The 144179-nt window shown below is 36.8% G+C and overlaps 3 protein-coding genes across 4 annotated transcripts in view; 2 read left to right on the top strand and 1 right to left on the bottom strand.

The window, feature by feature from the left end:
• edil3a (EGF-like repeats and discoidin I-like domains 3a) overlaps positions 1-32555 on the top strand; it is a 170278-nt gene extending 137723 nt beyond the window's left edge. Inside the window, exons 9-10 of one of the 2 annotated variants that reach the window (XM_027138617.2) lie at positions 16342-16497; positions 29958-32555. In XM_027138617.2, the coding sequence (XP_026994418.1) occupies positions 16342-16497; positions 29958-30107 (306 nt within the window). In that variant the 3' untranslated portion in view covers positions 30108-32555. The remainder of the gene's footprint in view (positions 1-16341; positions 16498-29957) is intronic. The other variant, XM_027138616.2, reaches the window with a different exon arrangement.
• Positions 32556-95275: 62720 nt separating this feature from the next.
• On the top strand, positions 95276-102739 carry hapln1a (hyaluronan and proteoglycan link protein 1a). Its single transcript, XM_027138276.2, has 4 exons — positions 95276-95526; positions 98846-99181; positions 99853-100152; positions 101293-102739. Exons 1-4 carry the CDS (start codon positions 95463-95465, stop codon positions 101574-101576), a joined length of 984 nt encoding a protein of 327 aa, XP_026994077.2. The 5' UTR covers positions 95276-95462; the 3' UTR covers positions 101577-102739.
• Positions 102740-110555: 7816 nt separating this feature from the next.
• vcana (versican a) lies at positions 110556-139295 on the bottom strand. Its single transcript, XM_027138575.2, has 15 exons — positions 138935-139295; positions 137836-137906; positions 136180-136551; positions 134853-135027; positions 134454-134581; positions 133090-133383; positions 128128-129258; positions 119300-125308; positions 119046-119159; positions 118839-118952; positions 117172-117330; positions 116635-116717; positions 114075-114219; positions 113350-113532; positions 110556-112130 (listed from the first exon to the last, which is right to left on the bottom strand). Exons 2-15 carry the CDS (start codon positions 137897-137899, stop codon positions 111988-111990), a joined length of 9114 nt encoding a protein of 3037 aa, XP_026994376.2. The 5' UTR covers positions 137900-137906; positions 138935-139295; the 3' UTR covers positions 110556-111987.
• Positions 139296-144179: the final 4884 nt, after the last annotated feature.

The following is a 144179-nucleotide window of genomic DNA, read 5'->3' as shown; positions in this document are numbered from 1 at the left end:
AAAACTGCAGACAAACAAAAGGTCGGATTCAAGCACAGGCTGGTCGATTAGCACAGTAGTATAGGGGCTAAGTCAGGTAAATAATAGGCAAGAATCAATAAACAGGACTATCTAGGACAAAGGCAGGTACGGTAAAGTCATGGAAGAAATAAACAGATCAAATACTTCACAAAATAACAGGGAAACAAAACGTGCTTTTAAACAATGACAAACACAGCTTAATAATTAAGAACAAATGAATATAATTAAAAGGACGGTGACTGGCAGCGTTCTTCTTTGCTGTCATAATAACCTCAACTCACCTAGGTAGGCTTTCCAATAGAATATTAAGCTAGGCTTTGAATTGTTCATTCAGTCGTAAGAGCATAAGTAAGGCCGGGCACTGAGGAGTCTGGGGTGCAGTTGTTGTTTCAGACATGCCAGACAGTTTATTGGGGTGAGATCAGGGTTCTGTGCAGGCCACTTGAGTTCTTCCACTTCAAACTTGGCAAACCGTGTCTTCATGGTCCTCGCTTTGTGCACAGGGGCACTGTCATGCTGGGACATTTTTGTGCAAATGAAGGGAAATTATGCTACAGCATACAGTGACATCCTTATATCATACAATTGTGTGCACCAATCTGGGAAAGCTCCACGTGTAAATGTTGTGGTCAAGTGTCCACATACATATGTCTAAATTTGTATTTATGCCATTTAGACTCCTAGAGCAACTTACAGTACATTTAAACAGCTGAACAATTAAGGGCCTTGCTCTGGGGCCCAGAACTGCCAGATTGGTGGATCTGGGATTTGAACTCCTGACCTTCCAATCAGTAGTCCAATACCTTAACCACTGAGCTACCACTTCAATTTATAGTGTATTAGATACATGGTATATATACCGTATTAGACTTTTACCTGCTGTATTAAACAAAGTTGAACAAAGATTAGTCTAAAACTGCCCCAAATAAGCTGCTAAATTTTGGTGGTGACTCTCAAGTGCCTATTTTATGGAACTATGATTAAAAAAAGGAATCTATAGCATAAATCATGTGTGGTGACCTGTGAACTTATTATTTCTGCCTTGCGCCTCCAAAACGACAAAAACTAGTTGGAAAGCCGGTGAAGAAATGGAAAGTGTGGCCGATATTCAGCATATTCTGTTCAGTGTACGAAAGTTCAGGCAATTAGCAGAAGCCGGCCGGAATTGAATGTGATTTTCTCAGCCTCCCAAAACCTGGTGTAAGTTAGCAGCGTGTGAGTTATGTGGAGCGGTGTAAGCAATGGTGCAATATACAAATGTGAAGAGTGCAGTTTTCACTTTCGATGTACACTGATTTAGAGAATGTAAATTGTTTAAGGACTGAGCCCAGGTCCCTGTCACGGTGGCAGGTTGAAGAAAATTGGGCGGCATTAAAAGGTGTACATTTTTACATTATTCTGATTTGATACTGCAAGTCTGATGCTTGTTGTTTGTTCAGAAATCCTTCTTGTCATATTTCCTTAACCCATGTTTCTGGTTAGAACCTGGAGACTTCCGTGTCCACTTGTCCCTTATTAATTCCTTTAATGAAGTAACATTTAGTTCAACTTATTGGCATTGAAACTTTTTGCCATAAGAATAATCACAATCACATTTTGAGAAGAAGTTTACTGTTAGCAATGCTGGCTTGTTTGCCATTCAGATAAAACTAATCAAGCCGAGCTCAGCACAGCAGGAGCTGATTTATAGCAGAGGGCTCGCTTCTGGGTCTGTGCAGTGTGTCTTTAGTTTCCCTAAGGCTTTATGTGACTGTCGCCCTTGCACGATGGATATAATATAGCAATGTAAGTGTTTTTTTATCCTGCTAGCCTAGCATTGTATTTATTTATTCTATTATTTTTTTTATTTTAATTATATATCATTCTTCTTGATTTTTTTTTTCTGTCCAATATGTTAGCATTTTTAGCTTTTCTTTTATGTGTCAATTTAGTTATGATGGTTGCATCGATAATGTATAAAAATGGACATTTAGTTCTTTCTACTCGCAAGACTGCAAGATTATGCACTATTGTTTAGTGTGTGGATTCAAGCCAAAGTCAGTTAGATGATCTGTGGACCCACCTGGAAGCAAGAACCAGAACTATAAGCTGCTTTACACTATGCTAGATGCAGACTTGGGAAGGGGCCCATTAGGGAAAGTGCAAAGGCAGGCTTTTCTCCCATTTTACTCCACCAGCAACCTCCATCTAAGCAGCAAATTCACCTAATAAGCTGGAGGATGCCACTGGTTCCCAGTCCACCTTCATTACTCATGGCTGTGCAAAAGTCACAGCAGCAGTTAGCCAGGAAAGTTAGACTATACAAAGTTTTTTTTTTATACCCTTATAAATGAAAATCCCATTATCAGAAATGTCATGACCATCTCAAACGTTAAGCATTGTTTCACACATGAAAGATTTTCGAAGTCAAGTGATTTCATGCACAGCGAGACGAGCTCTGATAAGCATGGCCCATCGTGTTGTATTCATTCCTCATACTACACTACTGTCTACACTACTGTCTATATTTTGAATGGCCAGAAGATGATTATTAACTTTCTATAACATCAAGGTGTTTGTTCTAATATGTTAATGTTTCTGTAATAACAGTTTACACATGTTCACTTTAGACAAACCGCTTAAAAATCCTAAAGTAATAATGCTGCGAAGCGGTTTCTTCTTAGAAGTGTGTTTAGTTTCTTAGATAAAACACAGATTGACCCCCAGAGGTGGTCTGAGCCCTCCGTTGTTACAAGTGCCCCTTTTACTAATTATATTTTATAGGGCTTCAGGATGACTCACAAAGCAAAGACTCTCACCTGGAGTGTATTTTTGAGCTCTTTAACAGGAATTTATGAGCTGCACCAGCACCCAAGATCTGCTTCAGTGAGGCACAACTGGTTCAGCATCACCCCAGGAGTATAGCTCGAGGGTCGTATTAGGTACCAAAAGCTTCATTGCTATCGATTGGGTTATGGATATTTTGCCTCAGTGAACTCCAACCTGTCACGGATGCACACATCAGCGCACTGCAGATGTGTGTGTGTGTGTGTGTGTGTGTGTGTGTGTGTGTGTGTGTGTGTGTGTGTGTGTGTGTGTGTGTGTGTGTGTGTGTGTGTGTGTGTGTGTGTTTGTATGAAAACATGAGCTTTTTTCCTCTCACTGTGATGCTTAAAATTCCAATAGTATCAAACAACTGTAGCTGTATGGGATTTATTATCGTTATTTATTATTATTTTGTCACTTTCTGTTAACGTTCTGTACCACACATGAAAAGGGTTTATATCGGAATGAACAAAGGGTGGAAATGAATTATTAATGTAACAGGCATAGATCAGTATCCTGTAACATCAGTATGAGCAATACATACTGTGTTACCTAAGCCTTCTGTTGGAGTGCTGTGTTCCTCAACATCACTCTGAGCCGTTACATTGAACTGCATTCAAAAATGGGAGGCTTTCCTGCTCTTGTTCTCTAGACCCTTTCACCTTCTTAAGCTTTTCATTATCAGATTTCTTTTGTCACCAGGTGGTCATTATTCTGTCCCACTGCTTTTTTTTTTCCACAACAAAATTATGCCCTACAATGTGGCGTGCTGTTATGAAAATAATGAACAATCGAGTATCAGGTGGTATCAAGTGACCTGGCACTATACTGTATGTTTAATGATTTGAAGTTTTGATATAGCTGCCAAAATGATCTGAGCTATAAATCAACACTTTCTGACCAATCGAATTTCAACATAAGACAAATTCGGCATAATCTGCCATAGCATTACGCATAGCTCCAAAATGACCAATAGCTCTGTTTCTCCTCTAAGCGAGTGTGAAGTGGTGATTTATCTCGCTTGCTTGCATCTGTCTCATGCTGTCTCTGCAGGTTGTTATTCCTTTGCAGTTAAACAACAAAAAAAATGCTTTCCTGTGTTTGCTTGTTTTCCATCCTTGTCCACATTGTGTATAGAAAGCTCTTGGTGACCTCACTTCTGATTTCTGTTCTGTGTTTCTACTGTTAATGGTGAGGAGGCGATCATTTGAACTCGAAATCATATTTCATTATATAATATACTGAAATGAGAAGTCATCTAGAAATTGCATTTCATGAATAGTGTTATATGATTAAAGTAAAAGCCCATAAAAAGAAACTGTAACAGATATTTGTGTCATAAAATGATTCTTATTAGGTTCATTGGCTCATTCATCTAATTCATTGATAAAAATGTTGAACCTGATCTGTAGTAATATTATAGCCCAAATTTATTTGCTAATTATAGTCTGACGTGGTTCTAACAATCATTTAAATACAGTACAAGCATTGATCTGCTTGATGTCTGCTCTGATTAATTTATAGTATACTGAAGGTGATGACTTGCAATGAATATTTTTCACTATACAGCACCAGTATGTGTTTCTGTGTTACATAAAGAACAAAACAGAATAAGTTGTGCACTTATAGGAAAACAATCAGTGCCGTATGATGTGATGTGGCCCAATACATAAGATGACTATTATGACCCTGAGGGGGATGATGCCAATAACATAATGCCAGTATTCCAATACCAGCATGGGTCGAAGTGTTTTATAGCCCTAAAACAAAATAAATTGAATGTTTGAGTTGCTTTATTAACCATTTATAGTTGTGTGTAATGTTGCAGAACATCCATAAGTCCTCAAGTGGTTTCCTGTTATCACTTGAATTATAACAGTCAGGTGCCCAAGAGACCAGAAAGAACAAAGTCCAGTGAAGACCTAATTTCTGTGAAAAATTTATAAGGGCTGCCACCTGATACACAATTTTTAAATCTGTTTACTTTTGGTCTTCTAATCTATGGTCTATGTGGTGGATGAGAATGAGTTGTTACTATAAAAATGTTGCCAAAAGTAGGAAACACACAACTGTATGCCTTTGCACTACAGTTCCTGATTAACTTCATAGTTCATAGTTTGTCAAGGTTGGTAAAGGAGAGCACAAGATCCCTAACCTTAAGATCCCTCATACCCACTGATTATCTTTGAATGAATAGGAAATCTGACGGCACCCAGGGCTCTTAACCCAACATCAAATCAAATCAAAAATCAAATCAAACTTTATTTGCCATATACACATACATACAGAGTACTACATGCAGTGAAATGCATTTTGGATCTGTCCGGTATTCAAACATGAGGAACGCAATATGGGATAGAAAATATAACCAAAAGGAAGTAGATAAATAAAAAAAAGTATAAACTATATAAAAAGAAACTATAAAAAATATGAAAATATAAGTGCCAACATTAGTGCCCGAACTAATGCACTAATTCTCTTGTGGCTGACTGAGCTACAGAAGGACTAAATCTTAAATGGGATGTTCAACAATAGCATGTACAGTATGTTATAGTCTGGTGTCCACAGACGTTTGGGTGTTGTGTGTTTTTTAGTTCCCACTAGTACAATATCTAGTTCTTCTCCATCAGATAAAAGATATCATCAGCCCGAGTGTGAGGGCTAACCAGTGCTTCTGGCCAGGCATCTTTTGTATTGTATTTCTATAAACTGGGATTGCTTACTGTATGAATGCCATTTTAGTGTTTTTTTTTTAACAGCTGTTCAAAATATGGAAATGCCTGTTCCCTTCTTTATGGCTCTAAGTGGTATATACTGTTGCCTTTTTATGTTTGACTGTAAAAACTAAATTTCACAGCTCACTTTATTGACTCTACTCCTTCAGCCTTGAATATTGAAACATTACTTCTGCCAAGTTTTCTTATGTTTAACTCTTATGTTCTTGCCTTTGTGTAACAGACTTTTTTTTGGCATGAAAGCTACTCTATTAAGGCATTTTTATCTCATTTAGAGTGCCGTTTCTATTGCTAACCCCATTACCATGGTCTTCTGAGCAAAACAGGGAAAGAAATGGCTTTTATTACTTTCTAAAGCCTTTTTGCAACTAGCCAAAAAGGAACAAGATGAAAGGTGACACTGTCTATGTTAGATACTTGTAGATGTGATGGTGTATTTATCAGAAGCCTAAGCTAAGTGAGCTGAACTTCCAGATGGTGAGAGCTGATTAGTCAAATATGTGCAATAATACTCAAACCACATAATGACGATGCTGCCAGAATCACCAAGCTAATCTTGCCTAAGCACTGCTAAGTCTATAGAAATTCTACTCTCTTGCTTTGAAGGTTTCTTCTGTTAAATTGGAAATGCAGTTGTTTTTTTTTCTTCTTCATTATGCACACACTCTGCACAGCTTTTCTATTGGTTCAGCACTGATTCAGCTTATATTTCTTGCTACCACCTCGAGCAGAAGGCCTGGTTATGCTTCATTTCTTGACTAATGTAAATAAACATGATTTTTTTTTTCCTGTAAGTTCAAATCTGAGTTAGACATTTCTATTTTAATTACATATTACACAAGTAATAATATAAAATAATATATTGCAAAAAAAAAAAAATAGATTCATGATTCATGGCTCAAAATAAAGTTGAAGGATGAGAGGGAGGAGTCTCGTCTCTGGGGTGGGGAAATGATGACTAGCCCTAGAGGATTAAATGGGTTATATAATATCAATTTATACATTTTAATATCTTCCCTGTTTATCATTCAAAGTGTGTTGTGGAAACCCTGAGGGCCTGTGATGCATTTTCAGGATTTATTTATTAATTTGTTTATTTATTTATTTTACAGTTGAAATTGCAACACACTATGGTCCAAATTATTCTATTTCGTATTGAGTATTTACAGTAATTATTTGACCAGTCATTTGAAATGAATGAATAAAATCCAAACCTCAATAACCTGACAACAAGCAAGGCAAGCGACTAACACAAAATGTAGTCTTGGACAGTACTTCATCGAGTAGAAAGTCCAGAAATAAAACTTTACAGGCAAGTTTTATTGTTCTCTTTTCCGTAATGAGTTAGGATTATGTTCCTCAAAGCGTATTTAAGCAGTCTATAGTTTTACAGGATTTATTTTACAGTTAAAGCAGGCCCCGTCTTCAAAAAAATGCTTGAACCCTTGCTAGAGGTGACGATATGGTACTGTAATGATTTTTAATAACAGATGAAACCTTGAACCTTTTTTTGCAGTCTTCTGGTCTTGAAATATTAGCCACCCGTTCATTCTGCACTACAATATGTAGATCATTATTTTAGCTGGATGATCATGACTATCAAGTTCTTCTTAATAACACAACATTTACAGTACCACCTAGAGAGGATGAGAGCTAGCACATGCTTCTCCTGAGTCGTATACACAGCTCTGCCTTGGCATCATGTTGACCAGCTGTTTCTGCCCCACCAGAGGGCAGCTGACATTTGGAACTGATGCAAACTGCTGCGATGTTTATACATGAGCTCAGAGGTACCCACGATTGATGAGTGTCATTCACAATGACAGAAAAGTTCAATAACACCATCCTTTTCACCCAGACACCATTGGTCTAACAGGCTATCTTGTAATCTTTTGATGATAGGTAGCTTGGGACTTCTGCTGTGAAACTCTGGAGCAGTATGTATGTGTATTTGATGTATAAAAACATCTCTAGCAGGGATGGAAAGATTACCAAAAAAATCATACTCAGCTAAAAGTTCTTTTATATCCCAAAACACGTGAGTAGAGTACAAGTACCAGTCCTAAAAACTACTAAATGAGTAGTAATGTATACTGTCTATTGAGTGCTTTTACCTCATATAACATACTGTATACTGTATATTTTTCTTCAGAAATAGGCATAATTCCAGAATGCTGATGTCTTGATATGCTTAGGAAGGCAAAGCTGACCTGGCACTCCTTGAAAACAGCATTGTCCTCCTTGAGCTTGACTTTAAAAGGCTCTTCTATCTGTGGCAGTGGATATTCCGTTGCTGTAGCTGTAATACTGCTTGACGTATCCTCTGCATTGCCCCAATCACCACCAAGATTATCAGCAGTCAGCACCACTTAAGTTTCTATGTTGTTTGATATGATTGGAATGGAATAACAGTCCAGTTCCTGTCACTAGTGTCAGAAAGAAATATTGTTACAGCACCTAAACCATACTTAAAGGTAGGGTCTCCGATTTTTGAGAAATGCTTCAGAAAACTGAGTCGGGCCGAATACTAAACAAAAAACAAAACAAACGTGTAGCCAATGAGCAGAAAGGGGCGTGTCTTGTCGATATGCGGCGGATAGAGTGTTCAGTGCGCATTTGTGACATTAGCAGAAAGCGGTTTTAACATTCACATGAAGGATAAAAACAAAGAAAGAAAGCGAAGAAAGGCTTACGATAAGGCAAGAAGTAGGACCCGTGTTAATGTAGGATCAGCTTTCCAGCACTGGAGAGAACTGAAGGAGCGGGAAGTTGGCCGCATATTCACAGATTGGAGTTTCCCGAATCAATAACTCGTTACTTTTTCCGTAACCCTGTCTGTAGACATGACCATGTGTGACATTACCTGATAGAATGATCATCCTTAATGATAGAATTTAGCGTCCTGTTTTCTACAGTATCTAGCTCTACGCTTATATGTTATTAAGGAAAAAGGGAGATGTAACTCATTCCTTATTCTCCATAATGGTTCCAGAATTGCAATAAATAACGACAGTTGCCAGTACCACGCATGTTATTGGAGAGTATATAATATATATATTTTTTTTTTTACTAAAATGTAGAATAAGGAAATTGACGGATATCAGACACGGGCTTATGGATCACGAGTCCAGGTTCATTGATCTACAAACAAACTAACTAATTAATAAGTCTTTATGTGTAATAGTTTGTATTTAATTTTATTAGTCAAAGTAACATTTTCTTTTGCCTATTTACTATTTTCTTTTTGAATACCTGTTGTTTCTTTCTTTTTATTACTATACAGCTGAATTTTAAATGCATGAAATGTGCCATATAAATAGTTTCCATTCATTCATTCATTCATTCATTCATTCATTCATTTATTCATTTATTCTTTCTTTCTTTCTTTCTTTCTTTCTTTCTTTCTTTCTTTCTTTCTTTCTTTCTTTCTTTCAGTCACAGTTCTTTTCCATATCATGTTATTATAGCATTCGTGTATTTTGCTTTATTTCCTGTTTAAGATTTCCATCAGAATTGATTCCCTTAACACTTTTATGATTTTTACACTTTTACATTGTTGTGAGATTTCCTCTTGTGTCATGGATGTGTCACAGGCAATTGAGAAAATGTCTGGCCACTCATTCAGCTGTCACAGAATCAGACTTATTCACACTATAAACAAGATATTTTAAACTTTGCACTGCCTTTGCTCATGGTTCTAGGTTTAGACAGGTAGGTAGGTAGGTAGGTAGGTAGGTAGGTAGGTAGGTAGGTAGGTAGGTAGAAAGGTTGGTTTGTGTCCTTGTCCATAGTTGCACACACAGTATAAGTATATCTCCCACTAACACTGCTGTGAAGCTAGCTGCACATATTGCATCCTTCTGTAGTTGCTACTTTTCATAATTGGCCGGCAGTATTGTTGATCACAAGGCAACACCGTGGGCACAAATCACTGCACTGCTCACTGAACTGATGTATCCCAGCCATTGCTGTAAATTACACAGCTGTCATAATGTATCACAACATCGCATGGCGGTTAATCTAAGACTACTCCTCTGGCAATCGAGGCCTCCATTTCTCTTCAAAGACAAACTCGAAAACCTATTGTAGATTTAATCTAACAGTCTTTTTCATTAGAAGTGAAATTATTTAGATCGGAGCCTGAGGTTTGTGCAAGATTATAAAATAATGGCATTTTATTTACGGAAATTGAAAGCATTTGTTGATTCGTGCTGCATTTTGCAAGTTACCAGGTATCTGCCACAGTGATGTCAGCAATCTCCAAGACGATAAGTACGATGGTGCTGACTGTATTAGCATTAAAGGTAAAAGTTTGGAAGCTGATCTGTTTGAATAGCATGTACAAAGGACATGGATTGACAGATATGAGGACTAAAGTGATGTTGCGTCGCTATTTTTTGGGTAGGACAAGAAGAGAAACATTGTTAGAGGAAACCATTAAACAAAGTGAAAACAGACCAACAAGAAAAAGTGAACTACAAAAAGTCATATGCATATAGTTTATACATTTGATTTGGCAGAGAGGGAGAGAGAGTGCAAGCTTTAAACTCAAAAAAGGAGTCTAGTGTTTCAAGGGTGTCACTTTACACATTTTCTCCCTTGAACCTCTCCCTTGAACATTTAAATTGAAAAAGAAAAAGCCATTTCAATTATACTAAAATTCTAAGCTCACTTTCGCACTTCTACAGTTCAGTTTGCTAAAATAACATTACCCAACACCAGCGGTTGTAGTTTTATCACAGACGTGATAGACAGGGATCACTGTAAGCGACATCTCGATACAGAGCCATGCCGATCTGCCTCAGATTCCAGCACTGTCGCAAATTACCCGCTGTCTTTAGACAAGTGCAGGAGTGCAGGGCTGTGACATTAATTAGATTCCTGCAAGATTGATTTCTTCTCGATTGCATGGCCCTGATTAGCACCAGCAACACCGATAAGAGGAACGTGTGTTTGTGATGATCAGGCGGCCTTTCTTAATGTCTTCGAGTTTGGGGGTGGGGGTGGGGGGGTGGGGGGTCGGGCAGCAGCATACGTAAGGAAACACCTGAGCCAAGAAAACAGAATTTACATAATGGGGTGTGAGAGGAATTGTTAATTGTGTCTGAAAGTAGATAGCAGTAAAACAAAGGTAGGGGATACCTCTGATTAAATGTCAGATATAATAAACGAAATACAACACATCAAACATTCATCCTCACTCAGAGCGTTCATTAATGTTGATCATGATTTACAATGCATATGAACCAACGGATCTACTAATATTTGCAGTGTCATTTTTCCAATTTGTTTTTTTTTTTCAGTCTTGGTGTCACATTTTGTGCTGAAGCTGTTAAAACTTTCACATTAAAAATAAAAAATAAAAATCTAATAGTAATCAAAAATATTGAATGAAAAATCCCTTTGTGGTAAACGTAGATATTAGAGAATAATAAAACATGATAAAAATACCTGAACACATTCTGAATGTGTGTGTGTGCAATCAGTTCCAGGTGTTGTGACTGATGATGAAAAAGACTGTGAAAAAAAAAAAAAATCACTAAACTACTCTGCTCTCACGGATACGAAATAATAATAAACACCGCTTATATGAACCAAGGGTGCTAATATTAATGGAGGGTATTGTAGATAAGTAATAAGTACGTATGTGTAAATGAATACACAGGAGAACTAGTGCTGCTCACTTGAGTTTTTCCTGGTGTTTTAAATGTCATTCAAATTTGGAAACCAATTTTAACCAATTTTATCTGGTAGTGTTACTGTAGATACTAAGGCTTACACATTACTTTCTCACTATTCAGATTTAGCAAATATTTCTGGTATTAATTTTGACTTATTTTAAGAAATGTCGACTGTAACATCTGCCTCTCGGTGTTTATTTGCACACACATTAGCATTCCTGAAGTTAAGTCATATTATACACTTATCTTCTATCTTCTAACACTTTATTCTAACAGTACATAAATAATCCTGCACTAATCCCTGAATTAATACTTCAAAATTAAATATTAAATATGAAGAGGTTCAGTGGAGACTCAAGAGGTTAAGCCTCTGGTTTGTTGACTGAGAGATTCGGGGTTCAAACCCCAGCACTCCAAGCTGCCACTGTTGGGCCCTTGAGCAAGGCCCCTTAACCCTCAGAAGTTTCCTTCCAAAGTTGGGATATGCAAAGAAAGAATTTCACTGTACTGTTTTGTATATGTGACAAATTTTCAATTCAATTCAGTTTATTTGTATAGCACTTTTAATTCCCATTGTCTCAAAGCAGCTTTACAGAAGTATGGAAACAGAAGAGAGAGAGATATATATAAGAACAACAAGAAGAAATATGGATAAAAATAAATTAATTAATATATACAATTAAAGTTTAAAATTAATTTTAAAAATATTCATTTAAAATGTTAATTACTATATATTTATCCCTATCCCTAATGAGCAATCCGGAGGCGACGGCAGCAAGGAAAGACTCCCTGAGATGATATGAGGACAAATAAAGGCTTCTATTCTATTCTATTCTATTCAATTAATTATTGATAAGTTAAGGAACGTTCTAATCACTAACTCATAAACCGAATAGGAAAGAATATGACTGAAACCTGCATCAATTCCAAATTACTTACATTGATTTACTTACTTACTTACAAAATTTACATTGATCCTCCTTATAAATAAAATAAATCAGGTCTCCCAGCTTTAAATTCTAATCAACATTAACCCGTTTCTTTCCTGTGCTAAGGAGGATCAGAGTAAATTCTAAAAGTAATCCAGCACCATAAGATGATGTTTGTCACTGCAGCTGCATGCGCCAAATTATATATTTTTATACAGTACATACACACACACACACACACACACACACACACACACACACACACACACACACACACACACACACACACACACACACGCCTTTAACAAACATTTATAGCTGTATCCAGTCCATGTTCGCTTTCAGGTTCTAACATTCATTCCTAAAGCAGCAGAAATGTAATTTCTGCTACTTTTTTTTTTCTTTGGTAGTTTTTGTCATTTCTGTAATTTTATATATTTTTTTTCTTAATGTTATAGCATCTTTGCCAAAGGCTGTGTAGAGTGTGAGTCTGTGCGTTTGGTAGCATTAAGGAACTGTCAAAACTTAAATTAATATGAATTTATTTGTATTTGATTGAAATTTACTAATAGACAAATCTGCCTTTTTCCTGAGTTCTAACTTTACATGTGACAGATAATAGACGGGTTTGATTTATCTAGGTTTCATCATAAAAACCTGTCATTTTAAGGAGAGGCTTTTTATACCCACTGTCCAAAACACTGTATTTTATTTATATGTTCTACACCTTCGGATAAAGTGGTAGAAAATGAGTGAGAGATGAGAGTGAGAGAATGTTCTACACCTATACCACTGTGTGTTATGATGTATGCAGTGAGATGAACTTTAGACTATAAGACAAATCCAGTGAGTCACTTCTCCATGCCTTAAATCTCTGCCGCACATTTACCTGGACCAAAAATAACTAGCTCAGTGGTTTACAGGAACCGTGTGTAATTCTCTGAGAGCAAATTGTTCTAGTGTTACACGATGGACCTAATAGACACTGAATATACTTGACTTTAAGTCGAATCTTATTTCTATACATAATACAGGACATAAATACAGCATCTAACCTGAGGGTCTGAACACAGCTGGACTTCTGTATAAAGTGTGCATTTCGTTGACTCTGCTTGAACTTTGGCCCCCTGTTCAACTGGAAGCAAGGATCTGGGTCAGAAAATGCAAATGATTGCAAATAAACCTTCCATGTGGACAATTAAATTATGTAAGCTTCAGGAAAGGAATCGTGTGAAGCAATGTAGAGTTCTTTTAAACCAGCGAGTTAGACGCTTCTTTTGTTCTCTTTCTAAATCAAGCTTTAAATTCTTCTGGGGAAGATTACTTTAATCTGGTTAAAAAATCTATCTTTTTTTTTTGTTACTTTTCATTTAATTATTCCTAATACATTTTCAATTGACAGTAGATATATTTGCTGTCAGGAAACCCAGGGACATGTAAAGAACAGTGCAAGGAGGCAGAGAGAAGGCTGAACAGCGTGGGTGGTGTACTCTGTCACAGCTGGATAGGCCTTGAGGAGTTTTTTTTTCTTCCCCCACTCATTTATTTATTTATTTATTTATTGCGTCTCAATTGATTTTTTATGAGGCAGCCACAAGCAAACCAAGCCTGGCTTCACAGACTTCAAAGCATGCTCGTGTAGGGAGAATAGACCCTCAGGAGGGAGGTTACGGGGCTGAGGGCAAATCTCAATCTCATTTTCACCCTAAATCAGTTACACTCATCAAAGCATAGGGTGTATGAGTTTAAGGAGAGAATTAAAGTGTGTGTGGGGTGGGGGGGGGATTTATTTAATTATTTGCTTATTTATTTTGACAGCAACCATTTATGATTCGTGCTTTAAGACCTGCTGTTGTTTTGGTGGCTAGCATGAATCATTGGTCAGGACAAGATTAGCTTCGTGTGCAACCTTCTGTGTGTAATCAAGCACTCACACACTGGCCTGACATTCCCATTCACTCACAACCCGCTTTGTTTACCACCGCAGCTGGTGCAATTAGTTTAGAAGTGTCTTTCTCACATATACACTCTCTCTCACACACACACACACAAACACACACACACACACACACACAGGCAGATGCAATGTGCAGAGTAGCAGCAAAAGTCCAGAGGGTTATGTTGTAATGTATAATCCTTATCGACATATTCTTTCAGGGCTGTTGTGGAATTTGAGGTGCTTTGTTAAGTTTTAGTGGCTGCATTGATTAAGATACAGTTTCTCAGCTTCAGCTGTGGCATTTTCACTTGTGAGTTTTTGCTAGGGCTTTTTCCCCTAGTGTTTTGCTGAAGATTTGACACAGGAGAAAAAAGGCAGCACGACGATTTTTAATACACAAATATCCAGTGGTAGCTCATTCATACTGTAGCTAGAGGTGGGGCTTTAATAGAGGTGGGGCTCTCAGAGGGGATTATGGACTGGATAATGTTTGTACATCAGAAATATGTGTGTGTGTGTGTGTGTGTGTGTGTGTGTGTGTGTGTGTGTGTGTGTGTGTGTGTGTGTGTGTGTGTGTGTGTGTGTGTGTATACCATGCTGTCCTATACAATATGCAATGCTCATCGACTGTACGTTGCATGTCTGTGTGGTGTTGACTCTTAATTACTCTAAACTCACTAGATAATAAAAACATACTGGTAATTAAAACAGTAAAACAAAGTGAAATGTAATAGCCTCTTAACTAAATGTTGAGTCTATATCATTATAACTTTCACATTATGTCATTATTACTTTTGTTAGAGGCTATGTCATTATCATCCATCCCCACTAGAATCAATGGTCATGGGCCGCTGCATTGTTTTATCTTTGTACAAAAGGAGGGCAGGCTCAGGCTCCGGCAGTGTATAAATCGCTTCTGCTAATCTTTTTTAATGTTATGCAACACTTTATTAGAGCCAGCACTAAGTGACTGATCTGGTGTGTCTGAAGCTGCGATGTGTGATGCACTGTATATGTGGAACTTTTTCTTTTCATGTCACTAAATTCACATCTAGATCAAATTTTCTGTATTGTGGATAAAGGTGCTGTTGTGATAGGGAGAGATTATAATAATTGAACTTCTACCTTATCAGAGAAAGTTTGCCCTTAACTTATCATTTCAGCTATGAGCTTTGACGTCTAAGGTTTTGTCGGTGTCGATGATTGGCATTCATAAACATACACATAGAAAATCATTACTTTATGAAACATTTTTATATCCTGCGAACATGTGACACGTTATGCGACACTACAGTACATAAGACTCAAAAGTTTATTTTCATTTACGGCTATGCAAATATGTATTTTATTCCATATCTTGCATTGGGCAACCCATTGTACTGTAGTACACACAATATACTGTATACTGTGTACTCTGTATGCTTTGCTAGGTCTTTTTGTAACTGACTGCTTGTTGGAACTCTGTAACATCGAGCATTTATAGATTTTATCCTGTGTAAAACTGTAAATTGTAAATTGTGATGTGATAATAAAATAGAAATGTCTGTACTTTTTAGAGCCAAGTTTCTCATGTAACACAGAACACCTGTCTACAATCAAGGTGCATCGCTTTAGGATTTGTAATTATTATGACATTGAACATTGCTGGAAATGTTAGTTGCTCTAGGCCCTTTTGTTATTGGGGAGTGTTACAGTACGTCCCTAAACATGTTTTGTGGGAATGCTTGTCTCTCTCTCTCTCTCTCTCTCTCTCTCTCTCTCTCTCTCTCTCTCTCTCTCTCTCTCTCATCTCAAACTGTTTTCCTTACGTACGTGTGAAATTCGTGTTATCCTTTTTTTCTCCTCTTGAACACCATTGCAACAGCATAGTGAGAAATATTTCAATACAAAGATATTTAATGTGTTTCAAGATGGGCCCTTGTCTGAGAGTCTGCAGTGTTTTGCTCTTTCAGTTCAGAGTTTTACACAAAAGCAAAAATGCCTAAGCAAAAATGTTCGATATACTGTACAGTACTACAAAGGAATAGTGTACAGTAGTATATTGCAATGTTTGCTAATTCCCTTCTGTCAACTTTGTAATTAATTCCAAAATCTCAGGAACCTTTAAGACTAACACTTGTGAATGAAAACGAGGTTCTTACATTTGTTCTCAAAGTCTCTCTCTCTCTCTCTCTCTCTCTCTCTCTCTCTCTCTCTCTCTCTCTCTCTCTCTCTCTCTCTTTCTCTCTCAGGTGGACATGCATGTGCCAACCAAAATCACAGGTGTCATTACCCAGGGGGCGAAAGATTTTGGCCATGTGCAGTTTGTGGGCTCCTATAAGCTTGCTTTCAGCAATGATGGAGAAAGATGGCACATATATCAGGATGAAAAACAGAAGAAAGATAAGGTAAGGCGCTATCGTGGATATCAAGGCTGAAAGATACTTAGGGTTTTTTTGGCCTTAATATGGGATCTCCAATCGGGATATGGTAAAACCTTACATCTCTTGCCAGGCACATGTAGATAAAAGCCTGAAGCATTTTCAATCTCCTGTACCTTATCAGAACCATTCTTGTATCATGTTCTAAAAGCACATTCACCAGAACATTTTTCTCCTCTTCACTATCTCTTACACACAGGTATTGTTTCCAGTAGTAGGTTATACACAGGTACAACTCCAATATGTCACAGAATTCAGACTATTTAACTTATTTAGTGCAATGCCAGTGCCGTGAGCATGACCTAAGGAACAACTTGCCATTGATTACCTTAAGTCTTACACTAAATAATAGCAAAGCCTGCCATTAGGATTTAATTATACCAAGGAAAATGAGCTTTGATCATAATACCCTGATAATACACTGAAGCTTAACCAGTTAATTGTGTGGCTTTTGGAGTGTTTATTTTTAAATGGTAGTGAAAATATCTAACAGGTTTAAACATAATCAAATTAAAGACTCATTCTGGCCACTATACTGCTGGGCTGGAGATGAGATCTGGAAGCTTGCATAATTAAATCATCATCATAGAAACACTTCTTCCAAGAAAGCTTGTGGAAAATTACCAGTATGGATTATATTCAGATGAGAAGATACTCATTAAAGCAAGCAGCCTAAGAATCTACAGGAAAACCAGGCCCTGACAGCAGCAATGATATATAGTTGTTTATATAATCATACATCCTGGCAATGTATATTTGCCAACTTTACACTTTCAGTAAATGACATTTTTCAAAGCCCATTTGTCAGACCAGAAGACTATTTCATTTCTTTGGATTTGGGCCACTGTCTAGCATGAGGTCACTGAATCTGCACTTTATATGAGTTTGTCCAGACTAACACATCGAACTTATAAATTAGCTTCACTCAGAAAATTTAATTGTAGGGAAATCCTGCAGTGGTATAAAATGACCTTTTAGCTAAATCAGTATCTTTTATCCTTTTTATTACTTCAATAAGTAAAAAAAAAAAAAAAAAAAAAAAAAGACAGCATCGAAAGTTATTAAAGGCTGGAGATGGCAAATTGGAAAAAAAAAGTTAAGTATTTAAATTATATTTTTTAAGTCTTATAAAATATATAATAGTTAATATATATGTAAAAAATTAATAGTTTAAATTTAATTATTAAATTTAAATTAATTCTAAACTTTTTTTTTTTTTTTTGCTTTATTACTGTTACTGTTCACTGTTTATTTAATGCTAAGGCATTGGTCATGTCAAATAAAAGCCAATAGAAGAAAGAACTGCTCAACATGGGTCAGCATCATTAATACTGGCTCACGCAGATTGTACCATTTAAGGAATAATTTTAGCTTGATTTATGCCTCCATCTAAATAGGATTCTCATGATTCTACGGCATCTCTAAGGCCATTCAAATGGGCAAAACTCTCCAAAAGTATCCACCCACCTCCTACTCACTGACTGGCCAATAAAGTTTTTAACAATGTTGAATAAACAACAAGAGTCCAGAAATAAGTTTGACCATTTGACATGCAATTTCTTTGCTGACATTTTTATTTATTTATTTTTTTGTATTACATTAGTTTTAAATAGAACCTCATTTCTCAGAAAGGTTAAGACGATGTTTGTTTGGAGATGCTTCTCTCTTTTAAGTTACTAAACTCATTCGGTCAGTTTCTTCAACACTCCTCAGCAGCACAAACAGCTGCAGATTTGGAACAGTTATTTCTGATTTCCAAAGTGCTCCAGGCAAAAACAATCAATTTTAATTAAATTCAAATGAGAGAGGTTCTCCCTTTAGCATTGATGGATGAATGTTTTCATGAAAAATTATCTTATGACTTGATCCAGGCCTGAATAGTGAAGTAGTGAAGTAAACAATTAAATCTAGAAACCATCAACTACATGTTGAAATAATCATTTACCTATAGTCATATTTCATAAACATATTCATAGCATATTGTTTAATTAATTAACTTTTAATTTTTAATTATTTCATATTATTTCATATTGCCATTCTCACCCATTAATTTGTTTCATTTATTAGTTAATTGATACGGTTGTAAAGAGAAACATTAATGCTTTTACAACATTTCAAGGATTTTGTGAAAAGGGGCATTTTGGATCTTGATGCTTGACTCAATCCCACTAGGTTTGTTTAAAGAGCTTTAGTAGTGGTTGCCATTGGCCATCTGGCACATATGGATGTCCAGCCAGGTTCAAAGATGACTGTCTACAGCTTCCCTAAGGAAAGCAGTGTAAAGTGAAGGGTGTGTATGTGCAGGAGTGCTTGTAAATACCAGGAGCGATATAGAGTGCATTGTGAAAATATGCTGACAACATTTTGATATGCTGCAGCCTTTCGCCATATTTAGCAAAATGATTGCAAATTTTAAATCACACATTTGCTGAAGTATTCCAACTGTTAACCTTAAATAGAAGGAGTTTACTAACCACTAAGTCTCACACTGACTTTCACAAAATAGCTAACCTAAGCAAATGGAGATGTTTTCCAAAGGTCTAGTATGGAGATGGGAAAAAAGCTGACAGGTAAGAACGATTTTTGGGTCAAGCTGGATACCAAGTGTCAAGTAAAAGGCAGATTCCCGCTGAGTTGAAGGAGAGTAATTTGGTAAAATTAAGTAAATCAGGTAAAATTGACATTTGAATTATTTGGCCTGAGTGTCAGGTATTACAGGAAGGTGACATAAAGTAACTAGGCAATTCTCATCACATGACCAGTTTCATCCAGTGAAACACAGCGGCAGAAACATCAAGCTATGAAATAGTTTTTCAGCAGCAGGGACTGGGGGTTTGTCAGAAGTGAGGAATTATAAACAGATCCTAAAATATGCAGAGAGATTCACCTGTAAAACACTCAAAACAACACAGAAGTAACTTTGAGTGTTGTGATTGTCCTTGAATGTCCCAATCAGAGCCTGGGCATGAACCTGATAGAATATCTCTTGAGTAAACTGACTCTGGTAATAGTACGCAGAGTTTACAGCTCACCACTTCTGAAGATTGACAGGAATATCGGCTGGAACAGTGGTTAGCATTACTTCCTTACAGCTGCATGTTCCCTAGTAATCCTTATCGATTCTGAATCCATGCTGTCCCTGACCACAATGGTGCTGAACAAATGAATGAAAAATCCATGCATGCTAACATTGTAGCATCACATAAAAAGAAACACAATAATGGATAAATAGTCTGAAAATGTGATTTAGAATTGGACATAATAAACAGAAGGATCATTGATCTGCCTTTTTTTAACAATCCTTCCGACTGCAGTAAGTGATTAGTTCAAGGTTTTCTGTAGGTTGTAAGAGATAACAAGGAGTTCTTTTACTAGTGTTCCGCTAATCCCCAAAAGCTTTTATCGGACATTGTACACAATAACAGGCATAGTCACACACGGCAATACATGACTATGTTTGAAATGACAATGAGTTAATTAACCTCTATAAAGGTATATTCCCTTATGGAGAGAAAATAGAAGTGCATCAAAAGAAGGTTAACAGGATCACATGAGATTAGATGCTGATCTTCCTGTGTGCAAAATAACCGTCACTTTTGGACAAATTTAGGTGTTATTGGGATCAAAAAAATTACGCTCAATCATTTGTTGGCTTAGTAAGACAAGTTTGATTAGCAGTGACTTGACTTGACTTTAGTTTCACAGATTCTCTACAGTCTCTATGTCAACAGACTTCTACATGTACTGTATGTGCAGAAAGGTTTAAGTCTCTCATCAAATGTAGGTGGATATTTGATTCATTTGATGGCTGATTTGTGACTACTCTGATTAGACCATTACTATCAGACAATAATAGTAATATTAGTAATCTCTAAATAATATGCTAAAGGTATATCTGAATAATATGGTGAGGCTAAAGGTGGGTTAACTGAATAAGAATTCAGAGATATCTCTATCTTTTCCAGGATTAACTAGCATCATTGTTAATTATATTACTATTTTGATGAATAAATATAGTTAGATATAAAGGCCATGTAATATTTTTCAGCTGCAGGTTATGTTCCTTGGTGAAACGGCTATTAGTGTGACCAGGTTCATCGGTATCGGCGCCGATCCAGGCACCCACTTTTTATTTGCTTTCGACGCCCATGACCGTGGTGGTTGATTAATGAACAGCAAACATCATAGACTAAAGCTTAAACTTATAAGAAAAATACACTCATATATTAAATTACATTAATGTAAATACATATAATAAATTTGATAGGAAATATGTTGCACAACCGCCTGTGACAGACAGGCAAGTTTAGCAGGCACCCTTTCCATTTACCTCAGCGTGTTAAACCTGTGTTTCAGGAGTTTCTAATATAATATTCACTTTAAAATATTGCCTAATTTAATTTAATAATTGCAGTATATATGGTTTAGATTGTTATACCACTAACTTTTAAAAGTACTGTTTGCTACTGCATTAATGCTTTTTTAAGGTTTCTTGTGTTTTCATTTTTCATACAGTAATGGGCATTTTTGTATTTCTTTGCCAGAAACAAATAAATCGTAATAACTAAGCGAGTTGTATACATTCTTTAGTTTTAAAGGTAGAAAAGAACACAGATATCGGATCGGTACCAGTATCGGCCGATACCAGCAAACGCTGGAATCGGATCAGAAGAGAAAAAGTGGTATCGGTACATCCCTACATTTAACCCCAGCTATCATTTTTACACAGCAAGAAAGATATGTCACTATCAGTTATCGTAACACATTAAATAAATTAAAGATTACGTAAGTAATATTATTTAATTATTTGATCGTGAATAAACCTTGTAATACCCAAGTGCAATAAAAAATGTACGTAAGTAACATAATAATAAACAAAGTCGACACCTGCATTAAACAATATTTATTACAATCAGTGAGTAAAATTAAAACCAGTTAAAAGTTCAGTAGGTTTTTATAATATCATGTAACATTCTCACTCTCACTCACTCATTTTCTACCGCTTATCCGATACTACCTCGGGTCACAGGGAGCCTGTGCCTATCTCAGGCGTCATCGGGCATCAAGGCAGGATACACCCTGGACGAAGTGCCAACCCATCGCAGGGCACACACACACTCTCATTCACTCACACACACTCACACACTACGGACAATTTTCCAGAGATGCCAATCAACTTACCATGCATGTCTTTGGACCGGGGGAGGAAACCGGAGTACTTGGAGGAAACCCCCGAGACACGGGGAGAACATGCAAACTAGCAGAAAAAGCTCAGAGTAAAATGTTTTACCATGTGTAAGCTTGTTTTTTATAGACTTATACTGTAGCTGTAGGGGTTACAGTCCAGATCTGGCGCAGTCTTGCTAAAGTGAACTGAATTACATTCCAGCCTCATTACAGGTTTTTACTGACATTATTAAGGTTGGCCTTCTCTGACCAGAAAAATAATAGCAGCTGCCAGTCCTGACATTACAACTCTTGATTTAGCCACTGCTTAATGTGAGTGAGTTTTGAATTTAAAAGCCCAATGAATGCAGTTGGAAACATTCAATTCCATTACTTGTCTCTTTAGTTTAACTCAAGATTGATGTAACTAACAGATATAGACAATGGGGTCGAAAAGTCTGAGACTTCACTGAAATTTTGAAGAAGAAAAGAAATAAACAAACTACAAAACAAATATTTGATATTTACAAAAAAGCACCAAAATGTTGGATTTAATTAACTTTTTATCAAATGAGGCACATCATCCATTTCTTTTAGTCATCTATTTGATTATATAGATGCAAACGATTACATTTTATATTGCAGTTTTACTCAAGCATTGTTAATAATCCATAATAAATTACTGACTCTCAAATGAATACGATAATAACTTTAATAACTTGGAGCAAATGATTCTGTATATATATAGTATGGAAATAGATATATAGCATGTGGAGTTTATTTATGATTAGCCATTAACACAAGATTGAGTGTGCTGATGCACTGCAGAAACAGCCTTTCACAGTACAGCATATGGAAAAGGCCAAGAGGGCAGCAAGAGCCACCTGAGCCAGCTGCCAAGGGAAAAAATAATGCTGTGCTTCTATAAAGTATTATGTATGCCCTCAATTGACATTTCTTTTCCTTATTAACATAAATTCAAGCAAGGTGTATCATTCAGTTACATATTAAACACATGCTAGTTATTATTTACCCAGTGAGCTGGTTAGCCTATTCACTAACCATTATGTCCATCTTTTGCAAGATTCACACAGAACATATTCACTAACCATTATGTCCATCTTTTGCAAGATTTATACTAAAAAATATATTTACAAATTACATTACATTTATGGCTTTTGGCAGACACCCTTATCTAGAGCGACCTATTTTTTCTTTTTTCTAACAATTTATACAGCTGAGCAAGTGAGAGTTAAGGGCCTTGTTCAAGGGCCCAGCAGTGGCAGCTTGGTAGACCTGGGATTCAAGCTTACAACCTTCCAATTAATGGTCCAACACCTTACCACAGTGTAGCTTATTGCATTATTGAGCATTATTTTAACATGCCAAAAGCACCTGTCTGAGCTGTTTGTTTTTTTTTTCCATTTGGAATTTTTTATATTTAATTTTAAATTATTTTTGTTTTGTTTCATAATGCCACTTCATGCAATAATTTTGGATTAGTGTCATAAAATTAAGTTTGATCTTAAAGAGGAGAATAATCATGTACTTCATTGTCAAGTTGTCTTTGAACTGTTTTCATCATTGAATTTTTTATTTCCCCATCCCATATGATTAGTCACTAAACAATGAGCATGTATTAGCAAAGAATTTGCTACAGAAGTATTTATAAAAAATAAAAAAAAAACAACCTGTAGGTCACTGAACTATGGTCAGTTCTTGCTTACTTTCAGTTCTTTTAATGGATCTACATCCATTGCACAGTCCTCCAGTTGACCTTTGCTATAGGAAATCTGAATAAGCTAGATGGACAGTAGTTTGATGAAAGGGAATATATTTTTTTGACAAATTGTGGATTGTTATTTATCCCAATATATACTGTAGGTTTTAATCTGCATCCCACATGGAATTTCACACTTGAGGGATGGTGGATATCCTTGGGTTAAGAATTTTTACCTGCAAGCTAGTGAACTTTGAAACACCAGAACTGCCAGTGCTGCCTCTGGGAATTGCCCGACCCCCTGATGAAGGTCATGGGAATTTCCACCTGTCAATCCCTGACACTAAGTAAATACAAAGCACAACTAGTGTGGCACAGTGCTCCCCTCCTCTCACCATCTGTGCTGCACTGTACCACTCCCTCACAACCTCCTGCAGCACTATACCAGGCCTGCTGCTCCACCGGCCCTGTACCCAGCTGCTAGCTGTATGGAGATTACATCACTCAGCCTTAGCTAAGCTTCACTTCTGAACCTCCTCAAGCTGCTGAAGCTCATATCTGATGAGAAAGCACAGGCCCTGAGGGAGCCAAATGATGTGAGTGGGGTTGGCGATGTGTGTGATAGTATGACAGTATGACAGACTCACAATGATAAAGAGCATGTGCATATGTATGAGAAGCAGAGATGTAAAGAAAGACATAAAATTTTGTAGAATCAGGTATTAAATCATTTACAAATTACAAGTTGTTATTTATTGTTTAGCTTCTTTTCCAGTGGTGGAGTCAGAAACAGAATGAGTATTTGTTTGTTTGTTTGTTTTTGCCAGGTTTTTTAAGACATCCTTACTTTTTAAAAATAAAAAATAATAATTTTCATTCAGAATTAAGTGTACATTGTGAGGAGATAATCCAAATTGAGATCTTCAATATTTTGACCTCAGCTATGTAGTCAGAGATGCATGTCCTACCCTAAATATTCTGCTCGGTAATGCTGATAAAGAGCAGCATCATATACACATATTTTTATTTCCTTATTATAAAACTATGAACTATATAGTAAACTGTAACAATTCTAAGTGACTACTCAGTCCACCTATTCGTTAAACCCTTGCCAAGCATTCTTTAGAGAATGCAGATAGAACAAACATCATAATAATTTCTTAGTTCTAAATCGCATAATACAGTATCAAAATGAAAACATGCACATATTTCAGTTTCGAACATCAGCATATTAAATTGTGCATCCAGTTTACTATGATCACATAAACATCTACTAAGAAATCCTAATGTTCTGTGCCCTGTTTTTTTCTTGAAGCCAAATAATGGATTTAAAAGTGGTGGTCAAACAACAACTGAAAAAGCTGCAGTATCTTCCAGCTTTGTGAACTGCATGTGGATAATTTAACTTGAATAGGTGCCAAGAAATTCAAGTTAAGCACCTGCATAGTGTGACTCTAAGGGCTGTATTCAGATTGAGCAGTTTAAGATCATATTTTATTTGAGTATTTACACGGGAACACATTTTCTATAATCAGGGTTAGGCTTACACGGGTGCTTAAATTAAACTAAAGCACCTCCCTGTACTTCTAACTTTTGAAGTTGCCACTTTTTTCTTGAGTAGTGTCCAAAGCAGGGTAATCAATAGCATCTAGGCCACCACCGAAACACAGAAAATTTACAGGATAGGAAATTGGAAGGCAAGGTAATCCCCTACCAGTTATCAGATACTCAGCTGGAATAGTAATCTGGCCACAGGAGAAGACAGATGCCACTAAACACAAAAATTCCTCTCAATGCATGTAGGGTTCCTCTCAAAATCCAGCACCCTGAGACCTTGAGTGGGAGGCCAAGGATTAGTGAGTGTCAGAGCCATTATTAATAATAACACAAAAAACAAGAAGCATCCATGAACACATCAGGAAGATGGTCCCTTGGGAAGAACCTGCTAAGAACGAGCCTCAATCAGCAGAAGGCAGTACTGTATGTTATGAGGAGGAAGACAAAATATTGTGGAAGAGCCCCTCCATGGGATGTATCTTTGGCAGGTAAAGGATGTTGCTGATTTCAAGAAATCCTACCAGTGACTAGAAATGACCCTAAGCAGCAAATCCATAGAACTAGCAAACTAATACAGATGGCAGGACCCAAGTTGCAGGCTGTGAAAAGATATCCCTATACAACATGTAGTCACAGGGTGTAAGATTGGACAGCATATACAGTACTGTGACGCTTATCCATGTTACTGGGATAGTGTATAGAAACATTTGTGGTTAGAAGTTTCCAAGTACTATCGGGACACACTACAGAAAATTGTTGGGAATTGACCTCCAGGCTGATAAACAACTGCTGGCTAACCAGTCATAGATAGATAACATTTACCGTGACATTTCCATCGATGAATACATCAACACTGGTTCAACCTACTTTAACTCAAATACATACTGTAAAAGAGGAAGAAAATAACCACTAGTTTAATATTTCAGGAAGAGGTGGGTCTTTACTTATCCTTTGAAGACAGGGAGTGACTCAGCTGTTTGGACATCTAGGGAAAGTTTATTATACCACCTTGGTGCCAGAACAGATAAAAGTCTTGATATATACAGTACCTACTGTACCTTGAGATGGTGGGACCAGTCGAGCAGTACTATTAGACCTGAGGGTGCAAGGTGCAGTGGAAGGAGTGATAAGAGCTTTGAGGTAAGAAAGGTCTTTGTACAGCCTGTGCTGATAAAATAGCCAAATCCTTATGATGTTGTAGAGAAGTTACCAACATGAGCCTGTCAAATTAGCAATATGTGAGGAAAAAGACAGTTCATTTTAATTTTTGTTGAAAATGAGCAACAGATGGCAGTTGTGATAGATGTGGCAATCCCAGCCAGAAGTAACATCAAAAAGCAGGAGCATGAGAAGATAGAGAAGATGTGAACAGTGACATCCAAGTAATCCCAGTGTTAATAGGAGCATAAAAGGCTGTGACTCCCAAACTGGGAGATTGACTCCAGCAGATTCCAGGTGCAACATATGAGGTCTTGGACCAGATACAGTCCTACAGTAGGAACAGCTAGGATTTTGTATGGAACTTTCAATTTCCCATGCCTGTGCTCGATTACTCTAGCTTGTGTGTAATGTGTCTGGTTTTTCACCTTATCACCTTAGTAATCGCATGGTTTGAATTTAAGCGTACGATCACTGTGTATCATGTGTTTTGAAAACTTAAATATGTTCCTTTCTTATTGAAAAATACATAGTAAGAGCTGCATTTTATCTGTATTAACCAGAACCCAACAACCAGATCTTCTTGTTGATACTCTGGGTCTCTGGGGACCTGCTGCTTGATTTAGCTTCATATGCTTCTTCTACTTCAGTGTTTATAAATTGAGCAGAATGATGACCTAAAGAGGCTCAGAAGTAATACTTAGGAGACTGATCCCTCTCATGGGATCTTGTCTCAATAATAAGTCTTTAGCTTTAAAAAGAGATAGTGGGAGTGCCTGTCTGTTTCTAATCCACCACTCACTCACTCAACTCACTTAATCTCGTGTCTTGTAGCACTAAGCCTCTCAGTAACCATAAAACCTAGACTGGGAACTGCAGCTTTCAGCAAAATATATTTAATGTCTAGAAATCCTGATAATTAAGCTACAAAACAGGAGCACGAAAAATATCTGCTTGAATTCAGCACCTCTTTCGATTTGACTTGCATTTCAGAGATCATCTTAAGATTCTCACACCTCTATGGCAGTTTGAGACAAATTAAACAATGTTACCTTTAGCTGTTGAAGTAAGTTTGCCACTGAAAGGTGTTTTATTCTGGACACATAAAAATATTTCATCAGTGCACACCGTTAGAGCAGATAGTTGTGCTTGTGGGAAAAAGAAGATAAATTCTTGACATTTTGTTTAGAATTGACCTACAGTGCTCACTTTCTTTTAGAGCCTGCACAAAGAATTTCTTTTAACTGGTTTTCCTAATATCACTTCACAGAGTGAGTCATCAGGTCTAGTCCACTGGTTTCAACTTTCACTTAAGAATTTCGTCACCTGCTCTTTGTGTCATAATTACAATAGTTTAATTCTGCCAGTGTTAAACCCTGTTTTTTTTTTTTTGTTTTGTTTTGTTTTACAATTTGCTGGCTGGTTATTACAGTCATGTGCATTTGGATGGTTAATTATCCATGAAGCATACAGCTTGCTATAATTTGTGCTCATTATTCTATTAGCACTCCTTGATTTGTTTATTTTAGTGCTTAGGTTTGCCCAACAGTATATAGATACAAACTCATAGTGATGTTGAAATATTTTGGAAATATATCCTAAATGTTGTTTTTTTTCTGACAGCTTGATTGAATTTAAAGGACATATATAAAGATAATCTTGAAACTGCAGTACCATGACCAAAACAAGAATTATGGTACCTACAGTACAGTATATTGAGATTTTATTACTAAATGCAGACCTTTCCATATTCAGCTTTCATTATACTGTAGGTACTGCTTTGTGTACATTCTTGCCATAGTTTCTTAATACCACCTGTTAAAATCCTGGCTAAAATATAATTATCAAAATCTTTAGAAGTTAAATTACGATTACTGTGCAGAATTGTGCCTTTCAGACAGCACGGATCAAGACAGCACAATCCATGGTGTGCTTTACCATTTGTGTTTAGCCTGTTTGTCTGCTGCCTGGCCGTAGCTCTGGATTGTCACTGTTTAACTAGACCTATCTATATACTGTATATTACAAGAAATGACAATTGTACCTTCCCGAGTGGATTCAATACCAGATTTTCCAAAATTTTCATAGCACCACCGGACATCCAAAACTTTAGTAACCATAACCTGCTGTAAGTTTCTATGCCAGGTACATTGTGATGGGGCCAGAGTATTTGTACTGATCATTGTGCATCTTTGCATTGTACATCAATTTCTAGTATCTTTAAAGGCCTAGATAATTTATAGTTATAAATATAGTTTAAATGTTAAAGTCTTATCTGTCACACTGGCTTCTAATCTACACTTTTCACAACGAATATCCAATGCATCTTAACCTTCATACAATGAATTAGATTAGTTTTTAGTGACGATGTTTCTTAAAGAGGATAGATTATAGCCGGCTAATCAAAAGGTTGTCACTGCTATTTGCTCTAAAGCAAAATACAGTATAGAGGAAATGTAATGGTGTATACTGTTTAAAGAATGCCTGGAAATTTCACCAGCAGTAGAAAAACAGAAAAGTAAACTTGGATGCAAAAACAGTCCAAATGTTAACTTTCCACATCCATAAATTAAAATACATTACAAACTCACTGACACCCATTTGTTTAGAACCTTGATTGTGGATGCTTCTTGTAGAACCCTAATCTGCAAACAAAAACATTTCAGGAAGCTGATGGAAAGCTCAGCAAATGAGCACAGTGTCTCTGTTAATCAATTTTTCATCACACCCCCTCTTCCTTTCACCATAGCCGCAGACTTGAGATTGATGCTATGGCAGTAAAGAACGCATTGCAACAGTCTGGAGAAGAATGCACAAGTTGTATATTTGGTGTTTGTGATGCACAAAGCTGAGCCTGACTCAGTGACTCGCCACAGTTGTCTTTTGTTCTTTCTGTTGATATACTTCAGGCTGTCTGCATGCTAAAAAAAGGAGATGGAGCTGCCTTTGAAGCCCACCGGAGAACTTTGTTTTCCACCAGCCAATTTTTTTCGTTCTTGTTTCATGTGAACTTTTACCCTGCCTCCATACGTAGGTTATACCGAGAGAAGTGGAAATTGTTTACACTTCTTTAGTGTATAGTTTTTTCTCACTTTAAGAGATACAGATTTTTTTTTTAATAAAAAATGTCCTGTTACTGGTATGCTGAGACAAAGATCTTTTAAGCTGTATACTTTTCTGACTGCTATCAATGGCTTTGAAATAATTTTTTTTTTTTCTTATTTATTTATTTTTTTCGTATGACACTTCCACTGTATTTTGACAAGATATCATGAAACGAAGCCTGGACAATTCTTAATAGCAGGAACCTGGCATATTGTTTTCAAAACTTGGTATGTTTTCTCACTTTCATGTTTATAGCAATATATAAGTTGATCCTGGACCACTTAACTAGGGATTGCAGTGCACAATTTTTCATAGCCTGCAGTCCTTTATCTAGCCTAATTTAAAAAAGACGTAGCCTAGGATACATTTCCTGGGAAATTTTATTGCATTCCCCATATTTTTAGTAGATCACAATCCCAACGCTGCCATGGTTACCCCAGAACACCAGAAAATTTCATCTCCGAGCTAACATATGTGAAAGAAGGTCACTGACTTCAGATCTCAACATAGTATGTTCAATATATTATCAGTACATTGGGACTGAAAGATGCCCCTACACAATTCAGATGTATAATTGGACAGTGTACACAAGATTCAGAAGACCTGGACTACCTATGAAGAGTTACAGTTATTCAAGTTGTGTTGAATTTCTCAACGTACATTTCATCATGCTTACTGCTAATCTAAACTTCCTGATGTTTTTTCATCTTTATTCTTTCAGGTGTTTCAAGGAAACTTCGATAATGACACACACAGGAAAAACGTGATCGATCCTCCCATCTATACCCGCTTCATCCGGATCCTTCCATGGTCATGGTATGGGAGGATCACTCTGCGTGCAGAAGTACTTGGATGCAGGGAGGAAGAGTAAAAATCCCCAGATCCCATTTTTTCTCGCTTGGTACACTTCAGTACCAAATCCAGATTCAATATAAACTTTGCTCGAGCTGTATAAAGGATAAATTTCCAATAGCATTTGCTTTTTTTGTTTTTCCTTCAAAATGGTTTGGAAAAAAGAAACATCCCTGGGGTGGGAGTGGTTGCTGTTTTAAGTTTTGTATACTAAATTCTGTCCCTAACATTATGTTTGTCTTCTTAATTTCCTGTGCTTGGGTTTAATTGCTCCAAGAAGCTCCATTTTGCCCTATGATTATAGAGTCGTCATTTCTGATATAATTACGGGATTTGGGTTGGGTTTCTTTCACTGTGGCTTAAGCAGTGGGATGTTAGCCACTAGATGGTGTCACTTTTAAACCAACACAAAATAAAAGGCTGTACTATGCTTCATGGACCATAAGCAAACTGCTAAGATGTTTAAAACGCCACTACTATAACAACAGCATTTATGTTTCCTGCTTTCCTGTTTTATTTTAACACCTTATCAATTCTACACTTACATAAAACACAGATGTTACGTAGACATAATATGATGCTCTTGTATTATATATTAAACACTAAATTATTGCATGGTGCATAAATTATATTAGAAATGTTAGGCATCTAATTCCCTTAACATTGTATTTTTGCTCCATATTAAACATTTATCACTTAAATGAATAACTTTGAATCTGTTTTTACTTGCATTTTTAAAAAATATCTCTCTCTATATATACTTATATGCCAATAATTACAAGTACTATGTAAGTCATGAACCGGAAATCTTATGAAATCAGTATTAGAAGTGTGGCATAAATGTAGCTCTTGCTAAATTTTCACAGGTACATAAATGATTGGACTTATTAATACTAAAGTGCACTTCCAACGCAAAGCTACACTTAGAGACTTGTCACACAGCCTAGTTGCACCAAGCCGCTCTCACCCAAACGCCACAGGAATTTTAATGAGCAAGAAAGATTTAATTGGATATATAATTCCAAAACTCTTAAAAAAGAAAAAAAATTTGCTAACCTTCATAACTTTGCCACTCATAACTTTTTATAGCTTGTGCAAATTTTTTACAGATGTGCAATTCTGTGAAATTATGTTTGTTTGATACCTAAAAGACAGGCTATCGAATGTTTTCAACTGAGAAATGTCCAGGAGGATTTGCAATCTTGGGCTTTCTTTAATCTCATTTGTATTTAATTTGTTGCTGTTAAAATGTGCTATTATCTTCTATTTGTATGTCCAGATTCTTGCTATTTGTATTGCCTGGTTATTTCTTTTTTTCTTTTTTTTTTGCTGCATTGCTCAGCTTTACTACTGTATTTGTTCTTCTTTTCATTAATGTTAAATCCTCAGGATGGAAGTCACAAATCAGCCCTTGGTAAATCTAAAGTAAGAAAAAAAATCTCACCCAAACTTAAACCATTAATGTACAACCTGATATACTATAAAGATTATGAAGAGTTCTAATTCAGTTTATACAGCTATTCTTTGGAATGAACAGTGATGCATATTAGGTTGCCACTGGAAATTCATAAATGTTTTGTTTGTCTGTCTTGGGGATCAATGAATTCAGGTTTATAACGGGATAACTAGAAAGGGTTAAACCAATGTCTAGCCCAAAAAATCATGATTTTCTTGAATGCTGAGGAGGAGTGGATATCCCTTTTAAAGTAGGGGAAAGGGGCCACTTAGCCATGTAATGTACCATAATATTATCTTAAACCATTCGTCATTGATCATTTGTAAAACTTTGAATGTGATGTGTAAAACAAAATAGAAAGAACAAAAATAAAAAAAATCCATTAACAATGTTTATTAACAATACAGTATGGTGACATGAAACATAATCATCATGTACACTTACATGTTTTCTAACAGATGAATGTTGCAAGAAGTCATACATTTGTATTTGATTTATTCTGATTTATTAACATCTATATGGAGGTATTGATATGGTAATCCTTGTCTAACATTGCCCTGTGTCGCTGCTAACACAGGCTGTCCTGTTCAAATGACTTGTGTGCACATCGTAACAGTTTTTTGTACTTTTTGGGGGCTAACATTCAAAGAAAATAAAAACCTTGAAAAAATGTCCATAGGCACATTTTGAAATATATATATATACTGGTGCGTTCAATAGTCTGGTATTTCTACTTTATGTGATGTGAATAGTGATGTGTAAAGCTGATATCAGGATATCCCTGTGGGCCACACATCAAGTTTGCTTTATTTTTTTTTGCTTCATTTTGTTTTTTTGTGTTTTTACCTAACAACTTTTGCAAATAAATAAATGTCACCCCCATGTTTTGCATTCAATTGGAAGAATATGACAAAGTGTACTGATAACATGCTGATTAGTAAAAGCTGAAGAGTGTACAAAAAAAGCCATTCTCACCTGTTAGTCCACTCTTTGGTTTGACAAATAAATCAAAGTCTGTGAAATAAAGTCTGGGTTTTTTGGTTTCTTTTTTTTTTTTTAAATCATGATTTGTTTGGGATCGTTAGTTTCATTCACGAAGAGTGCGTGTAACAATGTCATGTCCATTAGTGAGCCAATTATGAGGGAGTGACAGAGTGAGGGTAATTACTTCAGATAAGCGAAGACACCCGAATTAAATCTAATTAGAAAACAGTCTGTTTATTGCACTATCCCATCATTCAAGGGCATTTTAGCAGCAAAGCATTCTTACTGAATGATTTTTTTTTTTAGTTAAGTAGATATATATTAGTTCTCAGTCACCTTGAAATCTAACACGAAAAATCGAGTTGAATACAAACGTTTTTTTAACCGATAACAAATGGGTACGTAATTTACTTTTCAATATACCTCAGAATGAAGTGTGCTTATACCGTAACTCACTGTGGGTTAAAGCAGCAGCAGAAAAGTAAAATTTCAAGATTGAGAAGATATTATTCACTCAGGCTTTCTTTTATCATACTTACTTTTTTCTCATAAGCACCTCTGAGGCAATCTGAGAGAGATTAGTGACTGCAAGGTGGTTTTAAGTAAGATGTCTCTGGTGGTCAGGAAGAACAGAGGAAAGATAGAAAAGAAGACCAACTGCTAGAAGTTGTAAAAGGAAGAATGTTGTGAGGAATTCAGACAGAACTGAGACTGGCTTTGGGTGGTCAGGAAGAGCTTTCAAAAGACTGGCTAAATACAGCACACATGATCAGGAAGACAGGTAGGGGGGTGTGTTCTGGAAGGAGAAAAAAGATAAGGAAACATGGTGGTGGAACGAGGAAGTACAGGACAGCATTCAGAGGAAGAGGCTAGCTAGAAAGAAGTGGGACATAGAAAGGACTAAAGAAAATAGACAGGGTTACAAGGAATCGCAGCGCCAAACAGAAAGTGTACGATGATTTGTATGCCAGGTAAAACATAAGATAAGGTGAGAAGGACAGAGTGATAGACATGGGAAGGATGTGCAACAGATGAGGGTGATCATAATAAGATAGAGATGGAAATGTGCTAACAGATGAGGAGAGTGTGCAGAGAAGATGGAAGGAGTATTTTGAGGAGCTAATGAATAAGGAGTAAAGAATGAGAGGAAAAGATATGAATATTGTAAAGCAGGAAATAGGAAAGATTAGAAAGGATGAGGTGAGGAAGGCTTGAGGAGAATCAAGAGTGGAAAGGCTGTTGGTCCAGACAACAGACCTGTGAAGGTCTAGGAGAGACTGTAGTGGAGTTTCTATCTAGATTGTTCAACAGGATTTTAGAAAGTAAGAAGATGCCTGAGGAATGAAGGAGAAGTGTTCTAATGCCCATCCTTCGAGAACAAGGGTGATGTGCAGGTGTGTAGCAATTACAGAGGTATAAAGTTGATGAGCCACACAATGAAGCTATGAGAAAGAGTAATGGAAATTAGGCTAAGAAAGGAAGTGTATATTTGTGAGCAGCAATATTTGCTTCAAGAATGTTAACGGATTTGTGGATTTAGAGAAAGCGTATGTCAGGGTGCCGAGAGAGGAGCTATGGTACTGTATGAGGATGTCAGGAGTGGTAGAGAAGTACCCCAGAGTAGTTCAGGATATGTATGAGAGGAGTATGACAGCAGTGAGATGTGCTGTAGGTCAGACAGAGGAGTTCAATGTGGAGGTAGGGCTACATCATAAATCGGCTTTGAGTCCCTTCTTGTTTGCTCTGGTGATAGACAGGTTGTCAGATGAAGTCAGACAGAAATCTCTATAGACAATGATGTTTGTGGGTGACGAAATGAGCACTTCTACTGATGGGCAGGTGGAGGAACAACTGGAAAGGTCGAGATCTGCTCTGGAAAAGAGAGGAATGAAAGTCGGTCATTGTATGATAGAATACATGTGTTTGAACAAGAGGGAGAGAAGTAGAAGAGTGAGGTTACAGGAGGCTGAGATCAAGAAGAGGGGAGTGTGAAAAAGAGGTGAAGTGGCGAGTGCAGGTGGGTTGGAGTGGGTGGAGAAAAGTGTCAGGAGTGTTGTGTGACAGAGGAGTGTCAGCAAGAATCAAAGGAAAGATGTACTGTACAAGACAGCAGTGATAGCAGCTCTGCTACTGTATATGGGTTGGAGACTGTAGCAGTGAGGAAAAGACATGAGGCAGAGATGGAGGTAGCAGAGATGAGGATGTTGAGGTTCTTTTTGGGAGTGACGAGGATGGACATAATTAGGAACAAGCACAGCGGACAGCTCAGGTTGGCTGTTTTGGGGACAAGGTCAGAGAGGATAGACTGAGATGGTTTGGACATTGGAGGGAGATGGTTATATAGGTAGAAGGATGTTAGGCCAAGAGTATTCCAACATAAAGACCTCCAAACGCACAAGCATCTGTGGGTTGTTATCATCAAAAGGTAAAGGAGCACAAGGTCTCTAACATGCACTAGCTCTGTGATGTCATCATGGAGGAGTGGAAGAAGACTCCAGTGGAGACTTGTGATGCTCTGGTGAACTCCATGCCCAAGTGGGTTAAGGCAGTGCTGGAAAATAATGGTGGTCACACAAAATATTGACACTTTTGGCCCAATTTGGACATTTTCACTTAGGGGTGTACTCACTTTTGTGGCCAATGGTTTAGATATTAATGTGTTATTAATAATTAGTGTTTGAGTTATTTTGAGAGAACAGCAAATTTACACTGTAATTGTAGTCATTTCTTCAGTGTTGTCACATGAAAAGATATGATCAAATATTTACAAAAATGTGAGAGGTATTCTGTGAGATACTGTAGGTGTTAAATGAGGACATGAAGGTAATTGGTGCGAGAGCAGAATATGCCGAGGACAGAGTTAGGTGAAAACAGACGATTCGCTTTGGCGACCCCTAACGGGAAAAGCCAAAGGTAGATGATGAAGACCTCAGAAAAAGCTGTGAAATTGTATATGCAGTGTGGTCAGTCATTAGTCATTATTAGCAAGCTGAGCATGGCCTCCATACTGCCAGATGATACATAAAACACTTTTGCGTAATATACAATAATAATTTATAATTTGGAAAAAGTACATTTTAAGTTTGATTTTAGTATATGTTTGTAAATGTCAAGTTTGAGTCAGTTTCACTAAAATCCTGTTTGTTTTTGTTTTAACTCATTTTGCAGTTCGAAGCGTGATGTAAAAATAGATATTGTACAGCTACTTAAATAGTTGAAAAGCAAAGATAGATAATAAATCAACATAAAAACATATGGAAAATTTTATTTGCTTCATCTATCCTGTAGTTAATCTGTCCTTTTTAACTAAGTGCAGGAACTAGAGCATATGCACTGTAATTGCTTTGTTTATAAAGTGATACATACTGCAGTTATGGCAGCTTCTAACAGGGAGGAATTAAAGTTCTCAGCTTTAAGTAATCATTGCTGAAATGCTGAAACCACTGGTAACTAGATGTGAGTGTATCAAGCGACATGACAATTTTGAGAAAGCTTTAGCTTTATGCAAATATGTAGCATCTTCTGATGGGAGTGTAGACAGTACACTGCTTCTCCTTCATCTCTTATATAATGCGTATACATGTAGGTGAATGTTATATACAAATTCTCAGTTCAGAATTTTTTTCATTTAGTAGTATGTTTATGTTGACCATTTTAGATAAATGACTGCAATATATACTATTGAGTTTTAGCTAAAATAGCTGGTTAGTTGAGTTGAAAATGTTAAAGGTTGGTACCTTCAAATACAGTTAATCTGCACACTTTTACTATTCTTATTCCACAAAAAAAATAAAAAATAAATAAATCTAAGACACATTTTCCAAAAATAAGATAAGATTCCAAAATAAAAATCGTTCAAAATCATTCTAACATAATGAAATCTACAATTATCAGCTAATAAATTTGAGCCATTTTCCAGTTCCATTAACTAAATGTTTCTCTTCATATCCCACAAAACTACATCTGAAAGCAAATCAGGATTCAGACTGTAACTCAACAAGGTGGTGTCTCTCACTATCTACCAGCTATTTTGTAAAGTTTAATCCTACTCAATCTGCTTATATCGATAGCACCTCATGCAAAATAACATTTATATCAGGATTCAAAACTTTTTAATATTTTACCACATTCACTAATATAAAGCAGTCTCAGTTCCCATGTGACGGCAGGAATTTATATTGATACAAAAGACATCTTTACTGTCATCCTCTTAAAAAAATAACTCATTCCAAATAGTCAACTCATATAAAGAATATGGACCTTAGTATGGCTGCCACATATTTTTCAGATCACTGGTTTGATCATGAGCTCCAGTTACTGTTTGTGTTTCTCAGGCTTCTCTGGTTTCCTGTCTAAAACACACTGGTAGGTTAACTTTCTATACTGAACTGTCCTGTGGTGTGAATGTCTTGAATCTAACCTAGTTGTATGCTAATAGTTTTGCATCTCACTCTTCTTCACTATACAATCTAATCTTACAGCTTGAGATTTTTGGCATCATTCATGCAAAAAAAAAAAAGTAAACAAATCTGTCATCTGTAATTCTGTATTAGTTACTGTGGAATTTATAGAGAGTTTATCTTTAGTATCTTATAAATATTTAGTTTCTGTTTATGTACATATGTATGCACATATTTGCTTGCTGCTATGTTGTGTAGTCTTGGCATCAGGACAACTCTGGTTGTAAATTAAACAGTTTGGCAAGCTGTTATTAAAAATGAATGACTATTTTAGCAGGTTCATGAAAAAAACAAATATCTGTGATCAAATCTCATGGTAAATATAATTTGGTTTGTGTTCAAACACTCAGCACCTCAATATAATGTACACAGGATCATGCAGAACCTGGAGCCTGTTCTGGGAGACTCAGGGCAGAAGATGAAGGGCACCTTGGATGGGTACCAACCCACTGCAGGTCACAGATTCACACATTCATACACTATGGACGATTTGGAGATGTCGATCGGCCTACATTGCATGCCATTGTATGCGTCTGGGGTGGAAACCAGTGTACCCAGAGGAAACCCCTAAAACAGGGGTGTCAAACTCAAATTCACAGTGGACCAAAATATAAAACTGAATATTTATTGAAAAATTAACTGCAACTAATATGTAATGTTCAACCTTTTTCATATGGAAACAAACTTTAGTTCCCTTTCGAGGGAACTCGACACTGCGTTAGTGCTGACGCTATGGGAATGCTTCTTTGTGGAAGTTGTGTCTGAAGCTCTGTGTGCACACACGCCATTTAATGGCTAGGAAAGGACACGTGACGGAGTAATTACTCGCCAGTAAGTCCATATAAGGGCATCTACCTCACCCTGCTCCAGCTTTCTTTGTCTTCAGGAAGCGCTCTGTGTATGTGTGTCGATTGTCTGTCTGTCAAGTGCAAGGAAAGAAAAAAATAGGGAAAGACTAGGCAAAATGTTGCAGTCTAAGCACTTTAAGAGATGCGTGCATCCGTGCCCCCGCTTTATCACGGCGGGTGACACGCATTCTCTTTGTGTGGTGTGTTTGGGAGAGGAGCATGCCCGGTCGGCTCTCGAGGGAGCCGGCTGCATGCATTGTGAGGGATTCCCTCTCCGCACGCCGATCCCGCCTGACTCTATTTCCAGCTTCGGCTGCGCCTCGTGGTTCGGGTCCTGCGTCTGCCGAAGCAGCGCGGCGGCTTCAATCAAGGGGTTCCCAGGTTGAGTTAGCGGAGATGGAGCAAGAGACGGGTGTTCCCGTTTCTCTTGCCCTCTCCCCTGACTCTGATCACTCGGTTTCGCGTTCGGGAGCTCGCGCTGCGATTTCTCCCAACCTCTGTTGCCGAGGCACAGAGGGTGCTCGGCCTCATGTCAGCAGCAGCCAACTTTATTCCTTTGGGTCTGCTTCACATGAGGCCATTCCAGCTCTGGCTCAAGGGGGCGGGCTTTCATCCTCACAGGCATCCCCTCAGGGTTATACGGGTTACGCGGCGTGGGCTTCGTACCCTCCTTATGTGGAAAAGACCCCGGTTCGTGGCCTTGGGTCCCATTCTAGGGGCGTGTCACCGTCGCAGGACTCTTTCGACGGATGCCTCGCTCTCGGGCTGGGGCGCAGCCTTAGATGGCCGTCCGGCCCAGGGTCTATGGGAGGGCCCCTGTCTCTCATGGCACATAAATTGCCTGGAGATGAGGGCTGTGTTTCTAGCGTTGCAACACTTTCTCCCGCACCTCGAGGGCTGTCATGTCCTAGGGCGAACAGACAGCACCGCGGTGGTATCCTATAATCAACCATCAGGGCGGTCTGCGTTCACGCCCCCTGTTCAGGTTGGCGTGGCAGATTCTGCTCTGGGCAGAGACCAGATTTCTTTCGCTAAGAGCGGTTTTTATCCCAGGGCGTGTAAATCAGGAGGCAGACTTCCTGTCGAGGCAGGTGCTGAGGCCAGGGGAGTGGCGTCTTCACCCTCACGTGGTGGAGCGAATCTGGCAGGTTTTCGGCCGTGCGGAAGTGGATTTGTTCGCCTCAGAGGAGTCGACCCACTTTCCGCTTTGGTTCTCCCTCTCTCACCCGGCCCCGTTGGGCCTGGATGCCCTGGTATGGATGTGGCCAAGGCTCCGTCTGTACGCCTTTCCCCCGGTAGCTCTGCTCCCGCAAGTCCTAACCAGAGTGCGCCACGACCGGGTCAACCTTCTCCTATTTGCCCCTCGTTGGCCCTCTCGGGTTTGGTTCACGGACCTAGTCTCCCTCCTGAACGGCACTCCATGGGAGGTTCCCGTCAGGAGGGATCTCCTCTCTCAGGCGCAGGGGGCAATTCTTCACCCCCGCCCCGAGATGTGGAAGCTTTGGTTCTGGCCCCTGAGGGGGACCAGCTCCTAGATGCAGGCCTCTCAAGTGAGGTGACAGAGACTCTGCTGAATGCTAGGACTCCCTCCACTAGGAAACTGTATGCTCTGAAGTGGAGGCTTTTTCGCCTCTAGTGTGACGAGCACGCTCAGGATCCAGTTCACTGCTTGGTTGGTACAGTGCTGGAGTTCCTGCAGTCTTGCTTTTCTCGGGGCCTGTCCCCGTCTACTCTACAGGTGTACGTGGCCGCAGTTGCCGCGAACCACAAACCTGTCCTTGGGGCCTCCTTGGGTAGGCATCCTTTGGTCTCTCGCTTTCTGCAGTGCTTTCTGGTGTCAGGCGGCTGAGGCCTTCCTCTAGGCCACGACTTTCTTCCTGGGACCTCTCTGTGGTCCTGGAGGGGCTGCTGGAAGCCCCCTTTGAGCCCTTGGAGTCAGCCTCTGAGAAGTTTCTGACCCTGAAGTCGGCTCTGCTTCTTGCCTTGGCCTCTCTCAGGAGAGTCGGGGATTTGCAGGCTTTGTCGATCGCCCCTGCCTGCCTAGAGTTTGCCCCTGGCATGTCCAAGGCTATCCTGCACCCCAGGCCAGGATATGTCCCTAAGGTGCGCAGGATGGCGGGATGTCAAATCATCCTGCAGGCCTACTGTCCCCCACCCCATGAGTCGGCAGAGCAGGAGAGGCTGCACTTGCTTTGCCCGGTAAGGGCCCTGAGGACTTACGTCCACCGCTCTAGCTCGTGGCATAACTCCTCCACCCTTTTTGTCTGTTTTGGGGGCCGGAATAAGGGTAATCCCCATTGAAGATATTTGTGCTGCGGCAGGATGGTCCTCTACGCACACCTTTATCAGATTCTATGACCTGGACTTGGACCCCACTCCAGGGTCCCAGGTACTGCGGGGCCTATGATGTGCTGTTCCCAGTCTGCTCGTGCTCTCTCACTGCCTCTGGCGCAGTCATCGACCGGTGCGTGGCGGCGTGGGTATTGGCATTCCCATAGTGTCAGCACTGACGCAGCGTTGAGTTCCCTCGAAAGGGAACTACACCAGGTTACGTATGTAACCCGGTTCCCTGAGAAGGGAACTAGACGCTGTGTTGCTGGCCACGCCCCAGGCATCCGTTCGCGCTTCCTTCAGACAAAGAGAGCTGGAGCAGCGTGACGTAGATGCCCTTATATGGACTTACTGGCAAGTAATTACTCCGTCACGTGTCCTTTCCGAGCCATTAAATGGCGTGTGTGCACACAGAGCTTCAGACACAACTTCCTCAAAGAAGCATTCCCATAGCGTCAGCACTGACACAGCGTCTCGTTCCCTTCTCGGGGAACCGGGTTACATACGTAACCTGGTGTAGTTTTGCTTAAATACAGGATTTGGAACAACCAGAGCTTGATATTACAAACACATAAGAAACTAAATTTGAAATAAGAGACATCAGTGGTTTTCATTTCGCAAATTTTGACCATACACTTTTTGACAAACTCTCCCTCATTAAAGGGCCGGGCAGGTTTTGCTGTCTCTGCTGCCACAATAATGCTTTACAGCCTTTACAGCAGCTTCACTTTTTGATTTTGCTTTCTTGAACATAGTCTGCCGGGAAACCAGACTTTTTTTCATCTCCTCCGCCTTCTGGAGCTTCTGCCTGATGTCCAGGTCCTTATACTTCTCATAATGTTTCGTTTCATAGTGTCTTCTTATGTTATATTCTTTCGTTACAGACACATTAGCTCCGTTAGCACACAAGACAAACAGGTCTGTCCTTTATATTCGTGAACAGATAATCTCCCCCCCACCTGTCTTGAAAGCTCTTGAAAGATTGTCCATCTTTCGTTTGGCCATTTTTGTGGAGGGTGGAATTAACTTGCCCGATGTGACTGTAACATGGTTGTTAACGAGTGTCAACAGAGAATGAGGGGCACTTGCTGTTCGTGACTACACGTCAATACAGTGGCAAGGCATTCTGGGATTTGTAGTATTAGCGGAGCATGCGGCTAGCCAGCTGTAATGCACATTTGATATGATCTCGCAGGCCGAATATAATTACACCCCTGCCCTAAAAGAAACAATACACACAAAGGCTGGAGACAAAAATCAAACCCAACCCTGAAGGTGTGAGGCAAATGTGCCATCATTCCCCCATGTTTTATATACCAATGCCTATGAATGACAAAAATTAAATTGAACACTAACAAGCAAAATGAAATAAATAAAATGGGGACAGTTACCTATCCATTGCTGTTCCAAAAGGCTGCTCTTTCCTAACTCTTCAAGTTGATTACAATACCATCTGTTCCTCCCACTGCAGTGTAAAGAAAAAAAAAATCTTGCTAAACCCTCATGGCAGACAAGCAACCCACAGGCAAACGACATCAGCCACTGTGCAAGACATTACTCCACAAGCACAGTGCTGGGAAATGTGTCCTAATTCTGACCAGACACATTTTTCAGAAAAACAGCCTAGGTAATAATTACAGAGTTTCCTTTTCCCCTTTATAAATATGTTTTAGCATAATCTCTCTTTTCTTGTGCAGAGGGATGCACAAGTAGGTTTTGAGATAGCATGGCAAGGGATCATGGGTATTGTCTGCACAATGACCAAAACATGACCATAAGCAGATACAGATGCACAATATCCACCATGACAATATCTACCATGTGATTCTGCCTGCCGTGTTTGGGGCTCTATCCTTGGGTGGCTCTTGAATTTTGGGGATGAAATATGTGTGTGATGTCCTAAGGGGAGACCCGGTAATGTTTTTTTGGAATATAGTCCTGCTAGTAAATGTACATGGATGTCGGCCCAATCCATGGGCGTAAATTTCATGTAACTTTTTTTTTAAAAATTCATGTAAATTTTATGTAACATAAAGATATGTCTCCACAGTGAAAAACTTTGCTTTTATAATTATTATTGTAGCATGGAGACTGCGTCATTATGGTTATTTTCAAAGTTTTTCTCAGGTTCAATGACAAAGCAGATTTTTCTTCAAAACTATTTATTGCATTGTTTGTGATGTTTACAGTTAAGCCATCAACATACAAGAAAATATAATGACTGGTATTGTGAAAAATATATATAAAATAAGTAATGTTTTGTAACAAAATCAATTATTAAATAATCAATTTACAGTAACTGCTCTACGTATAAAAACAACAAAACGGCTATTGTAAACAAGCTAACGTTAACCAGATAAGTAATATTTTAATCGCTAATTTAGCAGATTCATGGAAAATTCCATTGGTAATCAGCATTTCTGCCGCAACTAATTTATGAATGAATCTGCATCAAATACATTAAAGAGAATCGCTTTATTTAAAGTGGATAAAATCCCCTACTTAATGGAGTTCAACATTAATTGAGCCACAGCCACACACCTGACTCTTGTGTGCAGAGTAGGTGAGATGATCTGGGAAAGCAGGCAGTGGGTCAAACCACTGTGAGGAAGGGGGGAGGGGGGACTCAAATGTTTCTAAATGCATTTTTTGTGTTTTTTTTTTTCTAATTACACAATTATTTAGGTATACATACATATATTTTTCACAATAGAGAGTGCGATATTTTTAAATCATTCTTTTGTGGGGGACAACCCTCAGATGGGGGGGACAACCCTCAGATGAGAGGACATGTCCCCTCCGTCCCCCCCCGGGATTTACGCCCATGGCCCAATCCATGTCTGCTAAGAAGTGTTGTGATGTCTGCATTATATAAGATTATTACATTATATAAGATAGCACATTCCTCCCTGATAAGTGTTGTTGGAACGTGCAGACTCCCACTCTAATGATTTTTTTAATGATCCTATAAACCCATAATGACAAGCCCATTTTATTTTCTCTTTTATTAAGTGAAAATTCCCACAACAATTGAATACCCTCTTGTTTATTTCATATACAGTAAGAACTGATTATAAAAACTTTTTATTTAAAGGCAGATAAGATTCTGCACGATAATGAAGCACATTCACATGAAAAACAAAATCTTTATTTAACTTTAAATAAAGCTCTTTGTGACATTTTCTATAGGCTATATATAATACATTTTATGATTCTTGCACACTGTAAAGAGAACAATATGTTCCATAAGTGCTGATATTCTATTTGCTCTTAGTGTTCAATTTTTACATACATATGAAATATCTGAAAATTACAGAGCTGCCTCCCAGAAATTATCCATTGTGATGCTAAAAGAAATTGTGCTGTGGTAAAATATAGCTTTGCTGTATCTGTGTGAAAACTGCTAGCTGTAGTTCATCCCTGGAGAAAAACCCAGATATTACCCCCAATTAACCAGCGATAATGTTTAATATCTCAAACGTCTCTCTCAGTTTCTTTTAGTTTTCACTCATTTTGTGTAATTCAGTTAAATTTTATTTGTATATCATTTTTAATAATGTAGAGAAATCCAGCACTGTCAAGGAAAAATTTTTTGACTTAAGATGAGATTAAAAATTTGAGAGGATTCAGAACCTCATGCTCCTCTGGGTGATACTTGATAGTGGAACTTATTGGGGCTTATTACACTTGCAGCTGTTCAAAGAAAAGAGAAACAGCATTAAACTCGTTGAAAATATACTAAATGTGTAGTATGAAGAAGGGATTTTTTAAAATTGCAAATAAACAGACAGTTTTAGACTTGTGAAATATTTCAAACAAAGAAAGTAAATGTTCACTATCTTTATTATTTAATATTAAAATATCCTGCACTGTACCCTGGTGGACCAGCATCTGTATCCTGCGCTCTTGTTACCATGGAACGGATTCGATTTCTGGGCCAGGAACTAACCCAGTCACAGAGGGATTAATGCTCAGTGCTGGTCCCAAATATAAATAATATGGAAGACTTGCACCAGGAAAGGGATCTTGTAAAATACCCGTGCCAAACCAAATATGAGGAACGGATGATCCGCTGTGATGACCCGAACACAACAACAAAAACCTTCAAGATTCTGCACTAGTTCTAAGGTACATATAAGTAAATTTGTTCAAAATGTCAGATTTTTCTCATATCTAATCTCTTCTATTGAGCTATGTTTTCTGATGAATTTCATCCAAATTAGATCATAAGGTTTTGTACAAACATTTTGGGTCCATGCCAGGTCGAGTACACATATTGTCATTAAAGCAAAAGGGGAAATTACTGTATAGTGAAATAATTTATTGTAGTTTTGGAAGGTGGGGTTCAGAGTGCAAGGGCAGCTACAGTATAATACAGCAGCCCAGGAACAGGGAGGGTAAATAAAGGGTCTTGTTCAAGGGCCCAACAGTGGCAGCTTGGTAGTGCTGAGGTTTGAACACTGACCTTCTAATCAATAACACAGAGGAATGGAGCTTATTACAGCAAAGGGGGAGAAATCTGGAATGGGATGTTCAAAAAGCCCATATGGGTGTGATGGACTGGTGTTCTCAATCTTTTGGCCATATAATGTACTAGTATTTAGTCAAACTTGCCAGTTTTCCATGATATTTACAGTTACAGTTTTATACGAATATATTTTCTATACAGTACCTAATTAATTGGCAGATTGTCTTATCCACAGCAACTTACAAAAGTACTTTGTACTGGATTGTTGGATGGCTTCCTTCTGATTGTGCTACTGTAAATCATATTGTTTGGTAATTCTTTTTTTATTCTGCTTAAAACTGCTTAATATTGAATTACACATGATCTCATTATTAGCCCACTCTTTATTTCCTCTAGACAACTGAAAATCACACCTCCAGCACCTTCACTTAATAAAAAGAATGGCGACCTCAGTGTGCAAGTAAGGAATTTGAATAGCAAAAAAATAAATAAATAAAATAATAAATAAATAATAATAATAATAATAATAATAATAATAATATAATAATAATAATAATAATAATAATAATAATAATAATAATAATAATAAAGAATGCCTTCTTTAAATTAATGTCACTAGATTTGAAGAAGTGAATATTGAGTTGGAATCCTGGTGTTAGCCTACTGCAGTTCTTAGAAATACAGTGGAAGTCTGTAGGAAGTGAACATTTTAGAGTGCTACTGTAGAGTTGAACGTGTAAATGGAAGAACTTTACCTATTCTATGACCCACTGGGTCATGAACTAGTTTAAGGTAATATTGTTAATATATCCAGGTGAAGAGGTGAGACCTACAGTAGCTACAGGTGGTGAGTCAGAAAGTTCCAGATGAACAAGCAGTAGGCAGCAGTAAAGCATCAGGCTCAATCAGGCAGGTCTGTGAAAAGCCACAGCGGTAGAAATGTGTCAGCGTCTGGCACTGATTCAGTAACACTGTACACTGTAACAGAGAGAGAGAGAGAGAGAGAGAGAGAGAGAGAGAGAGAGAGAGAGAGAGAGAGAGAGAGAGAGAGAGAGAGAGAGAGAGAGAGAGAGAGAGAAAGTATTAGAAGGTAAGGTTTGTGAATGTTAAGTATAGAATATGTGCAATACTGACAGAAAACTGTAAATATGTTGGCTTTGTAGAAACCAACATTCTGTTTTCCTATTAAAGCTTAGACAAAAATTTATCAAGAGTAACTCCTCCTACGGCTTTTGAGCCACATGCACCAAATTCGGATATGTTGTAGACCCTGGTCTGAAGTTTGTTGCTATTACTTTTCTAAGTGATCCGAGTACCGGTACTTCAGGTACTGGTCACAAAGTGGCCTTTTTACCCATAGACTCCCATTATAAACTTTGGAGGTTTATAACTCGGCATCTATACCAAGCTCGGCCATCTCCGTTAGGGTGATACTCTGAACAAAATTTTAAATTGCTGTACCGTCTGGCCTTTCAGTTGTGCCGCAGCCCCGCCCCCAAAATATGCAAAATCCAAAAACTTTTTACAGCATGGACATGTGGCATATCAATACACTCAGCCCAAGGAGGGGAATTGCATCACAGGTTTTCATGCTCGTCTCCACTTGCCTCCAAATGTTTTGGCACCCTAGCGCTACACTAGATTTCACAATGTTTATGTCCACTTGCCTCCAAAAGTAACACTGACCCTTATGTCCACTTGCCTCCAAAAAGCACCGGCCTTTGCGAATACTTGCCTCGTCAAAGCCAACATCAAAGTTTGTTGCGACAAACTTTATAAATCTAGTTCTTACTGTAATGCTGTGACTAAAGTTGCTGATAGAAGCAGTACAGCAGTATAACAAAAACCCACACCCAGATAAACATTTATATACACACATGGTCAGTGTTATCAGTGTTAGAGTCTCTTAAATAAAACTAAACTATATTAAAATACAAGATTATTTATTTATTTATTTATTTATTTATTTATTTATTTATTTATTTATTTATTTATTTATTTTAACAAAGCTAGTTTTATTATCATATTTTTGGTCAAAAACGCATATGTATAGACCAGTCACCTTTTCAACAATGAAGCATTAAGACCACAAGAGTCCTATTATTTCATTCTGTCTAGTCCATTGGGAGTTACTGGCAGAACCAGGACAGGTGTGTGTGTGTGTGTGTGTGTGTGTGTGTGTGTGTGTGTGTGTGTGTGTGTGTGTGTGTGTGTGTGTGTGTGTGTGTGTGTGTGTGTGTGTGTGTGTGTGTGTGTGTATAGATAAACTCTCTAAAGAAAATTGTTTAACCTGTGATGTAACTGTCAGTGAAACTGGAGCTGTAAAATGGGTCAAGTATTTATATAAGGTAGAAACAATTTAACCCACTCTTTTATATGTTTATGTTTGTAGTTTGAACACATTCTAACATAATTATATCTGTTCATCTTCAGTAATGGCTTTTCTTAGTCTGAGTGAATTTGGAGCCTATACTGGAAACACTGGGTGTGAGGTAGGGACATGCCCTAAATGGGATTCCAGTCAATTTCATGACACCAAGCACACATAATAAATCTACCCTAACATGCCTTGGGAAGTGGGAAAAACTTTCACATACAGTACAAGGAGCAAAGCATCACACCCAAGCTTGGGATTGAACCAAAGACCCTGAAGCTAGATAACCTGCTGTGCTAACAAACAGGGACTCCTTATTAATTATATTGTGCCTTGACATCCACATTGGATCCACAAGATAAGCTTAGCAACATATTTGGTATAAGTTAATTTCTGTCAAAAGATAATAACATACAATATTGTACCTCCTTGACCCTGGGCAGACTGCTGTGAAGTTCATGCACGACAATGTCCTTAATATTCCTGAAGATAAAAAAAAGACAGAACAGTGTTACAACAGAGCATATGTTGAGAACTACAGGTATATACATGCAGATTTTTTCCCCTTAGCTTAATAAAATTCTTAAACCGACCAGTTACTGATGTCAAAAATTATCAGTACATAAAGGAGCTTTGTGATATGATCGCCTCATTATAGCCTCCACCAAAACAGGAGTTTATTAAGATGTTGCCAAATTTGGTCTAGTACACAATGTTCAACCACTGCTAAGTGTAGCATTGTCTATTACATCATAAAGTATTATAAAACATTCAAAAGACTGCATCATTGACAACAGCACAATACATAGTTGATAGTTGATAGGTTGATACATAGTTGAGCAGTGAAAGAGAAAAAGCAAGGTCTTGCATAATGAATGCCTTTATAAAGTTCTTTAAAACAATATTTAAAGTATATGTTTCTTGTTACACAATAAGATCTACCTTAAGATAAGATATACCTTTATTCGTCCCACAATGGGGAAATTTCACAATGGGGAAATTTTTCAATACAACTGTTGTGTAATTTGAAACATAGGTGTGTTCTGAACACACTATACAGTAGACAAAACAATTCAACAAAACAAATACTCAAAACCCATTAAAATAAATTAATCTTCTAGATAGCTTTTTATTATAATTGCAATGGTGTTAGATTATGGTACGATAATAATAATATAGGAAGGTATACAGTATATTGTATATGTAAGATTTATCGCTATTGTGTAACGTCTTAGCATCACATGCCGAACTGAACCTGGAACCTATTGCTAACTGTCAGATCAACTTTTCTTTAATCTCACAGAAAGCACCACGGCCTACACAAATGTCTGCCATGGACAAAAATGCTCAAACTGTGCTGTTCATAGTCACAGGACATCTGATTACACCCACCGGTTGCCTAGCATACTGTACATGGATAAAAAACATGCTGAAGGTGAGTAATACAGTACACTCAGTTGGTTCCTTGCATCTGACTAGTGCCAAGGCTTATATTAGTGTGATCACATTCATTTGATAGATTCCTGTTTTTCTATTTAGTTTTGCTTTTGCCCAATTTATCTTGACCTAGCATGTTATTGCGATTCAGATTTTGTCAGAGAAATTAAATTATATGTTGAGTAATTAATGCATTACGTATTCATGTATAATCTTAGCATGTTACAGGATACATTCAAATCCAATAGAGGATCTGTGTACAGTACCAGAATTTTAGCTTTATCACATAAATGTTGATAGTAATTGTGTCCAAAATAATGTGATACTTAAAAAGTGAACAATTTAAGTTAACTTAATGTGCCTACTTTCCTCTGCCAGTTGGCATTCATACAATTCATGGATTGGAGATTAGTAGGATATTGGCCAGCATCTGAACAGCAGGATAAGGGGAGAAAAGTTGGCAGAATAAGCAAAGGCATGAAAGTGCAGAGGCACTGTCTGATAGTCCAGCCTGCTTTTCATCTTAGGAAAATATCCAAAAAAATGTAGCAGAAACCTAAGAAAGAGACATGTGTGACATGCTCTTGTGTGGGAAGAGGATCTGTAGAAACACTCTCATGTTCGGTTCACGATGCAGGGAGAGTGAAAGAGCTTCAGTCCTAATGATAACTTTGATGGATGATAAATGAGCACTGGCTCTATTAGTTAACATCATATCTATATTCATTTAGCCCGGGCTAAAGACAATTTCTTATTCCAATGACACATTTAATGAAGCATGAATAAATAATTAAAGCTTCCTGGCTATCAGAGACATTGTCATCAATATTGGTCAATCGTTGTAGATGTTCATAAATATGCACAGACTATAGTGTGGATTATTTGGAGACAGGCTAGTGTGCATATACAGTACCAGTGAGAGGAATTACTATGGAAATGCCAAGATGACACGTTCATATTCTGTAGATACCATGATCGTTTGTAATCGTAGAAATTTAGCATACATTTGTATTTGTGTGTGTGCGCGTGTGTGTGTGTGAGAGAGAGAGAAAGAGAGAGAGAGAGAGAGAGAGAGAGAGAGAGAGAGAGAGAGAGAGAGAGAGAGAGAGAGAGAGAGAGAGAGAGAGAGATTTTAGAGGCTGTGAACACATTAAGAGTCTGTTTAATAGTTTTCACTTTTCAAGGTCAGGTGGAAAAGCTGGAAAGAAGTGATAACATGCATATTAGATACAAGTCTCCAATTAATCTAAGGTTTATGTAGTCATACTTTTTGCTAGTTTCTTATTCAGGGATTCCACAATGTTCCTGTTCAAATAAATGGTATAAAATGGAGACATTTTATTCAAAGTGTATGAAAAGAAGGAAAGAAAGGGATTTGCCAAGGTCATTCAGACTGAGCCAACACTTTGTCATCTAATGACTATAATGACTTTAATGAAATGATTTAAATAGTTTATGAAGGTTGTTAATCTTCTTTTTTTCCTGTGGAAATGGGAATCACTGGCAATAAATTTCAACAGTACAGAACACAATATCTTGTGCTTCCTCGCACTTTCAAAAGCTTGCCTCTGATTTTCAAATTTCCTTTCAGCACCCCACAAAAATCTCATAATATAAACCAAAACTCCTTTAGGTGGCGCCTTTGGGTTTCTCCATAATGCAAACCAATATGAGCAGAAATGCAATATTTACGTGGCTGCTTTAAACCAGTACCCTCATGAACGAACTGCATATGAATATGTCAGGCTCCTTCAGGGTACTGAAATAAAAATTAGACTTACAGATAAGTAAGACTTTACAACGTTTCAAGACTCAATATAATAATAATACCAATAGTTGCTGAGGTCATATTTTACAATGCAGTTATGTTACAACATGCATCAGACCTTACACTATCACACTGTTTTCGAATACATTACTTTATAAAGATCATCAATGTATCATGCAAAAGGTATAAATAATAGTGTGACATCCTCATACTGTAAATGTTTACTGCCTACAGTTAAGAGAAAAATGTATATTTCTCAAGGCACTCAAGGTATATGATATCGAATAATGTGCAAAAAACTGCAGCATATGGAAAAGATCACAGGCAAATGTATTAGCTTCTCAAGCAGGTATTTTTGATCATAATGCATCTTAAGTTATATTATGCTCTGTATTCTAGACTTAAAATCAACTCGGGAAGATAACTAGAAAGAAAAAGTACAATAGACACAGATCTACACTCCCCATCAGACCCAGCAAGTCACATGCCACACTAAAGATACTCACCTGTGTCTGTTATGACTTGTTTAGCAGCAGTAGTTAACTTCCATTCTTTATTAGAAGAGCTTCAGCAGAAGGTATGTTTTAAGAAGATCTGCTCTTTTTTACAAAGCAAATAAAATGGTCAAGATTGCAAATTTGCTTGGATTTAGATTGTGCTGCATCTTTAATATCAAATATTCAAGATATTGAACTTTCTTTCTGTTTTCAGATTTTTTTTATATTCCAAAATGCGAAACATTTCTTTATTCCCTGTTTCCAAGACAGCTGTACATGTGAAGTGAGGTTTACCAAATATTTTTTGAAAGTACAAATAATTAAAACGGCTTTATTATCGGGCCATTTTATCGGCTTTATTATTAGCAGCCACAGCCAGGTAATGGAGAGAACACAGCCAAGCTGGAAAGTGGGAACTCATGTTGGAAGGGGAATAATGAAGCTCTTATTTCAAATAAATGAGGCAAATATTCTGAAAGTGCTCCCATTTAATTTTCTTCAGTATGAAGACTGATTTACTGGAAGCTGAAAGCAGAATGGTACTTCTATAATTATTCAAGCGTTGGTTTTTCAGAGATTATGGAATGTGTGAGACATGGAATGAATGAATTTAAAATTAAGAGAGATGGGACGATGTGGGTGCACTGATGGTTAAAAATTACTGGCTGAACTCTGTGATTGACTAATGACACATAGCGACAGTGATAGTAATAATACCAGGTTTTTAACGTCTGTCCCACTTCTTTCAACTCGTTCTTTATATAAAACATTAGCATTTTCAGCAATTTTAACATGTCCTCATGCAGAGCACCCATATTCATGTTGGTACTGTATAAATTGGCCTAGGTCTAAGAATACCACCAAGCTGTGGAGAAGTAGAACTTCAGTCTTTATATGAGCCAGAGACTCAGCTGTTTGGGCAGGCATTTGAAGTTTATTACACAGCCTGTGTGCCCAAACAGCAAGAGTGATGATGGATGGCTTGTATCTTCAGGGAATGGTGGGTTGAGTTGAGCCATGCTAGATGCTGAAATGGAACATGGTGCAGAACAGGGTATGAAAAGTGCCTTTAGGTAAGTTGGGGCTGGTTCATATTAGACTTTATAGGAAAACATCAGTGTTGTTTCTTGTGCAGAAGTTGAGGCCATAATCAAATAATGTGATTTGAGGCTGATCTGAGAACTTCAAATGGAGATGTAACTCCCAAAATATACAGCAGTTCATGAAATCAGGAGTGATGTCAATATACTGTAGCAGTACAATAAAAGAGGACCAAGCATTGAGCCTTGTGGAACACCACTAGATTTTAATGGAGAAAATTACTGGAACGGATTAAAGAATGGATTTCTTGCATGTCATCTGATATGACCTTCTCTGCAGGTAAACTGATATAGTTTACATTTCTTACCACTTCTTACCAAAACTATGCATGAAGAAAATCCACTGGTGTCACTACAGCATCAAGAGCGGTCTGCTAACACAGCTGATTTTATGCAAATATTAACAAAAATTATATCATCATAAAATTGATCAGGAAAAAGTTGTTCATCAAATTACATTCAGAAATAGTTTGCAGTGTTCTTGTTGGCAATTACAGCTTTGAAATGACTACTGAAAGAAGTAGTTAGCTGTTTGCAGTATTGTGGTTTTGGCACATTCCTCTACTGTAGGTCTTTAAATCCCCAAATCTAGGTGGGTCTTTTGATGTGCTCACAACTTCAAAATCTTTTATATATTTTCGGGAGATTTGGATAGGTCAAGCAAGGCCAAGAAAATACTGCAGAGAAACAGCCTTATATTATATTTGCACTTTCATACATTTCTGTGGAGGTTGTGTCTTTGGAATCATTTGTAGATCAAATACTACTTTCCCCAAACATAACAAGCTGAATTACTGGCAAACTATTATATATTCTGTTTTATTTTGACAATAGTAGATTGTTCCAAAAATGCTTTTTTTTTGTGGTAAGAAAATGATAGGAAATGATTATAGTTTAATTTATTGCTAACTCTTCTCTGTGTACAGTAAATGCTGCATTTAGGTTGCCCTGTTACTCTTTTCGAGTGACTGTCAGTTTATCTCTTACCTTCTTCAACGTGAGTCCGAGAGTACATTGCGAAATCTTGTGTGAAACACCTGTGCAAAGCCAATGTGCAAGTTCTTTTTAATGATGTTGTATGTATGCAGTATATGATCAATACATCCTTTGTAGAAATCATCACAGAACAATTTCTTTAATATATAAATATTATAATATATACCAACACACACTTTAGTACAGATGCAGATTACAGGGTGGTTGAACGGCAATAAAGGGATAAAGCACTGCACAATGAGAGCCATAATACATACTTCCTAACACACACCGTAATAATCTTGCACACATACAACTATACTCACACAAACTACCATACCCTTGCACGCATACAACTATAATCTCACATGTTCACAAACACACACACACACTATACTGTAATTACCTTGCACTGACACAATCACATGCTCACACACACTTTTTAATTATATTCTCTCTCACTTGGACTGTAATTATCTGCAAGGGTATGATAGCACAGTATGCGTGTGAGAGTATGGTTGTATGCGTGTGAGAGTATGATAGTGTGTGTGCAAGGGTATCATAGCGCGTGTGTGTATGAGTATAGTTGTATGTGTGCGAGGTTATTACAGAATGTGTGTGAAGAAGTACAGTATGTATTATGGCCTAACCGGCCTCTCAGACTGCACTCTGGCTTTCGTACACCTGTAGTATTGCTGTCCATTAATCTAACATCTTAGCCAGTTTTCTGAACAAAAATTATTGAAATTAATTATGTACCACATAAACAAGGATGATTTATTTGACTGACAGCAGTTTATGAAGCTTTACAAAAACAAAGCAAAAACAATTGAATTAAAAGCTAAAACTTTGTTCGCCTTAATTGGCATTTTGTTTGAAAAAAAAAAAAAAGATCATAACAAAATCATTTTGAAGAGCAATGAGTCAGTAAACAAATGCAACATCTTACATCAGACGCCGCGGCTGCCTGCCTCTAAACTCACACATCAGAGTTTTAAGCAAAACATTCACAGCACCTATGAAACCTTTCAAAACAGCATCGTGTCTCTGGAACATTGATCTCTACTGAAAAGTATAGTGATTGTAATTGATTTTGCCCAGGAAAATTGTTCATGCAGAAAGCCTAATATAGTATTCAGACAAAACAAACTAATAGAAAAAAAAACTCTTTTTACCTCTGAGAGCAAAGCATTTCTGATGGGAAGCCTATAATGTTTATTAAAGGTCCAGAAACACTTTAAACATGCATTATAATAAAAGAAAACTGTGATTCACAAGATCACAGTGATATTGATCTACTTCAGTTAAGGCATCTAAGACATACACGGTTTCAGTAGAGGGGGGTTGAACGAGGGGGAAGAGAAGCCTTATAATTTGGATACAATTTAAATTCACCCCACAGGCAGCAGATGGGTAAAAATGACAAACTGATTATTTAATACTCAATATGGCTAAAATGTTTTGTTCTGTCTTAATTAGTTAAATCATTGGTGCGAATCCAGTGATCCTGTGAGCAGTGGGATGAAGATGGGATTTGTTTTGCTGAGCAAATTGTAAAACATTTGCACTGACATAGCAAAACACCTGCTTGTGATTCATTGATAGTGAGCTATTCTTCCATACAGTACCTATTTCATTAATCCACGTTCATGAACCTTACAACCTGGAACCATGGATTGGCCAGTATAAGGATAGTTATTAGGAGTTACAGAATGTTTGGTGTGTTTTACCTCTTGCATAGCAATCTCCAGTTGTCATATTCAAAATGGAAACACTGACATCCTGATAATATCATGACTTGATTGCAATCTACTACTGTATGTCCTGTGTTCCAGGATTTTCTCAAAACTTGGCTTTATAAAATAATTAATTAATTAAGTAATGATTGGCTCTGCTTGACAGTTATGCATATATCTGACCTTATTATGTTATAGCTATGATATGTACTGTATGTGAAAGAATATGCAATATCATATGATATAAATAGAAGTATGTACAGTATTTGGGCATTAGCTGATTAGACTCAATGTTTCTTAGCTGACTATAAAGAAACACTTAATAATAGTTATATGTTTTCTATTACACCAAATTAATCAGTGCAATTAAACAGGTTAACATTAATCAGAGAAGTTGATGGAATTCATCTAAAATTGTCTCTCACTTTCTTTGCTTCACTCAGACAGTATTTGATTTCCTCCATTACAGGTACTTTACAATAACAACCCATGTCTTTTCTTCCCCGTCTTAGTTTTTTTCACTTCTGTGTGTATTGTGTTCACAGAGGTCAGTAAATATCTCACTAGTATAATGTTCAATAGTAAACACACTTGCTTTGTTGATGAAACACACTGGCAAGTAGTTTTATGGCAGCTGTAAAAAAGTCAAATGAATGGTAATGTTTGGTGTGTTAACAGTGCTTTCTGCTGTGCATATTGAGTTTATGTTCTGTCAGAGTGGCAAAGAAAGAGAAATTAATCTTTTCCATGCATGTGATGCTTTATGCCAAGGTGTAAATTATATTGGAGAAACAATATAAAGAATAGGATTATCGGTATGGTTCAAATGTTGTAGCAACAAAATGTGTCACTGTTAAATATATACATTTTATGAAACTTTTTCCACCTTAGATTTAACATGCTAGTACACCGACAGCTTGGCTAGACAGAAAAAAAGAAACACTAGTAAGAATGTCTGGAAGATGCTGCTGAAAATATGTGAATCTGAAATGTGCAAACTGTTAAAGACAAACAGTTTTATCATGTTAATTAGGTATGTAGGCAGAACAGTCATTATTCAAGCCAGGGCCAATAACAACAAGCTGTAATCAGGTAATTGCGAGGCTGCTGATGGTACTACACATCAGCTGGAAAAAGAGTAAATGAAAAGCAACTTTCAACGCACTGTCTCGTTCACACCTGTCTGCAAAACTCGATAACAACTTCATGCTTAATAGTGTTTTAATTGAGGAGATGCTTGTTAGCATCTTACAGCAAAACGTGGAGGGCTCTCATCTAGACCCATCTAGTCAGGTTCTTATCAGAGGTTTACCTATAAAAGCCCTTTTGCTTTCCTAATCAAACTGAAATTAATGTCAATTTGCTTTCATAATTAACTTATTTACTGCTTTCTACAGCATCTGTGGTTAATTTGTCATCAACTGTGTAAGAAGAAAACTGTAATTCTGGATGAGGGCTTGACTTTGACTCATGGTCATGGGTAAGTGTGGCATCATTATGATTCAAATTCATACTCTCCTTACAATAGAGGAGAGGAAACAGTTTTCTTTTGCTTCACTTATGAGTGAGATTTCTTAATTTTTTCTTCGTCTTCTTTTAGATGAATTAAGTCAGGTTGTCCATGTACAGATCGTGTATGAATACATGTATAGTGTGTGCGTGTGCGTGTGTGTGTGTGTGTGTGTGTGTGTGTGTGTGTGTGTGTGTGTGTGTGTGTGTGTGTGTGTGTGTGTGTGTGTTTTCATTTATGGGTGTTGGGGGTTGCATGATCAGAACCAAGAAATCCAAGTTTAACAATACAAAGTCTAATCATAATCAAATCAAGCTTATATTTACAATAACATAATATAAAAATTTATATAAGACAACGGTTATGCATTAGGTCATTTAAGTATACAGTATATGCCTTTGATTCCCTTTTTTATTGTAATCTGCATTCAATGTGCTTGCAAATGGATAAAAAACTACACACCGTCATGCTTTTTGTATTAATGTTGCAATCTAGCCGCTTTCTCTGGAGCCTTGTACTCATCTGAAAATATCAGTGGTTATTTGGAATTTCAAAAAATAAAGTTTTTCTGGTGTTTTCCTACTAAAAGGAAGAGAAGTGCAAAGACGTTGAAAAATAGAAAGTTGATTGAGCACAAAGGCAAACAACATGAGAGAGAAAAGACCACAAGTAACTCTTGCTTCATTGCAGAAAAAAATATATATTTAAAAAAAACATCATAATACACAAATAAATTAATAACATAAAAAAATGATAAAAATAAGAATAAATACAGTTAAAAAGTATCTGTTGGACTGTGTTTTTGAAATGTTTTTTACATTTTGATTTAGAAAAGACAGCAGAAAACCAAGGTACGTTATCAGCTACGACTCCCTTACGTAAGCCATCAGGAAAAAAGGTCCCTTAGTACTGCAGCAGTTGAATATATGTGAAAAATCTTCACCCATCCAGCATTAGTATCTATTATTACTTAAAACATCTACATTGCAAAGTCAGGGTGTATTCTTTCCCATACTCCTGCTGCCAATTTCAGTGAACTTTCAATGATGCTACTGACAAAATAACCTTCCCAAACGGACTCCCTTCAGCTTCAGTATTATAGTCTCCACACCATAAACCTTCCACTAGGGACTTCATCTTCACTGTCCCCTACTGACTTTCATGCGATTCCAATAGTAGTATGCCCTGTAATTTCTCAGCTGGTACCACATGATGCAGTCACCCTCAACTCCTCAAACCACCTTTGGAAATATAGTTTCAACATTTCATCATGAACAAATTTTGGGCACAAGATTGTGATGTATTTTGCAGTGTGAGGTAATTTGCCTATGTAAGATATGCTGCATGTCAGATTTGGCATCTTATTCTCACAGGTGTTCACAGCTAGCTTGTATAGAGCATCATTACTGCTATCTTTGGTACTGGATTTCATATGTGTATGCAGCTAGAATTACATCTGGCAGGGGCTAGTGTAGGCACACCAGTGCAGGGACCCAGGATTTTAAACAAAGGCTTATTGTCTGTCGAAATAACATGTTTCTTGCTATACAGAAATTTCTTTACGCCAAACAATAGTGCCAATGTTTCTCTATTTGAGAATACTTTTTTTTTTTTAATTTTTTATGCAAAATCGCCTCTCCTATTCTTACCGGATACACATCACAGACTAAAATGTGTTGAACTATGAGGCTGTAAAAAAAACAAAGACTTGATCGAATTGATATTGTTTTTAGACATCTTTGTCTAGTCACATTTATTTATTTATTTATTTTAGCATTTTTTTTCTGACCACACCACTTATTTTGCATCCTTGTGAAGCAAGACCATGAGACATTGAAGTATAGTGGACATTGTGTTTTGCAAAAAAAAAAAAAAAAAACTTTCATCATATTACAATAGCAGGCTTTTTTAATAGACTATTTTTTTTCTGCATTCAACGTGGATATCACACCTAAGTAAGACACAGTGCTCGGTGAGAATAAGCATTTATCTAGCCTTGTCTAACCCTGAAATGGTAACCATGTAATCATCTAAGGACCTCTTCCAAATTCCTAAGGTGGTTTTCCGTGTCCCTGCCCATTATGAGGATGTCATCCAAATAACAAATTACACCATCTAGGCCTTGAAGGATTTGGTCTGTTTTTTTGTTTTGTTTTTTTGGGGTTTTTTTTGAGAAATGGCTGGGAGCACTGCCAACCTTACAGCATAAGTGACTATAGAATATAAGTATTTAACTGTAGTTAGTCAAAAACTCAGAGCGTTATAAAGTTTCTCAAACAAATCCTGGGTTACTGCTCTACTTTTATGTAGGGATTAATGGTGACTTTGTAATTATCACATATCAAGCTGTCATCCTGGGAGTGTAGACAATGATGGCAGCCATTTCGCTGTAGTCTTTGAAAGAAACCACACAACCTGTGTCAACTGAAGACAGGTCTTTTTCTTTTTTGCTTCTGCATGAGGCACTGTGCATAACTTGGGTTCAGCTTTCTTTGCTTTGCAGTATGGATATAATGCTCTCAATGCCCTTATCTCAGGTTGGAAATGTATCTCAGATAAAAATCTTGCACATACATAATCAGACGTTATTATATCATGAGTTATTCTGTGTATTTAGTTGAAACCAGCCTGGGTATGGCTGATTGACCAGAAGCTCCAGAACTTTACTTTGGCAGTGGATTTACTCAGTAATTAATTCTGAACCTTTTTTATTTTGACATGGACAGATTTTTGAGGCCTTTGCCTGTTTCTAAAGCAAAACGCTTATGAGTGTCCACCTGGTTACATGTAAGTCATTGACAGCTTTAACTGGGCACATCATTCATCTGTGCCCAGTTCTGGCATCCCACTGAATGTAGCATTGCCATTGGTCTCAGGTGCTTGGTCCATTTGGCTGGTCTTTCTCTCTTGTCTTCCATGCTCTAGCAATATTTCCCTTTGTTTTACTTTGCTGATATTCTATAATCATTAAATTTGCAATCATCAGATTTGTTGCATTTTTGTTTTCCTTTCCTTTCCTTTCCTTTCCTTTCCTTTCCTTTCCTTTCCTTTCCTTTCCTTTCCTTTCCTTTCCTTTCCTTTCCTTTCCTTTCCGTTCCTTTCCTTTCCTTTCCTTTCCTTTCCTTTCCTTTCCTTTCCTTTCCTTTCCTTTTCTTTTGCCTTTCCTTTCCTTTCCGTTTCTTTTCTTTCTTTTTCTTTTCCCTTTCCACTACTCTGGTAGCATCAAACCTTTTTCATTATTTTTGTTTATATTTTGTCATCGCATGTTTTGTGACTTTAAATGTTTTCTGCAAAAACTGCTGTACACTCTTTCTATTAACTTTAAAAACCATTGCATTATGTATAACAGCTCTGTACTCTTAATGATCATGCAAGTATTTCTCTAAAAATATAAAATCAAATGTTCTAGGGACATTGTCTTTTTAAGACTAATCAGGTCATTGCTCAACTCTTCATATGGGATCACAGGTACACCCAAGTCCATTAAAAAGCTGTAAGCTTTCAGTCTCACAACAGTAAGAAAGACACAGCCTTTCCCTTACCATCATTTGGCCTCAGCCAATTAGCCTCGAAGCTTTTCTAAATAGGTTTTCGAAACTCTCTTCAATTTTCTCTAAGTGGAATTCCTCTGTCTTCCATTTGAAATCCATTCCACCTTGTGAGGAGGTTGGCCTACTTTCATTCACCAGGATTGTGTTGCCATTCTCAGTTCTTGTCTTCCGTCCTACTGTACAGTCTCAGCAGAGTTGTTTTTGGTATTAAAAACAACATCCTTTTCACCAAAGTTTATGTCTTGGTTTAAAAATATAAAATCATGTCAAGAGAAAATTAACCAGGAAGAAGATTGAGCAATATTTGGAACATAATCCAAATATTTCCTAGACTTTGCTCCCGTTCTGTCAGCAGGACAGAACAACCATACAGCCCATAAAAGAGCAACTTACTGTACATGAGTCAATTCTACAGTCATTGATTTGTAATAATCTAATCTAAAAAATATATTATTTTGCCATTTTTTGTCCACCACCATAGAAATATATTTTATATACAGTATACGGTTCACACCACACAAGACAATCAAAGACGACAGAGAATGCAACAGGAGATCAATGGTTATGAAGTCTTCACACACCTGTTATGAAAAAAGCAGGATTTTGTGATGAAAAGAAAGTATTTCCCAACCTCTGCCACAATAGTAAAATTAAAACATATAAAAAAAATTAACCGTTACATTTTAGTAAAAGTACCTATCAGGGAGGCTGCTGGTTTAGACCTAGAAGAACATAAGGAAAGGAACTGCAGGAATATCTGAAAAGTACTAATTACAGGCTAGATGTGACTACTGTACATTTGCTCATTTTTTTCACAGATTTTCATAGTTCTGTCTGGTCTGTGGGGTAGGATGGCTAGATGGCAGCCATCTCACAAAAAAAAAAAAAACATTCAAGCTCAACTAATCACCCCAAACAATGTGGCAATATGTATGTTCTGTTCTGATGACTCCAAAAGGTAAAATAATTCCATGAAAGCCAATGTTGCCCTCCAAAATAAATAAATCACCAAAGTGGTCCAGCATGGTGGTGACAACTGCTTTCCTTCAGCCAGAACTCTGGTTCTTTTATCAGAGTGGAGTGAATTGTGTATAGCCACAAATACCAGTCAATTTCACCTTTTAGCCCAACATGACCTAAAACATACAACCAGATTGACAAATGAATGTCTTAACTATAAGATCAATGTTTTTAAATGACTTGGCAAGAGCCCAAACCTGAATTCAGCTAAAAATCTGTGCAGTAACCTGAAGCAGATGCCTTTGTAAATTGTTGGATCTAAAATGTTTTTACAAGAATGTGAAATTATGGCCAAGACAAGATGTGCCACACTGATAATCTCTTACCCTATAAAAAGGCTGAGTGGTATAATAAAATCAAAAGGTGCTGCAACAATTTCTTTTGGAGTGTGCACGCTCATGCAAAAAGTGCTGTGATATTTTTATTTTATCCCTAAAAATATTTCTTATTGTTTTTCACTTAATTTTTATTTCTTTTAATTCCCTACTGAGAGTGAAAAGAATTCTGACACGATTTGTCTGCATTTTATTACTTTTTTAATTTAGACACACACACACACACACACACACACACACACACACACACACACACACACACACACACACAAACACACAAACACACAATATATATATATTGTGTGTGTGTGTATACATATATATACAGGATATATATGTGTGTATACATATATATATATATATATATATATATATATATATATATATATATATATATATATATATATATATATATGTATACACACACACACAAAATAGATTTGAACATTATTTTACTTAATTTAAGACAACATGGTTCATTTCCTTATTGATCAGTTCTCACTTCTGACTGATGATTTTAAATGATCATCTTATTTTTCTCCCAATACGCATCTCAACATCTGATCTCAACATCAAAACCTGGTTGAAAACGGACAGTCAACAATATCTTACAAATTGCATTTGCGGACCGGACCTTTTTCCATTAATCACATGCCAACTTGTTTACCTTTCTCTAGCCAAAAGAAAAAAATACATTTCTCCTTTTTTATTAAAAGTCTGGCCTTTCCAACAGACAAAACTCATTCCTTCCCCTGTCATTAGAGCCAAGCTGTTCTATATAGCTGAGCTGCATCAGGTGACTGTCAGCATGAAAAGGGAGAGACAGCCACATGAGCCTCTTAGGTTTCACAATTTGCATGAAAATGACATTACCGGAATTGCAATCAGATGGCTACGCAAGTCTGAAGTACTATTTTCAGGAGATGAGTTTTTGGTGCTGTCTTTTTAATTGAAAAAAAAAGAAAAGAAAATAGGAATAAAACCTTTCACAGACAAGCAGAGCAGAGTATTTTCATTTTCTGTTTTTGTTCCATTATTGTCTTCTCCGATGCTTTTTTCCTTCTTTATTTATCAAACTCCAAGTCTCTATTAATGTCTCTGCCTTTTTTCTTCCCTGAACAGATCTTGGTCGGTATTGGTTTTTATGGTCTGGAGTGTTCTGTAAGGAAATGGGAACATGTAATAATCAAAATTTGTAATTACTATTTGTAGTCCCTAATAGCCTTTTATACATAATGTGAGCTCAAATTGACAGATCTGTTTTTGAAAATCCCTGCTTTTGTAGAGGAATTTAAGTCACAAGGCCCATTTCCAGTGCTGATTAAAATTAAATATGTGTATGTACATGCATATCTCTACACTTCTGTAAAATATCCATTTACAGTATACCCAATTTGGAGTACAAATATACCCCGGCCATAAAAGAAAATGTCTCTTTATTTATATATATATATATATATATATATATATATATATATATATATATATATATATATATATATATATATATATATATATATATAAAATGTGTGTGTGTCTGTGTGTTTAGGTCAAAGCTAAAGGACAGAAAATGGTGTCATACAGTCTATGATGGACAACACAAAACTAACCCTGAACTGAACTACTTCCAGGTTTGTGCAATTTTATCAGGGGATGAGGACCTAATCATTTGTTCACATGAGCTTACTGAAAGGTTTATGCTATCTATTTTAGTAAAAAGTAATGAAAACCTTTAACAAAATGGACTAGGATTACTTTTTATAAATCTAAAGAGTATGAAGCAAACACATTTTATATAACACCCCCATGTGGGTCTTCCCCAGTGTGTTGACACAATGAGATAAACTTGAATGCCACTGTTTCCCAAACCTCCTCAAACAACAGCAGTGCCTGACCTCACTAGTGATGTAGGGTATTACACAAAGGTCAACCACATAGTGTATCATAAATACGTTTTGCTTGGTTGTTTAATCGTTTAGTTTATAAATGGTGCTTATTAACCAGCAAACATAGAACATTTTACCAACATTATCATTTTATTCCCTTATTTTTGGGACCCATTTAAAAACATACTTTGTTTAGCTCACAAAGTCAGCTTACAAATCCATTTTAAGCTTACAAATCCATTTAAACAAAAAAATAAACAAATACATTAGATACTTCTATTAGCAAGAACGTTCTCCAATCCATTTCATGTTAGTGCCAGGCTTCAAAGGTTCAAATATTTTAAAGGTTATCAGAATATCAAAAATTTTAAGGGACCAGTCTCCAAGTCATCAAGAATGTCTCCTAAGAATTACATGAGAACATATGGGGAATCTCAGAATGGTTGTAATCATGCTATACATACAGAGCTATCTATTGTTTTGCTGATATGACAGGAAAACTGTAATAACTCATTTGTTCTAAAAGTTTGTGATATTTACACTTTGACACTGAATGGTCTAGGAAACCAATGTGTTACTGTCAAATAAAAAGCTTCTATAGCTTTTGCTCTCTAAAAAAAGAACTGTTAAATGTCAACATATTTACTCACTTCAGGACCTCTTGCCTTCTTTTCCCAATGTGTCTTTTTGATTATTTCAGATGCTTCAGAGCCCTCCATTTTTTTAATTATAATAATGCCCTGCTCAATGCCAAGGCTGACAAGGTCTTACATTGGCTCAAATATATTAAAGTAGTACATAGTCAATAGTCATATTCATAGTAATTCTACACTCACTAGCTACATCCTACAGTACATCCTGACCTTAACCAAAAGTATATTAAATGCTAATTATTTGTAATCCTGATTGTGTCTGAGTCAGCTGCCAGTTAGACATAATGTTATGAGAATATTAATCTTATAGTAATTAAATATGTATGACTATCAGTGGGATTGTTAAATATGATGTTTTTAGGTGCGAAACACATTTACAAACCAAAAGCGCAATAGCAAGTGAGAGTACAAAACAAAAGCGAAAAAGTAAATCTAAAGGATGACACCACACTGATGTTTTCATACTGTTCCCAATCAGCAACATGAACATGTGTTGTTCAATACAATCGTTTTGGTTTTTTTTTTATTTGGTTGTTTGTTTTTTAGTGTTTCGGATTTGCATTTTTGGTTTGTTAATGTGTTTTGGATTTACAGAACACCATACCAAACCAACTCTACACACAAACTCTCTATGATCTGTGTTTATTAAAGTTTAATGAAATGAACCAGTTATACTACCCTAACAGGCTCTGGTAATCAGGAAATTTTGACATGGTCTACATTTTCAAACAGTACCTGCTGTGGAAGCTTTTAAGTGCTAGAAAGTAACATAAGTGGCATTTCTGTTAATATGCACTTAATTAATTCGAAGCAAACTCTTCAGTGCTTGCAAAACAAATAGTGCTCACTCATGACGAGATGCCATAAGTGAAAGTGGAGTGGGTGGATTGCATTAGGTGGAATAGGGCTAACACTTTTCTCTGTAAGCTATATGTCACACTACCAGAAAAAAAGTGCTTTTCCCACTCATTTTAAATAGATATGCAGGCACAGTGTGCATAAAATCTGGGCAAGGTCATGATAGTAAAAGATATTAAAAATAATGTAGCTGTAGCCTAACATCTGTTTTGTGTGCAATTTCACACGACATTGTCATCCACTATTCATCTGAAAGTCTAATCAGCCTGTACAATATCACTTTTTTACAGTATAAAAAATGTTTGCCATTTAGAATATATTGACAAGGTCTTCATGAATATTTATCTGCACCCTATTTCTGTGGGTTTAATATTGTCTATATCTATGCATGTGTCATCATTGAACATTTACATTTATGGTAGCAAAGCTGAATTAAGAGGCTGAAGCTACAGGGTTAAAATGACATTTAAGTGACAACAGACTGTCTGCTGAAAACTGTAAAATAACGGATGTGTGAGTGAGAAGCACGCTGCTAAGAAACTATCGAAGTGTCTGTTGTTCTAATGTGTGTGTTTGTGTGCGAGCGAGAATGAGACAGAGAAAAAGAGCGACAAAGAGAGTAACTGGGTATGTGTGAACTATTCTACTGTACATAAGTAGGCAACATAATGTATACATCTTCTTTTCAGTGCAGTCAACTTTTTTTATTGCCTTTTCACCCAAAGTTATTTGGAAATCTCTATGGAACATGTCAAAAACACACAAAATAAAATAAATAATAATAATAATAATAATAATAATAATAATAATAATAATAATAATAATAATAATAATAATAATAATAATAATAATAATAATAATAATAATAATAATCAATGCAAATGGGGGCACGGTGGCTTAGTGGGTAGCACGTTCGCCTCACACCTCCAGGGTCGGGGTTCGATTCCCGCCTCCGCCTTGTGTGTGCGGAGTTTGCATGTTCTCCCCGTGCCTCGGGGGTTTCCTCCGGGTACTCCGGTTTCCTCCCCCGGTCCAAAGACATGCATGGTAGGTTGATTGGCATCTCTGGAAAAATTGTCCGTAGTATGTGATTGCGTGAGTGAATGAGAGTGTGTGTGTGCCCTGTGATGGGTTGGCACTGCGTCCAGGGTGTATCCTGCCTTGATGCCCGATGACGCCTGAGATAGGCACGGGCTCCCCGTGACCCGAGGTAGTTCGGATAAAGCGGTAGAAAATGAATGAATGAATGAATGAATCAATGCAAATCACTTACTCTTGTCTGTCAGAAATTGAGGTTGTCAAGTAAAATGTAGGTACTGAGACCCTAAAAAGGTAAATGAAAAAATTACGTTCTCAAATGAATTAAAGAATAAATAAAAACCTTTTTGGGGTGAAGTATATCTTACTGAATATACAGTACAGCTGGTAGCTTATCACCAACAGAGAGTAAACAGTAGTAAGCTTTATTTATTTATTTATTTATTTATTTATTTATTTATTTATTTATTTATTTTAAATAATTTCATAATGCTGGTCATTTGAATATGTTTTAATCATAGTAAATAATCGAGCAGTTAACTTTGCCTCAGTAGCACACTTCCTGTTTTCCCGACAAGAGTCTGGTGCCTTTCAGTACAAGAAAATTGTTGTTAATTGAGTTAAAAAAAAAAAAATAGGAAACAGAGAGAAGCAAAGCTGAGATTGTTTATAAATGCACAATTTAGCATTTAGCATGCTAATTTTAGGAAGGACACAAAGTTGCTTAATTGTGTCATATCACGTCATTGTAATGTTCAGGGAACCAGTTTAAGATGAATTAACATGATGTACATATTATTTTAGGCTAGCTGAAATCATATGGTCAGCAACAATACTCTAACAGCCTATAGCATTCAAATGATGCTTGCTTTTTATTAAGAGGCCCAATATTTGCTTAAAACCCCAAATCGTTAGACCAGCAACACTAGCCTGAACTTGGTTGACACAAGGCAGGTTGGGTCCTTGGATTCATGCTGCTGATGCTAATTTATGACCCAGTTTTCACACTGTTTTTGGTTGTCAGGAGAAGAATCTGATCTGGTCTTCTGTTGTACCCTATCTGCCTCAAGGTTGTGTATAATGAGATGCTTTTCTGCTCACCATGACTGTAAAGAGTAGCTATTGTATTTGGATTAATGTAGCCTAATTGTCAGCTTCAACCAGTCTGTCCATTCTCTTCTGACCACGCTTATCACCAAGGGATTTTTGTTTGCCACACACTGAATGTTTTTCCCCACAGCATTCTGTGTAAAATATAGACTGTTGCATGAAAATATAAAGATATCAGCAGTTTCTAAAATACTCATACCAGACTGCCTAGCAAAAAGCATGCCAGGGTAGAACAGTTTGCCTTATTTTCCCCCATATTGAAAATAGTTGATTATGTAGATGTCAAAACACAACACTGATTTACTCTAACTTCCTGACTTCCCTTTTTTATTCCAATAACAACAACTAATAATCCAAACAAAGATGTATTGTACATCACACTTGAAGTGCCTGACCACTGACCACAGAAATTCTATCCTTCTGATGATTCTTATGGTGTGAATGTCCATATATTGATATATAGAGTAGTTAGATGTGAGATTTTATATAACAGCTCATATAGGTCACTTCTGGCAATCAAGTCTTTAATGCTTTTGCACTGCACGTCTCTGGATCTAGTCTCTGGATCATCATTAAGAACCCTGGAATGATCATTTATGCCACTTTTATGGACAGGATAATGATTGACCACCAAAGAAATGCTGTATGTCTTAGCAAGGGACTTATCAGTGTTTCTACTCTCTCAGTAGTGCTAACACTGGCTAGCATGATAAAAATAAAAAAGAAATTTCGCATTACTTAATTTGAAGGGAGAATGAAGAGAGGCCTTCATTCTCATCCCAAATGCTTTTAAGTCTAGGTAGCTGTGAATAAGGAATGGAATTTCTGCACTACTTGGAGGGGATGAGTTGTACTGTAAGTAGGAAAGAGAGTGTGTGGGTGTATAATAATGGTACATTGCAAAGTAGAATATTCTGTCTTTGATGATGTGTCTAAAAAGATTATTCTCAAACTAGGGTGAACATCAGTTAGGGTATACTCCAGGGTTAAATAAAGAAGACATAAAACCCTGGAAATCTTGCCCTGTACATTGGCTATGACAAAGATGTTATTAATGTATCTAGAAATATTGCAGGTATAATACATTATAAATTCAACAAAGAGGTTTGGATACAAAGATTTTATTTTAATGTCTGGAATTGAAGCTGACGTGGTTCCGTGTACAAGTTCTGATCATCTTAAGAGAATTTGAGTGGTACAGTACTTCCTTTTCTAGTCATGCAGCAAGGAAATTATTGTATGGCTTTTAACCCTTCTTTAATTTTGATTGACTGTATATATGTAAATGTGTCAGGCAAGGCAAGGCATGCTGTAGAGAGTAACAGGAGAGGGAAGTACTGTAGAGTACTGTATGAAGATGAGGGTTAAGCACTGAGTCGGTTCACCTGGTCATGTTGATTGGGATTCTGATATAACTTCGGGATCAGATCTTTCTTCCCTCTGCTTTTTCTGTATTATTATTATTATTATTATTATTATTATTATTATTATTATTATTATTATTATTATTATTATTATTGTTCAAGCCAACACAATTTTCATGAACTGTCCTTAATGTCACCTTCTTATCTATGGTAATGACTTTATTTTGGATGGAATGAACAAGTGGTCTTCAGAAAAATAACTAAATTTAAAGAGTATGGTAAGGTAAAGGTGAGCACTATGTAAATTCCTCACATAGTAAAAATTCAAGCAAATATCATCATCTTTGGCATGGACTATAGCATGCATTAACCCAGTAAATTCCTGATTTTCGTTGCAGACCCTCTGCTAACTTATTGTTTTTTGTTTTTTGCACCATGTAAAAACCGTGTAAAATTTATACTAGATTGTAAACAAATTATATATATATATATATATATATATATATATATATATATATATATATATATATATATATATATATATATATAAACCTGCTTGCTGAAAACCATCTAAGAGAGCTTCTAATTTCGCTAATTTCTAACAAGAAATCTTGATTGATTGAGTGAATCAGGATCAATTTCCGGGCAACTCTGTGGAAGGAAAGAACATAAAACTTTATCTTAGAGAGGAGGCTGACCCTGTTGCTATTAAAATGACACATTTTAATGCCATTCTTTTGAAGACTGTGATTGGTTGTCCAATTAAAAATATTTAAGAAAGTGTAAGAAATGAAAGAAGCTACTACTGTCATGACGCGGGGCAGGAAGCGGACCCAAACGCAGGATAGCAAAACAAAACAGGGTTTAATAACAGAGGAAACACTAAACATGACACGGACTGAAGACAGGACAAAGACAACAGTAGATTCTGCACTGCCATCGGCAACACGGCACACTTAAATACAAAACAATGATGACACAATGAGGAGCAGGTGTAGTGACAGGGAGGAGCAAACGAAGGCGGGGCAGACACGTGACGAGAAACGTAAACAAACAACTGCACGTGGCCAAAGTCCGGGCTGAATCATGACAACTACATTAAGATACCTAATATTGTATAATTCCCCTTGTGACACCAAACATTGACCTGCTGATGCATGGACCCCAGAAGCATACTCTAAAGGTATGCTGTGGTATCTGACATTAACAGCAAATCCTTTAAGTCCTGTAAGTTACACGGATGAGTAGAAAATCGATCAGACTTGTTTGCCAAGTACATCCCACAGATCGGATTCTTGATCGGATTGAGATCTGGGAAATCTGGGAAGTCAACACCTTGAACTCTTTGTCATGTTATATTGATTGTTATTATGTTGTGTTATTTCTGATTATATATATTTTAGATATATTTTCACATGTGTACATAATATACCAGTATTCAATTTTATACCAAGATTCTAACAAAAAGATATCCAGTTATTTATGAACTTTAAGTGTATTCTCTTAAGTGTAACACCCCTATGCTATGAATTTCCCTATTTATGCATTACTAGGTCAAGAGGTCAACTTATTTCATATTTTGATGCAGGCACTCTGTAGTAGACATATAGATATGCATAATTACATGGCATAATTGTAGTATTCATCACTGATTTCCAGGGGAAAAGTGCTGACATTTAAAAACAGTTATATTACTTATGCAAAGAAACTGGGAGTCAGCAAAGTCTTTCAGTGCAACAATGTTAATCGAGCCACTGAAAAGGGAGACTGAAGTAAAAATACAATAATAAATATTTTATTATGAACCTTTAGAAATCGTTTCCTGTGTTAGAGAGTGAAGGTTAATACAAGGCATTGGATTTCAGTGTCCTTTTTGTGAAGAAAGTGGCATCAAGTTACACACTCAACGTTAATAGGTAAACCTGTTCTCACTAACAACCGTGACATGGTCAAAATCACTAAGAACACATTTTCCTAAATCTGATATCTGATATCATGGATATTAACTGCAGTTCTTGTACTGTTTTTATGCGTTACACTGCTGCCAAATGTTTGGCAGATTGGATAATTACATGCATTAATGCAGTTATAGAGAGTTTATTTGCAAAAGCTGCTATAAAATCAGTTATAATGTACACTATGGAAACACAGAGAAATCTGTTTGGTCATTAATTATGCAATTCGGGTTATCTACTTTACAGCGGTGAGGCATTTCAATAGTAAATTATATACTATCAATGACATCCCTGTTAACATATTTTAGCTGTTGCTATGGCAGCACTGAGGTGAGGAAATTTAAGGATAAGGAACTCATGTGCACTCCTGAAACCCTGAGGAGTGACACTTTAAATATCTAATTTCAATATCAACTGTTTTCACATCTTTATGCATCAGAAGCACTTTGTCTACATAGCCCGATGAAGGACTTTGCGTGAAACAGATTTTTTCTTTAGGATCTTTGTGCTTTGCTGCAATCTATTACTGAAGCACACTCCAGTTACTCCTTGGATTCTTCTTCATATATAACTGCTGTTAACCCTCAAAAAATGTGAACTCTTTCAAGAATATATTTTTTCTCTCATACTAAAGTTAGACTTTATTTTTTTTTCTGTTGTATATGATGCTGCTGCTGGAATAAAGAAGGGTACATGTTGAGAAGAATTCTCAAAGAAAGTTTTCAGAATACAAGAACAAAGTGCTGAAGCTGCACATCATGAGTGCTTCTCAGTATTCTAACTGATGCCCCTTGACTTCTCGTTCTACTTCCACTGGGCCTTGACCCGGAAAAATCAATCATATTCCTACATCCTTAACAAGGTATACATTTTTTATAAGAAGCAGAAAGGCTTTCGGTGCAAAGATACACAGGTGCTTCTTACTAGGATTGTTTTTAATTTAATGGATAAAGTTAACTTAAAAAGTGCTTGAAGTTCCATTTAACCTCCCTGTACGGTAGATGTATTTATAATGGTTTACTACCTACAATTAAGATAAAACCTGAACTTATTAACACATGATATAATACTTATGTTAAAAATTACTTCATGTGTTTAACAGAAGATGCTGAAATTAATGAACAGCCCAGCGATGTGAAGCAGATTTATGGATAACAATCAAAGGTTGATTATTTTTCAATAATTTCTATTCCTCTTATACAACAGCATGGATAATAATGAATGGTGCATTTTATTCAATTACTCATAATTTATTCACATTTATTACTTTAATATTGTCGAGCCCTTATAATTACCTTTGTACTAGCTATAAATTGTTCACTCTATGATACAAAAATCTGAAAAAAAAAAATATAATAATAACAATTACTGAAAATATCACATCAACTATTACGCACATTTAAAAGAATCTTGTGTAAGCTGATACTACAGAAACAGTAACCTATTAAAACAGCACATAAAAGAAACCGTGCAGCCAGAACACTGTTCAAGCCATGCAGATACAGAAAATAGCATCAACGTTTTCTGAACAATCCCAATTAATCATTTTAAAAGGATAAATGATGTTAATTCAGGTTGTAATCACACCTTTTTGTGTATGTATGTTATCCAAGAACATTATGCCTCGTGACAATACAGCTGTTTAAGAATGTACTTTAAGAAGTAATTCTGCTTTAAAGTGATGTGTCAGTCAGCAAGAATGTAATATTTATATCTTTCTTACAACCTTTCCTTCATATTTAGAGGAAGCCATGAATAAGGGAAAAAACATGAAAGCACCCCACATATATTCAAGCTGCAGTTCTTCATCGCTATAAAAAAAAATACAAAAAATAGCATCTTGGCAAGTGAAAATATTTTGACTATTGTGAGATTTGACTATTGTTTCTCTTGACTCTAAAGATGAAAAAAAAGACCTTTATTTCAAGCTTTAAATTAGTAAAAAGGTCTAGAATTTTTAAACTTGTAATGAGAAATTCAAAGTAAATCAGTCTATATTCAGATTTTTTGTATAATATACTATATTTGAATATTCACTGCTTTTGCTAAAAGTGCTAAACAAATACAATTGAACTGAACTGAATACAGACTATATTCAGATATATTTTCATCTGCTAAACTGTCATCTTTTGCAGCACTTCTTCTTTAAGCCTACAGTACATCTGTATAGCACCCTCTGTCGTTTAGCACTGATGTTAACCAGCCTGAAAGTGGCCACTTGAGGCTATGATGCTGTTAATGTTTATTAATTATGCAATATCCTAATTAAAACTAAAAGCAATATATGAACTGCAGGGATATAATGCCTTTTCTGTTATTCCCCAATATGGATTATATTCATCCCTGGTGCAAATAAGAAAAGATTGTATTTGAAATTTTAAACTATGATGCAAATCCTCATATCGATCATAAAATTTCTGCTCACTCAGCACTGTATAAAGATACTTGTCAGTTTTTTTCCCCCTACAGTTCTGTGTTGCTGTAGAAGAGCCTGTAGAAGAGCCTCTAAAAACAAGATCCTCAAATCAATCTCTTTTAAACCAGCCTTTATTTATGTCTCTCTTGTGCTGCATTGATGTGTCATTGTCTCAGCTTTGCAGGTCACAGTAGGGTTTCTTTAGCCCTTCATATAAAGTAACAGAGACTAAGCGCTTGCTACCAGATTTGTGATATGGTTTATAGTGCAGACGTCGAAGGTCAAATAGATAGCAAGTTCAAGGACTTTGCAAATGACCATGGACCAATCTCTGCTATCTGGGAAAGAATATGTGTGCACATTGAGATCACTGAGATCTGTGGATGGAGCTCCTCCTGCTGGTTTCCCTACATCAATACATTCCACTATTCGTAATGGAATCTCTTATTTTCAGGCCCATTTTAATGGTCTCCAGAACCTTCTTCAAAAAAATCTGGTCTAATTGGTGAGGTGAGAGGAGAGTGCTTGTCCCTGAGGGCATGGATAAATGGGACATTTGCATGGAAGAACAGCAAGAAATGACTCCTGAAAGGCAGAATAAATTGCAAGAATTATGAACCACAGAAAAAGGAAGGCGGCAGTGCATGCAGGATTAAACGCAAAGTTACATGTTACCTTGAGAGTAAAGCAGGGGGAGAGATAAAATACAATCATGTCCAGAACATGGTCACTCCCTGGGGATTCATTTAACTGGAGGAATTGTAGGAGAGAGGCACGATTATTCTCTGAGGCAGATGCACTGAAGTAGCTGCACTGAGTCCCACTTGTCCTTTGAGAAACTAAGGCTTTGTGAAGTGCCCCATTTTAAAGCGCAAGACACTACATTTATTTCAAAGCATTTTCTTATGAGTCGGTCATTGTTCATCAAACCTTAAATGATCTGGAGTACAATTCCTTATTCTAAGGGCTTATTTTCTTATTATCATCATTATCATTTTGTACAAAGAGTACAATAATAGATTATACTGGTAAGCAATTTTTGAGAAGATCTTTCAGTAACAGAACTGCCCCAGTTTTACATTTACAGCATTTAGCAGACTTTATCTCATTTTTATATGGCTGAGCAATTGAGGGTTAAGGGCCTTGCTCAGGGGCCCAACAGTGGCAGCTTGATGGACCTGGGATCGAACTCACAACCTTCCAATTGGTAGCTCAACACCTTAACCACTTATTCTGTGTCTTGCAAATAACCAAATTCAAAGTTAGGAAAATATTAGGTTTTATTATTAGGTTTGTGTACATCTAAACATGTCAATAACACTAATTTTAAAAATGAAAGGGTTATTACCAAGCTTGATGAAGAATTGCATCTTTCAGCTGAGCAAAATAAAATGCTGTGTCCATTTAGCATGTAAGCGGCATGTAAGTGCAAACTAAAGGGAAGTGAAGATGAAAATAGTTTATTTAAAACCAACAGCTCCAGTAGTTTCATTTAAAACCAACAGCTCCAGCTTCAACAGACTGGCATCCCATCCAGGGTTTATTCCCACCTCATGCCCAGTTGGTCTCATATTGGATATTTGCTACATGTTTAAACCTGCAATGCCAACATCATTTAAAAATATGTTTCTTTCACATATACATGTGCATATATGCACGCAAAAAGGATGTTCTATTGTTTTCTTACTTAACATGGCTCACTGTCTGTAATCAGTGTTAAAGTGTTTATTTGGCAAATTTCCATTTTATTCATCCAGAAATCTAAGCTTGCAAATGCTAATGAGAAGCAATCCTCATTGATAAGTTGGGCGAGGACACAATATTTTATGTGGCATTATGTATGCAATTATTCTTTGTAAATCAAATGCAACACACCCAGTACAATTTAACACCCTGAACTCACTAATTAGCACATTGTATTTGGACTCGTTCACTGAAATATAGAGCCCAGGTGTTTAAACACAGTGATTGAAAGGGTTAAGCATATCATTTATTTATAGCTAAAAACCAACCCCTTGTTGAGAAATTGAATGAGATCCAACTATTTTGCTCTTGTTTGCTGCAATTTGTATGAATTCAGGTCAAGTTGGATGTCATTAGAATGATCAACACAGCAAAATTCCCTTATAATAATAGTAATATCGCTTATATTTAGTACCATTGAATCAGCTTTTGTGCAAATGGATTTAAATGTTGGATGCATTCATTTTCCCACTTTGATGTGTATAGCCACTAAATGAATATGTGGAAACAATGATGATGCAATACTGGCTGGTCATGCCTGAGCCGACACCAGCACCTTTCCTAAATAGCGTTAAGAGGTTCATTAGTTTTTATTAGTTATAATAAAATGTATATGTCCTATATACACCTTAGGACAAATTTAATGCCTTCAACGTTCATAGCTAAATTCCATTAATTATTATTATTTTTTATTTAGATGCTGAATAATGACTGAAGGGAAAATATTGTATTATAGAGCATTCTTTTCTCTTTTCAAACAAGAGGTACTCAGCAATACACAGAGAAGGGGGTCAACCAATGGTCAAGTATACATTATTCACACATCCATGTTGAAGCAGGTTGAATCCAGATATATTGGCATATCTTGTTTCTGTTAATATTCTCTACTTTCACTACGATCTGTTGGGCCAAACAGGATTTCCACATAAAGCTTCACACATCTCTAAGGCTTTTCTTTCTTATTCATGTGAATGTCTTCTAGCTTCAACTTATTGACATCATGGCAGTTCTTTGTGTTCTCTTCTCTTCTCTTCTCACTCGTCCAGTGAAAGTTTGCTCAGCTGGATTTAGAAGCTTATTTACTCATGTAAGTTTGACACAAGTCAAAAGCAGTCCTCCCCTAAGGTAAACCAACTTCGTTTTTAAATTCACATTCATTCCAACACAGGAACCTTTAAAGAATCACCCGGTTTTTTTTTCTTGCCTCTAAAGAGGTACTGTACATAATAGATGAGACCTCATTTCAGTGAGAATGGTGGAGCTGACAAAGTGCTAATATTAACCCATGGATGAAGAATGCTGTGTGTCTATATGACCTCTGACCTCATTTCAACACCCTGGGAGACTTTAGCAAATGGCCAGCAGGCTGTTTGAACAGGGACTATATGAGCACAGTGAGCAATACCACAGTTTTCATCTGGTTACATAATATACAGTACAGTAAACGCTCATGTATTTTGTAAAGAATTAAGGTAGATGCTGGTAGGGGTCATTAGTGTCAAATACACTTCTGCATTTCCAAAAACTTCTGTTATAAATAGGAAATAAAGCACAACATCATGTGCTGGAGTACTGGGAACATAATCCATGACTGGGTGGAGTCGTTCACTACCATTAGAGATGTAAATGCTTTTCTGATGCTTATAGTGAAACTACTGTATATAGTTAAGCTATTGTCCCAATACCAAGCTATAAAAATATGCATTTAATATAAACATATCATTTATGTGAATTAAGATCTTCTGACCAACCTGACTGGACAATACAGAAGAATTGTGGTATAGTTTTACTACAATTATTCAACTATACACTAGTCTCATCTCTCCAGTTACTATGGTTATACCTTGCCATATTTTCCTTGATCACATAATATACATAGTGAACCAGGACCACAAAGTTTACTCTGTCCCATGTGTGCAATCTAAAGGCAAGAGAAAAAACCTGAATGTAAAGCTGATCTGTCTAAATAAGAACAAGGGGCCCCATTCATTCCCTTCTCCATACCCTCCTGCCACTATTCTCCAGCTCAATTGCCTGACAGGCAGCCTAGTAAGTTAGTCTGGGAGCAGAAAGAGGGGAAAAAAGTTCCTTCCTGTAATTAAAGACTTCTCTAACTTTGTACTTCACTACTTCCATGCCTGTAGCAGGGAGGGTGCATGTGTGCAGGGAGAATTAACTCAGTGTGTTGGCAGGAATCACAGATTACAAAACAGAACATAGGAATCTTTTTTTCCTGGCATCACAAAATATTGTGCTGATAATATAGCCTTGAGCCAACTTGAGGTAAGCATCAGCACAACCCACTTTCCATATCAAATCTTCAGACTAATATATAAATCTGCTCCAAAATTTCTGATAAAATCCAGATTTTAAAGACTAAAGGATAATGCGTTGAATGGATCTCGGCTTCTGCTCAGCTGCAATATAAACCTTCAACCGAGGCACTGCCACATGTTTTTAGTTAGTGATTTATGGCAAAGGGCATTCCATTGGGAAGGCTTGAATTGATGTCTGTGACGTGACAAACGTGTACGTGCTAAAGTAATGCTAGAGAATGATCAGAACCAGGGCTCTCCTTTGTTTATTTCACCAAATCCCCTAGCCCTGACCTCTGGTCATTTGTGTGTGTGCATCGTTAGCTAGCAGACTGGACCTCCCACTCATTCACTGTTAAGCCAGAAAGGTCACAGACAGAGCAGCACCTAATGTGTTAAACTCTAGACCATATTGTTTGAGTAAATGTATCCTATAAGGGTGTGACATTGTGTTAATAGGTTCAGAGTTTCAGAAATATATTTAATATAGGATAACACAAATATACTTCAAATAAACTAGATTTAGAATAGACTTAGAATAGACTCATTGAATTCAGCATATAAGTGCAACCTCTGACAGACATCTATAAACTATAATATATCTCTATACTCTAAAGCAACATTTCCACCCAACCCCCAAGCAACACCAACCTCATACTTCTCTTCTATTTCTCTGATTTTTTTTCTGCCTCCAATAGTTAATTTACATCTTGCATTCGTCACTCTCATCCATTTTATACATTTTATGTTTTTATTTTACTTCTGGTATTTTAACGCATCTGTCAACTGAGGAAAAATGGTCAGTATCTATGCAGGCTATCCCTGTTGTGCATATTTTGTACTCTATACAATCTTTGGTATCTTTGGACTATCTACAATCTATATAATCTAAAGTGGATAGCAAACAATGTACAAAATCACACTGTTATTTAACTATAAAAAAAATATAATCGCTGTGATGACGTTTTCTGTAAGGAAATATTCATTTCACGTTCATGAATAGAATACCAAGTGACAGTGCTTTAAAACAGTCAGTACATTCTCTACCATGGGAGAGTCATTAAATAGACACATTTTTCTGTAAATTGGCAGGCAGAGTGTTTCTGTAGCCTTCTGAATTCATTCTGCAACTACAATCTTGATTTACATCATGAATAAAGATTAGTGAACCCATTTCAGAAGCAGCCTTCCAAACCCAAGCCATGATACTACCTTCATTGTGCTTGACTGATGAGCTCATATGTTTTGGATCATGAGCAGATCTTTTCTTTCTTCAAACTTTGGCCTTTCCATCACTTTAGTTGAGGTTAATCTTGGTTCCAGCTCTGATAAGTGGTTTGTATCTTGTGGTATGTCCTCTACAATTCTGCTCTCAATGGTTTCTTTATTTTATAGAACTCTCCAAATTGTTGTATTTTCTATGCCCAATGCTTGTGCAATGGCTCCGATTGATTTTCCCTCTTTTCAGAGCTTCAAAATCGTTGGATTCACTTTTATACGAGGCTCTCTGGTCTTCATGTAGATTAATCCAATTTAAATGCAGGGCTCAAACCGAGGGTAAACAATAAGAGCTATTAATCATTTAAACAATTAATTTAACATGGCTCACCTGGCCAACAAGAAACACCTGTCAGTCAAATTGCTCCAAAATTGGCATGTTCAATAAAAAGGTGCTGTGTATGAAGCTGCACCTCTAGATAGAAATATTGGGAAATTCTTATATATCGTCTCACATTCAGCTTTTCATTTCAAACCCAAATTCCAAACAAATGATGTTGTTGATCATCCTCTATATTACTTTCTCTTCTGAAGTCTCCTTTGATCACACAAGTATAACTACAGATGGCAGGTGTGTGGTCTCCCAGTCTGGTCAAATCGAACTTGTGTTTGGAGGATAATGTTATAATGTTGGAAATTGTCTAGTGTGTAGCTAGATTCCTTGAGGACAAACATTATTATACAGATCAAATACCTTAGATAAAAGTTTCTAATAGTTTATATATAACAATAAATGGTAACATGCAAAGCAAATATAAAAATACATTAACAACAATGCATGATGTAATGAATGTGAATCTCACAGAACATAGCGATAAGTAAAGCTGCCATGACACCCACTGGAAGCTAGCTTCGTTGTAACATACACAGCCTGCTTGACAAAACAAGTTAACGGTACTCATTTGCAAATACATCCGAGGCTTAGTTAAAGCAAAGCTTGAATGTATTAAACTATAATAAACAGTAAACTCACATTGAAAGCCTGTCTTAACTGGATAAAGCCTTAACTCCTGGATAAAGTCCCTCATAAAATAAACACACATATATTCTCTGAGGCTTTCCTCTGTGAAAATTGATTCCTTGCTCTCTTGCTTTGAGGTGTCAAAGATTCTTACATCTAAATGCTGCACGGTGTGCTGGCATTTCATGAAAATCTCTGTGGATGCTCTGAATTCAGTTCAGCTTAATGGGGCCCCCAACCAAGTGGGTGATACTTCTGAAGAGTCAATCTTAGCCATGGATGGCACCTAGATTTCTGTGGATATGTGTAAAAATTGTGCCCCGTGTGCACGAATATTTAATGTATAGACCACTGGAAGTGCTAATGACTAAAAATCATTTGCTATAGCTTTTAGTTACAAAATGAGCTTGTATTGAAAATAAGTATATCAGTCACATTAAGGCCAATTTATTTATAGTTATGAACTGCTCAGTGCTTTATAATATTATTTTCCAAACCCCCAGGCATCTTTAACAATAAACATTGCCAATGTGATGGACTGGTGTGTGTGGTTTCATGAATGAAACAGCTGGGATGTTAAACCTGTGGTTTAGAAGCTCATTTAAACATATGCACTTTATTCACAGTTGCATGACTCACTACATTAGTCATATTTTAGACAGTACAGATAACAATACATTGGTTAAATACATCCAAACTCTCAACTTGCTCACTGTTCCACGTTTTTCATGGCACCTTACATTTGCTGTCTTAAGTCCGGTAGGGTATCTAATTTATAGGCAATATAGGCAAAATAATAGTTGAGAGAGATTTATTCCAGGTTTGATTTACTATATCATGTTTTCAGTTCAGACTTTACAAAGACTTTCTTTATTATTTGGTGTCATTCGCTGAAGACCTGCAGAGGTGCACAAAGTAACTGCATCTAAAGCTAGGCCATTTTCCAGACTCAGATGTGATCCCATTAACTTCTAATGAAGAAGTTTCTCAGGAATCTTCCAGACTATTTTGAAGAGACAGTCAAAATGTGTATATAAACTTTTCACCCACTGCAATACTCAGTGAATGAGAGCTAAAATAAATATCTCTAATTTGTTGTTTTAACATTAACAAAAATACAGGAGTTTACTTAACAAAAGAAACGTGTGGCATTGTGAAGTGTGTGAAGCTGTGAAAACTTAATGTAAAGTTTACATACAAGGTTTATATCAATCTTTGACTTAATTTTGGCAAAGCAGACCTACAACACCAATAAAAAAGCTGGACACAGTTAAACTATACAAACATTAGGGCTGGATTTCATCACCAGAGTAATAATTCACTAACAAGGGGAGTATAAATAAAAATCGGACTTCTGCACAGTGTTTGTTATGGAATAAAAAGAGCGCCATATCATATTACCACCCTTTTTTTTTCTGCAAGTATATTCAAGTATATGTCAAGTCCGTGCCTGTATATACAACACAAGATCGTCCGCTGGCACAATATGTATGTAGGGCTCTGGGTGTAACTGCACATACTGTATATTCCAAGCATTCTAGTACTTTAGCCATTACACTGACAAAAAGATTACCATTTTTTGCAAATTTCGAGCATTATGTATACATCAGCACTATTGATCATTCAAATTTGATTGGTCAGAAGGTAATTCATTTTCTATAATAGCAGCTCTGACATTAGCTTTCCTGCAAGGTTTATATTAATCATAAGAGCATGCAAGACTTCACTCTGAGACAAACTTTGAGCAAAGTAATGCTTAAAGGAAGACTTCATCCCATGTAACTTATTAGTGACGTGACGTGACGCATTCATCTTCATAATTGATTTTTATAGAGACCCACGATATTTGTACGGAAGTTTAAATGTTTAAATGATTAAATAGTCTTCCCAACACCTAGTTTTGATTTCTGGAAAATGATAAGATATTAAATGGAACAGTATCTGAGCTAGCAGTCTAGCAGAAATGTCAGGGTAGCCAACAACTTTTAACTTCATGCTGAAAAAATACAGCATCAGGTGACAAAAAAAAGTCTTTAGATAATACATGAAAAGGACAGATGCTGCAAGAGAGAGCAGGAAAAACTAAGCTGTTTCTGGTAAAAAAGACAGAGGCTGTGACCAACACAGGGAAAGGAACAGAGAACTGACATTTAGCAACAGAGCATGTCCTGTGAAAGACAAAAGATCAGGACTTGTATGCAAGACTGACAGGGAAAGAAAACAAGATCAGTGAATAATAAAGTGGGGGGAAAAAAGATGTGCTTACACACAGGATGTGATCAGAACATCAGATAGAAGAGTTTCAGACAGATAGTCAGAGTGAGGAAAGCTTGGGGACTAAGTGTGTCAATCAGGAAGCCTCAGATGCAGTGTCTGATACACAGAAAGGAGCAGATACTGAGGCTTGCACTTGTGTGCCAGATATAGAGGTTATATATACTGGGAGCTTGAGCGTAGAGAGAAGTTACATCAGGAACCTGAGCAGACACAGAGATAGTACTGAAGGCTGATACAGAAACTAAGTCTAGACTACATGCACAAATGGGAACTGAGGCAGGGCTAAACTTAGATTAACTTAGAAGCCCATGCAAAGATAAGGGATTAGCTAGGAACAGACACAGAGCCAGAGCTAGAGAAGCTAGGCATAGACAAACAAAGACAAATTTGGCTGTGTGGAATTGGGATCTGCTGAAGGATTTTACCAGGTCACCAAACAATAAACAAAATTGAAGTGAAGTGAAAGTGACGTGACATACGGCTAAGTATGGTGACCATACTCAGAATTCGTTCTCTGCATTTAACCCATCCAAAGTCCACACACACACAGCAGTGAACACACACACAACGTGAATACACACCCGGAGCAGTGGGCAGCCATTTATGCTGCGCACTCGGGGAGCAGTTGGGGGGGGTTCGGTACCTTGCTCAAGGGCACCTCAGTCGTGGTATTGCCGGCCCGAGACTCGAACAAACAACCTTAGGGTTTGGAGTCAAACTCTCTAACCATTAGGCCACGACTTCCACCAGTTATTAAATGTATATAATCATGCACACTGGCTAATAAGAGGTAAATAGTCATAAAAGTCATACAAGTTATCTTTCCAGTTGATTTTGATTTCAATAAATAACTTACTAACTTACTAACAGTAGGGCAGCCTATTGTTCCTTATATCATTGTAAGTCCAAGTGTAGGCTTAAAGCTCTGTTTTCTAAGCCAAAACAAGTCCTATACACTTACAAATTGCCTTTACAGCATAAAAAAAACTGGAGATATTATTCAAAAACATTTGTTCTTAGATAAATCTTTAGATAATTTTATGCCTGACATTTTGGCTTTTTTTGTCTGACCAAAAAAGATGTTATCTTAAAGACTGAAAGAAAACATTGCTGTATGTTGCTGTACAATGTATCAGACTTTTAATAAAATTCAGAAAACCATATATATTGTCTATTTATTTCTGGAGTTGTACTATAAAATTCATTTTAACAATGCATAAAACTTTATTGACTGTCATCATAATTGTATAAAACAGTGTGAATTTTCTACTGTAAGTGAATATTCTGATAACAATCCTGTCTGGATTATTTTAAATTGTAACAACCTCACTGATTATGTAAACACAATGGTTAATCGGCAGTGTTGTTAGAGGCCACTCCTTTGTGAGAGTATGCCATGACTGATTCATAGGAAGCAAGGGGATTGCCATTTAATTGGGTAAATCCATCTAACCTCTGCAGCCAAATGTCAAGAACTTAAAAAACTGTAAACTGAAACTTGTGTGTGTGTGCATTGGCTTGGATGACTCGGATGTTAAGAAAGTGAAGGTTTCTATACAGAATATTATAGGGACTTGAAGAAGATGTTAAAGGTCCATTAAGCAAGTTCTGATTGCTAATCTGTTTCCGTGCCCCTCGATCCAAAACAACGGCTCTATCAGATACTCTAACCAAATACCTCATTAAACTTATAGCAAATTATATTGTTTGTCAATGTGGAGCAAGCTGTGCAAGTACAAGCTAACATTTAGAAGAATTTTTAGTAAAACCTTTGAATGGTGTCTACAGCAGGCCTAAAAACACACTAATATGCAATACCTTAACCTTTCATAAAGCAGTGCTGGAGAATGTAAGAAAGATGTTGGTCAAAACTTGTGATGTGATGTTACATCATATTTGTGAAGATTTCACCTCACCTTGGCAGATCATTTGTTATGGAATAAAGAAGCATATAAAAATGTTAATCAGTCTGTAGGTAATCATCAGCCTTCTGGAGGAATGGTCTCTGGTCAGATGTACTGTAACAAAAATTTAAATGTTTGGCAATAATGTTCAGCAATATGTATAGAGGTAAAAGAGTGAGTTTGTTATACAAAGGAACACCATCCTAACTGTGAAGCATGGTGTGGCAGCATCGTGTTATTGAGGTGTTTTGCTGTGCTTTTCAGAAAGTAGATGGATTAATTTTGGTTACAGTATATATGAAACAAGAAGTAACTAAGATGGTTAATGATTTTTTTTTTTGGAGATTTTGATGAGCTATAATAATGTATATAACAGGACAGACTAGAAAAATATCTCAGAAGATGACACGACATAATGGATTTGAGAGTATATGGATGGGACAAATTGCAATGAAGACTGAGAGAGTGAGAGATCTTGCCTGGATGCAGGATAAATACTCAGGCAAGATGGAGCAACACCCTACCAAGGGGCTAATTGTAGAGGCAGGTTGAGACATGGAGTTCAGTACAACAAGGGGTTCAATAAATTTGTAAAGCTGGAGTGATACTTCTTAATTTTTAAGGTATAATTTTTTTTTATTTTATATGACACACCAACACTTCAGTTGAGGACCATTAAATTTAATGTGTCTATATGGAATAGCTACAGTAAACACATGAAAAATGTTAACATGACAGATAGACATTTCATAAAAGATGTCTAAATACTTCATGTTGAAGATGAGGTTACAATAATAGATACTAGAGTCTCAAACAATCAACACATAATGAAAATTTATGAGTCTTTATCTTTTAAAAACAAAACAATACACTTCATTTATCATTTTCATGTCAGCTCACAGTTTTTAACATAAGCATTATATATAAATCACACGTAATTATAGAAGTGTTCTAAAAGATTTATCCAATACATCAATCAAAGGATGCCTCCTGTGAAACAGTGCCAAAGAAAATGAATGCTTGGTGTGAGCCAGTGCTTTGTCCCACTATGATAAACACACATAAACCAACTATTTCTCCTAAAGCCTTGCACAAGGTAGCCAAGCAATGAAAAATTAAACACCTTTATTTTTTCATCGTATGAAATTAACAATACATGTTGGCCTTGTACTCCACCTGGCCTGGTACTCCACCACTGGTTAAATAACTATATAAGGTTATCTACATAGTTATAAGGTTATCTACATAGTATCTACAATGGAAGAAAATTTTAGACCGTTATGTTAGTGAGCTTAGTTTATGAAGAATTTAGTACTTGCAACCATTGTTGAATAATGACCAGAAAAAGCAGCAGGTATTAAGGAAATGTGTTGTTGGGGTAGATCATTTGACATTATATGGACATTAAATTGACATTATATTAGTAGAGTGCACTTTTTATTTGTTTTATATACTGTATTCAGTACTGTAGGTTGTCTACCATTTATTTTATATAATTATATAATGGCAAAGACTTGGGAAGACTTATTTAGTATTGAACAATTCCATTATTCAAAAATAAATAATAATATAATCTATAATCTAATTGGCATCTAAACGGTTATTAATGAATAGAATTTTAAGTTGATACAAAATGACTGTGTATTATATTTTACCCATTTGAAATCATGTAAACATTAAATAAAATCAAACTTGAACGAGATTTTGATGTAGTAAATTAGTGAAAATCCAGTAAACAGCTAAATATTAATATAAATGTTTGCCATTTATATATAATATTATCTAAGCTCACACATGGTAACCTAAAGTTCAGACTTTTCTTCTGAAAAACCTCACAAACAGTCAAATGAAGAAACTTTACCTGATGTCCAAGTTTGTTTAAATGCTCTACAAATGCCTTTAAACATTTGCTGTAGAATCTGCATTTCTGTTTCAGTTCAAGTAAATCTAATTGGGTTAGACCTGGTCCTTGAACTATTCAGTCTTAAAACATCCATTTTTGGGTTGTGCTTAATTTTATGTATATAAATATGTTAAAACAGAGCCTCATTGTGTTAAGTGATTCCAAATGTTTCTCAGAGCAACAATGAAGCACTGTTTTTTACAGAGGAATTGCATCATGTCAGTTAATGGAGGGGCTTTTTCAAGGATCACTAAAACAGTCTGAAACTGTTAGTTTCACTTTGTTTGTTTTCTGACTATATATGATTGATGAATGTTAAATTGCCGACAATAAAACATAATAAGAACATAATAATAATGCACTTGTAGTTAACGTACATCTAGTTGTCTACTACCCAGCTATATGAATTGTAACATAGAGTATATTCTGCATGGATCTTTTTCAAGTCTTGTAAATTCTGGTGCCAGAGTTTGAAGTGTTCGTTTCTAATCTGGAGAACTGATGTGTACATATCTCATCCAAGTTTCAGAACAAACAAAGGCTCTGTTTTCTCCGCAAACTTTGCATACTCAATCGGGAATCCATTATTTTTATATTTCATATGTTCCATGGTATAAATTGCTTGTTTCCCACCAGAAAAAAGAGGTTGGGTTATAGGAATACATATGTGGCACCGACTTTGACATTTGAGTTTTATATGTTAAAACAGAGTTGGGGGTCTGCATGCAAGGTGGGAAGGAGTGAGTCAGACCCTGCTGAAAGATGGGAGGTTGTGTGGTTCACTGCAAAAGCACATGCTGGCATTTTGAAAGCACTGGCCACTGTTTGAAGAAAAGGGGTAAATATTCAATTGGTTTCTGTTTAATGTATGAATTTCTATCTGGCTGTGTGGCAGTTTATTTATATGGGGAAAAAAGTTGAAGATGGTTACCTATTTCATTTTCAAGTGTTAAGAGTACACACCTTCAAGCAATGCTCTCTTTACAGGAAGATTATGGAAAGGGATGCTTCCCTGACTTCAAGTACTACACTGCTTTGTATTAAGTAAGCCTATCATGTAGCTCAATAAACATAGCGATAAAATCCCCACCTGTAGACCTATCTAAGAGCAATAACATTTCAGTTTCCTCTAGGGCTCTTACTCATCTTAGAAATCAAAGCACAGTTTGACTACGTATTGAAATACAATAAGATAAATGCTACACAGTAGGGGTTCTCTTTGTATTCAATTTCCAGCAGTAGTTGTTATGCAACTATTGTATATAGAGAATCTGGAATTATTTTCTGTTTTTCATGTGGAGAGAGAGAGAGAGAGAGAGAGAGAGAGAGAGAGAGAGAGAGAGAGAGAGAGAGAGAGAGAGAGAGAGAGAGAGAGAACAGTAGTGCGGCTATAGTGGTGATGCTTTAGAAATTCCCATTTCCTCCCTTCCCACCATCAGTTCTATTTCCTCTCCCTTCCCCCTCTAAAGTCTCCTCTATCAATAAGGTCTTTCACAACACACAACACAGGCAGCCCCATTTCTTTCTGTTTCAAACAACTTTAATCTTATTATTGCATGTTTGGTGGGAAAGATGGATGAGAAACAGCTTTACAGACTAGTAGCCAAAATGGTTTAAAAGGTCTCTCAGGAAGCAAAGCAACAGCCCATCCAAGTGATCACTGTACTATAGTGGCAGGGTAAAGAGGAAAATAATTATATCAATAAGGAGAAGGAGGATTTCCCCCGAATCTGTTTATGTGTGTGAATGCAGTTCTCATGGTAAATATGAAACAAGTACTGGATTCCATAAGGTTAGAAATTTTAACATTTTTTACAGTCTCTTAAAGCATCTAGGTAATTATAAAAGGGCACCAATATAAATGTACTTTGAGCAGCCTGTTCCCAAGCAGCCCTCTTTACTCCACAGGTGGAAGTGATTTGTCAGGAAAAGCCTTAGACGCTGGTAAAATGGGAATAGAACATGAGCAGGGAGACTGAGGGAGCTGAGGAGACACTGGTTACTACTCATGAATGAACAGGATTATGGTTGAGCCACCAAAGTCTTAAATCTTAAACTCAATACAGAATTCAATTCAGGTTGGTTGTCAGCAATGTGTCCAAGAAATAGAACAATATGTCTTTGTTTCTGGTCTTTTTGTGTAATTTGTATTTTGATTATGGAGTCTTAGCTGTATGCATTTAGTTTTACTTCCAAACACATCTTCAAGGGGAAAAGATGCATCAGTAAACTCGGTTAGAATATACAGTATAGTAATAGTCCAAACTGAGATGTGGAAGACTCGTCCCTCTGTTTAAACAGCTGGCATGACTGTAACTGCAGGCTGCATGAATCATTACTGTTGGCCCACAGTGTTGCTTCATATTGTTGCTTCATAATCATTTTAAAAACATTTGATATTTGCAAATATGATTTTGATGATTTTGAAAAAAAAAATCTGTATATCTACAGTATATACTGACATTTGAAAAACAGGGTAGGCCATTCTAGCACATTAACACAAGCTTCCACTGCTCATGTGGATGTTGTGTGAGAATTAATAACAAGACTTTGACATCCAAACGACGTCAACTGTGCCTCTTGAAACATGTCAGGACTAACATCACCAGCTGTTGTGAGTTTAAAAACACCCTTTTCTAGACTCTACAGCAAAGTCATCATGTGGTCTACAGTCCTCAAGTGCGTATGTTTATTTTGGAATGGACTTTTTGCCATGCGTTGTTTAGTTCCACCTCCAGTAAGAGTGATTCTGTGTGTCAGATGATGAAAGGGATGCCATATATTTTATTGTTGTGTAAACTTGAAATGGCTCTGTGTTTAAAGATGAACTAAAGTATGTGACTTCAAGAGGTTAAAATTTCACAAGACTAATGAATTTGAATTACTCATTTCAATTACTATTATTACTAAATGCTATTGGAAAAAATAAGTATTTTTTTTCCATCACTGGCCCAACATGTACACTTAAGGTGAGACCTGCCTCCAAAATTAGCTCCTTAAAACATGTTTTGGCCTTAATACTGTACAATATGGGTGTTATACTATTATGTGCCCAACCTGGCTCTAAAGACATTTTGAAGCAAAACCTTTTATAGCACAAAAGGTTTTTAATCAAATCTACCTTTTGTAAAAATGTAGAATAATTTAGAATAAACATTTATAAAAGCATTTTCTCCTGCTCTGTGCAGCAACTGATTTCAGAAGTTTTTTTGTAAATATGAGGCCTCTAAGGCTAAGATTATAATCACAGGTCTACAACACAGACCCACTAAACTTCATAAAGAGCTTTTGTTTAGGTTTAGGATTTGATCAGACTTTTCTTGTTCTCCTTATTCATATACAGGTATCTAGTCATTTGTGAATGATTGGTAGAACAGAGACAGTTCCATAAGTCTTTGGGATGACTCAAGGAAGAAGATAACTCGAGTAACTGTAAGCATGTTTCCTTCTAGGCAGTTGAATGTGATGATTCCTGATCATTTTTATAATCAGGAAGAAACTTCTTTATTTTAATTATAAATGTATTTCTGCTTAATATGTACCATGCAGTCTATAGGGTGAGTTTCATTAAGTCATCCTATACATGTCAATATTATGTTTATCTACGGTTGTTTTTTCACGTCACACTCAGTCACAGTTAGAAATCTCATTTCCTATGTTCCATAGTTTTTACTTGTAAAAGTATGTCAGTCTGCCAAAGTATCGTGTAAGCAGCAGTGCAGCAGGTGGCTTGTTTAAGAACATCTGGACCTACGCAGTTTACTTTTGCGCTAGTTTGCTATCGGATAAATATCTGCTAGATCAATGGTTGAGAGACGTTTTTGTCTTGTCTCATGACAATAAAAGATTTGTTCTCAGCTGTCTTAGACTGCATTAAGTTGTGTAACTATACAAACAAGAACACTATCCAATATTTGTTAAAATTCCATCAGATATTTGTTTTTTCAGCTGTTTAAGATTACCATATTAGGCAAGCAGTCTTTCAAGCTTTATTCAGTGATGTTAATATGAATTACTGAATATTGATATAAAATTAGGGACAGGCTTTAGGCGTCTATTTCATGCTTGGTGTTCAGCTTGGGAAAAAGCTATGGGACAATTGTGCAAGCCTCACCCACATTTTTGGCAGGCAACGGGGTTTGGTTAATGAAGTATCCCAGAGAAAATTCTCTCCACAGAAAAATTGGAAGTCCATCTTTTTTTGTCATTCAGGTACAGTACACAGTGCTTAAAGCCAGGGTCACTGCCCTGCTCTTAGTTCACACCATGGAAGCCAATCTCATGTGAATCTCTTCATGAGGCCATTCCAGATGCTTGGAGTATAGCTCATCTGGATTGAGATGATCCCGGATTACTCTAGTGCATGTATTCTTTTCTAATTCTTCCAATTCTTTTCCTAATCCTGTGGGTCATGATTCAACTACAGTGTGATATTTGAGAAGGTCTTAATAAATGGGAAAAACACATTTTGCATGACTTAACACACATCAAAAATCATACAGTACTCTTGGCTCGATCCAAGCAAGACCCCGGAATAGGTTTTTAACAAAGGCTTTAAAATATACAGTAGGTTCTGAAATGGCTTATATTTTAAATGTATTTTTGTGTGTGTGTGTGTGTGGTGTGTGAGTGTGTGTGTGTGTGTGTGTGTGTGTGTGTGTGTGTGTGTGTGTGTGTGTGTGTGTGTGTATATATATATATATATATATATATATATATATATATATATATATATATATATATATATATATATATATATATAAATCTTATAAAACAAATGTTTTCCAAAAGTACTTCTCTGCAGTTAAAGTACAAAGTACAGTACAGAAAAACAAGTCATCAAACTGAGATCATAATTACGATTGCAATTGTTTAGTAGACAGCTATGAAGTCACGTGCAATACCAAGCCTTTTAATTCTGGTTGACGCTGTTTATGCTATCAATTATATATTAATATACTGTATAATATTCAGATCCTGTATAAAAAGGGAGATGACAATCTTGTAGCCGATGCTTTGTCCAGAACCTCTGGGTAATTAGACTTGTCCTGTTCTTTAAAATTGTTATATTATATTTTGTGAGATTCTGCCTAGCCCATGTTGTTTGCAGGTCTCCTGACCCTCACTGTTTTTGTTTTTTTTTTTACTTCATTTTTGCATGTCGTCTCTGTCCTCTTTGCTACAGTTGATAAAGCCACTGAGTACCTGCACATGACCCCTTAACTGATTCCTGACACACACTAAACACATTTCTTTTTTTAGCAACCTTTTAGATAACAGCTGAGACCATCATTGAGAAAACCTCCCTACAGTCTTCTAGTGTCCCTTTGCTCACTTTTCTCCTATACTTGTCAAAATTATTGTGACCTGGAACAGACCTGCTCAGTGAAGCATTGGCTATAAGCCAAATAAATTGCCTTGTTATTCCATCTGTGTAGTATGTTAACTGTAGTTAGTACCTGCTTGTTGTTTGAAGCTTATTTCACTACAATTTCTTTGGAAAGCCTCACTGATGTCTTAGACATTGTATTTGTTCCAAATTTTTGATTGAAACATCTGCTCTGAATAAACATAGGAGAATGTTTTAGTAAAAAGTAACAACCATGGCAATAAATTCGCGGCACACCACAGTGCAAGTTACATTCAATCATCAGTTCTTTTACCGCTAATTTAGTATGAGGCCGAACTGACACACACTTGCCATCAGTTCCTTAGCACCAAAAAGTTTGTGGTTGACCAGCATCTGCAGCAGTAAGTTGCAGCCAAAATCCTAAAGCAAAGCATCATGATTTAAATCACTGTGAGAACCTAGTGAGTGATTAGATTCACATGCATCTGTTTTTGAGACCTGAGAGTCTCTGCAAGAATTTTGACAACAAATTAGTGACACTATATGAATTATATAATTAATACTAAAAATGTATACTGCTTTTACAATCATGGTAAGGGTTTTGGAGAGAACTGTATCAATCCTCATAGATTTTAATCTAAAGACCAGAAGGATGGCCAAGAATAAAAACTAACCAGTACTTTAACCAGACTGTCTGCCCCACTGACAGCATCTTTACCCTGCCCTGGACTCATAAATATAAATTATGGTATTCACACTGGTCTATGACATTGAGCTATGTCCGTTTGGTTCTTTATTGTTCCAATTGGGACCAAAATATGTCTGAATAATAATTTGTGAAATATGTCTCACTAGAGGGAGGCACGGTGGCTTAATGGTTAGCATGTTTGTCTCACACCTACAGGGTTGGGTGTTCGATTCCCACCTCCGCCTTGTGTGTGTGGAGTTTGCATGTTCTCCCCGTGCCTTGGGGGTTTCTCCGGGTACTCCGGTTTCCTCCCCCGGTCCAAAGACATGCATGGTAAGTTGATTGGCATCTCTGGAAAATTGTCCATAGTGTGTGAGTGTGTGAGTGAATGAGAGTGTGTGTGTGCCCTGTGATGGGTTGGCACTCCGTTCAGGGTGTATCCTGCCTTGATGCCCGATGACACCTGAGATAGGCACAGGCTCCCCGTGACCCAAGAAGTTTGGATACGCGGTAGAAAATGAATGAATGAATGAATGAATGAATGAATGTCTCACTAGTCCTCGGTAGGGAGTATGGAGTTAGTGGGTCAGCAGAGCTGAAATTGTAGAAAGTTCTCATTATCTAATTATAATGAGTGTAATGGGAAAACAAAAAAATGCAGATAGACAACTCTGTACCTTTTCAAGAAAGCTATTCTTAATCTGCTAAATTTGTAAAAACAAACAAAAAGAAGCAAATGGTATATGAGGTCTTTTGGTATCTTGTCCCTTGTCAGAAAAACATTTGTCCTCAGATAAAGATCATGTACTCTTATGAAATGTGAAAAAATAATAATGTATAACAATAACCAGATCTGACATCTAATTTCTTCAGATATGTGGTCATGTCTGTTTTAGATTGTTGCATTGGTCAAGCAGTCCATTGCTGATTATGTTTTGTTTATACAATCCTGTTCTTGTCATCACCTACAGATCTGGTACACACTACAATTTGGTACATGTCTCTAGATTATGGACCATAGCAAGGAACATGTTTTTGGTTAAAGGTTTTTCGGGTTGTTTAGATTGAATAAACTGTGTTTATTGCAACTGTGTTTTTTAGACTACCAGAGATTGACAAGGACCTGACATCAATGTGGCTGCTCCCAGCTATATTTCAGAATATTGTGCCAAATGCCTTGAATAACAGCTACAGTAAGTGGAAAATAGATGGGAAAATATTGTATTTCATCTTTAAATATGGAAAACAAAATGAATCCATGTTCATGGGCTAGTCTTCATACCATGTGTGAGTCCAGAGAGACAGTCTCATTGTGGTTCCACTCCTAGATGAAGGCAACAGTGTTTGAAAGCCAACAAAAAAGTTCAAAGAAAAGATCCCTTCTGTCTTCTCATGATGAAGAACTTATGTAACTTTTATATATTTTAATTGTGGCATGTCATTTGAGATTATAAATAGAGCCTCTTTGCCTTTCAAAGCTCTGTAAGATCAGTTAGAAACACATAACCAAACCCACAAATGTCAAATTTATAACATGATGTGTACTATTTTATCATTTATCCATCATCAATATTCCACTGCTAGATAGATAAACACCCACTTTTCTCATTAAACTGCTGACACAACATAATTCAACATTATATCAGCATTGGGTTGGGCTCAAGCCCTGTCTGCAATGACTACTTGTACTGTATGTATTGTGTATCCACACGTAATAGCACGTAAAACAGTTTAAGCCCTTGAGCTGGTTATGTAAGTTTTTTAGCTGACTGGCTCTGGCTCAAGCTTTTTGGTGGTGAAAAACAACAGAGATCTTTACCAGTCTGCCAAAAGATGAGAAGCAGCACTTTCAGCCATGAGCTGAAAACTAATATCCAGATGTTAATGTACTTTATATTCCAGATGCCTGGCTCTACCAGTGCCTGGTTTGGGAAGGGCCTGGGTGAAGCAACTTCCGGACTTTTATTACACATCCATATTTTGGCCATTCCCTACAGAATCATAAATGAACTTTTTTATATTTTAAGCCAATATGACCAAACAATTAAATTACTCATGTTAAGAGGCTTGGTAATCGCTTGTAGCCTAAATAATGCTAAAAACGTACATGGTTCTCCTTGATGTCTGCCCTGATCCTGAAAACATTCTATACTGGAGCTATAGAAAGTTTACTGACTGAGTACATCTCAGTTTGGTATGGTAACTGCACTGAACACTTTTTTGGGTCTTTCTGCCTTCTTTGTACTACATGAACACAATGTGATGAGGGACAATGACTACCCATTTACAGTACAATTTTAATTTGCATTCCATGTGGTTCTAATACTTGCCATGTTTTAAACCAAAATAATCAGTGTACACATTGGCTTACGTACTGTATATATTCACCTACATGTATCATAACCTAAAACTGAATGGACTTATATAAATATATTATATAATTATATAAATGTTGACAAAATTGTTTTCAGGGACCTTTTGGGGGTGTCCTTAGGAGTCCAGCTACAACTACTACAACTGCTAGCAAGGGAGGTATACAGCGGTGGCGATTTGGCTGTCTAAGTTCTACATGTATCCTGGTTGATATTTTTTCAGTTGAATGTTGGATAATATATTTTTTTTTCTTAAATGGGTTTTTACAACTTTACTATGGTGTAGTAAATGAAATATGATTCTGTGAAAGGAAATACAGTGTTATACAGGGTTACTAGATTTATTAGCTAATTCTAGACTTAAGTGTAACAAGCAAAATACAAATGTTTTAGTAAAATCTGTTGTATGTTAAATAATTGCCCTTATATTAATAATAATATTATAATAATTGCCCTTATATTAAATAATTGCCCTTATATTTGCTTGTAGTCAAATGCTATGTATATGCATACACTGTATTCCATGCCATTAATTTGGCTTAAATAAATGTTTGCTACAAATAAAATTAATAATACTTAAAGTAAGGCTGATAACCCATTTTAACAGATACTTAACAGATACATAAACTTCACAGACACACTCTACTTTATCTAGTCAACCAAGTTATTTCCATTTTATGTTTATTGATAATGATGAAATTTTTTTTTTGTTCATTGTGCTTTTTTTAACTATGGAGTTAAACTGCGTTGTCTCTTAAGCAGCATGCCTGCTATCTTGCCGACATATCATTCAAGTGCTCCTTAGAGATTTAAGTAAATGGAAAAAGACTTGTGAGCTAAAATCTCAGACTATTTTCTGTTCCACTTATGACTGTAGGGAAAAACCATTTAATTTCCTTGCACTTTACAACTCATGAACAAACAAAATGGGGAATTACTGAAGTTTGTCCATGATGCTCATATTGTATTTGGCTGTAATGCTGAAGAAACATTAGTTCCAAATGTAATACGTCCTTCATGTTATAAGCATGATGATTAACAGATGTTGTATAACAGCAGTGCATCAAGCAATTTCATCCAAAATGTGATTTCCACTCCTCTGATAAACCTTTTCCATGTAGTGAGTCAGTCTTTGCCACTTAGTTGGCGATTACTGTAAGAGCTTGGACACTGGTGCTTAGATTTGTATGGTAATAACTTTGCTGGATTTCCTCTGTATACACTGGAGCTCTATACTGCTGGAAGTTCCATCACAGCTTGGGGTTCTCTCTTAAAATTACTGACTTTGACAGCTGTTTTAACAGCCCTAAGAGGTTATTAAACCATCTGTGGTGTACAGGCATCCAGTCCAGTTTTCTTGTCTGTCACTGTCTATGTAGACGGCTGAAATAACATCCCCAAAGGACCACACACTTCCTTGTGTCTTAACATGCCTTCTCTATCTTAACAGATTAATGGATTCTTCCTATATTAGGACCTTGTTCAGTCAAGTGGGCACACTGCCCCATGAGCTTGCTTTACATTGGGGGATATTTTGTGTACGGGAGTTCATTACTGAGAAGGGAGCTATTAAGGAGGTGCACCCCACTAAGGGCCTTGTAGTTAATACAATTTAAAATGACACTGTTGGATAGAAATGAAAATAAAAAGATGGGTCTTGTAGGGTACATTAAATAAAGTTCATACAAGGGAGCTACGTAATAAAAAAAAGTGTACAATATGCTGTAACATCTCCATTATTGACTCAATCTCATTACCAGTGAAGCGTTTTTGCACATTTTTATCTGAGTTATTATAAGTAATATCATTGTATTGTCACCCTTGCATCTAAATCAACATATTTACTGAAAATATCTACTAATTTTAAGATGTAAAACAAGATTTTTAATCTACAGTGGTTAGTTGAAAAAGTCACATTTAAAACATAAATTAACTCCTATTTAACTGTTGCTTTGTCTATTCATAATACAATAATTAATAGACAATAGTATTATAATTATATTAATATATGTATGATATTATATATTATATAATTATATTAATATATTTATAATATATGTATAATATATTAATTTAATTATAATAATAACACATTGGTACATACATCCTAAGACATGTATCAAGAAAGAAAGCAGAAAACATGTGTAAATTAGGGTACAGGAGTTGTAAGTGATAAGAATAGGTTGATTAGTGCCTTGGTTTCTCCAAGGGGAGGCGGAGTGATCTTAGCCAGCCCCTCTGTTTTAAATAAAAGGCTCTTGTTGCAACCACTGAGGACCCCAAACTTGTCAGTGGCACCTTAGCTATCTGATATCCCACACCTCATCTCTCTAACAAAGAAAGCAGAAATTTCTGTGCAGTGACCGGGGTAGTTTACCTAAGTTTGAGCCAGCAGCCTCCTTTTTTATTGCTTCTCTAGTGCCAGGCCCAAAGACAAAGGAAAAGAAAAGAAGATGCTAAACATAATCTCCTTGGTGTTAGTCTGCCTGAGCCTTGCCAACAACGCATATACAGAAGGTATGGCAAATTTCAGTTTTTCTGAGGATGAATGAATGAGTGTTTGTGTGTGTGTGTGTGTGTGTGTGTGTGTGTGTGTGTGTGTGTGTGTGTGTGTGTGTGTGTGTGTGTGTGTGTGTGTGTGTGTGTGTGTGTGTGTGTGTGTGTCTGTATACTCTGTGTTCTACTAGTGCAATTAAACTAAACAGTGGAAAATTGCTTGTGGCACTAATTAGCACCATGTAACACTATACCGTGACTGAAGTAAGATTTCAGGGGACTATTAAGTTGAGTTATTCTTGGGCTGTCCCTTGAATAAAGCAATTAATGATTGTTAACTAAAAAAAAATGCAAACTGTATTTTCTGTTTGTATTCACCTATAATACAATACTCGAAATATTCTGAAGCATCTAATAACAGTAACAATGGTCCTAGGAAGCGGGGAAGGGGCTGGCACACTAAGAAAGAAACAAAAAGAAAAGCTGGAAAGGAAATCATTGTGACCTTTACATGGTTATGTATAACAATATTGTGATTATTGTAATTGGATGGTTGCTGTCGATGTAATGCAATGTGCATGTGGTTAAATTGGCAGGAGCAGATATGTTCTTCAAGATTTTTCCAATGTTTGGAGTCAGTGCATCATTTGTAGTTCTGCTGTATATACTTTAGCTCACTCAGCATTAATATCTGGGACACCTTACATCACAGCTATATGTATGCCATTCAGTCTGTATAGTCTCAGAGCAAGGATATTGGCAGATGTTATGTTTTCCCACACATCCCTTCACAGATATGCTACAGTATGTGTGGGCTATGTGACAGACTGAGAGAGCAAGATAAACAGCTCCAGCATTTTTTTGTCCCTTGCTAAACTACACCCAAATGCCTCTCCCTTTCCTTCTGAGGTAATGGTGTGTTAAGTAAGCAGACTGAATGGGATCAGACTGAGTCTGGACTATAGCCTGGCAAGCAAAGGAGAAGAATGGAGTGGAAGGAGGGAGTAGAGCTATTATGTGCCTTATTGCCTTCACGGACAGCCTGAGACAGGCCTGATTTATATGAGAGGAAAGGCATAATGCAGTCATTAGACTACCATGGATCAGTAAGAATGTGTGTGAATGTGTCCATGAGAAAAAGAGAGTGAGCACAAAAGAGAGATCTTGGGTTTTCATATATATATATATATATATATATATATATATATATATATATATATATATATATATATATATATATATATATATATATATATATATATATATGTGTGTGTGTGTGTATTGACTAGATTATCCATAATACAATGAATAAAATTAATACTAACCTTAGACAAAAGGTTCCACACATACAGTAGGGTGTGGTTTCTAGCAAGGTTAGAGCCATCTACATTATGTTATTATTAAATATTTTTGAGGTTGTGAATGCACACTCTGATTCACAATGTGATCTAATGTTAATGCACTAAAGTATACCCCAAATTATGCGAGCACAAATAAAGGTTATGAAGGCTGGGATGAGTGCTGATTGCTTTGAAAAAATTTGCAAAATAGTGCCTAAAACTTCATCTTTAAGGGAGTGTCATTCTGAAATATACACATGTGCATCAACAGCTGCATCCCATCAAAATTAGTCCCCGTGGATTCATAAAAATTAAAGTTAAAATATAAAGAATTTTAGGGTGTTTCCTAGGAGTGCTCTTGGTATATCGAAAGGCCAGAAGTATGCCAGTCAGACAGATGTCCAACTTCTGCAGACTGATGCAGAACAAATTGTCATGCTGAATGATCTTATGTTTACTGTACTGAAATTTACAGCACTTCCGCTTTCTCAACAGAAAAAGACAGCTGGTTCCAGACTCTCAGATGTATAATGATGTGTGGCAGTGATTTTGTAGGGATGTAAAAGTCTTCACCGCCTTGTATTTTATCACTATCAATGCATGTCTACTTTAATTTGATTTTATTTTCATTTAATGTTACTTCATAGTTACTCATTGAACATTAAGCCAACAAACATGCTTGTATAAATGAGCTACTCTGTGAGAGTACTCTAGATGAAATGAGAACTCTAGACTATGGGGAAAAAGCACACACTCAGTGCCAAACAGTTAATTAAAATCTCTTACAGACACTGAGTGTTCTTTTGTAGCTGTGAGGGAGAAAACCATGGCAGGATGCAGTGAATGTCTGTATTCTTACCGATTCTCAGCTGTAGTCAAGGGCTGGGCAGAATTTATACAGTATATGAGTCAATAATGGGAAACCAGCCAGAACTGAAGCACAAAATCACAAAATCTCAATTTGAAAAAAATCTGAACATGATGGTGTAACTTTGTTAGCAATACTTTACTTTTAAATTGAGATCCTAGGCCTCATTAGTCAGCATTTTGATCTTCTTGGCTGCTTTTAATGAGATATAAGATATGGTGTAAGCCATTCCCTGTAAATTATCTCTTCTTCATAGGTAATATTTAAATACACTTGGTGAGTCTAGATGTCTAGAGTGTTTCAACATTTACATTTTTCCCAGACAATTGTAAGCCGTTCCATGCAGATGTGTGTGTGGGGCACTCAAATCAAAATATATCAGTTGAAAATTTGCTGCCATGCTCAACAGCAAGTCTACCCAGCCATTAGATGACATTTATGTCAGTTACTTCCCCGTTTTATACCCTCAGCTTCAGCTCACTATCCAGTGAGTTCCAGTTTATTGGGATTTGGACAACGTACAGTCACTGCCTCATTGGTTTACCAGTAGCAGAAGTGCTATTAATTAATATTAGCTAACTGCTTGATATGTTCTGCTTGTTTGATGAATGGTTTAGGGAGTTGGATAATGTTTAAAAGATAAAAAGATAAAGCTACTAAAAGAAGATGGTCCATAAAGGAAGACAAAAACTTGCACTGATTTTAATATTCACTTGTGGGACAGCACATGTGGGACAGATTTACTGGAGTGTTTTATGAATTATGGTTTTGTTGTGCTATTGGAAGACTGTGAATAATAACCTCGCAAGTTCCATGTTATTGAGAAAATGTTAGAAAGATGGTAAAATCAGTAAAAATGTGTCAAAACTAAAGTGATATTGATATTTAGGTCATTATTGATATTCAGTGATATACAGTATAGCACACATAAAGACCACAGCTATCACCTAAAATACATTTATGCTACAATTATGTTAGAATATTTATTTAAATAGAAGTTTGGTGCATTTGCATTTCAATTGAATAATCTACATAAATCATAATCTGTTAATTTAACAACCCTGATAATTATCGAGTCATATGTATCTATTTTGGTTAAACATGGAGAGCATCTATATTTTTGTCTTTTCAGAGAATCGCCTTCAGATCTTTGCAAGTCCAGGTGAAAATGTTAGTTTGCCCTGCAGCCTGAACCCTATTGATGGGTTACATTTTGTTTATGCCGGAACCAGGATCAAGTGGACCAAGCTTGAGAGTGCTGATGAGGAAACTGACGTGCTGATTTCAATGGGTTTCCACAAGCTCACATATGGACGCTTCCAAGACCATGTTCATTTGCAGGAGGCTGATCAAAATGATGCCACCCTAATTATTAGCAACATTGTCCCAGAGGACTATGGCATATATAGGTGTGAGATCATCAGTGGCATGGATGACGTTGTAGTGGAGATGGAGCTTCGAATGGGTGGTAATTAATTTTGTCAAATTTTTGTCAAATGTGAAAATGAACTCTCAATTCCGGTGTAAAGCCCAGATAAAATGGGAGGGTTGCATTAAGAGGGGTATCTGGGGTAAAACGTACGCCAAATCAAACATGTGGACCCGAACATTGAGCTGCTGAAAAGCAACAACAGCTACTACCATATAAATTGTTGTTTAACATTCAAACTCCAATTTACAGAAAGACATTTAATTTTATTGCCCCTTTTCACCTGTTATTTAAAAGTATAGTATACAAATGAAAATTATTTCTTGGCTTGGCAAAGGCTGTCCTTGTACACATGACATCAGCACAGTGAATAGGATGGCTTCAAATAAGAGCCCAAGCTGTAATGAAAACTGGCTGCCACAAATGGATGTAGATAGCATTGGAATAAAGATGGCAACAATGAAAGACCTTCAGGCCTGCAAGTAATTTTTTTCTACATTAAAGCTCAAATGTTTTTCCCAAAGCAGAAAAAGCAGAGAAGAAATAAGACAACTGGCTCTTCACCAGTGGCTTCACTGAGTGCTGTTTACAGCCTTCCTATATAAAAAGATCTTGCATATTTCCTAAACATATGAATATTATATGTGGTAAATTAATGTTTTAAAAAAAGGGCACAGAGTGTCAGTATTAATCATCACTCTCTTTTACAGGGGTTGTATTCCCATACTCCCCACGCTTGGGCCGCTACAACCTAAACTTCCACGATGCTGAGGCAGCCTGCCTGGAGCAGGGTGCTGTGGTGGCATCCTTCCAGCAGCTCTACCAGGCCTGGAGAGGAGGGATGGACTGGTGCAACGCTGGCTGGTTGAGTGATGGATCTGTACAGTACCCCATCAACAAACCAAGACATCCATGCGGGGGCAATGTTGTTGCTGGACTCAGGAGTTACGGCCGGCGTAACAAAACCAACAGCCTATTTGATGTTTTCTGCTACACCACTGAACACAATGGTGCTTAAAGCCTGAGTAGCCTTTGTCTAGGCTTTTTGTGTTAAATTTTAAATTTATATTGACTTTTAGCTGAAATTGTTAAACGAGTGTGGTTAATAATCAGTGGTTTTCTTAAAACTTTATTTGTACCAAATATTAAAAAAAAAAAAACACTTTGCTTAGCTAATCATAACGCTTTACATCAGATCCCATTGGTTAACATTATTTACTGCATTCATGAACAAACTAGGAAGTTTTTTGTTTGTTGTGTTATTAAAAAAAAGCCAAAACCTGTAATAACAAATATTTATCGATGAGGTAAAAGAAATCCACAATGATCTGTATAAATTAATTTATTAATATTTATATATTCTCTTTTGAGTTTCGCATATCACATACATTTTAACTTAATATAACCCTTCAAACTGAAAACAGTAATCCCTCGCCACTTCGCGGTTCAAGTTTCGCAGCCTCAGTGCATCGCTGATTTTTCAAAGATATTCATCGAAAAATAATAATAAAAATGGTTTCCCAGGATGCCAGACAAAGAGAGAAACTCTCTCAGAGGCTTTGTACATACCCACGGGCACACAGACAAGGCACATGATTGGTTCCTGCCACGAGATCTGAGCTGATTGGCTGCGCATCATCACATCCTCTCCCAGCTTCTTCCCTTGTTGTATCTCGCCACTCTCATTCACACTGTCAACTGTGTCTCGCGTAAGCCCTTACAATGCCTCCTAAGCGCCGTGCCCCTGCGAAAGATTCCTCTAGTGAGTCCCTGAGAAAGAGGAAGATGATGACCATCAGTGAAAAGGTCAAACTTAGGGCCGATCCTACTTAACGGATTTTCACCTATCGCGAGGGGTTCCGGTCCCCATTAACCGTGATAAACGAGGGATCAGTGTACATACATTTCTAATGCTATTTATGTTATTAATGCATATATCTTTTACATTAACTAATGAAGAAAATAATGTCAAATAGGAGAACCATTAATGTCAAAGCCTTGTTATAGTATTATTTCTCTATCATACTTACTGTCATTTCGCTGTCATAGTCTTTATAACTAGCTGTCATAAAATTGCAATTTTTTCTTACATAATTAAGAAAGAATCTCTATATGTATTCTGTAATAATATACACTCTTCTGGTCCTCAGGAGATATCTTCTTTGTGGATCAGATACTGACCTTCCTTGAGGCGAGGCAGGCCTGTGAAGATAATGGAGCTGAACTTGCGAAGGTGGGACACATTTACGCTGCCTGGAAGCTGCAGGGCTACGACCGTTGTGATGCTGGATGGTTGGCTGATGGTAGTGTAAGATATCCCATTTCCAAACCTAGGATGAAGTGCAGTCCCACAGAAGCAGCTGTCCGTTTCATCGGATTTCCCGAAAAGAAGCACAAGCTCTATGGGGCCTACTGCTACAGAGCTAACCAATAATTTGCTGCTCCTTTCCTAAGATCATATACCAAACAAAGAGCTATAACACACAAGCAATGACTCCTAAAACATGTCAGTTATCATGAGCACACATTGAAACTAGGTACAAAGTACATACTGAAATTTTTGTACTATGCATTCCAAATACACATTGTATATGGTACAGTTATTCATCATAAAACCTTATTTTTACATATTATTATTATTTTTTTTATATTCAACTTGCACAATTCAGTTATCTTTTTTCAGTAAAAAAAATCTGGAATGTAATCTTTTCAAATAAATAAATAAATAAATAAATAAATAAATAAATAAATAAATAAATAAATAAATAAATAAACAAACATGTAAAAAAAAAATATGAACCTTTTTGACACACCTGGCATGTCTTGTCAGAGCACTGGCCACTACTTTTTTATCTGAAAATGTACTTTTCAATTTTAGCAGGCTTAGTAGCTAATTATAATAGATAATGTCATAATATTTATCCTTTTACAATTTTTCTCACAATGTCCTCATTTAGTTATGTGCTGAAATACATTGTTCCTAGCCTTTTTTGATAAATTGATAACATTTATCAGAAGGTTAGCCAAAACAAAAGTTTAGTTAATATATCTTCTTCCCTAGCAACAAATAAAAAATTAATAAAAAAAAATGACAGGCTACTGGAGACACAATGCATTTTTGTTTGTTGCAAAAAGTTGCAAATTACAGTTACATTTGACTTTTTAGACACACCAAATCTTTAACAGAACCCAGTTGCTTACTAGCGACTGAACTTTAAATGACTAATCTGAGCCTTGCACTTAATTGTGAGTCTCAATAAAACTAAACATTATGTCATCAGTTGGGTTTATTTCAAAACACCAATTTTTCATATATTTATGAACTAAGCTACAATGCCTGAAAGCAGATGCCATAATGTGTAACTCTGTAGACAGAGATTGTTTATGTGATTGGGAAGACAATTCTAACTATTATTCCTCTTTGTACTACCAAGGTACAGTGCACACACAATGCTTCTTTTTATGCCCAAATCATTCTTCTTCTTCTTCTTCTTCTTCTTCTTCTTCTTCTTCTTCTTTTTTTTTTTTAACTAAAATGCAGTGTATTGTTTTTACATCAAGTTCCAAATGGAAAATAAAATCTAACAAACATTGAAATGGTCTTAAAATTGATTGTTTTCCATTAGTAGAGTGAGGTTTTATATATATTGCTCCTGAACAGCTCTGGAATACATAAATAATAAAAAATGATGCACACTATTTAACTTACATGCAATTATTATATATAGCATATCATGAGTGTCTGTGTACTGTATAGTGACATAGTGACTCTGCAACAGCAGAGTAAATCATTTTAAACAATCGTTTACATTTAACACAGCATGTTTTATAAAAGGGCAGACAATACAGTATAAAAATGAACCTGAGCATAAGATCAACCGTATCAGTTTGAGAGAGAAAAGATTTTATGCTTCTGCTCCCTTGTGTTAACTATTAAAGGATGAAAGCCCTCTTCTGACTCATAGATGGAGCTAAGGTTCCTTATCTTTTTGATCTGATCCCTGGATGTACTGAACCCTGAAGGGCTGTTAGAGATTCTATGGTTTTGGAGTAAAAAAAAAAAAAAAAACCTCATAGTGACTTCAATTATATGAAGGCCAAGATTTTTTTTCCTTTTATTTCCTAAAAGTACTAGATACTAGTGAAACACTTTTGATGAATTCCAGATGTTCAATGCCTAAACCCAAAGGGCCAAACCAACAGACACTGATGATCCAATTCTTAAATCATATTGCCTAAAGGTAGCCTTGTTTGAAGCAATCACTTGTTAACAGTCTGATGCAGCACATACAATTTCGCTCAATTAAACCTTCGGTTCCTGATAAATAGTTATTTCAACTTAACCCCACGCATTTTCAATGGTTACATCTTTTTAGAATATTTTTCCACACATAAATATGAAAATAAACTACAAATATTGTTGTAGTTCTCATTTAGGTAGAATAGTGGTGGTAAATTATTTTATGGGCCTTGTAATATTAGGCTGATTGGTGCGGAATGAAGAGATTTTGAAACTAGAGTATGCTTATTGCATTTTTTTTAAGATGTACAATTCACTCTGAACGCATGGTGTAAAGCAGCTTTTACAAGTGGCAAGTTGTAGGACAAGCACTGGTGCAGGTGGTCCTCTAGGGAGAGAACTAGATGGCACCAGAGGAGAAAACATAGAACTATTTCTTCACCCTAATGTGGATTCATCCTCCTACCTTACTGTCAAGATAACACTTCCTTTTGCTATATCTCACTTATAAGGCCCAAGTGTCAGAGATTACATTTTCGGAATCCTTTTTGTGCAAGATTTCTCTTTCTGCACAATGATGGACCATCTCATAAGTCTCTGGTTCTGGTTAAACAAGTAAAATAAAAACACTAGAGGGTTATGATAAATAACATAAATTTAAAATGCAAGAGCAACAACAGGGCTAAATCCTCCTTATCAACTTTATCAACTGTGAAGTATTTTAGCTTATGTTTATTAAACTTGCAGGAGAAATAAAATACTAAAAAGCCCCTCCACCAAGGGTATCTACTGTAGGATCCCTAAAAGGTCTCAGAAAGAATGGGATGCAAGTGCAGGAGTGCACCAAACACTTGACACTATCAAATGCATGCTGGCAGAACTGTGTCACCACCATCACAAAGAACTGTTGCATCTCACACCTGGTGGAAGGAATTTGGAAGCTCTTAGTGACCAGGACCTAAAGTAATCTTTCACAAGACACCCCTGCCCTTGCCCTACTTATTTAGGAAGATATTGTTATTGCAGCATTAACTTTCCCTGAAAGACTTGGCATAAGGACACCAGATGACTGGGCCAATCCAAAGAATAAACCACAAAAAGTCATCAAGGCAATAACTGTAATTAGTTACATCTGCCAAAACAATGCTGATCAATCGTAGATGGAATATTTTTCAAGCCAAATGGCATTACTGTATATTGCAGGAAATTATCTGGTGTAACAAATGTTAAAATCTCTGAAGCACAGGGACTTTGGCAATGGACTTTGGCTAATAGCCCTTATGGAAGTCCAGATTAGGAACTAACTGTGAAGAGCCAAAATTATCAGTGTTAATCAACTATTCTTGGCTAAGGGAAGCAATCAGAAACTGTAAATGCATTCATCATTAGGCAGTACAGAACCCATATGAGGAATTAGATTTGGGACAAGTAAATGCCAAGAACTTAAGCTAAGCCATGTTCCAACAAGTAGACAATCATTTTCTTCTTAGCAACTCTTTTTGCCATATTAGCTTGACATGTTTTTTGTTTCAGTGGCTATATCATCTATTAGCTATAGAAGATTTGTTTGAGAGGGAACATCACCATATACTGTAAGTAAGGGAAACCATGCAACAAACCAGAACTCTTCTACTTTTCTTCCTTTGACTAAGGAAATGACCATTAGGATAAGAAGTCAGTTAGCAAGTCAGAGTGTGACAATCTAGCACAAGGCTGAGGTATATTCATTTGCTTCATCTGACCCTTTAGCCACCTTAGGGTAAGTTACTTCAGTGATCACCCCAACTGGAGAAGATGCAACTGTTTTAGCTGTTTAAGGTAATAAACATGATAAGTCTTTAACATGTTGATGTGACAAATGTGAGTCTGCTACTTTCGATCAGGAATGCAAATAACAGTTGAAGTATCTCAGTTTCCTATGTACTGTGTATGGTCCAGAAATCTTTTGAGTTCTGAGCTTTGCCCTTTTATCAAATGCAAGAATAGTAGACAAGCAAAGGTTCTTTAGCCAAACCACAAGCCTTTTGTAACCTTTCATAGTTACTGTTAACAATGTGCAGCACATTTCATGCGACAGCAACACTCTCAGACATGATGCCTTCTTTAATGGACATGATGCCTTCTTTCCAAACCATCTTTATCCTTTTCCCATTGAGGCAATATTTACAAAGCATTGACTTTGTAACTATTGGGCATCAATCTGATGATGGATCTTCAAAGAGGTCAAAGCTTTAGAATACACTAAGTCAAGTTCCCTCCTTGTTCAAACTGTGCTAGTTTAGAAAGCCCAATGTAAACATGTGCTGTGATCTTAAGTAGTGGAATAACCTCAGGGAAATAGGTTGCTGTACATTAGTGTTAACAACTATTGGTTTCTAGACTTTATAATGGGTAGAGAACCTACACTGTGAACTAAAGCATGTAAAAATGGCTTTCTAAACCTTGGGATAGGATGTACTGGTGCATATGGAATGGTCTGTTTTGGTATGAAAATGTTATGACCAGCAATATTTAATGACATCTTCCTTTAGAGCAGAAGAGAGGAATTGTTTGAAGACACAAGTGTAAGTTTTATTTATACTTAAATATACAGAACAAGGATTACCATGAGTAAGACAATCAGTTGCACATTCCTTTCCAGCACATCAGTACTGGGAGACCGTTTATGCATCGAAATTCCATTATCAAGATACAACTTGATAATGGAGTTTCAAAGGACAGACATCTTTTCAGACTATAATCTAAATTGCTAGATTCTACTAGATTGCTGAGTTTTACTCTTTCTCCTGAACAACACAAATTCAGGTAAAAACTACATGGTTTTATACCTAAAAATACACTCCTCTGTATATTCTTATCAAAAAGCTTTTATACACCTTGCATTACTACAGTCTGTTAAAACGTTTTTTTTTTTTCCCTTCCAATTTTGGTCAATTATCAAGCATCACATTAGTTCTGGCAGACCACGTCGTCAAGCGTGCATCAGCTGTTCATATAACATATAACAGCTGTCCACAACGCGCGCCAATCCGGTTACGACATCCATATTACCCAACCATTTAAATTCCCATTCATAGAGCCGTCCTAGCACTTCACTGCTGCCGCAATCTAAACTCCCTCCTCCAGCCCCGACTCCACCATGCCGGTGTTTGCTGTACCAGTTTACATCTTAAATCTCCACATATTTCTCTCTCTCTCTCCCTCTCTCTAATTATTTAATTATCTACAGTATCTATCCATTCATTTATTACTTTCCAAAAATGCATATCAATACTATGCATGCTAGTGGTTCTGTTATACGGGGGTCTATTCTATTTTCTAGCTGTTTTCCACGCTCTGTCCATGCATGCGCATGGAAGGGCGCGTGGATTCTTGCCCAGAACAGAACCATACCGCCAACACTAACTGTATGCATATCATCTAATAATTCCCTTGTGACAAAGTGGTCCTGACAGAACTACTCTTATTTGCACTGCTTAAATTTTTTTCTGACACTTTTTCACCTAATACAAACCATATGTAGAATGACCTCAAAAAATAACATATTTGCATGTTACTCTAGTTTAAATCTATGCTCTACATTCCCAGGCTCTGAGGAAAAGCCTTCTGTGATTTATTTGCAGTGTCACTTGAAATGATGCATGAAACATAAAAATGGCACATTTTCTGCAACAGCTCCTCTTTTGAAAAACAAAACATTGACCAAATCTCTAAATTAAATCTCATTGACTTAAAGTACTATGTTTGAGCCCAGGGGTCTCCGGCATTTTTATAACTTAGAGCTACTTTGCCAAAATTAAGGTGACCAAGAGCTACTTGTGTTATACTATTAGTAAAATTTATTTACATAGCTTAACAGTCATATTTTGCAATAAATCATTTTAAAATCACAAAAGCAGCATGTTAATTGTCAGTTAACTGAAATAATGGGTTTGCTGACTAGACTTATCATTAGACTTATCATTGTCAGATTTCTTTCATTTACATCGATTCTGTTATTTATCAGCAAATTGCTACTTACAAGTCCCATGGCACATACCCTGATGGACTCAACAAGACAAAGACAGCTTTGATATTGAAGGTAATATTAATTTTGAACACAGAGAAGTATTTTTATGGCTTTCATATGTAATTCCAATGGGAAAGATAATTCAATACTTCCAACTAATTCACAATTTGTGCTAATAAATGTAAGGTTTTTTTTAACACTTCCATGTATGATCATGGTACTAGCTGAGTGTAAAATCAATGGATGAACAGTTGTATTAAACTGTGATGTGTGTGCATGTGCGGAGGAGTATGATTTGTCCGGGGAGATAGATTTCTGTACATAACGGGTAAGGGGCGGGACGTCTATGAATTTGATTGGAATTGATTGGAATGAAATACTAGTGGCACGTTAGAGACCCATTACATACATAAATGACATTAATTAGACACTAACCATTGCTGAAATGCTGTTGACAATTGTGTGGTAAATGCTATGAAGCTGATGGCGGTCTGGCAAATCTAGGCTCGCCTGCTCTTGTTAATCCTGTGTTACTGTTGCTGAAAGAAATGAGTGATAAAGTGCTCTTAACTTTTAAGTGGTGTTTTGTACAGTGATCTATTCATTCTGGTTTTTAGTAAAGCTTGGTTATGGATTCGGAAAATAACTAAACAAAAAGTGAAATTAAAGAACTTGCATAATGAAATAAATTTTGGCCTCAGAGCTTGCTTTCTTCTTTTTTTTTTACACTAAAAGGTTATTAAGAACACCAAACTTGTGGAGAGACCAAAAGTCCTAGAATTAGGAGGCATAGGTACGGTTTAGCATACTATTCAGTTTAGCAATAACATCAATGGTTCTATGAATCAGTGAAAAAAAAATGTTCATAGAACTTACTGTTTATGAGCTATGGTTTATGACTATACGATTTTGTTTTAATGAAAAAGAAGAAGAAATCCCAAGAATTACAACAGGATAATCATATTTACATTAGCAGCATTAGACAATTTATTTCATGTATCGATCACAAGATGCTTGGTACAGCAGCAGAATCTAGAGTAAATTACTGTTGTGACTAGTGATATTCTCTAAAAATTAACATATTACTGAAAAAAATGTAAATATACCTGCTATTTTTTAAGATTTATGTGTTTAGCTGTGTATGTATGTAGGCAGGACCACATTTAAACAGTAATGCTGGGGCCCCAAGAAAGGAGGGAGCCTGTGACTGGCCGTGGAGCATATTTAATGCCAATCGGTAGAGCTGATCGCGAACACCCCACAATGCCTGTTATTTAGTGGAGCCGTAACAACATTATCATTAGTAATTCAATCATCACATTTGAATTTGGTTTACCAATCAAGAGCATTTGTTCTATTTTTAACTTTCGAACCACCTGCATGAGGGACTATCAGGTGATCGCTGCACTTTATTAGTATGTCAACATCCAGCATGATAAAAACAGAGCGTCATCGTCATCCCCACCAATTTTAGGTTAGTTTTATTATTAAATTGATGCACGTGTATTGCTTTTTATGAACAAACTCAATATATTCGTTTAAGGGGTTGGCTGTGAACTGAATTGGCAACTGTTATTCTGAAAATGTAAAAATATATTTTTGTCTCATCCTGGTATAGGGTTTGCTGCTAGTGTCAAAACCTAATGTACTGTAGCCCCTTATGATTCATTAAAAATGATCAGTTTTAAGACTCATGTACTTCAAAGTTTGCATATGCGTGCGGAACGTGCTTCAATATGTTTTCATCTGTCTTCCAAGGAGACTTTAAAAAAATAAAGAAATAAATCCTTTACTGCCACATTCTCCTCAGCTCTCTGCTCCCCAGTCATGCAGTGGTTGCTCCCTTTCCTGCTTCATATTCCCAAGAGTCGTTCCTGCTGTCAGATTTGTTGACTAGGCATATATCATAGTAGCCTTTTCCTTCTGTTTTCAGCCTGACCCTTAGAAAGTGGACAGAAAACAAACAGCCACCAGGCTCCTTCTGGGGCTTATGTTCCTGGTCTTGCAGTCATTAAAGGGAAGATTGACTGCGTTTCAGTCCGCAGTTTATCTTCAGTGGTGTTTAAAGTTATGGTTTGAGACATCAGGTATCTCAGTTTTGTGCCTTATTCCATGTGGTGGTCCAGTGGGGAAACTTGTCCCTACTGAATCAGTCCATCTTTTACGGCCCTTGTTTTGACAGCTGACAAAGCATTTTACTAACATAAGCTGTGATATAGAGCTAGGCCTTTTTTTGGACATAGATCAACCTTCTATTGTCAGTCAAGCTTCTGAGGCATATGTGGTCTACAGGAAAGACAAAATATAGTGATTTCACTCATTTTATACTCATTTATGTGCCTGACTTGGTTGGTTATTTATTGGTTGACTTTTGGTTGAATTTTTATTTAAAAAAAAATGACCTGCCTTTTTTTATGGAACCACATATGCAGTTGACATTTTTATTTAAAAAAAAAACCCTGCCTTTTATTATGGAACCATGTGCATGTACTAATGAAGGTTACACTTTACTGCCAAAGGTTTGTGGGCTTATGTGCTTATGTGCTTGTTAAACACCCCATTATTAATATATTCCCTCATTTTGCAGTTATAATAATCTCCACACCTTCTGTAAAGGCTTTTCACTAGATATCGGACCATGGCAGTGGGGATTATCTCATTCAGCCCCAAAAGCATTAACAAGGCCAGATGTCAGGCAACACACATATTATTGTCATGCTTGATTATGTTTTTGCCCCTTAGGTCCAAGATAAAGGGTCATTCTTAATGATTCAACATTCATACAGTATGCATTCTTTACTTGTGTGTTTAAACTTTGTGGCAAATGTTTGGAGAAGAACCACATATGGATGTGAGTGTCAAGTGTCCATATACCATTGGTCATATAGTGTCTTATGATAAAAGGTACAGAAAAATTAATATTTGGAAGTTCTAAATGAATAATGGTTCAGAATTTGAGTACTTGTTGTAGGCTAAAATAATCACTCCATCTTCTGGTCAAAATGTATCACTACTTTTGTGCATTATGACACTGAAACGATCTGTTATTTACTATAATTATAGTATCGTATAATAGTATCATGTGCAGACGCATATAATATTTTTTATAATAATTTTTGCTTCAAACCGTATAGAGGTTATGACACAAAAATGACACACTAGGATGGAATAGATTTTGTCTCTTTGGTGACACTGCAAGTTTAAAAAGTAAAAAGTTTCCTTGCAAATCGTTGTTTTTTTTTTACACACACAACCCAGACATTCACATTATACAATAAACATGTTATACTTAAATATAAAAAGATATGTGCACTTTTGGATAAAACACAACTGGAAAAACAACAAAAATGCATTTAAAAACAATGCTTGGGATGAACAAATGGATGGCATTTATCAATTATTGTTGAGATGTGTTGAGACGTTCCATGTAGAAAAGTTTGACTGATAGATTTTGGTCTTTAGGCCCATTGAAACACCCCAAATGTCATATTATGTTCTGTTCTCTGTGTTTAAATAGAAAATATCCTTAACAATCACAAGTGACACCACATGGATTTGCTGGGCTCTAACATAATGCATTTGTGCATGCAGGTCATATTACATCTCCAGTGTGTTGCATATTAGCTACAACCACGAGAAGATTAGGAGCAGCTTGGAAAATAAATGACCTGTATGCTGTTCAAAAGCATGTGGTTCAAGTCTTGCTGAGCAATTCACAAAGTACATTCTCTTAAAAGTAGTTTGACATTTTACCAAAGACAACATAAAAGCTGAAGGTATGGATGAAAATTGAGGAATTGGGAATTTAGAAATTAAATGTGATGTATCTGCTGTAAATGCTGGAAGACCCAATGACTTATATAATATGATTTCAGACCGAGTTTTCACTTGCTATGTGATCTAGGCACCTAACTGTACTTGTGAGGTGATTATAAATTCCTTGTGGATCATTCATCAAAGGTCACTCCACATTTTCTTTACAGAATACTGAGCAATTATTGGTTGTCTTTGTCTCTTTTTCCTCCTTCAGTCTTTTGGATGTCTCATCTCCCATATGTTGTGCTTTTTTGTAGCGCATGTTCTTCAGAATTTGTGGAATCCCCGGTTGAAAGGACTTTGATATACAGCATCCAAATGAAAACATCCAGTAAAAAGATATGTGCTGGGGTATTTTCTGGCTCATAGTCCTTTACATGCTGCTGACTGTCTACCATCTCCAGGAGTTTGTAGTGTTGCAAAGTTACATTAGTATATACTGCGCAAAGAAGGCATTTTGTGATCTGAAGTAAAAAAAAAAAGGTTCACTAACATATAAATCGACTAGCAAGGATCAGTCAGTGATCCGGCAGAAAGAGTGACAGTCCTTTTTTTCAGTGGCCAACTGAAATTATTTGAGGAATCCTTTCCTTTAGTCCTAAAGACTGGAAAATCACTGTGTTGATTCCAGTATCTAGAACTCAAGATGTTCATCTTTTTCCATTTGTGTCCATTCCCTATTTCCTCACATATATCTAAGTTTCTGTCAGATGTCCTTTGAGTGTTGTTAAAAAAGAAATCAGAGTCATTGAGACTATAGTATCAAAGTAGGAAGGCCTATTATTTGGTTCTGTTGTTCTTGAAGGCATGGTGATGGTGTTTCTTGGGAGAACTGGCAGGCTCCTCTGCAGACCTTTTCCGATGACTGCCATAAATTCTGATGGGCTGATACCTCTGGCTGTATCTTCTTTGGAAGTTGGAGGCTGGAAAAGAAATAAGGGAACATTTTAGATCACACTTCTGAAGGAAAAAAAAAAAAAAAAAAAAGCAGGTTAATAAGATCACTATTGGCATCATTGTGTGGAACACGACACAGAATTTCAGTTTCCACTGTTCGGTTGCATATTTACAGCTCTTATAACTCTTATAATGTTTAGCACAGAATGTGATGTGCAAGGAAAATGCTGTTCAAAAATTCACATCAATAATGCTACTAAGAAAATAAGCTTATGGTGATTATATCTTACTTATATTGACAATAAATCATGCCAACAAGCCCCCTCAGGGGTCCATTTAAAAGAGCACATTTTAACTTGTGAATGGCACAACAGAAAAGCCTTCACCCTATTATCGGGAGATTGCAAGCTCAGATCCTGAAAATGTCATGGCTATCTATGGCCAGGGAGCAAAATTTGTCATGCGTTCAGGGTGTGAGGGATAGCATACTATCTCTCCCCTGTCAGTCAGAGTGATACAAGCCAATTGTGATCATCTATGAGCTCATGAATATGGGAAAGAGTGTGTGTTCCACTGCCTTCTGACTGAGCATGTGCAGGATGCTACATACGTATGTCTAACGTTAGAGATCAATACCATTTAGGAGTCTGTAAAGACTGTGTAACTCCATTGACATTTTGCACACATCACTTTTAGTATTACTACGTGTATAATAACATGCCTGGATATTTAATATATCACTTTCCATTCCATATTGTTTGCAAATTCTGTACTGGTAATACCTGTAACATATTTGCATATCATATTCTACTGTTCCGACATATAACATGTAAGACAATTGTATATTATTCTTATTTTTTCTTCTTGTGTTTATTCATTCTTATTTATTCATATGCACAGTCTAAGGAGGTATAGGACTGTATAAAATCTCGAGTCTCTCACTAAGCATGTGTTGCTTAGTGAGTTTGGAGGCTGTCTTTGGAGAGATCTTTCATGTGATTCAGGGAGATGTGACTAGCCGGAGGGCATAACTGGCATGTGGCAAGAGGGAAAAAAGGATTAATTCAAAAAGCCAGCATTATTTATTTTATAGACGATGCATATATTTTGAATTATTTTTAATCTCTTTCAATCCCCGAATGGCATCATCTTCAATGATCAGTGATCTCCTGTCTATATGTATTCATCTCCAAGGGCAAAAGAGATGAGCCTTTCTATAAAGGCACGATATACAAGAAGACTTACGATTCATGCAAGAAATTTTGGGCAGGTCCCAAGAGCCATCTCTTTGGCAGCGAATGGTGGGAAGGTGCCTCTGGATGAAGCCGTCCATACACTGGTATCTCACTAGCGAGTTGATTTCATAGCTAGGCCGCATCTGCCCGAAGGTACGAGCGTGTTTCACCACAGGTGGCTGACTGCATGACACTACAGGAAAAACAGGATGGAGAAAAACACCATTTACAATGCTGCCTGATTTATCTCAGCCTGCAAGGGAATATGCAGCACTAATCAGAGTCGTGTACAAGAATAAATAGAAGTGTAAATAACAGTTTATTATTTAAATATGATAAAAGAAATATGCACCATGAAGACAATGATTATAAGTGTCTAAAACCTTGTATGGCTCTGCAATATATATGCAACACTTTTTCTTTGATTTCACTGTTTTTCTAAATGGAAACATACAATAAACAGTTGAGCGCTAAAGTTATCACACCCCATTATTACAAGAATTTGGTTGCATCTTGTAAAGAGATTTTAATCCAAACCATGAGTCAAAATCAAGAGATTGCAAAAATACCAGATAATGTGGCATGGCACTGGAAGTCATTTGGAATAATAAAAAAAGGAGAAAGAGCACACAAACTTTGGCACTAATCTGTTTATGTGGTGTTTAAAAGTAAAATGTAGTGTTAGATAAATTCTACTCGTAATGAAATTCTATAACATGATGGCACAATCCTCACCTGTGCCTTTCTTGCAGGTAAAGGTGAGGTGGTAGTTACATGGGACATCATTCCACTGACCGTCTTCATGCCAGATCATTACCACACAGTCTTCTCCAGAAGAGAAGAAACTATCTGGCTGGTTGGGTCTCCAGTTCTCATATTGCTGCAAAAAAAGGAAAAAGAAAAAGAGTAGTAGTATTATGTATCTAAATATCATAATTGGTGTGAGTTCTTGAAATGATTTACATTTAATTATTACATTTATTGACTAAAAGTAATGTTGACACTGTGCTGTGCTCTTGTGAAAAAAAAAGGAAGAAAAATTGTGATACACTGATGTTTTCCTACTATAATGCTTACACGGCAACAATAAATGCCTCCCCTTTTCCCACAGCAAATAGCGCTACTTGAGCTTGCTAATGCAATGAAAACACATTTATCATATTAAAAAGCTTCATTTGCGTCCCATCATCCCATATTAAGGAACAAGTCAAGTGTACTGTTCTGAAAACACCATGGAGAGTAAAATGATTATCATTAAAGCAGTCAAGAACCGTTATATTCTTGCATCATTTGAATTATGTAGTAATACATTTCGACCCCATGCTGACTTATTCATCTCTTATGGTTCATTAGCTGACACAAGAGTATTAGCTAGAAGGTTATGAATGACTGATATAAACCTTTTGGGGCACAAACAATAGGGCTATAAACCCTGTGGTAGTAATACACAACAAAGACCACTTGGTGGAGCTGTCTTCCTGTAACAACACAGATGAGAACCAACGTGCAATTGCAGTAAAACAATCACACAATTGGAATTTCAGAAGATTTGCAGTATTTCAGACACAATACTGCCAAAGATAATTAAAGCATAGTGGCAGTATAAATATGCCTAATGCAAATTATAGGGCACATGCAAAGGTTATTTAAGATCCTATATTGCACAAACTTTATGAGGGCCCACCAAGCTTTCATCAAATGTCAATGAGAATGATTCAATTAATATAAAATAGAAAACAGGAACCAGATTAGTTTTCTATAAGACAATGCTTTTTAGCAAAGGCAGCTATACAAACTATGCAAAGTGTCCACGTGGGGGTGCTGTGTACCTCCTCACTGTATAATCAACCCCGATTTTATGGGAAACTCAAAAGAGAAATCCTGTTTTGTTTTTTTTCCAAGATCCAGCAGAGTTAATGTGGATTCTTAACTGACCAAAACCACACACAAAGATGCAAGCTACAAGATGATGAGTAGGATCATGTGGTATTTCCTGGGACAGCTTTCTTTTTTCTCATTACTCCACTAAAATTCTCACTGTCTAAGAATGATGAGATTGACTATGGATCACTTGACTGGAATCAATGAAATCAGTGAGAAAAGAGTTTTCAGGATAGCTATGCAATGAATGCCTTATAGTTACACTGTCATGCATGTTTCTGAAAAAAATATTTAAAATGGAATCTTAAAGCCTATGCTTGTCAGTCAACAGTATCGTATGTCTTCATATTCACACAAACTTTTAAATGCTTTTATGCAACAATAACAAACACTATGTAAATACTATAATGGCTTTGGCTGAGCACTTGAGCAATGCTTTACTTTAGTGTATTTCAGCTGAACCATATTGAATGAGCTCCATCTGTGTGAGCATTTCTCATGTCTGCCATCCTTCAGCAACACTCTAGATTTCAACGCAGGTTGGACCGATTTGCCATGTGTCCTGTTATCACCCTATACCAAATCCTCAGGCTACCCACTGCTTCCTGCAGACATTTAGTAATGCCACTGTCAAACCTCTAGAACAAGCTTAATGGTATTCCAATTTACACAAATAATCACATAGCCTATTCACTTCCCTTTCTTCTATCATGTACCTACAAGTATCAAAGTGCATCATACATGAGGACCACTCACAAAAATATGCATGTAAGAACAGACAAATAAGCACATACACCCCATCACAACACACATTTACAGTGCCCCTGGGCTGTGTCCTTCACTTAGTTAGTCCCAGGTGCTGCCCATCTGTATGGCTGGTTCCTCTATATTTCCTCAGGAAAGGTGGTACCTGTCCACACCTGTCAGCTTACGCCGCCTGCTTCATTTACAAGTTTATTTTAATCTCACAGCTGGGAGGGAATGTTTCTAGCGATGAGAAAGCTCCTTATCTCCTACCCCCAAGGCTACCCCCCCCCCATACATGCTGTATCTTTGAAGTGAAGTGAAGTCCAATCAGCACCAAACGACCCTAACCTGTAATTAGCCACTTTCCTGTCCACTGCAAGAATACCACTGAAAGCAATAGAGGTGGACTTTACAACCTCTTCCTCTCACCTATAACTGTGCAAACACAGTTTAAAAATGCTATTTAAATTTAAGAAACTGGAATCTTTCCCAAAATAAAAGTTCTCAATTATCATGAGAACTAGTGTATATTTAGAACTGATTATCTAGAATCTCCAGAGGAAATGGTCCAAAAATAATTATTTTGTTTATCAGGATTGTTTTTGATTTACTATATACTGTATGCCTTCTGGCCAGATGAATCCATAAATACAGTTAACTCCCTTACCAAAATATGGGCATCTGTCCACCGGAAATCACTTTCAAACATCTTATCATTCAGTCCGATCCACTGGTAGTCATGGCCAAGGCCTGCCAGGAAAAAAGAGCACAAGTTGGTTAATTCTTTTGCCATATTAGGTATTTTTAGTCTTTGAAAATAAGGGAAATTTTTATTAGCCTACATAGCTCACTTCCTGTTTCTCAGACGTAAACTATCTATACCCCACATCTTCTCTTTAGTAATCAGAATGTTCTTTCATGACTATGTAGTCAAACAATTCCTTCCTAAGTATGTAGATGAAGATGATCCCACAATTCCTTCTGTCTGGGCATTCAAAATCCTGCAGTACTAAAATTATGTGTTTTTTTTTTTTAATAAACTTAGATAAAGTGGAAATATAAATATATTAAAAAACATAGAGATATAAAATTGTCTTAGTTGTATTGGATGCATATTCCTTATTTATCATTTTCAATTGATTATTCTTAATCTTTATATCACTAGTAGTATTACATATGGGCAATACTGATCAATTTTACTTACGGTTGATATACTGCTGTTCTTCATGGGACAGAATACTAGTAAGGTGACCACCCAGAAGGCGACATTCACGCTCTGCTACATCCCAGGTGCGCCTGTGAGGGAAATACCTGTAGCAATGGCCTTGAAACTTATGCCATCCATAACTGCATGTCTCTGTGTCTGCAGAAACAAATGCAAAAATAATGCGCCACAAGTCGGAACAAAAGAGTTAAATTATTCAATTAATTACTATGAATTTAAGTGTATTTAAATCCTATTAAGAGTAGTGAATGCAGGACTATAACCTTGAGTAAACTGGTATTATAAATCTGACCATGTTTTATGTACAACTTTTTGACCTTAATTGCTCTTCCTGGGGCATAGTGATTTTATCTCGCTTTCATCCTTGTACACTACACACCACTGCACTGGAGATCTGTTAAGCACTTACAGCTGGAAGAGATATCTGTTCCAATTAGTCTATTCACCTTGATTACTGCATCATTTTGCTTATACCAAAGCACAGGCAGAAGCTCAGCTATAAGACTACAAAAACCATTTCTGGCTAAACAAAACACAATTCCAACACCAAGCAGCTAAATGAACAGGCAAAAAAAAAAAATGCGTAAACATTGTGCATGCAACAAAACTGACACAAGTAATCGGCCACTGCATGTTAAAAGCACAACCAGATTCTGAAGATTCTAATGGTATAAGGATGAGCACTCACCTGAAAAATAATCAGAATAAAAGCTCAGAAAAACTCGTTTTTTGCTATGTATTTTTTTGCTATGTTCCATCTTCACTTACTCGAATATACTCATTTTAAACTGAGCATGTTGTTTTCAAGCAAGCGACTCAAAAATAGGCCTTAGGTTAAACAGGATAAAGATATGATTCAAATCCTTAAAATCTTAACATTTTAAATGCTCAAGAGTCCACTTTGCCTGATATCTTAGTGTACAAAGTTTCTACAGAGACAGATGTTCCAAACATTGCACCAAGTGAGTCATGAATTTAATCTACGATCATGTCACTTTTTTCCACATTTGTAAATGAGCCATAGGCAATTAATCACAGCGGAGGTTTCTAGACCAGCCCTGGGCTGCACTGTTTCCTAACTTATTTGAAATGGCATAGATTTACACTGGCAGAAACTCTAATGACTAGCAGTTAATCACTCAAATAGTAATTTAAGGTAATATGATGAAGGAGAACACAGGAAATGCTGTAGTTTTAATTTGGCAATGCTTGCGATAAAATACACAAGAATAGTTAAGAGGGTTTTTTTTCTAAAGGCAGTTCTAACTGTTATATAAAGCTAACAATTGTTTGATAAACTAAGGAACTTCTATTACAAAGGGCATTTCAGATGTTTGTGTTTATCTTGGCTTAAACTTGAGTTTATTTCTGGGTAGGAAGAAGCCTAAGAATCATAAGCAGCTGTTTGTAAGCTTTTAGACACACAAAATGAATCACCCTTGTATAATTCCAGCATCCATGGTGTGTTACATGGACATTCAATATAGCCCAAATATACCACTATGGTATTCTTTATTACAGTAGGTAAAGCTGAATACACCTTATGGAAATTTGAGTCTTTATAGATGACTCCAGCAACTGTATGTTACAGTAAAGTTTTTCTAAGTAAAGTGTAAATCAGCATTAACAAAGAATTAAGTCCATACCTTCTTCACAGACAGATCCTCTGTAGCTTGGCAGACATACACAAGTAAACGAGTTGATCCCATCTACACACGTACCGCCATTAAGACATGGGTTGGGATGGCATTCATCAATATCTAAATAATGATTACATAAATGAGATGTCATTCGCTGAATAATACATTACTATTGATTGATTAAGTGAATAAGGTTCACTGCAGGTTCAATACCTAGTTCACAACTGTCACCAGTGTATCCAGGTAGGCAGCTGCAAATCTGGACGTTACCCCTTTTCAAACATGAGCCACCATTCATACACCCATTGTCAGAACATGAATGGACACCTGTAGTTTAAAAAAAAAGAGAGAGAGAATGCACATGGCAATGATTATATGGCTCCGTGTGGAAAAACTGCCACATAAACATAATATGGATGATTGAGTTAAGAAATGCTGATAATATGATCTTCAAAATAATATTACACCTGCAATATCATATGTCTCTCCAATAACAGTGTATCCTAGGTCCACGTTCAGTATAGGTATCTGTGTTCCATTCGGTGCCTCTGGATCAGGAGCTGGGCCCTCGACAAGTATGGTGTCATCAGAACTATCTGTAGGAGAAGCTGTTGTAACAGAATCTATTTGAATTTCATCAGCTGATGAGGTGGTGTGATCTGTACTCTCCAATGTTGCAGATTCCTCAGTTTCCTCAATTTTTCCAATTGTCTCTTGTTCCTGTGACACTTCTCCCTCATCTACAGATCCAGAGACTGAATCAAACAATGGTGATGCTGTTGACATCTCATCAGATGATGGAATGACAGTGGTTACCTCTTCATAAGAGTGATCCGTAGGTGACACAGTGGATAACCTCTGTAAAGGATATTTGACTGAATTGCTTGGCAATACGGTGCTGTCAACTGATGTATTACTCTTATATACTGGAGTGCTTTCAAGGGGTGTCTCACTCTCAGGCACTGAAGTCTCAGAATCAATCAAATATGGTTTAGATTCTACTAAGGAAGTTTCAGCATCACCATCCAGTGGAATAATTGTTGTTGCTGTTGACAAGTCTTCTTCTGTTGAGGTATGTTTAGTAGGCAACAGTCCTTCAGGAAGGAACCTTGATGTTGTGAGTATTGGGGATGTATAAGTTGGACTCTCGGTTTCTTTAAATAGTGTCACCAAAGCAGGTGAATGAGTGGTGGAGAAATCTCTGTAATCTGTTGTCACTTGAATAGATATGGCTGTTGATACTTCTGTTAAGATCTCAGAAACAACATCACCTGAGCTTTCCTCTGATAATAATGGGCTCGTTGTCTTTTCTCTGGATGAATCAAATGATGGCATCTCTGAGCTTTGTGGTACTGCATCTGTTGTGGTCTTATCTTTCTCTTTAGCGCTTTCCGTTTGAATTATTTCTGTTACCTCATATTTTGGGGTTTGTACTGTGATGTCCGATTTTGTCTCACTCTCAATGCCAGAACCTTCCATAACAGATGATGTACTACCTGTTACTGACTCATCATCATAAGGGAGTGCTGATCTTGGTTCGCTATGGATTGTAGCCTGTGCTATGTCATGTGAAACTACTGTTGGAACTACTGCAGTTGTGGTCTCAATTAAATCTGATTCACTAGACACTGTAAGTTCTGAAATTAGACCTGAAGCTTCCTCTGTATCACTTTTGTGGGTCGCAAAACTAAACTCTAATTGTTTAGAGTCAGTGGTTTTATCTGTAATATACCCAGAATTAACATCTGCTGTTAAGACTGTGGTTGAGCTTGTATCTGTAGATGCAGTGACACCTGGTATTGAGGTTTGCATTCCAGAGCCTTCTACTGAGACACTGTCTAATGAGAAATTACCAATCAAAATAGAATCAGATGTCTCGGGCATTGGCTGTGTTGTGGTCACATGCAAGATGGTTTTAGGGTGAGTGGTGGTTGGATGGCTTGGATTAGTGATGATGTGACTGTGCTGACTGGTAACGTAGACAGAATCACTATTGGTAAATCTAGGCTGATTTGTAGTCATCTGGAAGGTGGTCTGACTAGGATAGGATTTTCCAGTGCTGTAATGCGTAGTACTAGTAGAATGCAGGTTAGTTTGAGTAGAATGGGAGGATGTTGACAAGTGTGGAGTCATCTTTGAAGGAGCCACAGTTTGAGCAGTAAATCTTTCATCACCGATATCTACAGATAATGTTGGTTTTGTTTCTGTTTCCTCAGCTTTTACTGAGTGACTTATATCTATCCCTTTAGTTGTTGACCCTTCCCTGGTTGATTGAGTAGGCAGGTGTAAATCTGAGGAGGGTAAAACAGGACTGTCTGTTCCAGAACCTTCTGGTTCCTCTGTCAGTATGCTGGAAGATTGAGGTGTCATGGTGACAGCTGTTATGCCAGCTGCTTCCTCTGTGTTGATAGTGGAGTCAAAAGGTGATGAGGGTTCCAACCCTGAAACTGTATCTGCATCAATGATCATATCATCCTTGGTAATAAATTGTGTTTTGGTGCTATGGTCTTTCATGCTATCTGTAACTGTTGAGAAAAGTTCATCTTCATCTTTTATCTCTTCTGTGAATATGATAACAGGACTTGTAATTGATTTGGTATCATGTAGCCTTGTGGTAATTTTGCTAGATCTGATCTCACTACTAGATGGGACAACTGTTGTAACTTCTTTATCTGTACTATCTTGGTATATGACAGTGAAAACTGGAGTAGTCACATCTGTGTCTGAATCAACTTGCTTTGATGTCTGATAGATTGAATCTGTGCCTGGCGTCATTGGCACAGTGGTTACAGCTGACTGCTTGCTCAAACTATCTTCATTTGTAAAGGCAACTGAATCTGTGAAAGATGAAGTTGGAGCAATCCATGGTAGGTCTTTGATACCTACATGTATTGACTCTTTAGGTTGTTCTGTATTTATATCTGTTAATGGATCCTGTGAGGGAGCAGCAGATTCAATAAGAGCACCAGAACTATCATCTTCAGTGCCTTCATCTTCAGTGCCTTCAGATGTAGTATCCTCTATGTCGCCACTACCAGCCTCTGAAGAGACAGCAGTAGTTTCTTTTTGAATTGTTCTAGGCATTGCTGAAGTAGATTCAGATTTGAACAATACATACTGAGTAGAAGTATCAACACTTAGGTGATCTGGTATGGTTGTACGTTCACTGGTTTCAGCCTCATCTGTTTTCACAGACAATTCTGTATTTACTTCAGCTGTTGTCATTTCTGATCCTTGATAACCTATCGTACCCTCACATTCAATCCCTCTGAATGATGTCGTTGTTACTTCCATTGTAGTAGTGACAATAGGTGGAAACGATTCAATGAGAGAGGATACAACATCACCAGAACCATCATCATCAGCCCCTTCACTTTCAGTACCATTGTCCTCTGTGTCACCACTACCAGACTCCAAAGAAGAAGACATTAATTCTGTTTGTGATGGAAGATGTGAACTAGATTCTGATGGTAACTTTGTGGAAAGTGTAGCTGTTTCAACATTCGAGTAATCTAAAGTGCTCTTTGTGTAGCTAATTTCTGCCTCGTCAGTTCTTACAGAATATTCTTTACTTGCTTCAGTTGTTCCTGGCATACTGTCAGCAGAATCTTCAAGTATGGAAGTCATTTGATCTGTTTTCATGTCAATAGAAGTTGGTGTTAAATATGTAGCATTAGGTATACTCTCTAAGTGAGATATTTGAGATGTACTTGATAATGTTGGTGAGGTGACAGCGTTAAGGATATCTTCATTCTGGTCCCCAGAACCCTCTGTAAAAGCAACGACTGTACCTGTTGTTTGGGCAAAATCTGATAATACCTCCATAACAGTTTGGTGTACAGGCAAATCTGTTCCCACAACTGCCTCTGATTCTGTTGTTAATATATCTTTTGTAGCTGGAGATTGTGAAGGAGGCATGGACTCAACAACTGTATTAAAGAAATCACCAGAACTACCATCCTCAAACTCCCCACTTTCTTCACCAGAACCCTCTGACGGTTTTATTTCTTGTGTTGGATCAGAAGTAATAAATGACACTTTAGATACTGTAGTCGAGGCTTCTACATATTCAGTATCTAAGTGGGGCTCTGTTTTGTAATGGCTAGTTCCAGATGTGTCAGTTGTCTCTGGTGTTGTTTGGATCTCTGTTGAGCTAGGCTCTATTGTGATTGATTGTGTGTGGTCAACTGTAAAAGTTCTTGCTGTAGTAATACCCTCTTTTGTTTCACTCTCTGGTGATGTTCTTGTTGTCATATCCTGGTCATTTGTAACTGCACTATGCACTGGCATAAAAGTTGTGCTCAACTGATCAAGAGTGCTGTCACCAGAAAAGTCATCCTCTGGTGCAGAATGTAATAAGATTGAAGTGACAGCATCACTTATTATGGTTGATGATGGATTTTCAGTTTCTGCTTCATTTGTGTGATCTGTTTCCACTTTTACTGTTGTTCCATCTGATAAGGAAAAGGCAGAAATAAGTGTGGATGCAGGACTTGGGATTATTGTAGTACTTTCTTGCTCTCTGGTAACTTCATGTGTAGTGGGGACTGTATTGGCAATAATAAATGCAATTGCTGGGCTCTCTGATGTCCTTCCTAATAATGCATCTTCTGAGTGAGATAACAGTGTTCCATCCAACACTGGTATAGTGGACATAAAATGATCTCTGTCAGGTGATATAGTTGTGGAAAATGTATCAGTTATTTGATTACCGGAACCTTCTGTATCTGGGAAAAGCAGTGACCCTTGACTTATGGACTCAGCAGTAAATTGATCAGTTGTTTTCTTTTCTGTGCTCTCTGTTGAGAAGACCATTTCAGAGGCATCCGTATTAGGCACTTCAGATGACTTTGGAGGCACTGTTGTTGCTGCCAGAATCTCTCCTGCTGGGCTGTCAGGCCTCTGGTCACCTGAGCCTTCCTCTGTCATCACACCTTGAACTGTAGCAGTGAAGGATTCTTGTACGAATTCAGATATACTGCTCGGCTGCGCTGGTTCTGTTGTCTCCACAGTGAGGTAACTACTTGATACAGTAGCTTGACTTGTGTCCATTTCCTCTGAAATTGTTTTTACTGACTCTTTAATTTCATCACCTCTCTGAAATGTATAAACAGCTGTTGTCGTAATACTTTGTTTAGAATGGTTTGTAGTATGCGATGGAAAAACTGTTGGGGATTTTGTGGTTGATATAACAAGCAACTGATCCCCTGAGCCATCAGCTTCAGAAAATGGAAAAGTCTCAGAATGCGTACCTGATGGCACATCTTTACTTGTTTCCTCCACTGTAGATACAGTGCTTATAAATAATACCTCATCTAAATGTTTTTCTTCTTGTGTGGAGAATATTTTTTCTGAGGAATCAGTAATATTAACTTCTGATGGTTTTTCTGATGTTTCTTCTGTTTGGAGAACCAAAGATTCTGGCATTGTTGGACTGAGGGTAAGAGTAACTTGTAAAGTAGGGTTTGTAAAAATGAAATCATGGGTTTCACCACCTGATCCTTCTTTTTCAGCTAGAAATAAGGATTTTGTTGAAGTGCTGATTTCTATGTCTGGTGAAGATTTAATCATAACTGTGCTTTCTGAAATAGCTTGCTCTTCAACAGTGTCAGGTGTGGACTTCCTGTCTGTCTGATGTGTTGCAGTCCAAGGTGATTCTGTAGTAAAAGCATACTTTTTCATTCCTGACTCTGATGTCCGGTAGTCTGTGGTAATATCTGTGGTGTCAGTATGAAAGGGCAGTAATGGTTTCTTTTCAGTTGCATTCATTGTATGGTCAAATTTGTCACCTTCTGTTGCTTGTAATGTTGTAATTTTCTGTGTCACTTGTAGTGCTTGAATAGTAGCCATTTCCTGCCCAGACCCATCTTCAGTAGTAAGAGAAATTTCCTCAGTGGTTTTTATTGGCTTAGAAGGTGCAACATCTGAGATAGTTGTTGAAGCATTTGTTGGAAACACAGATGGCTTATGTGGTTCTGGTGAGGAGCTGCTTTGAACTGTGATGCCAGACAGAGTACCTGGTACTAAGTCTCTTTCCTCTATGAGAGTCTCATCTTCATAATCTGTCACTGCTGATGATGGTGGAGTAGACTCTACTAATATTGGTTCTCTGTTATCAACATATTGTGGCTCAGGTGACCCAGCTTGTGTTGCACCAAGGTCTAAGAGTGAGTAATCGAAACTGGGTGATGTCTCTGTTTCTTCTGTTTCTGTTAGGTTTTGAAGTGTAGAGGACACACTCTCAAACACGTCTCCTCTTGCCTCTTTCTCTGCATCAGACTTCTCAGGCTCAATGCTCACCTCATGTTTGCCATTTATAAAACTGAGTGTTGGTGTGCTGGTGGCTGCAGGAGAGGAGAAATCAAAAGTAGTCTGTTCTCTGGTCCAGATAGGCTCACCATCCACGGGGGAGGGAATAGGCTTATTTGGAACCTCAGGAATAATTGAAAGCTGGGGTATCAGAGGGTCCAGTTGAGCTATAAAATAAAATGGGTATATATTAAATATCGCTTGCTTACAGTATTTATAATAAATTGTATTAGTATTATTTCATAAATCAGCTAAGGAATGAACAACATTGAATATAGAAGCAAACACAGTGAGACAACACATCATTGAGAACTCAAGCTAAGAAGGTCAATCACAAGAGAAACAATGTTCTACTTGCTTGCTTAGGCATTACATGAATTATGTTGACCTTTAATTATTTTTTCACCAAAACATTTGTTCTCAATATTCAAACAGTGCAAAAAATGGTTGGCTATGTGGTTTACAGAGCATAAAACTTCACTCCTTGACAGACAAGAGCAGAGCTTTCAGGCTACTGACTAGATTGAAATCCTTGCTTTGCCAAGCTACCACATCAGGTCCTTGAGCAAGTTTCTCCCTATTATCCCTCATCTGTTCAGTTGTATCCTGTCTCAGGCATCTCAGTGTTAATGTTTAGGTCCTGTGTCAGGTTTAAATCAAATGATTAATAAATACAATTCCTAACAGTGCTTAAAACCTGAGCAGAGTTTATAGATGTAGACACGTGTTTTGTGTTCGATTTTTTTTTTCCTTCACAGCCTGAACAGCAGTGTTGACTTTGTTGTCATACCATGTGCCTGCTAATTAAAGACACATAAAATAGCCTGGGTCATGATCATAAAGGTAGGTGTTTTGTGGCATTTGGAGTGAGATACATGTACACCTTTGTGCTCAAATAATTACATCAGTAGCACAAGTCCAGCCACCATTTATGACCATATTTCATTTGCTACGTCTTGTGCTGTGTTTAGCAATATCTTAATAATTCCATTAAGGATACACCCTGTAATTTCTATATAATTGACACAAACTCATTCTTTAGCACAACCTTACAATGGAAATAAATTGAATTAATCAAACAATGCATAAGAGTGACAACATTTTACATTGGTGTTTAGACATCAGCTGAAAATCTGGCTAACTGATTTTGATGTCATGGCACACCCAGTCATGGCCAATAAAAAGCAGTAAACACTTTGCCTCACAAGCTCACTGTTCAGCTGTCCTTACAGAGAGGGGTGACATTACTCTGGCGGTGACATCAGCCTTGTTGTGGCAGCCAGTCTTTAGTGTGCTAATAGGCATCTGTGCTTATTCAGGTAGCATGCCAAGAGTTGATTTTTTTTGCCAAGGCTCCAGAAACCAGAGAGGCAGTGTGAACCAATGAGAACATGTGTGCTGTCTCGTCCACTCTTGGACGAAAATGAGCTATGCAAAACTAACAGTTGGCAGCTAAAGGTGTTAGGACTACTTCTAAAATTGTTAGTGTAGCTAGATAAGTGTAAGAGCTGTCCGAAAAAAGCCTCCAAGAAGCATAAAATTATTTAACATTGTTAAACATTTACGATTAGTTACCTTTCTTTAAAAACAACTCAAACAAACAGCTTAATTGTTACAAATGTTTTGATCAACAACAATTTGTCGATCTGCACAGACTTAGTCAGAATAAATATTGAATGCCATTTATATGGAAGCATTTTTAAATTGAGGCATATGGGAGCTATATAGATACTAGATTTTATTTATTACATCGGCAGTTATATACCATATATAACTAGCAGTGAAATTAAAATATTGCCGTTCTCCTTTGGCTGTACATACCACAATAAGGAAATATATGGAACATATTGGTCTAAACACTAACCAAAAGAACCGGGTTTGGACCAGTCTTAAGTAAACTGACACGATGGCAAGATTTTAAAGTAGCTGACTGTGGTTTCACACTAAGTGTGAACAGACGAGTGCCATGTCTATGAAGCGCTTTGATTAATCTCAGAAAATCCGGAACAAAGCACACTTACACTATGATCCTGTGGAGAGACCTCATCAAATCTTCAAATAAAATCCAATGAGGCCTCATTAAATCAGGTCTTTAGCATGGCAGTGAATTTTAAATGTTTGCATCTTCTTTACCTGTTCTCATTACAGTGCTGATGAGGACATTATCTCATCATATTTATTTTATATTTTATATATTTTATATTTGTTGCATGTATTAGTATGTTACTTCCCCTATTTATTTTTATATTTGTTGTATGTATTTGTATGATACCATCCCATTTATTTTTATATTGTGTTTAATTAGTATTAGGTCACTACTGTAATAGTACTACATGCATGGCTCAATAACATTTCACTCAAATGTAGTAAATGTGCCATATTACTGCAATAAAGTGGAATGTGTGATACCTATGTGACTTAAAATCGAGGTCATGAAATCATAACCTGTGTGGGCATGGTAGGCTATTTTATCATGCTTTTAATTTGAAATTTAAGTTGGGCCCTGAGTTTGATACCTCTGTTTTAGGCAAACCACACCCTATAACTATATAACAAACTATATTGCATAACTCTTGTGCAATTTTTTAAAATAGCGTTTCTGTAGTTATATTTGACATGACATTTGAGGTCTGAATATTGATGTGAGTCATTTCTGTATTAAATACTCCATATGTGGGTGTAAGTCATCTCCCCATAAAGTAATTTGGCAGAAAGGCTAGATATTCAGCACCCTGAAGGGCAATGTCATAAATAATATGTACCTTATTAATTTAGCCTGCTATGGGCTCACTTATACAATAGTGACTGAGTCTTAATCTAATTTCTATGATTAAAGCATATGTATCACTGAAAGCAAACAACCCACTCATTAAAGTGTGTAATGGTTGAATTTTCAATGTCGATGTTCTCACAAACAAATCTCTCATAATATTTTTGTGGATTTGAGTAACAGGGAATAGTTAGCAAAAAATAAGAAGGGCCTTACCTGTTTCATTCTGCTCATGAATGTTAATGATGATCAGTTGAACAGATGGGAAATCTGTACAGTTTTTGGTGCTTTTTTCTGTAGAACCTGTCGCGGCTGTGATGTCTTTTGACGCAACTTCATCAAAGAGTTCTGAAGAACACGATACTGATTCTTCTTTAGTTGATATAGAATCAAACTTCTCAGCAAGTATGGGAGTTGTTATCTTAATTGGTATGGTGACTGTGGATGTTGCTGATGTAATGTCAGAATGAGTTGTATTGGGTTTTGTATCAGTTGTGAATGTGACATTTGCATCAGTAGTATCTGACACGGTACTAAGTCCATCTGTGGTATCTGAAACTTCACTGATTGTTTGTGTAGGTGGAGGTCCAGCCATAACACCAATTTCAGTGACTTTCTCAGAACTGTCATAATCATCGCTCAATGTAGACTGAATTTCTTCTGTAGGGCTTATGTCAGTTACAGTAAGATGAACAGTAGTGATGTTTGGCAGAATACTCTCATCTTTTGTTGTACTAGACTGTGAAACTCCAACAAACATGTTGATTAACGTTGTAGGTTCTACTGTTCTATTAGAGCTAGTGTGTGTGACATCGGAGGTTATGTGTATTTTATCCTTTTCCAGAATTGATTCCTCTGTTTTCCCTAGTGCAAACATTGGCTCTGTGCTTTGAGAGGCTGAGATTAAAACATCAGGTGGAATTGTACCTACTACAATTCCATTCATATCTTTTGATTTGTTTGATGGAATCTCCGGGACATCAGGACCAGCTGTTGTGGATACTAAGTCGTAATCTCGAGTTTCCGACACATTTCTAGCATCTGTGAGAGTGCTTACTGAGTCATCGAAGTTAAAACCCCCAGGGATAGCTGTTACATGCTGGCTACTTGGTGAGTCAGAACTCCTTGATGGGGCCATGCTAGTGGAAAACATGAAAGGAGGGTCTGTCAGGACCTGGGACTCAGAGTCATCTATGGTGGTCTGTGATTCAGTGAAAATATTTAGCTCCAGGGAGGATTCAGAGAGAGCAGTCTGGGCTGTGGTTGAAGTGGCTATTGAGGGTGAGGTGGTGACACCCTCAACTGTGACATCCACCCATGTTGTTTGGTTGTTCAGAAACTCATAACCTAAAATTAAACACAGTATTATTCTCTAATCCGCTGTAAAACTCACAAAATGTATAGCTTTCAGACATTGAACAGAGGAGGAAAACATTTGTTCTTCTAGTACAGTAAATGACTGTTATAAAATTGCCATTGTTTTACACAATACATCTCCTAATGTGCCACAGTACAAAAGGACAATAACTAATAAATAATTAAGAAAACATTTTTTCTATAGGAACGTTCTATCATAGGAAAGTAATCCACAACAGAGTGCCATGAAGCTGAGTGATATGTTATATTTTTAGATCCTTTAGACAAAGTATGTCCTGTATGCTTGAATCTGATTAGTTAGAAGATGTGAATTATTTTCTTAGAGTAAATTCCTTACCAGCCTTGATGACTAAAAAGCTTGGGAAATCAAAAAAATTCAGTTCTATATCAAAATCAGAAATGGATCACATGTGTGCATTTAGACTTCCTGTAATATTTAGTGAATTTTAATAAAGCATTATAATAATTATTAATATAAGAATTTTGTGTAGACTCTTTGTACAAAATGTTATCTTTAACACCTGTTTATATTTGCTTCAGTGGGGCATTTTACATGTCTTTGTTAATGTCATGCTATCCTCTGAAAACTCAATTTCCCAGAATTCTATGCCATCATGCCTCCTCTTGGCCAAACCACTTAATTTCAGCAGCTTACTGATCACAAATCACCTGTATCATTTGCTAATCACTGCTTTAGACTCTTAGGTCTATCTCCCAGGTTAGTTAAAGCAGTTGTATCCTCTGCACTGCCAAGCCTCTTTTAAACTGGTATTCAGGATTCTTTTAGACTGGGATTTAACTGTTTATATCTCTGCTGTCCTGTACAAGTGTTTCAAATAGAAACATTAAGAATTTAAAATAGGAACAGTTTAATATAATTTAAACAGATTAACTGCAAAGGAGGCTTTCTTAGAAAACTGTACTCCATAATGCTTCATTTTCATGCCGTGCACAATCAGGTTTATTTTATATGCCAACATTTTGCAATTTGGATGCAAGTAATATTTTTACTGTTTGCAATTTACTGGGGTCACAAGTAGAAAGTCAGGTGTGGTAACTGAAGCCCAGTTTGCACCAAAAGCCTTTGTGTCTCTCATAAGCTTCTGTTTTAAATGGTGATAAAAACACATGCCTGCCGAGATGCACAGGTAAAACATTTCAAACTGTGTTCTATGCACACTCTAGAAATCCATCCAATTTCATTATGAAAGTTTATCACATCCAAAACATCCAATATATTTGTAATTTGTTCATCAATAACATTCTCAATTGGATTTCTCCTTGAGACAAAGTCATATAGCATCTCCTGGGCTGTGTTCCAAATTCATTTCTCTCTCTCTCTCTCTAATGGTTTATGCTTCCACCCACTTTCAGATTTCCTTTGAAATGTAAAAACAAACCTTTGCACTCAAAAAACATGTAAAAAATCTGAAATGTTTTTTTTATATATTGAAGCTAGTGTGAAGCTGATTGTGCAAAAAATATTCAAAAATTTTAGTGCAAGAGAGATTTTTCAACATTTTAAACGGTGTGTTTGCTTGTGTCGCAATCTGACATAATTAACACCTATAAAAAAGTTTATTCACTGCACTCATAAAACCATCAAATATGGCTTATATACTGTTTAGGATGGTTTAGACCACAATTGCACAATGTAGCACACATTTTTTGTCTAGAGTATATAGTGGGAAAGTGTGCCAAAGAGAAAATGCATTGTGTGTGCATGACCACAGCATGTGTATCATTCTGTTTTTCACCATTCATCTTCTACACATGTTTCTTTAATGCTTGTATCAGCTTTATTGGATATATTTAGCCACTAGTAGCAAAAATGATAGGCGCTTGTATCTCAACAGCACATCTAACCACACTTCTTAACAATGTATTCAATCAAACCAAGACCCACTTGTCTCTGCTCTGCACCATTATCACGTGTGGAAGGCTTTTAAATATGGAATGTTTTTGTGTGTACACTATGATCCTAAAAATAAAACATCTTTTTTTTTTATCTAACTAATTCAGTTTGACAAGATTCGAACAAAACATACCTAGTCTCTCTATTTTTAGCTTTTTTGCTTTTCTTACTCTGCTGCTTAAAATGACTGACCACATTTGGCTGAACGTTAAATTAAATGAAACAAGATCTTGTAATGTTTTCAAATAATCACTTGCATATCGTTTCTTGAGTTTATGTGTATGAAAATCTCTCTGCTTTAAAGTGACATGGCCTGTTGCTAACACTGCAGCTGTAATGCATTAAGTACAATACCCTCCCCCTATTTCTCCAGCTATATCTGATGTAAGGTGCAAGGCATTCTTTTCCTTTCCAAAAAATTAAAAAAAAAAAAAAAAGACAGACATTGGTTTGTTCCAGTCAAAGAGTATTTAAGCTTTCAACATTCATTTTGGGAGAGAGTGGATATGGCTTTATAAGAAATAAGAGTACACACTGGCCACTATGTAAGCGATGAACAGCACTTAAAACCACATGGACCTGAGACTGACCTAAAATAGACCAAACAATCAAGTAGGTCACGGCGTCCTGTTTTTGGGTGACCCCTGGGGTCCAATACTTATCACAGCAGGCTACCATTCTGGATGAGTGCCCTTACTAGCAGGAGGCAAGTTATCTAAATTAGCCTCGGTTGAAAAGATAGAGCCCCCACACCAGGGCAGAGGTCAGCAAGACTTGTTAATTTGGGCACCATAGCAGTAGCTCTATCCATTATCTCTGAGTCTGTTCTGATAACCATGAGCATGAGTGACAAAGAGGAGGGAGAGTCTGGTTGAGGAAATGAGAGGTGGACAGAAGAATAAAGGTTAAAAGAGGTATACCTAAGCCCATTCTCACACTGTTTAAAGGCTTAAAATGGGCTCCAAGGCATTCAAGTGAAAGTGACTTACAGAAGAATTGCAGCCCATTGCTGTACTGAAAAATGTAATCTGCTTTTGTGGCAACATTTTCTAAGACTATTTATCACTGAATAAGTCACATTAGTCCTAAATTGATTATTTAGTAAGATTAATACTAAAATGCCTGAAGAAGTTAGCCTAAACAGAAATGAGTAAAGTTTCCTTTTAACTAAGCCCAATTTGGTTTCCCAGGAAACAAGTAAAAACCCAAAGTTAAATAGAGTGAGCTCAAGGAATCACTGTACACAAACACACACAGACACAGTCTATTAAATTTTATATAAACTTTTCCACTTACTTTTAGTCTTTCAACTTAACAAACAATGTGCTTAGATGCAGACACAGTCCAAGCTTCTGCCTGGATTTAATGTCACTGATGTGGGAAAGGGGAGAACTATTGGGAAAGTGTGTGTGTGTGTGTGTGTGTGTGTGTGTGTGTGTGTGTGTGTGTGTGTGTGTGTGTGTGTGTGTGTGTGTGTGTGTGTGTGTGTGTGTGTGTGTAGGTGGGTGTGTGCATGTCTGGGAGTGAGAGTTCTTGTAAGGGTGGGGAAGAGATTACGTACACTCTAAGAAATGACATCAAGAAAATCTGGAGCTCTGGTTAAACAATTGTCCTGTGTTTTCTCTAAATGCTTCTTGTACTTCGTGCACATATTGGATAATAGCACCTAAGTGGCACAACTGTTTGCTCTATCATCACAAGTTCCAATACTGATGTCACACTGATTGCCAAGAAAGCGACAGTATTGGCCTCCAGTATTGGCCTCCAGTATTGGCCTCTAGTTGTCTCTGGTAGTCTTTGGTTGCGCAATAGCTAGCAGATGTGAATAGTCTGACTGAAAATGATACTTAAAAAGATGGAAGATTGTAGAAGGCAAAGATTTATACCTATGAAACAGTAAGCTCCGATTTTTGTGCTGGGCTCAGGAAAGCCTGTCTGGTTGCGGTACCGGTACATGGTGCGAACTCCAAGCAAACCTCCACCACATTGTGTTCTGGGTATGGCGACAGGGTAGCGGGCACTTCCATCAGACAGCCAGCCGTAGTCACATTGGTCTAGACCTTGTCTCCAGGCCGAGTGGAGCTGACCAGGTGAAGCCAAGACAGCATTTCTTTGTTCACACTCAGACTTGGCTTCCTCGAAGGTCATCTTATTTGTTGTGGGTGCAAAGAAAACATTACCTGTACAAATGTATATATATATATATATTAGTTGCATATCACACAACGAACAGCTAAAGTTAACATCTGTGCTAATTAAAATATTAGGATTTTAAAATGTATAAAAACTGCTGAATGAATCATTGAGTGGAAACCGAAGCTGTTAAACTGCATCTATGCATCAGAAGTGTAATCAGAATATATTAATAAAACCTAATGTTCTCCATATGTGAAACAAAATGGTTTTCATCACCAACATGTTTTACTGTACATTATATGAGAAAATCAATATATACAAAATGATTACCCTCAAACTGTTTTTCGTTAAATTTCTGCAGAATGTTAAAAGGGTGGCTGTTTTAACAATCAAAGCACTGGGTGTTAATTAGTAAACATTTGTCTTTCTATACTGAACTCTACAATAAGCATAGTACTTATACTCCAAAAACAGGCATCTTTTAGAATGAGTATAATATGCTGAAGTATGGCAGACATTAGAGTTAAACTTATCCTATATTTATATAATATATTTGTTTACTTACAATTTCTATATTTCTATCCAAAATTGCAGGCAATATTTAACACTTCCACAAACAGAGACTAATTCAGCAAAATCTCAAACTGACGGTGCAAAACACTGATTAGCTAAATGTTACTGACTCTAACTAACACATGTTGCTGCAGGCAGAAATGGACCAATAATTAATACAGAAATGGACTTCTCTGTAGTGGTGCCAGAAATAATGATGTTGCTCTGGAAATAATTCTAGGCACAATTTACGTTTTGATTCCTGTAACTACATAATTGTGTGATTTGTTAGAACAACACTCATTCTGTCAGTAATGTGCTAAAGAACAACAAATAACTACTTTGGCTGCACTCACACTATCTGTGTGTTTTGCCAGAAGTAATACTGGTTGTTAGAGCAAATACCCACACTTCTTCTAAGGCCTTACCTAGCTGGAAATCAATTGATAGCATAATCAAAAGTAAAGCGGACTGAGCGGAAATGTCTACATTTGCACAAAGTAAATGGTTAGCTCTAAGAAAAGATCAGGAGCAGTAAGCCTTTTTCTCATCATGCACTTACCGTCATGTTTATCTGCATAGCAGTACACATCATAGGTTTCATTGGGCATTCGAAGGCCATATGACCGGACCCCAGGTTTTCTAAGCAGGTTCCCGGAGCAGCCAGGTCTTGGGTTAATGATGGGGTATCTACATTTCCAAAGAGAGAAAATCTCTGCATGGCACAAGCTTCAAATATCAGCTTGCTCATTAAGGCTCTAGCCTCAGATCTCTATAAAGCTTTGTACCATATAAAGCACTACAAAATAAGATGGAATGTCTGTAATCACAACATGGCATTTGGCCATTTCCCACTGCTTAGATTAGCCCAATATATGTCATGCGTTCTGTTTTATATTGTTATTTCCAAGAATATCAATAAGAATTGTAATGGTAGGGGACTACATCAGTGTGCTTTTACCTCACTGTCTGATCTGCTATCCAACCAGCATCACACTGATCAAATCCATCCTCATAAGCTGCTTTTAGCTGCTCTGCTGTGGCAATGGTAGCCCCAACACTTTTACATGTCTCCACAGCTTTGTCGTAGGTCAAGGTGTATCTACTGATCTTGGGCCGATAGTGAAAAACCACACCTAGATTAAAAAAAAAGTTGATTAAGACAAATATCTGACATTTTTAAGACAAATATCTGACATCATCTGACATGCTTTCTCCACAGAAAATCCAAATAACTCATATATATAATATAAAGTAAAATATCTTATTAGCCATAGTAAGAGATGTTTACATGGGTCACTATAAAACATAATGAATTGTGGTGAATTATAGCAATGACAAGTGCGTGGGTATAGGGACTTTCCATCCACCCTAATACTGTCTTTAAAAAAGAGTAATGGCTCCAATTAAAATTCTGGAGACTTTGCTAAGAGTCTTCAAGTGCTAAATAAACAATCCCAGCCTATCCCACCCTTTCACATGACCTTATAATATATAAGTTCCACAAATGAATGTGATTCAGAAAATATTGCAATGTAATAATGTCAAGTAATTAAAAACAGACTATTTAGTACAAACGTCTGCAGAAGAGCATATTTTAGATGAATAATGTAAATGGCAAAATTTTGACATATTTTGTTTAAAAAAAGGTAGTGGCTTTCAAATCCTTGAATTAATGTTAAGTAACCCCTTAATGTCCCATCTTGTTATTTGTGTAATTTTAAGCTAAAGCATTACTGAGTAACAAATGTAAGTTATTCAGTATCTACAGTGCAGCTAACCGGAAAGATGGGTAATTACAATAATTATTAACCACCAATGGATCCTGGGGTTTTAACAGGTTACTGGCAGCTAAACAAATCTAATTTAATTGGAAAAATGAACATGAGAATGAATATGAATGAATAGAATGAAGAAAAGCAAGTGCAGCTGCAATAGCATCTCTTTATGGGAATGTTTTCATTCATTTTTCAGCCAACACTTTGTAAATGAAGACTCTACCAGTGAAAAGTTTCTAATTATGTCTTCTCCATCATAGAAGCGCATCACCAAAGCCCATCAATGATCACTTATGAACGCTGCATTGTGCTATATCTTAAAGGGCATTCTTTAAGGATAAAACCTACCATTTTTACCATTAGAGTGCAATGCTTCTTTTTAAAAATCATGCTACTTTATCATTTCTTGAATTAAAAAATAACTGGTCTAAGGCTTTCATTATATCATTTAACAGATAAGCATACTTGATATAGCTTATTTCAAAAAAGAATAAATAAACTGTTACCCACCACTGACATCCAAGTTGACCATGTCTTGAGTGTCTTCAATGCCATACATGACCTCACAGCGGTAGGTCCCGGCATCACTAGCCCGCAGTTTCACAATAGTCAATGAGGCATCCCCAATATCCTCTGGATGACTCGGCACAGACACACGGTTTTTGTATCCTAGCCCAATTTTAATGATGCCATTTTGAGTAACGATTACTTTGGACTCTATATCACCATCCATCTTGGTCCATTTAATACGCAGATGGTCTGTTCCAGGTGTTGTAGCATTGCTGGGAGCTGTTGTAAAGAGGGTGGAGAAGTGGCACGGCAGGACAACCTTTCCGGAAAGAGAACCGCTCACTGGCTGCATCACTGTTCGTGAGCCTGAAACTGAAATAGTTAAAAACACACTGAATTAAGCATACTGTATATTCTCCTATGCATATCACACACCCTTTGTGTTATTTTTTCCTGCAGAGTGATGTCATTGTGGATTCAAAGTGCACTGTTATGTGTTAGACAACAGCAGGAAGATGCAGAGCATACAAGCATGCTGTGCACAAGGCCAAGCATTGTATTTCCTAATTAAAATAATCAAGCTGGGAAGCACAGGGGGATGCAGACAAGAGAAAAAACAGTTATGAAGAAAAGGGGTGGGATAGCTATTCCCCAATTCAATTGGCTCAATTACCTACAGTATTTGCAAAAAATGTCTGGGTATCAGTTAGACTTGATTCATGTCTTTCTCTATCTCTCATTTGTAAGAATAAAAGTTGCAGAAAGGGTTTTTATTCTGTATCAATTCACTTTCACATTATGGCACCAAACTGTTTTTTTTTTTTGCTTGTTGTTCAAGTGGTACCATTAAAGGGATATTGTCTGTACCTTTGGTATACATTTTATTTATTTATGCATTATACCTGTAAAATAATTTAAGGAACATAATTGGATATTAAAGACCACTAACCCCACAAGCATTTTCAGTTTCATACTAAAGGTACAAAGCATGCACCCTTGATTGCACCACCCCAGCAACTAAGTAAAGTCTGGTTTTACTTTATGGTGAACAATGATATTGCTTTATTAGGCACTCTACAGATTATTCAGTGAATGCAGTCTAGTATCATTCTACAAATTTCTCCCTATAAACGGTCAGAATGCCAGATGGACAGTGTTGATATGACAATATATTGCAAAAATTGGCAAAGGGAAACTGTGATGATAGAGTAAATAAATGGTCAAACCAGGTGATGATAATGTGGGTGATTGCAGATCAGAAATTAGTGGACATTAAAGCAACCTTCTTTTCCACACAACGACTGAGAAAGCAACCTGAAATTAATGGGGTAGGTATTGTAGGTATTGTGCAGTGTATAGTTTCTGAAACCTGCCTTCGAGAAACAGTGTGGAATGCTTGGTACAGGTGGGATAAACCCTCAGGGCATACACTACATTATGTGCAGGGCCTTTCTATGTTATGAGGTGCAACCATCTGTTTTCAAGAGACAGTTCCTAATTAAAAGGTGCTGGGTCCTGGGAAGGCCATTCAACAAAACATTAAGATTTAGGGAAGAGACAATGTTAGCATTGTGGGAAACCAGATGCAATGAATGATTTCCTTTTGAAGGGATGTAGGCTACATCTCAAAAAGGGGAAAAAAAAAAAAAAACTTACCCAGTTCAAGTGATGTGTGGCACAAGCAGAATAACCACAGTATATGTTTTAGATTCAGAAGCATCTTCTCTCTAGAGGTTGGGGAAACGGAAAAAGAATCACTTAGTATTATGATTCAATTCCTTACAGAATTCCTGTCTGTTATAAACCAGCATAAAGAACATAACCATAAGGAATATTCAGCCTCGTGTATATATATATATATATATATATATATATATATATATATATATATATATATATATATATATATATATATATATATATATTTGTGATAGTAACCATTCCATTGACAATGTGGGTGGTACAATTGGGGCTTGTGTTGTCATAGCCCCCTACGGGGATTTGGCAAATTTGTGCTCCAACGGAGAAACACCTCCGAAGGTCTAATTTCAGTTGCATTATCCTTTAGACTTTTAGTGAATTAAACTATCTTATTCAATATATTGAGCTCCTGGTGGATAATGGTGGGAGAATTGTCATTTGCTTTGTGAGAGAATGAGAATACTGTTTTTATCTGTTTTTAACTAAAAACGCTCACCCTAGACAAATAAAAATTGTGCAGTCTGTAAACTGACATGAAAGGCGACAAACTCTGCAAATGCAGATGTTTTATTTACCTAATGAAGCCAAGCAACTCGTGCCGGTTGGTCGGTGCTCTCGGTTCTCTCACGCACCGGTTTGTTTGGGTTTGCAAGTTTTCTGAACTCTCTCTCTCTCTCTCTCTCTCTCTCTCTCTCTCTCTCTCTCTCTCTGTCTGTCTGTCTCTCTCTCAAACACACACCACTCCACTGTCCATAGATAAGACTGATGTATAAAGATGTACAGGAAGATCTCCTTCCACTGAAAGACAGTATCTTCAACACGACAAGACGCGCCCTAGTATTAACGAGTCCGATTAATTCTGATCCGAATTTCAGCACCTGTTCAGTGTAAACATATAACAATTTCCCACTTACTCGATTTCACTATTCTCTCATTGATAATAGACTAAAAATGAGGTCAGGGTTAACGGGGCATCCTTGATTGATTTATTCGACTTGGTGAGCGACTTGAAACGGAACACAATGAACAATGTCAGAATGACCCACTCACTTACCTTTCAATAAAAGCGTTTATAAATCCAAAATCGGTTCGAGGTCATTAAAATTCCAGTATGAAGCACACGATATGTCCAGAGTCCATATGACGCTGTACCCCAAGAGCGCGTCCTCTTCGTGCTGCTCCTCGACTTGTAGACGGTTTTCCTCTCGGCGTCTCTTTTCCTCCGACGAGTAGGCGACTGTGATTTTTACAGAAGATCCGAAGATGAAGTTCCACTTCTTCTGTACACCCACAATTACGTCGTCAGGGATGGAGAGGAGGGGCGCACTGATCACCCGAGTGAGTGGACATGTGGGTGGGGGACAATTCAGTCGGAGGAAGACTGAGACACACGAGACGACTGGCACGTCTGTGGATTAATGATGCTGATTGTGTGTGTGTGTGTGTGTGTGTGTGTGTGTGTGTGTGTGTGTGTGTGTGTGTGTGTGTGTGTGTGTGTGTGTGTGTGTGTGTGTGTGTGTGTGTGTGTGTGTGTGGCATAATTGTAATGGCTGTGATTAATGGTTGTGCCACGTGTTCACAGTAGACAATGTGGCCAATATATAAATAAATAAATACATACAGAAATAAATGGATTACATTCACGTTATGTTATTTGACTGTTAAATAACATAGGAATCCTTTATACACGTTATGATTCATTAATAGTATTACTATGGTGGTGTTTTACATATCAAAATTCCCAGTGAAAAAAAAAGGTTTTAAATATCAGTTATTTTTGTGTAAAAACACAGGAATATCCAATCACTTCATTTACACCTTGGTATAGTTGGACGCCATTAAACGGTGCAAGATTTAATCAAGACATGTAGGTGTTAATTTGATGCTGAAGATTGTGTAGAGGGGAAGAATTGCACCTTGCTTTCGCACTATTTATTTATTTATTTATTTATTTTCTTCTTCTTTTTTTTTTTTTCCTCACCCAAGTGTAATTACTAGAGAAAATTGGAAGTTTAATGAACATTTCTTTGGGTATTCATGCACTACATTTATTTCTTTAGGCACACGATTAACTGGCAGGATTAGTTGCTTTGTTTGATGTCACTATGATATTTTAATTAAAATGTAATATTCATTATTTAAAGTGACCCATATATTATATTGTATTAAAAATCCTTTCCTTTGAATGGGTGTTTGAGATGAGGTTTGCTCTTTCTTGCCTTCCTTTTCCACACGAGGGAGTGTCCTACCACTGATAAGGAAAATCCTCAGCATTATAAGACATGCTTAACTGCATGAATAAATCCTGTACGTTTATCCCCTCACATTAGCTTAGAAAGTGAATTAAAATAATCCTTAATATGATGGTTTGAGGGTTTTTAAATAGCTTTTTATGTTAATGTTTTTTCTTTTGATCTGGAATTTGCATTAGCTTTTTTATTGGGGCATTATTTATAATAATAATAATTTTTAAAGTGTTAATGTTTATTCCTCTTAAACATTTTATTCACAAAGAAGGTTTTACTGGTTTGTTGGTTGGTTTGTTTGAATGAGGGATGCAGCCTTGGATTCCTTGACAGGTCCTGTTCTCCCATAGTAGGTTAAACCTTTATCAATGTATTTAATCATTGCATAGCATCAGATGTAGGTAATGTCATGTCATACACAGTCATTGAGATTCAGTCAGGAAGCAATTTCTTCAAACGCCCCCCCAAGCACCCTCCATCCCCCTACCAATTATTCCTCAGGGCATCTGTAAAAATTTGGAGTCTTTCCATTCCTTTGTGGACTGTAATCAGTATTGGCCACCACTTCCTAAGAGTGCTGTTTCTTTTGAGCTGTGTTGATGTTGGTATGAAGAGAGATGAAGGCAGTGAAATGGGGTTGAGACTGGTGGCTATTCATGTTTCGCCAACAGACCAATGATGTAGGGGAAATTTGTCACTTTCTCTGGATCTCTCTATCTTTTAAAACCAGACTCATCTTCGATTGCACATGGTTGTTCATCAGAGTGAAATGTCCTATAGCAAAGTGACACAGGATGTGGGTGATGAGCTGTGTGAAAAAATTAATATATGATACAATATATGGTACATTTTTAGACATTTATGTCTCAATATCCTGCACAGGGATATTCCAAGGCTCTTATTGTGATTTTATTTGACATCTGTCTAGAGATCATTATCTGTCATCTAAATCCAGACATCAGTGTCCTCACCTTTACTAAGCTTAAATTAATTGATTTTGATGTAGAATGTAGCTGTCCAACATGTCTTTCATCATCCAGAGTTTATCAAATTCAGTTCTCTTCTCCATTCTTTTCTCTATGCAAATACTTAATTTTAATGTATTTTTTTCTTATGTATTAGCAATGACTTGTTTTTGGCTGTGTTTTATCTTCTTGGTACCTTTAGGTTGGATATCTGTGTCATCTGCACTATAATAAGAATAAGCTTTTCAATTAGATGTATATTGGATGTGTATATGAATGAAAATTTGTCATGTGGATCAAGTTGTCTATTTCGAATTTAACCTCAAATAAATTCTCTTTTACAAATAAATACATTCCACAGGAAAAAGAAAAAGCTCCACAGTCTCGCTCTACCCCTAAAACCATCTTCACTTCCGAAGGGCATAAAACATAATTGAAAGGAGTCAGACAAGAAGAAGAATTTCAAATGCATCCAGCTGTCCAAAGGAACGTGGAACCATGACACAGCTGTCCCACACGTCCACAAGAGCTGTCAGTTAAGGAAGAGGTACGTATTTTAGTTTAAAGTGAGTATGTATGTGTTTACTCAATGTGTGAAAAGGATGGCTTAATTACAGACTTCCACTTGTCACCCATTCCCCATGACTATAGCCTAGAAAGATGTTCACAAAGCCTTTCACTTCTCTTCTGAGATCTCTGACAGTAGTTAAGTAGAAAAGAATTACATGTTTGGTGCAGTCCATAAGCTATTGTTTTATATTCAATAATTTTGTTTGGGAGTTAACATTTAATTACCTGTATTGGAATCATAGCTTCTTTTATACAAGACCTCTCATTTCAACTGACCATACAGAATCACACAACTGAACATAACATACAATTAGATAAAAAATTATGCTTATGCATTCTAGGAGTCATTAAAATCTGATTATTGCTTATATCTTTGTTCTATTATACTTTTAGCTTCCTGAACAGTTTCTTTTCTGAAAGCGAAAGGTCCTGTGCATTTTATAGTTTTATTTATTTTAGTGGTAGATTTAATGGTTTTTAAAAGTTTTTGTCTTTAGATTTGTATTTAAAAGAAAAGAGAAGAATCTAATGGAAATGTGGTTCAGTGGTCTGGTCACATGATTGAATCAGACAGACATGAAAGTTACATTTTGGACAAGAATAGATGTTTTAGCAACAAATTAGAATTAGTTGTCCATGCAACTCCTGAGGATTGTTAGTGGTTTGCATTTTGATGTAAACCCTCTGAAGTCATTGTGACCAAATGAGCTAACACAATACAGCCCTGAATACTGTGGTGTACCCCTAAAATACAACTCCCTCCCACCACCCACCTACCCAACTTTATGTCATTAAATCTTGTTTAATAAATTAAACACTAAGTCATCCAGCTGAAATCAATTTGTAAAACCAACAGAGATATGTATTACAAAATCTATGAGACTGATTCTCTACAACAAGGAGAAAGTAGAATAACTGAGTGTACAATTGCAATCTTAAGGCAAAAATTTGGCCTAAAGGAGACCTGCATGAATCTTATATCCACTTAAATAATGGCTAATTATTATGTTGACACTGTTTTATGATCAGGTGATCCAAAGGATTATGTTAAGACTGAAGTCAATATTTTTTACCTGGTTGACTGTGCCATAAGGTAATGACCTCTACCATAGAACTGAAGAAGACTTCAAATCAGATGATATAGAGTAGGTTGAAAAAAACTCTGCATGGAGGAGGGTCCAAGAGCCCTGTAAAACTCTTTTCCAGCTTATATTATACATTACAAAAAAGTGTTCAGTGCTGTTATTCACTCCAGGGAAGATTAAATATAACAAAAAACATTAGTCGTAGGGGTTCAACTAATACACAATTTAAATCAAATGGTTTATAGAAAGAAAATGCACTTAGACAATTGATGTAATATTGTGTTCACATAAAACTATACAGCATGCTCATGCATTTATGACCCCCATATCTCTCGTTATCCATGTAGTAAAATGTACCTGAGGTGAAGTTTTAGAACAACTACTGTACTGTATCTTTAATCTCCAGTTCTCCTGCTATGTAATGATAACATGTATTATAGCAATGTTTCCAAACTAGCCTTTGTGACTCTCAGATGTTTCACAGTATTCCATGTATTCAGTGTAATGGATGGTTTGCTTTAGCTGTGTTTGGAGAGCATGGTTTAGGAAAGTCTTATATGTCTGTTTTACTCCTGATGAGAAAGAGTAAGAGCTGGTAGTCAGACAGTTTAGTTTAGGACCAACAAAAAGGAAGCAGTCTTTGTAAGCTTTCTTCTTGATTTACCAGGGATTGGCGATAAATATACAATTAACTATCCATTCGGACAAAAGCAAGCATACTTCTTGTTGCCATCTGGTCACATCATGTTAGTTTATTCTTCTCTCTAGTTTATGCTACAACTACAGTTTATCTTAGCAATTCCTCTTGATCCATTCAGCAGCTGAAAAATTCAGTCATTCACTACTGTTATCTTCTGTTGTGTACATTTGTGTTTCCGTACCAAGCAGATTTTAGACTTTCAGACTCTGACACTTGGTAACATAAGCCAACATATATTTAAAAAAATAGAAAAGGCCAATTCATGGACTTGAGGTTAGTTAGCAGTCACTTTTTGTCTTATGAATTCATTTAAGTAAATCCAACATATTTGCTGTAATTAGAACTCCTGTGAATGCTAAATAAAAGATTTGGGCCTCATTTAGAGAAATGGCAACGAGACACTAGTTAAAAAATGATCGTAAAAGCAAACTCAATTCTAGACCATTTGGTTCTCTTGTTCATAAACAATGGAATGACACACTGCCTGCCAAAAAAACAACCGAACTGTCATTTCTCCAATTATGTGAGGTCCAAAAAATTGGTAATTGTATAAAAAGGGTTGTGATTATCGTACAACTTATCCGATATAGAGTAAAAAGCCCTTAAATTAAAGTTGACATTTGGTGCATTGTTTCGTTTAAATTGCAGTGTGCTCAAATACAAACAAGGCAACAAAATCTTACTGTCTAATTATGTGCACGCTGCAGGCATGTGTGTAGACTAGCAGTTCAGA

The sequence above is a fragment of the Tachysurus fulvidraco genome, chromosome 9, assembly GCF_022655615.1.
Source record: "Tachysurus fulvidraco isolate hzauxx_2018 chromosome 9, HZAU_PFXX_2.0, whole genome shotgun sequence".
In the NCBI taxonomy this organism is placed as follows: Eukaryota; Metazoa; Chordata; class Actinopteri; order Siluriformes; family Bagridae; genus Tachysurus; species Tachysurus fulvidraco.
Note: the sequence above shows the minus strand (reverse complement) of the source record. Positions and strands in the feature narration are given on the sequence as shown.

What these genes read in the sequence shown, in the direction of transcription:
- hapln1a (XM_027138276.2), top strand. Translation starts at nt 95,463, where the DNA reads ATGCTAAACATAATCTCCTTGGTGTTAGTCTGCCTGAGCCTTGCCAAC. An exon ending in CAACAACGCATATACAGAAG is followed by an intron (nt 95,527 to 98,845) that starts GTATGGCAAATT and finishes TTGTCTTTTCAG; the next exon opens with AGAATCGCCTTCAGATCTTT. An exon ending in GATGGAGCTTCGAATGGGTG is followed by an intron (nt 99,182 to 99,852) that starts GTAATTAATTTT and finishes TCTCTTTTACAG; the next exon opens with GGGTTGTATTCCCATACTCC.
- vcana (XM_027138575.2), bottom strand. Translation starts at nt 137,899, where the DNA reads ATGCTTCTGAATCTAAAACATATACTGTGGTTATTCTGCTTGTGCCAC. An exon ending in AGAGACATATGATATTGCAG is followed by an intron (nt 119,160 to 119,299) that starts GTGTAATATTAT and finishes TTTAAACTACAG; the next exon opens with GTGTCCATTCATGTTCTGAC. An exon ending in AGGATCTGTCTGTGAAGAAG is followed by an intron (nt 117,331 to 118,838) that starts GTATGGACTTAA and finishes TTGTTTCTGCAG; the next exon opens with ACACAGAGACATGCAGTTAT.